Below are 144,179 nucleotides of genomic sequence, written 5' to 3'. Positions count from 1 at the left end.
ATTTATATATGCTAGCCAGCAAGTCCTAATAATAATAAGTAACCCTCATTCTAGAGGATTCCCGTCAATCGCATTCGAACGCGTCCGATCGTGTTCGAACGCACAAAATGCGTACTCTATATTTGCGAACCTAATGCAGGTGTTCGCAAGGGCATTCGAATGCGACCCCTTCCGCGTTCGAACGCGACCTAAAGAAATTTTATTTTAATAAAAATAAACAACTAATGTAGTAAGAAAATATCCTAACTAAATGTATCAAAAGATGATGACGACATAGGCTAGATCAGTGATGTAGAAAGAAAGAAGGGAGAGAAGATAGTTGGCCTTAAAAAGGAAGGGAATCGACGGATGAGGAGTGAGGAGCTAGCCAACGACTAGGGTTTGAGGAAGGAATGATAAGATGGTCGACCTTGCTGGATTAGGGGGATAGGCGATCGAGAAGGAAAGAATGATGCCGACTTGACTGCGACGGCCTTGGATCGAAAGAGAAGGCTGAGAGAGATAAGGTAGGAGAAGATAGAAATGTAAATATTCTTTCATAATCACAAATGGTTGCCTTCCACATATTTGAGACTAACTAAAATTCAAAATAACTCTAATACAAGATTACCTCAGCTTTGAGCGTTGGAATGCCATTTGGACGGCATTCGAACACCATTGAATGAAGACTTCTTTTGGGTTGAGACGTTCAAATGTTGGGCTATGGCCATTCAAACACTAAAATCCAAGAGCACTTATTCTTTGACGGGGTTGTGGCATTCAAATATTGGGTTGTGGCTGTTCGAATACTAGAATTTAAGAGCCGTATTCTTTGATGGGGTTTTAGCATTCAAACGTCATCTTGTGTCGTTCAGGCACCATAGCCTGAGATACTACTAAATAAAAATCTTGATGATAACCTGGATCATCCTAGCAAACCCAATGCCTCCTATGAAGTGACCTTATTGGACCTAGATCACATCAGATTAATAGTCTGCTTGCCTAAATACACTAATCCTAGTCCACTATATGGAGGGCACTAGTTTTGGAGAGCTGTAAGAAAAAAAAAAGCTAAGTCAAAAGTCTATATTTTAATATATAAAAGAAATTAACTAAAAAAAGGTCTATGAGAGGCTTGGGATTAGGCCCAGCTGGCTAGCCCAACTAGCAGCCCAAGTGGGCTCGGGTTGGGCCAACCTAGCCCGACCCAAAAAGCTTCCAACCCAACCTGATCGAGCTGGGCTAAGCCAACTCGATTGGGTCGGAGCCCAACCAGATTGATTAGGCTCAGCTCAGACCTAGGAGAGGGGTTCATCACTTCCCTTTTCGTGAGCACCTCGCTAGGGAAACACCTCACCGGTGGCCAGCCAACGTCAACTCGTCTTAAGGGTAGGGACGGCTAAGGGGGTCACTACGAATGGTCCCCGACCCCGATGACCGCTCACAGGCACTAGCTGACGAATAATGACTCGAGTAAGAAGACGAGCATGACTGAGATAGCTTTGACATCGAAGAGGTGTTGTTTGCTATGGTGAGGTGCTGAGCTGGTGCAATGGAGGTTAGGGAAATCGGTTAAAACGGCTTGCAGAGCTATGACCCATGGTGAGATTTCAGGTAGTTCAACAAATGCCAAGCAGGTTAACCACCGCAGGGTACCTCTAAGCCTCACTAAGAGGTGAGGTGTCGAGCTTACCAACCAGAAAGGTTGACGGACCAGCCAAAGACGGTTGTCCAAGCAGCCCTCCACTCTTCCATTGATGATGACTACTTGAAGCACCAAAAACATGCCTAGAACCAAAACGAATGGGAGGAAAGGAGAGAAGTCACCAACAAATAGGGAGGGTTAGTGGCTCCAGCCACAGGAGTGATGACTCTAAAATTATAGAGAGATAAGTTTTCAACACATCTAAAATAATACATTTCAAAATTTAAATAATAAAGGTATAATAAAGATATGTATATTTTCATTATATTTTTATCATCTAAAATCCTATAAATATTCTTTTAAATTCGTTGGACAGCCTATCTAATCCTCTATAATTTCTCTAATAAGAATCTTTAAATTTGACTTTTAGTATAGTCAAATTCAATAAAAAATAATAATGATTGCACTTTCTTTAAGACTATATAAGAGGGGATTTTGTGAAATTGAGCCAAATCATAAGAGGGTAAAATAAAATTAACTCTAATTATTATTTACTTAGGTCTTTCGTTAGTCTTATTATGAGGAGATATTGTACTTGGAAAAATGTGTGCAACACTAACTCTTTATGCAAAATGTTTATGAATATATATATATGAAAAATATAAAAACGCCAGGTATGATTTTGATACGATTCATACTTTATCGACGTTGTCTCGAGCATGGATACACTTTAGGGATGTCTTTGTTTCTAATTTTAGTGTTTAATTCACAAAAAAATAAGTTTTCTATATGTCGCGTTCAAACGCGGGTGGAGTGCGTTCGAACGCGCTTGTGAATGCCTGCATTAGGTTCGCACATCTAGAGAGTGCAAAATGTGCGTTCGAACGCCACATTCGAACGCGCCTGCGAACGCCTACATCGCATTTGCAAATCCAAAGAAGTGAGAAATACGTGCATTCGAACGCGATCAGACACATTCGAACGTGGTCGGTGAAAATGTACTATTTAGGGTTAATAATTGCCATTTTTGAATTGTTTGGGTTAGCCTCTAAAGGTGTGGATGGCAACCATGGAATTATTATTGATGAATTGAGTTTTTGCCCTGCCTCCTTCATCTTTTTCTCTCCCGTTCTCTCGTTCTCCGGCGATGCTGCTTCTAACCTCCCTCCACCGGCTAATGACCCTAGTCCCTTAGGGGCAGCTCTCTCCTCCCCCTTCTTCTAATCTATCCATCACTTGCCCTAATCCTTCCATCACCCATAACCCTTCCATCACCACGTACTCATCGGTGCCACCCCATTAATCGTCGGTCCACCACCATCCACCATCATCTAGGATCTCGTGCCTTCATTCACGGATCCTAAGATAGACTACCCAACGTTCATCCACTAATCGGACGATATCTCAAGATCTCGACATCCGATTTGTCTGAAACTTAATTTGTTGGAAAGCTCTTTTCTAGAGCTACAACATATCAAAATCTCACATCAATTCAATGGCGGCATATTTTGAGATCTATTTCTAAAGTTCTATATCAAATCTTGTCCAGATCTGCAAATTAGAATAGATCGAGCCTTAGTCAAAAAGGGGAGATCGTATCAGATTCCGTAATATCTTGCTTATTAAAAATATTTATGCTGAATAAATAATAGATAAATAAGTAGAAGTGAACACTAAGGTTTTGACATGAAAAAACTCCAGATCAAAATAAAAAACTATTAATTCAAACTCAGATTAAAATCAATCGCTAATTAAATATAGCAATTTACAAGATGTATTTACAGGACACTAGTCAATCCTTAGGACTCTATCATAAAACCATCTTGCTCATTAGATCTCATGACTCACTACTTGCCGTGATTGATTCTCAATCTATGTGACTCTGAAGATTGAGATAACTGCCCTAGTAACCCTTGAGATGTTGCCATCCACAATCTGAAGAATTGAAATTGTGTATACTGAAGATTGAAGCACGTTCCGTTTGAAAGATTTTAAATTGCACTCCTAAAAGATGATCAAAGACGACTAGTAGGGTTAGATTTTAATAATCTTCAAATATCCTTTCAAATAAGGTAAAGCATTCTCTAAAAAGATTCCACAAAAAATTGCAATCTAAAACGCACTGATTTGGGTGTTCGAACGATTGACTCTAAAATTCTTGCTATATATTCGAATGTTCGGAGTGATGTTCGAATGACTATGCCTCCAGAAAATATCTTTTTTGTAAATGCGAATGTTCAAAGTGATATTCGAATAACCATAATTATAGAAACTTTCTTCTTTGTAATTTTGAACATTTAAAGTGTCATTCAAATTTCTGCTTCAAATCTTCATCCAACTTGTATATATATATACTCATTTTACAAAATTTAGATACATGAACACATTTAAATTATTTTATATACATTTGCTAATTATATAATATGAGCAATGCGTACATACATCTGTTCAATATTGCAAATATTTGGTTGTATTGTAAGCATAAAAGACATATTTAAGGAATTACACATAGTACCAAGCAAGGGAGAGGTGTGATAAGGAACATGCATCTGTGTTTTTTTATTATTAAAAGAGAACTATGAGATCAACTATGTATTAGAAATTAACGAGATCCTAGGGGTCAAGTGACATGGGGCGTCAGTAAAGATGATAATAGACAGCTCCAAGTGAAGAGTGTTATGGACACTTTCTTGGGCTTCAAAAGAGTGATGCCTACTTAAATGGGCAGCACAATTGGCTACCTTGTTATGAAGCCTATAAGCATGCACTAAAGAGAAGGAATGCGAGAAAAGACATAGCATATTAATTTGGTGGATGCACTAGGAACAACATCATCATTTTTTGCAGCATTTATGACAACAGTAGAGTCCCATTCAAAAATAATATTGTTGAGGCTGAGTTGAACAACAACAGAGATGGCAGCGATGAGAGCTTGGGCCTCAGTTTCAAAAGTAGAGCCCAGTGTGATCGGATTGGACGCTCAATAAGTCACCTTCCCTTGGTCCCAGGACTCGTCTAAATTGATCTTAATGTAACCAAATGTTAGTGGAGTCCAGCTTTCTATCCTTTCCATTGGTCTGGTAGCTAGTTCCTCAACTCTGACTCCATAGCCATGTGAGGGGCCATCCAAGCAGTATGATCTGCCTTGGTTATTGTGGCATCAAACATTGCTTATTACATGCTTTCTAGATCATCCAAATAGTAGAGGCCACAGTAGCTTTGAATTTCTTAGTTCACCCCCAAGGTGAGTCCAATCATAGCATAACTAGTTACAACCAAGGGTGAACGAGACTTTGAGGTTGTGGGCAATGACCACACACCTCAAGGGCGTATCGATAGTGAAAGAAGAGGCGATCAATATTTTCCTCTCATAGACCACACATTGGGTACATGTAAGCCAATCCAATGTGAAGGCTATGGAGAAATGCCTTAGTAGGAACCTGGCCCCATTGGACCTTCTAGAAAAGAGCCTTGACCCGAGGATTAGCTCTAAATTTCCACAAGGCCATCCACTCAGGCTCTGGCTAGTTAGTGCTTTTACACAAGAAGGAATAGATAGCTTTAGCACTAAATTTGCCCTTACTGTCAAGCCACCAAATCCATTGATCATCCAAGGACCCTACCCTCATAGTAGCAAAGGAGTTACTGATATATGAGCTAAATTCTCCTCGAAATAAGGTTTGTTCAGTGCCCATTTTCCAACAAATCTCTAACCATGATCTCAGGAGGAATATTAGTATAGCTAACCAAGTTTGACGCATAAGCCAAAGAGACATAGGAGATCCATGGGTTGAGGAAGATGCTAGTGAAATTACCATTCCTTCAAGATGTCTAATCCCCTCTTTGATTTTATTAGCAATAGACCACAAAGTCTTCTAGGCCTAGGAGGAGGCAATCCCAGGCATGTGGGTCGAGAAATCAAGTATACCATACTTACTCTTTATAAGCAACACAGAAAGAAAGGCCATTGTGTAAGAATTTAAAAATATTTTTACCAAAAAGAGCAGATTTAGCTAACTAAAAATCCCTACCTCAGTTTTATGTTTAGTGATGGTGGCTTAGTTGATAAGATGAAGCCCTCTCCTATAAAAAACCTCTAGCAAGCTTAGTAATCCGATCAAGGGTACTGTAAAGCACCCAAGTAGACTCGAGGTAATAGTTAGAAATAGAGTTATGGGCCGAATTGATTAGGACCGACCTACTTGAGAAAGACAATGTGTCTCTCTTCCACCTGGCCAACTTGCTAGCCACACGACTAACCATCTCCTATTGATTAGCGATAAGAATCCATCTAGGGGAGATCTTGGGGACTAGATAAACAAGAGATGGTTGACTCACCTTGAGGTTAAGGGAGTTACTCATGGTGTTCATAATACTATTGGCCATAGCAGAGCCAAAATAGATACTAGACTTGTCCACATTAACCTTTTGGTTGGTTAAACTATAATAAGTGTCAAGAACAGACTTAACACCCTAAGGAGAAGCAAAGTGGCTTCAGCCAAAATGAGGATGTCATCGACAAATGAGGATGCCATTCCCAATCTTGAAACCTCTAAGAGCGCCCCTATCCATTTTATCATTAAGAAGAGTGGTAAGGAACTAGGAGCAGATGATAAAAAGGTAAGGAAATAGAGAGTCTCCCTAACGAATGCCACAGGTGCGCGAGAACGATTCCGAGGGACTTCCATAGTTCCATTAATTAAAAGGAAAAACTTGGGTGATTCAATACACGCCTTAACCCAGCAATACCAACATGCATATGTTACCATAGCTTCCTTTTGTGAATCATGTGCATTAATTGACTGTTATCTCCATTTTAGAGAGAGAAACATATAAAATATGTGTTTAACTATAATTTAGAAATAATAGACAGTTAATTCACAAAGTTATCACGGTATTTCTTGTGACGTCGAAGTGAATGCTTATTATAAATGGATATTGATCTTATATTCTAATTATTAGAAATATGAAGTCAGAATCTTCTACTTTATGAGCTTACAATTTTTACTAGAAAAGTAAGCTAATAGACATAGAATTCAGTACCTACCTAATTTTTCTTTGTTTAAGATTGTGTAAGACTCTTTAAACGCCACCGGAAGTACCGATTATTCTGACATAAAGTACCATAGATTACTCATTAATCTTTTAAGGGTAAAGTAATATGTTTTTAACCATATCTCTTTGCGAGGAATATGAAATCAAAAAAGAAAAGAAAATTGGGGTTAATTTTCACATCTAACAAGCTTCTTGAATAAATAAAACAAAGCCCTTAAGAAACCAAAATAGACCAACTTTTGGGAAGTGTGGAAGGATTTATTTGCAATATGAACAAAAGGTAATGATACAATTGGGCATAATAAATAGCACATTTTGGTGCACGCAAAGTTGATAGTGGCCTTATTTTTTGGGTCAGATTGTGATTCCTCCTCATTTTTATTAGCAGCCATGGGCTAGGATTATTAGTTTAACAATCAAGTATTAAAAGCATCCTTGAGTTGGAAGAATGATTGCACTTGCTTAGGTTATTACTTGCAACCACTCGTTAAAGAGTTTAATACACTTGTGGTATTGCTTGCTGTGATTACTTTTGAATACCCCTCCTTTCATAGCCAATTTAAACCCTTTTTCATCTTACTTTACTTTTGAAGTTATAATTGTGATATCTGCAAAAGCAACTAAGTACTATTGTATGGCATCTTTTCTAAGTGTCCTTCTCCTTAGAAAGGATATTTCATTTGGCATTGTTGAGACTTAGTGACAGAACAAAATTTGATCTATTAATTTCTCATTAAGAAGACATCTATACTCACGTATATGTGGTATGTAACTGATCAAATACACATAGTTTGCAAATTAAATAGTAGTGACATGGAAAGTAGGATATGACTTGGTGAAAACACCTCTTATTTGCTTCGTAGAAAAATATAAAAGGAAGACTGATAATGTAGTATCCAGTACCAAAATGAAAAAAAGAATAAGTTGTGCACCTGAGGAGCACATGCCCCACTCCCCCCACATTCTCCCCCTCCTTCTCTTCTTCTCTTTTTCTTTTTTTCTGATATTTTTTCTTCCCTTTCTCTTCCATGACTACCGGCTACCCCTTTTGATTCCCATCACGCTGAAGCGCAACTTGATTTGATGAGGGAACCGTGGACGCCGACCCCATGGAATGACTCGTCGGAGCGTCCTCTTCAACCATGCATGAGTAATTTGGGTTTAATAAAATATTTAATATTATCTCTCGGTTTCGCCAAAAATTCGACCGGCCAACGGCCATGTGCTTCTCCGCGCTAGCTCCAAATTATCTCCCTTGCCATCCTCTATCTTATTATGGGGTTTTTGAGTCGCATTAACGTAGCCATGGGTGGACTGGGAAGGTTTGTCTTTTCTCGATGATTCATTTGGGTAAGTTGGGAAGAAGGTAAAGAAGGTGGGGTTTGAGTGGGCCAAACCCTCTCCTTTTGAGCATGGCCCAAGCCGAAGTTGCTGGTGGTAGGTTGTGGGCAGTCCACAACCTATCCCTTTATTTGGGCTTTGGGCCAACCCAATTAGCTGAGTTTAGTTTTCAATTTTCTTAGTTATTTGTTAAACTTGACTTTATTATATTGAGTCATATAAATTTAATGTTCAAGCAATGGTAATTCATTTGTTTAGAATATCAGATGTTATGAACTATAGTAATTGTGAATACTATTTTATTGAAATTAATTATTTATAATAACTATTAGGTTTAATATTCTTAATAGTGACAAATAATTGAACTTACCCGCAATTACCCGCACCCATGTCTGCAGTCGAGCCCAAGTGGCTTTTAGGCTTAATTGCATTGGGGTCTTTGGACTTTAAACTAGCTCAAGTAGATTAATTACCCTCTAATATATTTTAGTTTACGTTAATCATTTAATTTATTTATTCTTGTCAACTTGAGCCTCAATTATTAATCATCTTTCGATGGTAGTTTTGTTTAGTTTTAATAATTTTATAAATAAATATTAAGTTTTGATAATCATATTAAATGTGCTTTAATATTCAGTAAGTTAAGTAATATGTTATATTTAAATTTACTTTCAATCAACAATTATTAGGGGAATAGTGATCATAATGATAATTGCATTAATAACTCTTAATAATGCCTCATACTGTTATAATTAATTTACCAACTCTACCTAATTAATAAATGTAAGGATTCTTAGGTAGACATACCCAAACCCATAACAATAATAGTTAACCGTTGATTAATTAATTAGTTAATTTAGGTATGCTTGTGCTTATCTATATTATTTTTATTATCGAAGTAGACTCCTTATCGTGCAAGGATGATTCATGATGGAGTTGTAGTTGATTAACTAGGAAACGATATCAGATAAGTGAATTCTCTATAGTCTATGAGTAGTATAATATTAAAATAATATTTTACTTTACGAGTTTATCACATTCATATTATACACAGGTAGATGTTTATTCACTATTCAACATAATTATATTTAATTTACTACTTCATAGCTTTTTTATAGATTATCGAAGCATTTCTGATTATGATATCTTCGATATGCATGTTTTATGATTGATGATGTTAACTATTGCACCAGTTGTAAGTATCGCCATGTAGTTAAGTTTTATCTCGATAGTGCCCATTTATTCGTTTAGTCCAAGGTTAGGGGGCAGAGTGTATATTTATTACCTATATTTATATCGGCCAATGCTTGAGGTCGTGAGGTCAGGAAGGGACTATCAAGAACCGTGTGTGCCGATTTGAGTAGGTATAACACTGTCGAGTATGAAGACTAGACACTTAGTGATATGACATTATAATTGAGAGGTAGGGGTTGTAGACCTAATGGTACTCGATAACGTAGGGTTAGGGTATCTATGAGTAGTGTGCTCTTATTTTTGCTATGAGCGACGATTCCGCTATATGCGATGATTTTGTTATGTGGAATGATATGAGCTTACAATTAGAGTTTTTAGTTTGGTGGCCATAGGCAATCGATCATATACAGTGTTGCTAGGCATGTACGGGTGTTATTATAGCTAGATGTCTATCTCTCATCGATGTTTGAGATAATGTGTGAGCCTATGTTTATTATGTGGTGGATAGCTCTTTGAGCATGTTATGATAATTATGGCTATGGCTTAGTGTGAGCTTTATATAAATAATTTGATAGTTTAAATAATATATATCATATATTCTTTTATTAATATATGTGAGCTATTGATATGAATATGTTGCATGGACGCATTACTATAATCATACTGGCATATATATGTACCATGTGATATATTTCGTTATCCTATTTTTAGACTATAGAGATGTATACCTACTGAAATTTATGCTCATCTCCTTTTGATAAAAATATTTTTCAGATCAGTAGATGACCCCAAGTCTGTGGAGGAGCTGGTGAAAATCTGATTTATTTGTTTTAGTATTGTAAAATAAGTTATATGAATTGTAGCTCCTATGTGAGTATTTGTCTTGATGAGGTGTATGAATATGTATTTTATGGCTTATTGTGGTTTGTGGTAATTTAGACTCTATTTAGCCTATTTTATTTGTGAATATACTGAGTTTTATTCTGTATATTATGTACAAACATTGACTAACAGGTAAGGTGGAAACCACATGGGAACTACCCATGTGAAGGGCATGTATATTTGGGGTGGGTGTCTCAGATAATGCAAGTTAAAAACTGATATCGAATAAAATGATAATACCTTAATAAAGTTATTCACTTATGAAATACATAAATTTTTGCAATTTGTATAATAGTTATATTATCACAATAAAAAACAGTGGGCATAAATTGACACATCCATATTATCCAATAGATGATGGAGATGAATGATCTCTTTACCAGTAGTGAACATGCTCTAGATTTTGCTTTAGTGAGAGAGAGAGAGCATCTTTTTATTTTTTGTGCTTTGTTAAGAGATAAGAGTCACCGATAAGTAAACCAAATTCAATAGTGAAATAAGAAGTGATAGTATCTCCAATCCAATCAACATCAAAATAAACATGAAGTACAAGAGATGAATATGTGAAGTGTGAACATTGAATGAGAGCGAGTAATAGTCCCCATAACTAAGAATCCGAAGAAGCACTACGTAATGAATGGATCGAGGGGCCGCTACAAATTGATTAACAATACTCATGACATGAGAAATATCTTGTCTAGTGATATATAAATACACAAGCAGACCAAGTCATTTATATATAATCAAATCTGCTAGTGGTACACCATCTGTGCGATGAAACTTCACATGGACCTCAAGGGGGTGTATCAATAGTCCTATTATCAAATATTGCAGCTCGATTAATTAGCTCGGGAGCATACTTCTGTTGAGTTACAAGGATGTCTCTCTCACTATTGGTAATCTCAAGACCGAGAAAATAGTGTAGAAGACCCAAATCTTACATTTAATAACAAGTGCTTTTAGAAACTTCATTATATCTAAATTATCATAGATAGTAATCATCTACGTAGAGTGATATGAGCACTTTTAATAATAACTAGTGATGCGGGCATTACTAATAGGACTCGATGGCATGTGTATCAACGCAGGAGGCACTGACAGTTGATGATCCCTCCTATAGGGATTTGGTTATGATTTTTATTTATTTGGGGTGTCTTTTGTTTATTTTCTATGTAGGGTATTTTTTTGCTTAATTTTATTGTAGGTCTATATATAGACCCATTATATTTTCTTTGGTGGTTAATGAAAGTTTATGTCATTTTGCTCTCTAGAGAATTTTGGTATGAAACTGTTTCTTAGGGTGGAGGTGTGAAATCCCATTCCTTTCTTTCTTACTTTCCTCCTCCATCTCTCTCCACCACGTTTTGCATCATTTTTAATATTAGAGCGAAGGATCCTAGTTTATGGACGTCCCTCCTCTCAGGTTCTACGACACTCCACATTTGTTCTTTGCATGACCAATCACTCCACGAACATCGGAACGTCAAGAAATCTGATGCACGATAAGCAATGAAATTATCGTCGACGAGGAACAAAAAGAGTTTGTTGTCATAGTGGAATAACCACCACATAAGATTCCAAGTCCTTCAAAAAATTAATTGTTGTTGCATTATTCAGTGATCTACTGCCTATGTCCATCTTTATTTTTATTAGAGATAGAAAAAAAGAAAAAAATCAAATCAAATTTTCAATATTTCAAAATTTCAAAATTTCCATTTTTGGCTCTTAATTTCTATTAGAATACCAACAAATTCTTTCTTTCCCTAAACTTTCTACCAAATTTCCTTTTTCTTCTCAACATCCCAACAAATCCCATCTTTCCTAAACCTCTACTAAACTGCCTTTTTTTTTTTTCTTCTCCCTCCAATATTCCTAATTTTCAAAATTTCCTCTCTAAATTGAAACCAACCCATTCAAATCAGCTCCAAGCTTAAACCCATTAGCCACCCAACCCAAACTCACTCACACCCACTAACCCAAATACTTCCAACCCAACCCAACCCAACCCAATTAAACCCATCAAACTTAAACCCAAAACCCAAAACCTATTAATCTAACCCCTCAACCTGTTTGTCATCATCATCTCAACCCGTTAGCCATCTTCATCCCCAACCTCCCCTCACCTCACCTTGAGCCCTAACCCAATTCCCCATCACTGCTGCCCCGACGCTATTAAGTCCCTGACGACACCACCTCGACACCGTTGCTCCACCTCGACGATGCTGCCCCGACACCATTGCTCCACCCGACGACGCTGCCTCAACCCGTTTGCTCCACTCGACGACGGCGACGCCGCATCGACGCCTTCCACCGATGATGCCGCTACTAGGGCTTCTCGACAACGACGCCCTACTTCTCGGCCATTGACGATTTCATTCTTCACTGGCGACGTCGTCCTTCTTGACTCCTGCACCCATCGCCGACAACACCGACGCCGACGCCCGTGCCTTGATCTCCCGTCACCTTCATAGAGATTGATCGCTACTATCGAAGGGAGTGATCGCCGTGCCTTGTTCCCCACCGTAGTTGACTATGACCATCACTGCTGGACCGTCCGATCTCTCCACTGTCTTAGGCATTGTTGTCGACGCCATCGACATTGCTGTTGTGCCATTCATTGGTGATGACAGAAGGGACCTGCACCACAAGTAATAGTGGACGAAGAGAGGAGAAAGAAGAAGGGTGAAAAATAATTAAATTTCATTTTTTTCAGATAGTCAGGTACACGGTCTTTTCATCGTATTAAATACTTTTGGGCCATTCTTTTCTAGTATCATCTCTAAAATTTTATCAGCTCCTCCTATTGTCCACACATAGTGAGGGAGAGATTACATAGAAACCTTATATGCTTTAGTCCTGATATTAAGAGTTGAACTCTACCGAATATAATATTAGTATTATGTTAATTTTTGGAAAGAAATTTAAAGGGCTTGGCATTTATTAAATATGACTTTTGTTTAAAAACCATTAAATCTTAGCATTAGTCTTTGAATCTCTTGATTAGAAATTTAAATTCAATTAAGTATTCACTTTTAAGATTTTCTTGACTGTATATCATATCATATCATATCATATCATATCATTTAGATCAAGACATTTGCATTTGGATCAAATTTAGGAGGCGTCTACATTCCATTAGGTTAGAACACTATTTAATTTTGTTTAAATTAGCAAGAATAAAATAAAACAAAAGCAACACTTAACTTATTTATTGTATATTAATGTATGCCAACACGTAGAGGTAAGGCTTATCTCCTCAGTGATTCTAGTAAGTCCAATAGTGGCAGTATGGATTCCAAACTTATTAAGAAGCTCGACTATATTATGGGTCAACTAGGTACCTTAGCTCAACAAGTCAGGAGATCCGAAGATACTTTGCTTGGGTATCAACGGGTAATCGATGAACGACTACATAGGGTAGAAAGACCTCGTGAGCACACCACTCCTCAAAATAATTACCGCCTTGACCCTAAACGTGGTGAATCTCCCACTCCTTTACCTCGTCAACACTTTCAAGGGAATGAGTGAGATCCTGATGAACGGTACCTTCGAAGCATTAAAGTTGATGCTTCGATGTTTGATGGTCATTTAGATCCGCAATACTTTTTGGACTGGATCAAAGACATGAACCGTTACTTTTAATGGTATGATATGTCAGAAATCTGAAAGATCAAGTTTGCTGCCATGAAATTGACTAGGCAAGCAAATCAATACTAGACCAACGTTGAGACTCTTCGTGAGATTAGGGGTGAGCTTCCGATTGAAATTTGGGCTGATATGAAAAATGAGCTAAAACATAAATATCTCCCACCTTCTTATTATCCTAAACTTCTAGACAGATGGAACCGACTTACCCAAGGGAATAAGTCAGCTAAGGATTACATTGCAGCTTTTGATAAACTGCTAGTTCAGCACAGCGTGATCGAATCGAAAACCCCTATGTAAATCTTGTCCAGATTTAGGGCTAGCCTACGCGAAGATTTGAGAAGTGAATTTTTTGCCCGTAACATTGATGCTTTGGAAAAAGCCTACAGCTTAGTTCAAGACTTAGAGGAGTCTAGACCTAACCACATCTCAAGAAATTAGAAAATAAGACCTCAAATTCATAAATCCTCCACAGGTCCTTATCAAGCCAAATCTACCAATTAATCTTTTAATCGATCTACCCCTAGCACTTCACAATCTAAAGGTAGAATACAAGGGTAAGAGCATCGAGAAAGACTTTTCTAAGATTAATCCCCGGGTCAAATGCTATAAGTGTCAAGGCTATGGATATGTTGCTGCAAATTGTGCAAGCCCGTATAAAATAAGCTAAATTGAGAAACCCTTCGAAGAAGACTCTGAACAAGACTTTGATGGATATGTTCACCATGTAGACGGTGAAGAATGAGATTTTGAAGATGAAGAGGAAGAAACTACTCTAGGATGCCTGAGGCACATAGACTCCACAAGTTTACATGTCGTCAGATGTGCCATCTCTCAACCTAAAGTCAATTATGATTGGAGGCGTAGCTCCATCTTCCATAAGTTCACAAAAATTGGAGGCAAAAGTTGCAAAGTAATTATGGATAGTGGGAGCTGTATAAGTTGACGAGTTATTGAGAAAATGCTTTTTGAAGGAAAGCTTAAGTCCTTGTATAGTTCTTGCATTGTTAACGCTAAAGAAAGATGGAACTTGACGCATGTGCGTCGACTGCCGCGCCATTAATTGAATAACGATAAAATACCATTTTCCCATTCCTTATTTGGATGACAAGCTAGACATGATGGCATTGCCACGATCTTTTCAAAAATAGATTTAAAAAGTGGCTATCACCAAATTCGTATACGCCCTCGCGATGAATGGAAGATTGCATTTAAAATAAAAGATGGGTTTTATATGAATGGATGGTCATGCCTTTTGGCTTGACTAATGCTCCAAGTACTTTTATGAGAGTGATGAATCAAATATTACGACCTTTTATGGAATAATTTTTAGTCATATACTTTGATGATATCCTTATCTATAGTCGATCTCGGGAGCAACATATAGATCATCTTCGTCAAGTCTCGCTTGTCTTGAGGAGAGAGCAACTATATGCAAACCCTAAGAAATGTACCTTTTTGACAAACAAAGTTATTTTCTTAGGTTTCATTGTTTCATCCGAAGGAGTGTTTGCTGACCCTGATAAGGTCAAAGCTATTAATGAATGGCCTGAACCCCGTACCATAAGAGACGTGAGAAGTTTTCATGGGCTTGCTACCTTCTATCGTTGGTTCATCAGGGGGTTTAGTACCATTATGGCTTTGATAATAGAATGCCTCAAGAAGGGTGAATTTGAGTGGTCAGTAAGTGCCACTAAAGCTTTCATCGAAATCAAGAAGAAAATGGTGGAAGCTCCTGTCATGCGACTCCCTGATTTTACTAAAGTTTTTGAGGTCACTTGTGATGCTTCTAGAGTTGGTATAGGAGGAATCGATTTTTCAAGCCAAGTCTGAAGAGAGATGTTATGAGACTTGTTAGTCGATGTCATGCATGTCAACTCGCTAAGCAGCGAAAGCAAAATATAGGATTGTACATGACTCTACTTGTTCCTAATTGTCCTTGGCAAGATGTTAGTATGGACTTCATACTTGGACTTCCAAAGACCACCCGAAAGCATGATTCCATTCTTATCGGGGTGGATCGATTTTCAAAGATGGCCCACTTTATACCCTATTCTTGAACTTTTGACGCCTCTCGAGTTGCTAAAATCTATTTTGATGAAATCGTTAAGCTGCACAGGCTACCAAAAACTATTGTATTAGATAGGGATGTGAAATTCACTAGCTATTTTTGAAAAAACCTATGGCATAAGATGAGAACCAAGCTTCAGTATTCGACTGCTTTCCACCCACAAATTGATGGGCAAATTGAAGTAGTCAATAGGAGTTTAGGTAACCTACTGAGAACGCTTGTCGATGAGAATCTAAGAGACTGGGATTAAAAACTGCCAACTACTGAATTTGCATATAATAATTATGTTAATAGATCAATAGGTCTAAGTCCAACTGAGGTAGTATATGGTTACAAACCTAGACAGCCTATAGATCTCATTCCTATGTCGCATTATCATAGGTTGTCTAAGTCTGCATCTATATTCGCATCACATATTCATGACTTGCATAAAGAAATCAATAACAAAATTGCTCAAAATAATACCAATTATAAAATTTGAGCTGATCTAAGAAGGAGATTCAAAAAATTTAATGTTGGAGACTATGTGATGGTTTGGATATGTCCAGAACGGTTCCTACCTAGAACTGTCAAAAAGTTGTATGCACGAAGTGCCGGACCTTTTAAAATTCTCAAGAAAATTAATGATAATACTTATGTTCTAGATCTCTCCAATGATTTTGGCATTAGTTCTACTTTTAATATTGAGGATCTAGTAGCTTATAAAGATCCAGATTTTACCCCAGATAACTTACTAGATACTGAGCCTACTAATGAGCCTGTTTATGAGAGACTCTCTTTACCTCCACTTCCCAATATTCTACCTAACACATCAAACGAAATTAATAAAATTTTAGGTGATGAGATATTTCAATTAGAGAAGGTGGAACCCAACGGTATCTAGTACGTTGGAAAGGACGACCTACATCTGATGACACGTGGCTTGATCGCCACGATTTAGAGGTGCATCACCCTGATATCTTAGAGCAGTATGAGAGCAGTAGAGTAGCACACTCTCGATGATGTGTGTACCAACGCTGGAGGTGCTGACAGTTGATGATCCCTCATATAGGAATTTAGTGATGATTTTTATTTATTTGGGGTGTCTTTTGTTTATTTCTTATGTAGGGTGCTTTTTTGCTTAATTCCATTATAGGTTTATATATAGACCCGTTATATTTTCTTTAGAGGTTAATGAAAGTTTATGTAATTTTGCTCTCCAGAGAATTTTGGTATAAAACCGTTTCTTAGGGTGGAGGTGTGAAACCCCATTCCTTTCTTTCTTACTTTCCTTCTCCATCTCTCTCTCCACCGCATTTTACATCAACCAATGCAATGAAACCACTCAAACCAAGCATGAGATGCTTGTTTGAGCCCATAAGTGGCATGACAAAGTCAGCAAACATGAGATGAAGAAATAAAAAGTTTAGGCTGAGACTACATATAAATTGCTTCAGTCAAATCATCATGAATAAAAGTATTTATTCACATCCATCTGAAACAAATGTCATTAGAGGGACCACAAGAAGAATATGAACATTAGTTATTATTAGAATCACTACAGCAATCGTCTCCTTATAATCCATGCTCCTATGTAAAAGCTCTAGCAAAAAGATGATCTTCATATCAATCAATGAATCCATCAGCTCGTCTCCTAATTTTATATACCCATTTGCAACTAATAGGTTCAATGCCACTAGAGAGCGAAAAATATTAAAGCCTGAAACTCCTTAGCCATAACATGCTGCTATTTAGGATGCAACCTCCTAATGAAAATTGAGCTCATAATTTGTACGAAGAGATACAAGAAAGGTATGAAGCTTATAATAACATACTATATTGATAACTGCACTTTGGAATACTACTTTTACAACTTTTACTACTTTAATCATTAAGTCATAAGAAATATTTGGACATTTTAATGATATTGTTCTAACTTGAGCCTTATTCTACAGACTGTCTTTTAATTGATTTTCAATATTTATATTATAGAATGAAACTAAGCCAAGGGAGGCATTCTTTCTTGATTATGCTTGTCAACTATCATGTTGATATTCGACTTACATGATAAATTGTCACTAGCACATGTGCATTACCTTGGGTATGATTTATTCGTCTTAATGCTATCGACACCTTCCCAACCAAGGTAAAGAGCGAAAGAATTATACTATATTACTATAATATTATACTTGATACCTCTCTCTCTTGTCTCTGGCCTAGCACTTTAGCCAAGGAAGAGAGAGGAAGAAGAAGAAGGAAAGAAGAACGAGAAAAGAGAAGAAGAAAAGAGAAGAAGAAAAGAGAAGAAGAAAAGAGAAGAAGAATAGAGGAGGAAGAAGACAAGAATGGGAGCTTGGCCATAAAGGAGGAGTCCTATCACTATAGCCACTTAGCGGTTAGCCTCTTATAGATGGTTCGATTCTCAAGCAAACTTGAGCACGAGTGAGAGAGAGAGAGAGAGAGAGAGAGAGAGAGAGAGAGAGAGAGAGAGAGAGAGAGAGAGAGAGAGAGAGAGAGAGAGAGAGAGAGAGAGAGGAGAGAAGAAAATATATAGGGAAGAAAAGAAGAAGGAGAGCTAACCAAAGAGTGAGGATCAGTGATCGTGCTTCTCGACGGGGATCCAAGGTGGGTTATCATTGGAATAGCTAAAAAGAGAGAGAGAAATCGAGGGAGAGAAAGAGACAAATCGAGAGAGAAACTGAGAGAGAGAAAAAATGAGAGAAATAAGAGAGAGGAAAAATGAGAGAAATAAGAGAGAGAGGTAGTGGAGAAGGCAGCGTGGCAGCGACTGAGTAGGAGGTGGTCTAGGTCCCACCTCTAGTTGGTCACGACCAATTGATCATTGCTAGTAGTGTTGGAGGGGAGGGGATGCATGGCACCCCAATCATCTTTGCCCATGCAGGGGCACGAGGCGGCATCGTGCCCAATAATACATTTCTTTTTGGTATACTAGGTCATTACAATCAAGCTTATCCATATTTGATATATAATGCAGATTGATCGTAGTCATGGTAGAAGCTTTTGTACCAGTCCATTTTGTGAGACCTCCTTTATCATTTATTTTTATTGTAGCATTATAAAGGACATATTTTCTCCTTATTGTAGCTTAAATTTAACATATACTCTTTTATTCGAGGACTACACCTGTGAGAACTGAAAAAAAATTGTGAGAAGGGTGCACATAGAACCCCCTCCCCTCTCCCTCTCCGGCACGCGACGAGGCGGCCGCAGAAATCTCGCTGAATCCAAAATAAAACTAGTCTTGGTATGACTTAGAGAATGGTCTCGGTATAGGTCGCTTTGCGGCTTTCCGTGGTGACTCAAGTCTATTAGGAAGTTTAGAGAAAAGTCCTATATCAAATCACTATGTGACTTTTTTAAGTGACTTTGGTAGAGTTAGGAAATAGTCCCAGGATGAATGAGAAATTTTCTAAGGTGACTCTAACCTCTCTCAACGATTAGTGGAAAAGATAGGATGTGTTAATTATATAGTGACACCATCGATGACCATAACCTGGATCAGCTATGTTGAAAAGTCCCGAGCGTCATTCTCGAGGTGATTTCTAATTGATGTGGATCCATAGGGTATAGATCTATTGAGACAAATGACATTATAAACATTGGAAAGATTCTAATATGTTGAAACTGAGTAAGGCTACAAGTTATGACTCTCTATTATTATTATCATTGTCATTATTTTAAGAGCATGCTTGTTAGAAAATTGTTATTTATATTATTGAACTTGGGTTTTATTTAACACTATAAAATTTTAGAATTTATTTAGTTTTTGAGTGGATTCCACTCACTGAGCTATAGTTTGGCTCATTGTTTTTTTTTTTCTCTTTTATTATCTCACGTAATGGTTAGCGTAGCAACTTAGCGAGATGCACCGGAACCCTACATCCACTTAGAACTTTCCTATTTACCTTTCAGTTATTTTAGTCTTATATTTTTGTTTTAATTGTTAATTAAATTTCATTTGGAGACATAGTAATAATGACATTATTTTATTGCAGTTAGTTTAAATTAAATAAAACAGATCCTCTCCGTTTATTTATTTTTGCCATTGTACACTTAGGAAGTATTAGTAAGGCTTCATGTATCTCAAGCGTATTGAGGTGCATGGCCGGTCATGATTTCAATTTCGGGTCATGACAATATAGGTATCAAAGCTTAAATTTTCGTCATTCTAAATCACCCTTAGAGTTATATGGAGGTCCGATTGCATAAGCTTAGGTTCGTTACAAAATTATTTGTTATATTCAGTAAAATTATTCTTATCTCGTTTATAAATCTTAAAGGGGCAATATGTATGCGCGTCGTCATCAATGAGGAGCTACAACCCAGAGTTTTATCTCCTGATAGGAGTAGGGAGCAAGAGCTGGTTCCTGCTCAAGCGCGCTATTCCTAGGTTGGGATCAGAAATTACTCCTGCCTAGAATCCTACTTCTACCCAGGCTCCTACTCCTACCTAGAATCCTACTCCTACTCCTACCCCTACCCAGATCCCCACTCCTATCTCTGCCCCAAATTCCCACTCCTCCCTAGTTCCTATTACTAATATAGTGATATCAGTGCTACAGACCCTTTTTCACGCTATTGGAGGACAGTCATCGCAGACTCCGGCTATATCAGAGTCAAGGCCCCTTAGTCTAGATAGGGGTACAGTGTTTGAGAAATTTCTGAAGGCATCTACACCCGCCTTTAGGGGGACTACTGATCCGATTGAAGCGAGGCATAGCCTGCTGTGGATCGAGAAGATATTGTGATTATTGGACTGTTCAGAGGAACAGAGGGTTGCTTTGACGACCTATATGTTTGAGGATTGGGTAGAGCATTGGTGGCAAATGATCGAGCACCAGTACATTGGACGGGAGAAGGAACTGAGTTGGAAAACTTTAAGAGGATTTTCTTCGAGAAGTACTATCTTTAGGCCTTAAAGAAGAAAAAATTTGATGAGTTCTTTGACCTGAGATAGGGAGGCATGTCTGTGATGGACTTTGATGTTATGATCACCATTTAGGGCGTCCGTAAAACATATCAAATCCAACAGTTATTGTGGATGAGTGGTTAGATGAAGAATGATTATGGAGAATTAGGGATGAATGGTGGAGATGGAATGGCTATGGGTGGTAGATGAAATCTGATGGAAGGAGATAGGGAAGATATGGAAGGATAGTTAAGGAAATGTAGGAAAGAATTCGAAATAGATGATGATTGAGATCTGATTTGGATCTAAATACAACCTTACCTTTCGGGCTGATTTACTAATGATCCAACTGTTGGATACTTTCACGAATGGGGTTATGGGATCTAGGACAATATGTGGATTTCCAGATATTAAGGTTTTACCAAATATTGGCGTTGGATTGGAATAGATCTGGAGGTGGATATTTTGAGATCAACTCTGATCGATCTAACCATCCAAAAGATCTGATGTTCTAACAGATTGTTCCCCTAGAAGTCAGGGAACCAACAAAATCAAAATTGGATCGATCGAATGAGTAGATCAAGAGTTATTATGCAAATATTGGCCGAAGGTTAGATGGTTGTGAGATGGACGTGAAAGGTGGAACCTAAGGATTGACGGGATGGAGGTCGACGACAGATGGTGGAAGGCCTATGGGTGTGGGGAAGACCTTAGGAGGTGGAGGAGGTGAATGAGATGGTGTGGGCTAGATCAGAGTGCTGCACAAGGCAGAGAAGATAAGGGAGGAGGGAGGAGGCACTCAAGGTTGAGAGGGAATGACTAGTTGAATACAAGGGAGAGGGATATAACCATGATGAGTCAAGTCCTAGACTAATAGAAAGGGGAGAAGTGGGTTGAAGCCAGAAGTTTCATAATAATTCATCCATGATCCTCAAGTGAAGACCAACCCTCCTATTTATAGGAGAGAGATATAAGTGGGCTTAGCCCATTAAGTGGACCAACTTGGCCTAAGACCCATCTTCTAGACCGACCTAGCTCACCTGGATCATATCATTTGAGGCGAGGTTTACCAAGTTGTTGTGATTTGTTCCACATATAGTAGCGAGCGAGGATGAGAAAGTTAGCTTCTTCGAGAGTAAGTTGCGGCCAGCCATCAAAGATAGGATATCACTTTTCCAATGCCAGACACTTCCAGAAATGGTGTCCAAGGCACTCCTCGCTGAGAGAAACATTGGGGAGCTCCGCCAAGAACGAGAATAGCAGCATCCGTAGAAGAAGTAGAGGAGATACCAGGAGCAAAATAGAGGAGGTGGTCAGCTGTCTAGACAGCCTTTGAGGGCCGGGAGCAGACCAAACCCTTCTGGGGGAGGTCCCAAATAGGGTCAGCTCAAAAATTGTACGAGGTGTAGACGCTCCCATTCGTCTAGTGTGGGGTTCAATAGAGTACCACGAAGCTGCTACAACTGTGGAAGACACGACCACTTGGCGAGAGACTGCAAAGCACCTCGTGGGGGATGGCATCCAGCCTCTCAACACGATCGGCAACATCGACCGTCCTAGTCTGGAGCAGCTAACAATAGACCTCTAGCAAGTAGCGGGAGTCAAGGAATGAGGCCAGAGAATAAAGGAAGAGTTTATACTTTGATGCAGGAAGAGGCTGAGCACTCAACATCTGTGGTGCAAGGTATGTTACCTATTTCTTATATACCAACTAAAGTCCTTATAAACTCTGGAGCCTCACACTCTTTTGGTTTACCTGATTTTATATACTTATTACTTGTCGCACCTAAGACCATGTAATCATATTTAGTAGTGACCGTGTTCAGTAGAGATAGATGATTAGAAACTGCTAGTATATCTTATTTGTCTAGACATGCATAATTTTGACGTTATACTGGGTATGAATTGGCTATCCGCACATCATGCTATAGTAGATTGTAGAATGAAAAGAGTTATATTTTCTATCCTGAAGAAGCCAAAAATTTTCTTCCAGGGTGAGCGAAAGATTCCTACAACCAGTATTATCTCAGCACTTCAAGCAAACCGGTTAGTGAATGAATTTTCAGGTGTTTTTCCTAAAGATTTACCTAGTCTTCCACCTGATAGAGAGATAGACTTCACCATAGACCTGCTCCCTAGCACTGAACCAAATATCGAAGGCACCCTACAAGATGGCACCAGCAGAACTTAGAGAGTTGCAGACCCAACTTCAAGAATTACTGGATTTGGGTTTTATTCGTTCAAGTGTATCACCTTGGGGGCACTAGCTTTATTTGTAAAGAAGAAAGATGGATCGATGCATCTTTGCATTGATTATCGGGAGTTAAGTAAAGTCACAGTGAAAAATAGGTATCCACTACCCCAGATAGATGATCTTTTTGATAAGATGCAAGGCTCTCAGGTCTTCTCTAAGATCAATTTGAGATCTAGTTATCACCAATTAAAGATAAAAAATAAAGACATTGCAAAGACAATATTTATGACTCTCTATGACCATTATGAGTTCTTAGTGATGTCTTTCGGCCTCACAAATGCACTTGCAGCATTTATGGACTTAATGAACTGGGTCTTCAAAACCTTCTTGGACTAGTTTGTTGTGATATTCATTGACAATATATTGATCTATTCCAAAAGCGAGAAAAAGCATGAGGAACATCTGAGGTCAATACTTCAAACTCTTCGTGAAAAAAAACTTCATACAAAGTTTAAGAAGTATGAGTTTTGATTAGATGAGGTAGCTTTCTTAGGACATATAATCAACAAAGATGGAGTCAAGGTGGATCAAAAGAAGATCAAGGCTATTAGCAAATGGCCGAGGCCTACTTCAGTATCTAAGGTACGTAGTTTCATTGGATTGGCAAGCTACTATAATAGGTTTGTAGATAGATTTTTCATGAATTGCCTTGCCACTTACTCACCTCACCAAGAAAGAGGTGGAATTTGAGTGGTATGATGATTGTGAAAATAGCTTCCAAGAGCTCAAGCGGAGATTGATCTCAGCTCTTATCCTTTCACTTCCGACAGAGGACGGCAACTTTATAATTTATAGTGATGCATCTCGATTGGGTCTTGGTTGCGTTTTGATGTAGCATGGAAAGGTGATAACTTATACATCCAGGCAGCTTAAGATTCATGAGAAGAACTATCCTACTCATGACCTTGAGTTGGCTGCGGTGGTTTTTGCACTAAAAGTTTGGCGTCACTACCTTTATGGAGAATCTTATGAAATTTTCACTAATCACGAGCACCTCAAGTATATCTTCACTTAGAAAGAACTTAACTTGAGGCAGCGCAGGTGGCTAGAATTAATTAAGGATTATGATGTTAACATCGATTACCATCCTAGAAGGCAAATGTGGTACCTGATGCCTCACTTGTCAGTAGTGTATTATTGAAGAATTCAAATGCTTGAAGATTGAAGTAACATTAAATCCAGAGAGAGCAGCCATTTGCAGCCGGCTAGTGGTCAAACCTACACTTTTAAATCGCATCCAGACTACTCAATTAGAGGATGCCAACCTCAAGAAGATCTTGGAAGGATTAAAAAAAGGAAAAGCTCCCGGCTATACGAGATCAGGTGTAGCACTAGTCAAGTACCGAACCGAGTCTTGTGTCCTAGCCAATGAAGTGTTAGAGAATGAAATTATGTCAGAGGCTCATAGTTCAGGATTCAGTATCCATCCAGGTAGCATGAAAATGTATAAAGATTTGCGAGAAAATTTCTGGTGGAATGGATCGGAGGTATTTGGCCCCCAAAATGGATTGCATGAAGAAGGACATAGCTAACTTTGTGGCCAAATGTCTCATCAATCAACAAATCAAGGTTGAGCACCAAAAACCTGCAGGAATGTTACAATCTTTGCCTTCATCGGAATGGAAGTGGGAGGACGTGACTATGGATTTTGTCTTAGGGACTTCCTCACACCAAATCAAATCATGATGCAATTTGGGTGATCGTGGACAGATTGACTAAGTCTGCTTACTTTTTGGCCATTTTTATGACTTACTCCCTAGATCATCTTGCACAACTTTATATTAGGAAGATTGTTTGACTCCATAGCGCACCCTTGTCTATCGTGCCTGATCGAGATCCTCACTTTGTTTACAAATTCTAGCAGAGTCTTCATTCAGCTGTGGGGACACGATTGAGATTCAACTCAACTTATCACCCGCAAACTGATGGACAATCCGAGAGGACTATCCAAACCCTTGAGGATATGTTGCGAGCGTGTTCCTTGGAGTGGAAAGGAAATTGGGATGATCTTCTTCCACTCATGGAGCTCTTTTACAATAATAGCTACCAATCAAATTTGGGACTAACACCTTACGAGGCATTGTATGGTAGAAAATGCAGATCTCCGCTTTGTTGGTTTGAGGTTGGTGAAAGATAGTTATTGAGACTAGATATTGTACAAGATGCCATACAGAAAATTATCAAAATTAAGGAAAAGCTTCTTACAGCTCAAAGCCGTCAGAAGAGTTATGCTAATAACCGAAAAAGAAACCTTGAGTTTCAAGTGGGTGACATGATTTTTTTAAAGGTATCACCTTAGAAAGGATTGATCAGGTTTGGTAGGAAAGGCAAATTGAGTCCTCACTTTATTGGGCCTTTTGAGGTGTTAGAGAGTATTTGAGAGGTGGCATACCGAATAGCATTGCCACCTAGGTTAGCTAAGGTACATAATGTCTTCCATGTGTCTATGTTGTGAAAGTGTGTGCCTAGTGTAGACCATGTGATTGATTTCGAGCCTTTGGAGATCTGAGAAAATCTATCTTATGAGGAGCAATCTGTAGAAATTCAAGAGACTCAGCAAAGAACTCTTCGCAATAGGGTAATCTATTTCGTGAAGATTTTATGGCAAAACTACAAGCCGGAAGAAGCAACTTACGAGCATGAAGATGAAATGAGGGAGAAGCATCTAGAGCTTTTTCCTTAGTCTTCATAGTGACTATTACGGTATTACTTTATCTTTTTATTACACTAATTTTAATTTCTAGGAAGAAACTTCTTTTTGTTGGAAATAGTTGTGAGAACTGAAAAGAAAAATTAAGAGAGAAGAGGGTGCATATGCAACCCCCTCCCCTTTCCCTCTCCGGCACGCGACAAGGCGACCGCAAAAAAATCGCTAAATCCAAATCTAATTTAGATTTCAATTTTTACTCTATAAATTAAACCTTAGTTTTCTCTCTCTCCCTAACCCCCTGCCTCCTTTTCCTTTTCTTCTTCTTCTCCTCCTTCGTTTTCTTCTTTCTCACCATCGAAGTCACGCCGTGGAATTAGCCTGCCAAAGTGCCGCCGGAGCTATCGGAGACCACTGCGTGACTCCTTGGTAAGCCCTCTCCCACCCCTCAAGTTTAATTTCAGTTTAATAGGTTAAAATAGAAATACCTAATTCGTGAGATTTTGGTTTCGTCGATGAATCACGCCACTTCAGGTCGCTGCCGCTCCACCATTGGAAGCATCTTGCCGTTAGCCTCGTGCCACATGCATTCAACTTTGGAGCCCTTGTGGCTTCGGTCACCATTGGCCATGGAGTTGATCGTCTTCTGTGGTTTCTCCTCCACCTCGTGAGGACGACAGCGTTGCTAAAGCGTCGAGGAGCTTAAGGTGTGGCCGTTGAACTGTCGCTAGCGGTGGTCACTGGCAGAAACTCCCTTTCTCCCTATATCTTCTCTTCCTCGCGTCGGCCGTAGGGGAGGGATTTGATTGGTCTCGGGTTTAACCCAAGCAAACCCTTTTCTTATGATTGCGAGTTTGAGTTTGGGTTCGGGTCTAGATTTCAGATCCAAAGACCCGACCCGAACCACTTAAATGGAGGGTGGGCTGCGGGTTAGCCCGTAGCCCAATCCAGCTCGATTAATTTATTAGAGTGGGATGCGGGCCAACAGCAGCCCAACCCAATCCAATGGGTAATTTTAACCCATTTTAGTTTTTAGTTTTAAATTTTAGAAAATTTGATATTATTCAATTTAAAATTTTTATTGTTATTTATTATTAAAAGTGGTGATTTTTAGCACGTGAGCTAGAGGTTAGAGATTTTAGTTGTCTTGCCTAGACTTAGGTGAGTGGGTTCACTCACATATTTATTTATATTTTACTTCGCATCTTTGTTAGACCATGTAATTTTGCTGTGTGCAAATTTATTTATTTCATTCTTATGTGCAAATTTATTTATTACACTTTCTATGTGCATTTATTCATTATACTTAGTGTATCGCCATACCTTGTGCAAATTACAAATTTTAGTGAAAAGAAAAACAAAACTGATATTGGTATGACTTAGAGAATATTCTTGGTATAGGTCGCTTTGCGACTTTTTATGGTGACTCAAGTCTATTAGAAAGTTTAGGGGAAAGTCCTATATCAAATTACTGCGGTAACTTTCTTATGTGACTCTGGCGGGGTTAGGGAACAGTTCTAGAATGAATGAGAAATTTTCTAAGGTGACTCTAACCTCTCTCAACGGTTAGTGGAAAAGACGGGGTGTGTTGATCACATAGTAATACCATATGATGACCCTAACCGGATCAGCTATGAGAAAAAGTCCCGAGCGTCCGAGGGAACTTCTAATTGATGTGGATCTACAAGGTATATACCTATTGAGACAAATGACATTATAAATATTGGAAAGATATTAATATGTTGAAATTGAGCAAGGCTACAAGTTATGACTTTCTATTGTTATCATTGTCATTATTTTAAGAGCATGCCTGTTGAAAAATTATTATTTATATTGTTGAACTTGGGTTTTATTTAACACTATAAAATTTTAGAATTTATTTGGATTTTGAGTGGATTCTACTCACTAAGCTATAGTTGTTGGCTCATAGATTTTTTTTTCTCTCTCTTTTATTATCTCTAGTAATTATTAGTGTGGCGACTAAGCGAGATGCACCGGGACCCTACCTTCACTTAGGACCTTCCCATTTACCTTTCCGTTTATTTTGATCTTATGTTTTATATTTAATTGTTAATTAAATTTTATTTGGAGACATAGTAATAATGACATTGTTTTATTCCAGTTTGTTTAAATTAAATAAAGCATATCCTCTTCGTTTATTTATTCTTGCCATTGTATACTTAGGAAGTTTTAATAAAACTTCGTGTATCTCAAGCGTATTGAGGTGCATAGTCGGTCATGATTCCGATTTTGGGTCGTGACACCACTTGCTTCTGTACTATTAATGGACTTTTCGTGGCTTAAGAAATTTATTATTATTTTCGCTATTTTTTGATCTTATCTAATTATTTTATGTATGTTGTTAGCTCTTTAAGCCTATTTAAGGGCAACCTCGCACGAGGGACACGTGATTTATTGAAAATCTGGTTTGTCTTTGATATGTATTTGTATATATTTAAAATCTGATTCATTGCAATTTATATACGTATCCATTTATTCAAGATATAGTTTTAAACTTTATTATTTATTTAATATATGTATCTGAATCTATATCCAAAGCAAAAAATTAGTATAATATTTCGTAATGAAAAATTTGTTGACATAAAAGACTAGTAATTTTATTAATTGTACAATCTAAGGTTTTATCTAGGAACATGTCATATTATTTGTGGAAGACTTGTGCATGCAAAAAAAAAAAAATAATAAAGAACGAAGATAAAAGAGCAAAATTTAACCTTCCTACAAAAACAACTCCAACTGTGACATAATTTTAGCAATGGAACGCTTAAGAAAAATAAGTCAGGTGCAAACTACACTCAAATTGGTTTGAAAATTAATGGCCAAAACTGATAAGAAAAGTTTAGAAACTCTTGTAGACTTAGAAATTTTCTTTTGGGATACACCTAGTATGAACTACAGATGTTTCTCCACACTCTATGCAAGGGATACAGACGCAGACTAAAGACATCCATCCCATCTAAGGATCCATCATTTAAAACTTTCATTTTTGTACCAAGTGTGAAGAAATTTTTTTTTTCAACTGCTCATCAAACACTAATGTCTCGAAGCACATGGAGGACAACCAGGAATTGAACATCTATGACAACGACACTTGTTTAAGCGAGTGATCTATAGCTTAGATGTGAATTAGACAAAGACAATCTAGATTTATGGAGTAGTTATTCGAGAGTGAGTTCTAGCAAGAGAAGGACTTTTATCAATAGCCATCGATGCGGTAGAAGTGGTTGTAAGTGAATCCTATTGATACAATCCGACCGCGAGACTCAAGTTAGTTAGGTTAAGTCGAGTCAAGTTCTATATATTACTTTTGCTAGTTGCTTTTAGATTTGAATTAAAGTAGATAATCCATGTATATAAGCCCAGTATGTGTTACGATCTGACCATGTGAGCTGAGTCAATTGAGTCAAGTTGGGTGGAGTCGAGTCAAGTCTAATCTACATGTGTTATGATTCGACCCAGCGGATAATCTGCATGTTATGATTCGACCAATAGGAGTGGTCATGTGTTGATTATTATCGTGGAATTGATCATTGAGTTTAGTTATTTAATTATCTTGTCCTTATCTTTTATCGTGGCCATTAGATTGTCCTTATCTACATAGGAGTAGATCATAACCGTAGAACATTTCTAAGCTCCCAAAGCTTAGCCACCCTTTTCAACCACGAGCCACCCTACTATATAACCGTCCACCACTACCTTGGCCATCTACCACGCTCCTACCGAACATCGCAATGTTGGATATTCTCACTTTTGTCCTATTTTGACATTCTTCTACTATTTTTTTTCTAATTTTTTATTTTGACATCTGATTCATTTGAAACTAAAGTTATTAGAACTGTAACTCAAGAAGCTACCACTATAAATGTTTTCATAATTTTCTTATTTCTAGATCAGTTTAGATCTAGTTTGTAAAATTAGTATCAAAGTCGACATTCCTCACCCCATGCTTAACACGTGATCAAGATGAATAAGGATGGAGCAACCATGGAGGACTAGGAACTCATCTCTATTCCTATAGGAGTTTCTTTAGTGCCACGTCAACAACTAGTAGCCACATGGACAATGAACCACCCGCATGGGTGAGGTCATTGGTCGAGTCCACGGAATCATTGAAGGAGATCTCTGAGAGGATTAAGAAGGCAATCCAAGCCTTGACAACTGTTCTCCTAGCCTAGCACACCACCCCATGCCACCAAGCACCGTCGGCCATGACGAAAATTGACCAGCAACGACTAGAGGACTCCACCTGTGAGGAAGGTGGAGGAGAGTTCCAAACCATGACTAGAACTTCTCCTCCGACTGTGGTGGAGACCCTCCACAACCACATACCCAGACCGCCGCTGTTGCGGCTCCAAAGCAGCTAGCCAAGGCGAGTTTCATGTCATTTTTCCCACATGTAATGGAAGCTAGCACCCAAAATTCTAGCTTTCCACCAGCGGTGATCCAAACCCAAATTGCCATGTTCATTCACGTCCTGGTGGCCATCCAGTAGTCAGTCTCTTGCTGGTGGCTCGGCTCCGGCAAGCCCGAGCCCCAAAGGCGAGAGAGAGAGAGAGAGAGAGAGAGAGAGAGAGGAAAAGAGAGAGGTTTACCTTGATGGTGGCAGGCTGGCGGCATCACGAGGGAAAACGATAGAGAGAAAGTTTGAGAGAGAGAGGGGAGAGTGAGAGACCGAAAGAGAGAGGGGGGAGAAGAAAAGAGAGAGAGAGAGGCGGTGGGGAGGGAGGCCGCGGCAGCGACGGTAGGGCCCACCGTGCTAGCTGGCCCGGCCATATTGGCGAGGCCGGCGGCTGGGGCGCGTGGCGTCCTCTCCCCCTGCTACTACATGGCACGAGGTCGGCCACACTGTGGCCGGCTGTGTCGTGCCATGCAATAACAATTTTTTTTTGTGAGATATGTTGTTACATTTTTCTTCCCCCCGTATAAAAATTTTGACCCCGAAATTTAAATCATGCTGGTATTATAAGAAAGTCAACATATCTAGTTCCACTACCTTCTAATCAAATCGATAATTGTCTAATCTCACTTTTTCAGATCTATAGCTCATACTTCGTTCACTAACTTACCCATTGACTCTTAACATTACACAATCACAAGTAACTTCTATATAAGAATAAAATTCCTAGATTTAGGTCAGTCAAGTAATCGTACTATATCATAGACATCGATAATACCACTAATCTATAAGAAAGAACGTACACTGATTCTGCAATATAGAAAGTGTTATCTACTAATTATATCATGTTCTACTCCAAAATACCTCAACTTGTCCAAATCTATCACTTCTTCTACTAAACTGCAATCATATAATATCGTAATGCCATAATCACCTATGATAATACAATACAACATTTTAAGTAGATTATCTCGAAGATCTACAGAATGTATACTCCAATCCCAAACATGCTTAAACTATTATCCCTCATTACTATCACTAATACTGGGTAGAACGATAAATACAAGTTATTTCAAGAACATCCAAAATACTTAACTCAGTTTTTTCTTTCTAGACAAATTATGTCACTAACCTAAACATACTCACCATCATTCGATATCCTTATAAAATTTAGACGACAATATAAACTCTCTTATTTAAAGTGCACTGCTTATATGCTTAAACTATTATACACATTGCTAAACAAATCAACATAAGAGATCACACCTATCCATATAAGACTAAAATATTAACTTGTATTCATAATACATTCTTCAAAATAACATACAGCACATCTCATCCAATCTGTTAATATTAATCATAATGCAACATCAAATAAAATTTATATAACCTTCTGATTTCCTACATTATTCCTTTTTAACCTGTAATATCTGAATGATTAAATTCAGACTACCTCGAGCAACATATATGATAAAATTTATAATGATCTTTCTATCAATCATTTTCTGTATCCAAACTATTTATTCCTTGATTCACATAATTCCAATTTGATAATTATCTATTTAATTACTATCACTACTAATATATTCACAAAAATATCACTTAATAATAATGATATTCAAATCCAAAGACTATTTACTGAGTTCTACTAGGTAATCCAATAATCTCTTTAATATCTCGACAGATATAATACTCATAACACATTACCTATCCAATAACTATTAACATATACTCAATAACATCAACATGGCATTAGGTAACTAATACAGTTCTTAGTATTTACTAATCCAGTGTACTCAATTTTTAAGAGTACCTACATATAATTGGATAAATCCACAAAAGTTCTATCCATGAACTAATAAGCAATGAAGATCAATCTACCGAATTTGTCATGCTGTTATGATCTGCTAATAAAATAACTGACACTAACTAATTCATATAGATTAGAAGACATCTAAAAATATAAATTACAACCTTACTAGTATATCTTCTATTTTACTTTAGATTAACTCAGAATCTTAACTTTGAAATTCATTAAAAGATCAAATTTTCACAAACTATAATGGAATCCATCATGAAATTATTATCTCCCAATCAAATATCTTTATCTTAAGACTCAAATGCAAACATGTAAGTCATTATAATTATTAAGATCAATCTCATCATTCTAAAAGGCTCGCTTAGTAACTTCTAGTAATAATTGAACATGTAAGCTAACGATTAAGTAAATGCTAACATAATCATTTTCTATACATCCTTATCTGCTTATGATCTAGCAGTATAATAATTGAACATGTAAGCTAATGATTAAGTAAATGCTAACATAATCATTTTCTATACATCATTATTTGCTTATGATCTAGCAGTATAATAAACCTCGATCAATACACTGTATATGAAATATCATAGTCCTCCATATTCCTCTCCATATCGTCCTATGAAGCAATTAGTTCAACTTTCAAAACGTTTATCAATCATAATAAATGATCAAATCTATAGGATCTATGAATAACTCAATTAAGTTATCCCTCTAATTAGTACCCTCAAAACAACTAATATGACAAAGAATATAATATATTTATTTAACATCTCTGATTAAAAATCAACATATCTCATTTCTAATTAAATAATTTAAACTTCATATTTCTTCAAGAGTCTCAACTTAATATTCTATCTCACCCTCTATACAAAATCCACCACATGTATTGAACTATTTAATCTTATAGCATTGTTAAAATTCTTCTATAACATTATTAATATCGCCTATTAGTCATAACAAAATAAGTCTGTATATTTGTAACTAAGATTCATCACCCAAAATACATGATCATTATGCCATAATATTCTTATCCTCTAAATCAAAGCCCAAAACTAAACTAATCGTCGACATATATTTTCAGTGTCATACAAAATATGTCATGAGGCTATCAACTTAGTAACTATCATCACCTTATATAATTCATTTCACTATCATTCTTTCCATCTAATCATATTCGCATAATTAGCAATTTTTAAACTAAACTTACTATCATGTCATCCAGAACTATATACATTACGTCTCAACTACTAAGATTATTTATAATCCAATAACTGCATCCATGCCATATTTCATATGCTCATTACCCTATTTGGTAATCATCAACTTAAAATTTAAAAGAGATGTAATCTTCTAACACTTGTATTGGACAAACATATCTCTATTAGATCATCCATCTTGTTGGTACAATCAAAATTTCATACTTACTAACATGAGTATCTTGCAAACATAATTTATCATACCAGTCATCCCAAAACTTTTTTTCTATATATAATCTACAATCATATATATCACATCACCTAATATCTTTTCTACTATACAAAATCATCATATGTCTTACTCATCCATCCACAATCAATAATTATAACCCTCATAAAAATCAGAATGGTCTCTCTACACATATATCTTTTTACATCAATCTCCTAATCTTAAGTGTATCCATAAAAATATCAAGAATCCAAAAATATGCTATATTTGTTCAGAATAATCTCAAATCTACTACTAATAATCCTTCTACATAAATAAATATCTCTACTTATTTAGGAATTTCTACACTTTATCACATTATATGAACATGCTGACATTTCCAATATTATGCTCCACAGACTATAACACCTCGACTCAATAACATCAATGTATAATTTAGTAATATCTCTTCCTATTCATTAGTCATTCAGATAAATTCTCAATATACCAATATCATAAATTATTTCTATCAATATCATCAAGTATCAAAACTTAGTAATCTCAACATCACAACCTAGATCTCTATCTCAACCAATTAATATCTCACTCGTAAAGATTGATTAATAGCGTAATCCAAAAATAAACTGACAACTACTATACCTGATGGTTTGCCAGATCATCTTTAAACCTAAGCTCTGATACCACCTAAATTGTAATGCCTCCTATGCACATATAATCATGACATCATCAAATAAAACCTACTAACCTATCCATGATTACATAATCCACCACCAAACATACTATTAACCAAATAAATCTATTAATATATGAATATCCAAGTCCACAATAATATACAATAGACCACTATATAATCTGGCAGGACCCACACAACCCACGACAAACCATCAAGATACAACTAAAACAACTAATATAATAGTACACTATGATTCAACCTGTATTATACAAATCATCGTCTAATACAAAAGAGTACAAATATCAAATACTGGTGCAACTCAATTTCTATATAAACTATCATCTATATCGTCTCGCATTTATAACTCACCTTATCATCACTCTAAAATATCTTCTCAAGATATCTCAAGTCGCTATCACGTACCCATATATAAGGGGGTTAGAAAATAAATAAAGAGAGTCATAAGCAAAAGGCTTAGTGAATAGACCTTATCCCAAATCAATAATGCCAAACAGAGAGTAAATCTTATACTGGATAATATGAATCACATAGGAATATCATGTCATTAATGAGTATATGAATGTATCCTTGACAATATATAAATGTATAGTAGATATCATATCATAACTGATCAAAGTATATAATTCTCGATAATGTATATGCAAATCTCCATGTCATACCATCATCATAACTTTCTAGTATGACACATATGATGCATGCCAACTATGACCATGTTATAATATCAAATGCAACCACATATCATATGCATTTCTCAACATCTCAGTCATCAATGTCATCTCTGAAAAATCATCATCACACTAGACCATTGTGCACAATGAACACCCGATACCCGGTCTCAATATCATGCACGAAGGCTCAGAGCATACTCTGTCATCCGCAAGGAGTATCTTAAATATAACCATACCCTGCTATTCGCTAAGTGTATCAACATCCATCCAAACTGGGTACCCTTTTAGCTGATAGAAACCTCATGAGGATAACTCGCCACATATGCCATGGCGAATGATATGTGTTCGAATGTTTGCTACTAATGACCTCAGACATTAGGCCACAGGATTGTAACTATGTCGAGCGATCAATCATCCACCAAGCTCGTCCTAACCCTCGCGCCCATTCGGATATCCGCACGCTTTCTATCAACTATCATATTAATCACATTTTATGCTTTCCTTCTAAATGATAGATCATATGCATGTATCAAGTATGATAATAAATCAATGCATAATAGGAATTTAGATGGAACAGGAATCAAGAGAAAAATAATACAATGTAGTCTCCAACTATGTAGTCAACACATGCATACCCATGTTAATCTATCACAACATGCATACTCATGCTATAGATCAACTGGGCATAAAATTATAACAGTATAGTCATCTCTAATCATCTCTATTTATCATCATCATACTCATATCCAAGGTCAGCCTAATTATATGCATGATAAAATATGCTCAACTGTAATCATCTCTAGATAAAGTTATATAATCATGCTGGAGGCTAAAATATGTATATACATAATATATAATATAACCTAATTTGAGAAAGACGTCTACGGGATAAAACTACTCACATCTGATCAGAAGATACTACACACGTATCCCTCACGTCCATCGATCAACTGCCACTCGTCGCTAGTAAGGTCCATAGGGTCTCAAATAAGGGGGTTCAGGATATGAAAATATTTAAGTAGTATAAAGTTAGTCGTTTATCCCATTTAGAATTTATTAGTGTAAAATATAATAACTTTTTAAATTTTGGTTAAATAACTGGGTTTATATTATATATATACTTATGACAACCTTATTCTAATTATATATTAGGCATATAATAATTAATCTCTTTTGATATAAAACCATAAAGGAATCAGATGTACAATAATATAATTAAAATACATGTACATACAATAACTAAGTATAATTCAATTATTTGGCAACTACTACTTTTACTTAACTAGTTATTAATTATACATATAATAATCATTATCCATTAATATAAAAATAATTATTCGAGCTTAGCATTTTATTGTATAGAAAATAATATATAATAATAAGGTGCTAGAAATACATTATATATTTATATATACTAAATATATGCACGTATAAATATACATAAACATTAATAGTAACTTATATATTTAGTTTTTGTAACAACTCAATCTTAAAAAAAAAATATTTAAGGGGCACGACCTCGTACCCATGCAAGCTGCGAGGCGCCACGCGGCCGACCTCGTACCCATGCAAGCTGCGAGGCGCCACGCGCCCACGGCCGCAGCCAACCGGCTGCGGCCAGCTGGCCCCGGCGGGCCCCGGCACCGCCGCTACCCCTCCTCCACCGCCTTCTCTCTCTAAATCTCTAAATCTCTCTCTCTCTATCTCTCCCTCTCGACCACCCCCTCACTCTACTCTCTCTATACCGACACCTTCCTTGGAGCCGCTGCTGCCGCTGGTGAGACCTCTCTCTCTGTCTCTCTCTCTCTCTTTCTCTATCTTGCCCAGGGTCAGGCTCGTCGGAGCCGAGCCGCTGGCTGGCCGGCAGCAGCCGGTGCCCTCCCCGTCGACCCGGGTCTGCACCTCCCTCCCCTTCTTCTCTTCTCTTTTTCTTCTTCCTTCTTCCTTCTCCCTTTCTTCTTCTTCTTTCTCAACTGCTTCTTCTCTCCTTATTTTTTGCAACAGTGCTGGGCCGTAGCAGGCCAGTGCTGGGCCAAGCCCAGCACTAGTACTAGTGATCCCTTAATGTTTTTGTTAATTTTTATTATTCATTATTTTACTTAGGTATTTCTGTATTAATTAATACAAATAGATTTAGACATTATTTATGTTAATACATATTCATTATTATGATTATTGCTAATTATAATTAATTAATGATTGATTAGGTTGTAAACTATTATACATAAATATAGGTCATACGTATATTTATTTAGTTATTTATTTACTTATATGTATATTAGATTAATAGATAGATTTGTAAATTATAATTATCAGATTTATATTCTAATATTCTTATGATATACATTTTAAGTAATTCTATTAATTTATAATATATTGTTATTTTTGTAACAAATAAAATACTAGGCTTATGTATTTATTTATTATTTTATAAAGTAATTTCTAATTAATCAAGATATAATTATAGTTAGGTTTTCATCTATATTTATATTTATATTTTTTATTTGTAATTAAAAATTTAACTAGTTATAAAGATAAGCAAGAATTCTAAAACCTTTTAAATTATCATATATTACATGAACGGATTTTAATCAGATAAATGGTTAACATCATACTACTTAAATAATTTTAGATTCCGACCCCCTTGTTCAAGACCCCGTGGACTTAGCAATCGAGGCTTGATCATGGTCGTAGCAATGTGAACGAGTGGTGGTTTGGTAATTACAGTAGTGGTGAGTAGTCTTATCCCTTAGACGCGTTTCTCAAATTAGGTTATATTATATATTATGTACATGCATGTTTTGGCCTCCAGCATGATTATATGACTTTATCTATAGATGATTACAGTCGAGCATATTTTAGCATGCATCTAATTAGGTTGATCTGGGATATGAACACATTGGTGATATATAGAGATCATGAGAGATGATTCTACTGTTATGATTGTTTACCGAGTTGATCTGTAGCATGAGTATGCATGTAATAGATTAGCATGAGTATGCATGTGTTGACGATACAGTTGGAGACTACATTGCATCATTTTCTCTTAATTTCTATTTTACCTAAATTTCTGTTATGCATTGACTTATTATCGTACTGGATATATGCATATGAACTATCATTTAGAAGGAAAGCATGAAATGTGATTGATAGGATAGTTGATAGAAAGCGTGAGGATACCCGAGTGGGTGCGAGGGTTAGGACGCATTTGGTGGATGATTGATCGCTCGATATAGTCGCGATCTTGTTGGCCTTACATCCGAGGTCGTTAGTCTATGTGCTCAGCAGACATTCAGACACATGCCGTTCGCCAAGGCATATGGGGCGAGTTATCCTCACGAGGTTTCTATCAACTATGTGAGTGCCCGGTCTGAATGGATATTGATACCCTAGCAGGTGACGGGGTATGATTATATTTGAGATACTCTTACGGGTGACGGAGTATGCTCTGAGCCTTCGGACATGATGTTGAGACCAGGTACCGGGTGGTGACTGTGCATAGTGGTCTAGTATGATGATATGATACTGAGATGTCGGTGATGATTGTGATGTTGAGAAATGCATATGATTTCATTATCATTTGGTTACCTGATTATCGAGTGATCAATATGCATTATATATGGTTGCATTTGATATCATAGTATGGTCATGGTCGGCATGCATCATGTGTCATATTTGAGAGAGAGTTATGATGATGGCATGACATGGAGATTTATTTATACATTATCGAAGATTATATACTTTTACCAGTTATGACATGACATGTTATCTATTTTTCATTTATGTATATTCAGGAACATTCATATACTCATTCATGACATGATGCTCTTTCTGATTCATATTATCCAGTACTTGATTTACTCTCTGTTTAGCATCATTAATTCAGGGTAAGGTCTATTCACTGAGCCTTTTACTCATGACTCTTTATTTTTTTTCTAACCCCTTCAGATATGTGGTATGTGATAGCGACTTGAGATATCTTGAGAAGATATTTTAGAGCGATGATGAGGTGAGCTATAGATGCGAGACGGTATAGATGATAGTTTATATAGGAATTGAGTTGTACCAGTATTTGATATTTGTACTCTGTTGTATTAGACGATGAATTGTATAATACAGGTCGAATCATAGTGTACTCTTATATTAGTCGTTTTAGTTGTATCTTGATAGTTTGTTGTGGCCTGTGTGGGTCCTCCCGGATTATGTAGTGCTTTAATGTATATTATTGTGGAGTGAGATATTCATATGTTAACAGGTTTATTTGGTTAATAGTGATTTAATTGGTGATGGATTATGTGATCATTGATATGTTAGTAGGTAGTATTTGATGATGTCATGATTATATGTGTACAGGAGAGTATCTGTGCGTGACAGGCCCCGCCCGTCCTGTCGCGTGCACCGCGCGTGCTGTGTGGGCGCGTGGGCGTGCACGTGCCCATGCCGGGCGGGGGCGTTACAGTTTTATTTTTAATAAAACTAAATATATAAAATATACCCTGGTGGCGGCACGCTGGCGGTGGCACGAGGGAAAAAGAGAGAGAGAAAGATTGAGAGAGAGAGAGAGGAAAGTGAGAGAGAGACCAAAAGAGAGGGGGGAGAAGAGAGAGAGCGAGAGAGGAGAGTGGGGGGGGGATGAAAAAGAGAGAAGGGGGGAGAAGAAAAGGAGAGAGAGAGAGAGGCGGTGGGGAGAGAGGCCGCGGTAGTGGTGGTAGGGCCCGCCGCGCCAGCTGGCCCGGCCGGATTGGCTAGGCGGCGGCTAGGGCACATGGTGTGGCCGACCGTGTCGTGCCATGCAATAACATTTTTTTTTGTGAGATATGTTGTTACATTTCCTGTCGTAGTAGAGACACCAGAGCAGCCCCTAGCGATGGCCCTAACATCGTCTTCCCTAGCCACAGTGGAAAGCAATGCCCTCTCAGTCCAAGCCACCTTTGCTAGTCCCTTCCTTTGTCTGTCCACACTTGGGCCATGACCACCGTTAGCAATGGCACCGGCCAGAAGATCATCATAGATGGCCTTCCACTATACCCTTTCATGGCTACCGATGGCCATGGCTAGCCCTCCTAGCCCGATTGCCATCTAATGGTGGCCATGGCCACCATTAAAGCAAATCGAGCCCAAGCTCAATTTTCTTCCTCCACCGTCGCTCGTTGCTGTTCCACCACCACAAGGACCAGTCAGATGTTGATTGCCACCGACCAAGGACGATGCCTAGCTGCCTCGAAAGGCTACAAAGACCTATGGCAGTGCCCCTAGGTCCAAATAGAAGTTTGACCTTAGAGTTAGGGTTAGGGCAAGTGGGTGGAGGAGATAAATTAAACATATATGAGCTAAATTTTTGCAAATCGGCTCGATCACCTAATATGACTTAGTATAGCTCATGAGCATGACTTTGGACCCGAGTATGAGCCTAAAGATGATTGGTGGAATGACCCAATGGGCCTGCATCAACCGATTGTGTCAGACCTCCATGCAACCCAAGTATGACATGTTCTAGACACGTGGGATCACGAGCACAATGTGAGTAAGAAGGTCTAGCTCACATGCTAGTCACCTTGAGGATAAGGTGTCGAAAGCGTGGTGGATTGATATGATCTGACCATGAGAGTCGAGTCAATTAGGTTGAGTTGAGTCGAATTTAATTGATTGCTTTTAGATTTAATTAAAGTGGATAATTCACGTATGTAAGCTCTGTAAGGTGAGTTGGATCTGACCTACTATGTTTTCACTCCTATAAATATGAGTGGTAATTATTTATTTGGATTAGGAGATCATCAGATAAACCTTGGTTTAAGTTAATTTCTTATCTTATTTTTATTATTTATTCATAGCCATTATTTTTCTAAGAGTATATCTAACCTAGAAACTCTATCTGTACCTGCAAACCCTAGCCACCATTTACCTCCACGAGCCACCATCACCCGATCGACCTGTACCATTCCTTGGCCATCCGTCACCCTCTAATGACTGCTACAACATTGGTATTTCTATTTTTGTCTAGTTTTGACCTTCATCCACTATTTCAATTATATTTTTTCACCCTGATCTTGGGACCTTGGAATCACTTCATTCTAGATTGATGAGACTACGACCCATAAAGATTTTAGAATTTTCATATGACTGAATTATCGCATATCTAATTTGCAATACTTGTATTAACTATTTGAGTAAAATATAAATCTGATTTTAATCAAGGAGATTTTTCACATCAAAGAATTATGTCATCGTTTTTGTCGTGCTTTTCCTTTTTGATCATACTCAATTTTCGTTCTTCTAATTGAATTAATTATGAGTTGTATTAAATTTTCCTAGTCCTAATAGCATGCAATTTTCAGTCTTAGTAGGTTTTGATTTTGACTTTTAGTTTCTAGCTCGGTGCTTGTAATGACCTGTAAAAAAACATAAATATATTGCATGTGCCTTTTTGCGCAAGGCATGTGCACTGCTTTCTTCTTCTGCCCCTCTATTTTTCTTCCTCTTTTTTCCCTCCTTCCTCATCCTGCAGCTCTCTTTCTTTCCCCTTCTTCTCACCATATTACATAATTGTTGGAGAATGCCGACCTCGTGGATCAACACGCTAGAGCATCCTCTTTAACGAGGAATGTTTAATTTCACTTTAATTAGGTATTTAGTGTTCTTCCCCCTCATGTCTTCCTTCTCTCAATCTCGCCAAGTGGATTAGATCCGTAACTCCCTGATCTACAATTTCTGTATTTATGCCCTTCGCAAATTCGAACTGAAACTGGGACGAAAACACAAAAGAACGTGGGAGATGGTGGTGGTGACGGGTGGAGTGGATGTTAGGGTTATGGATGATTATGGAGATGAAGGTGGAGGGTGGAGGGTGGATGCATTTAAGGGATATAGACAAAGGGGAAGAAGTGATCGAGATCCCAAAAAAGAGGGAGGAATCGATAGTCGAGGGAGATTAGAAGTTAGGAGAGGACTTGCCAACGGTAAGGATGGTGAAGAGGGAGGAGGGAGATTAGGGTAGAGAGAATAGAGAGAAGATAGGAGGCAAGAAATCGATAATCTAATAGCATAATGAATTTGGCTGCCATCCACATATTTATAGATGCTAGCCAACAAGTTCTAATAACAATAAGTAACTCTGATTCTAGAGGATTTCCACCGATCACGTTTGAACGCGCCCGATAGCATTCGAACGCACTTTTCGTGTCCTCTATATTTGCGAACCTAATGCAAGCATTCTCAAGGACGTTTGAACTCGACCCCTTCTACGTTCGAATGTGACCTACATAAATTTTATTTTAGTGAAAATAAACAACTAATGTAGTAAGAAAAGATCCTAACTAAATGTATCAGAGTCTAACAACATATTATCAATATCAAATAAGAGCAAAAATAACGGAAATAATTAAAGGCTCACATGCCATAATAAGTCCATCCAAATATAATCTAAGGGTAGGTTCCTCCAAAATAAAGATACAACAAGAGGGGGCCTAATGCCCAAATAGTTAAACTACTACCAAGCTCCCACTTGGGTGATAATCAATTTGCATCATATATCAACTATGAATGAGCCTAATGCTTAGCAAGTGACACTGTCACTAGCCAAATAACATGAATAACAATAATACACTTAGCATGGAGAATACATAAATATCTACGTAACTGATCAAGATAGTAAAGTGAGTCGTGCAAGTCATGTACTTAATTAGCACGGTCTGCCCTAACACATGCTAACTTGATCCAACCCATATGCGTAACACGCCTCAGACTCAACCCACATGCCACTATCTATATTCAACGAACATCAATCCCCTAAAGGGAGGGTAGACCCTAGCGATAGAATCACTTACCCATCACTCGACAAATAATATGATCGATTGTCCGTCACCGTAGAATAATGACCTCGGTCATAAAACCATCACATGAGTCAGTATCGCACCATCGTGCAAAAAATCGTGAGTCGTTGCTCAAGGATGCCCTCACCCTGCATCATTGGGTATCACTAGGTTTACGTCATCCTACTATTCACTCTTCAATTTAAATACGCTAAAAAGGTTATTGCCTATCGCCCGACAAACAGCATACTTGATTGACTAGGATCCACAGACTAATATGTCAAGTATAAGCCCTACTATATAATAATATTAATAATTTCCTTGACCTTTATCCTAGCTGAGGAGATGTCGAGTACTGTTGAGACATAAATGTCAACACCCTTATGGTAGTGCGTGTGTGCTAATGGCATGATACAACAAATTAGTAAAAATAAGATGGCACCATTATCGTGGAATATTATATGTTATCATACCTAAGCAAGCTGATGAATATGTGTAGTAATCATAATAAATAATCATGCCAATCGGTAAGTTAGATTAACATATATCACTATTATTTTTAGGTATTCATGTCAAAGATAATTCATTTAAACTACCACTTACACATCACATCAAGTAGTAAAAATAAGAGGTTGATAGTCCGCTTGGCTAAATACACTAAATTTCCCTAGGGCTAAACTGTGTCATTCTAATCCTGACCTATTCCAGGGAGGCACTAGTTCTAGGGAGATCTATAGTAAAAAAAGCTAAGTCAAACCCACATTTCAACTCTCTAACATGAATGAAAATAGAAAAAGGCTTATGAAGAGCTTAGGTTTGGGCCCAGCTAGCTAGCTAGCCCAACCACCTAGCTTTGGTTGGGCTAAGCCAAGTCAGCCCAAAGGTAGGGGGAGTCGAGCTAGGCCAGCACAGCCCAACCAGCAATGAGCTCGGGCTCGACAGACCAGCCCAACCCACAATAGTCTCGGGCTCAATAGCCTAGCTTGCAATAGGCTTGGGCTAAGGTTTTGCAGCCTAACCCACCACCCATCCAACCTAATTCAGCTGGACTAGACCAACCTAATTGGGTTGGAACCCATCCAACCTTGTCGGTGCAACTTAGACATGGGAGGGAGGGGTTAACCCCCTTCCTCCTCTCGTGTAGACCTCCCGTGTGACGGATGGCTAACATGGGCGGCCAATCATCACTGAATCACCATAAGGGAGGAGAAGGGTTGAGGGAACCACCATGAAGGAGCCCTCGACCATGACGACCTTTGATGATGCTGATATAGGAATTGCGAAGTGAAAAATAAGGGGGTGAAGTTAGGGAGTCTTCGTCTCTAGTGAGGGATGGGAGTAGCACGGGAAGGCTTAAGGCAAGGCAAAGAGGGTTGGGAAGGTGGAGGCGAGATCGCCGTTGCATGTCACGGGCGACAACCGATGACCCAGTAGACCAAAGGTGGTTGCGACGAGCATCCATGACTAACCCTCCACCGGTCCTCACTAGGGTGCCTAGGACCGAGCTCCTAGCTCCAATAAGCTTCTCGACTTTGAGGATTGTTGGTTAGGGCTTGCCGGCTAGCCAAGCACTACCCCATTTTTCAGGACACCAACAAGCGGTTCCAACCAACACGATGATGTTAACAACGAAAGAGAAACACTCATCATCTAAGAGTAAATCGAAGAGAAGGGGAGGTTGTCGCTCACCGACCATTGGTTGCTCTCAGGTTCGGGTAAGGGAGGAAGGCGTGAGGGGAAGGGAGAAACAGGGGAGGGAAATAAATAGGGGAAGCTGAGGCCATTGCTGGTCTGGTGCGCTATCCGAGGTTGGCCTCTCTACATGCCAACGATGGCGTGTGCAAGGAGGCCAACCAGGCCTGCCCTAATAGAGGATAGGATCCTCTGTTGGGCAAGTGGGCAAGCGGGGAAGGAGATGAATGGCATGTGCTCAACATGTGTCAATTATTTTTGAGGTGTTAGAGTGCCACCTCGTGTGGTCTCTATGGGGTGTGCTTAGTTGTGCATTGAAATTACTGGTGGCGAAGCCTATAGTGAATGTCAGTAGAATTATATAATTAATTACGTACATGAATGTTGTGTTTATATTTTTATTACTTTATTCGAGGTGGACTCCGTACCATACGAGGATAATCCCGTAGCCTAGTTGCAACCAATTATTTGGAAAGTGATATTAGGCAAGTGAAACTTTCATAGTCGAGGAGTTGTGTAAAGAATAAAATATCTTACTTTATGACATTATTGCCTTCATATGATATATGTGCAGATCTTTATTTACTGTTAATTATTTCAATCTTAAAACTATAATAAAAGAGGTCACGAGAAAATGAAAAAATTCTCCTTTATTTCGAACACTCTCCGAGTAAGTATTTCGTTTGTTCATGCATAAAGTTTTTTAAGAATAACTTTATGCACACCTTTTATATGTAAATTAGGTACATCTATAATTTTAAATTATATTTTATTATTTTATTACAAAATTTAATGACACTAGATAAGCTTATACAAGAATTTGTGTTTGGTTACTAACTATAAAAAAATATGTTAATTATACTAAAAATTTTGCTTAGAAAATGTGCATGACTTTATAATATTTTCTACATATGATAAAATTTTGTGTATAATTTATCACGTGCTTATCTTATTTAAGGTTTGACTAAAATATACATAAGTGTTTGATTGCAAAATATATTTAAGGGAGTTATAATTTATGAATAAGTATTTCTTATGCACAAATTAACCGCTACTAGTTAAGTACTAAGTCGGAAAAACTCACATTTATTGGCAATTATTTTGGGCAAGAAACTCAAATTGATCAAACATTCTTCTTGATAAAATGCTTTTATTTTGATTCAGAACTCCTAAAATGTATGTGATATAAGAAAAACGAAAAAAAAAACGACAAAAAAAGAGAACCAGAGAATGATGCAAGTTGGCAGCCTCCCAGACCGTTCGCATATACTTGGCAGCCTCCCAGACCGTTCGCATGTAGTTGGCAGGGTAGCTCCATACAAGAGAGAGAAAATCAAATACACAAATAAGCACTGCGTGAACGACAGAGCGAACACTGCCTGGCCTTCTCTCTCGAGTCTCGAATACTAAAACCCACTCCTCAGCGACTGAGCGGCGTTCCACAGCGAGGTCCATCTTCATCTCTCTCTCTCTATGGTTTTTTGGGATGTATTTGTTGAGTTTTTTTTTAATTGGAAATATGTTGGATTTTGGATTTTGCTGTATGGCTGCCCCGTTTTTTTTCTAAATGCAAGATGTGTTGTCTTCTATCTTCTTCATTTTTTTCTTTTGTTTTCATTTTTGGTTGCTGGAATTGGTGATAGCTGCCCCTCTTATTGCAGGAAGTGATGAACCTATTTACTGCATATTTTCTGCAGAAATTTCTTACATACGTCGCAAAATTTAGTGCAGTAATTTATTGTTCTGGTGTAATTTTCTCTGCCTTGTGCTTGTCATCCTTAATCTGCAAAGAAATAAAGATGTTAGTATAAAATATAGAATAGAGATTGTTGCTTGTCCCTCATTATCTCATGATCTCTAAGTTCTCATGAATAGACTAACTCATGCTTGATGGCTGTGTGTTTACATTATAAGTTAGCAAACTTTTTCTTTAGATATATCAATTAATTACAAATCTTTTATTTATTTATTTATTTAGCATGTGTCCTAAATGTGTTGTTGTGTCCTATTTCTTTTTTTTTAAAGATTTCCCTTCATAGATGGCATCTCTTTTTCGGCCCTTCTCTCTCCTCCCATCCCAAGCAGCACTAGCCAGAGGACCCAAAGTTCCCACAAAACAAGCCTTTTCATCTCTGGGATCCACCAAGAGCTCAAACCCACCTGATTTTAAGAAATTGGTTGGTGAATTGACTTCCAAATCATTGAAGCTGGCATTCTCTGGCGCTCTCGCTCTAGGGATTTCTCTATCTGGTATGCCTGTCTTCCTGCAAGCTACTCTTGTTTTCTCCTTTAAACTATGGAAGTGTATTTTGAGCCCATGGGTTTTGATTTGGTCAAGTAAGATTGAAGTTTGATCAATTTGATTTCAAATTTTTTGCTTCATGTTGCAGCATTAACAACTGGTATTGTCACAATAAGTCTGCCCTTGTATCCGAGTGGTTATCTGAGTGGTCATGGGTTTAAGTCTTGAAATGGACTCTTCATAAATAAGGGTAAGCCGGTGTACAATTTTCCTTCCCAAACCCTGCTTAGGTGAAGGCCTTGTCAAACACCTTTTAACTGATTTCTTTATTTAGAAGACTAGGATAGAGCTTGAATGAACGAGGTATATGATATGTTCTTGAGGCTATGAGATGCTCTTTGGATTGATATACATGAATTCATTGTTGAAGGGGTTTAGACTAAGGTTTCAAAACTCGGTATTGTAATCGGGATTGACTGCTAAAGAAAACAGTAAGTACTGGCCGTATCGGCTATATCGATTGTATCAGTCCTGTATTGGATCAGACTATATCTAATTATGTAAAATTTTAAATATTATTTTGAAATGTAGGAAATTTACTAAAAATTTGGAAAAAAGTAAGAAAATAAAAATTAGTTACATATAAAGCCTAAAAACTAAAGAAAAGAGTTACTCAAAACTATGATAAAATTTGATTTGAATTTGATAAATTTTTATACTCATTAATTACTATTGCTTTGTAGCAGTGAGATAATGGGAGTTAAAAGTGGGTGAGAATGAGGAGAAATAAGAAGAAAAGAAAAATTCACTTAAGTTTACCAAAGTGTAGAGTACTTATAGGGGCTCATCAGATCGACTGCTGGATGAGCTCAGTAAAATGTAAGGGATGGGAGAAGAATGTATGCGAGAGATAGAGAGTAAAAACTAAACATTTAAAATAAAGACAGTTGAAGACATCAATTTGTAATGTCTCCTAGGCTTAAGAGACATAAACACTTCAAATAGTATGTCGTGTCCATGTTCAACACTTGTCGAAACACCGCTTGTCAGACACTTGTTGGATTCATGTCAGACACTTCTACAACGTACTCGATATTTGAGAAATTATAGAATAAATTCGGACACTTCTTCGACACTTTTTGACACTCTTAAGACACTTTTTAGGCTTAAAATTTGTCATATGCTATAAAAATTTATAATCGAAATTATCTATTGTAGGAATTTTCTGCATATGCTATAGAAATATAATGCAACAATTATAAATTAGTGCATCTAAGAACATTAATGTTAATGCAAATTATTGTGAAATCATAGATTTGTCTATCCTATCCATTGTTGTTAAGTAATGATAGTTTGTTATTTGTTCTCATAATACTGAATTGTATTATTACATATTAGCATTATATTTTTAATTTTTTGTGTACATTTTGTTTTCCTCTCATGAGTAATTTATGCATGCCTTTGTATTTAATTTACAAGTTTAGAAAAATATTTCTTTAAACATATCAATAATATATATAATTGTTTTATTTATTTATTTTGCCATGTCCTAAATGTATTGTGTCATATTCTTTAAAAAATTTGTTGTATTTTCGTGTCTGTATAGTGTCGTATTCGTGTCTGTGCTTTTTAGCTCCTAGGTTAGATATATTTTAGATTCGACCAATCTTAAAAAATCTAGTTTCGGCCAATATAGCCGAAACTAAATGATTTTAGATCAAAACCAATCCGACTTAGGTGTGGGTCGTGTGACTAGCTTTATAATCTAGAATTGATAGTAAGTGTCGGTCGTGTGACTAGCTTAGCTTTTTTGCTTTCCTTTGCTGGTATAGTTGAAGTTTGTGTGTTCTATTACTATTCTTATCCTTCGTTCTTTCTAATGTAATTGATTTTATTATATTCGCTCCATGAATTGGTTGTATCATACTATATTAGCTATATAGTCTTACAACAGATTTCTTAAATTTTTTTTTTTTTTTGGTGCTTTCACCGGCTTCAAGTAGATATTCTAAATTCTAATTAACCTCTCACAATTGTGCATCCACCTCCTATAAGATACAATGCTATTTTGATAGAGGTTATGTGTTATTTCTGTTGTAGTTGGATACCAAGATGAAATTGTTATGCATTCTACAACCGACACTTAAGAATGAAATTGAAGTTTAAGATCGCCTATTATATGTTATGTGCAACAGTGCATGTCTAGGAACCAGAGGTTCATGGGGTCATATGAAAGTGTGAAACAATTATGTAAGCCAACTTCAAATAAATGATCCTCATTTGCATTTTCTTCTTGACAAATTAGATCCAACTACAGATCACAACTATCGTTCAAGCTCACAAAAAGGATTTAGTGAATCCTTATTTGTAATTTAATATCATATTTCAGTTCAATGCCTTGATGAAATATATACTTTAATCAAGCTTCTGGAAACCTATAATGAAATATTATGATATTGCTGTCTGTTAACCATTATGTTATCTTGTTTGACTCTTTGTTCTTATAACTTCTAAGCTTGGACAATTTCCTTTTGCTTGTATCATTTTTCAGTTCGCTACCTTGAGAATATACTTAGTCAAATATACTAAGCTCTGTTATGGTGTATGTTACTGTAAAATACTTGATCAATATTATTGGAACTCTATAATGATGTATATTAGGATCAACGATGGCCGTGCTATAGGCATGGACCGTGCCGAGAATGAGAGAAAGAGGTAAGGGATACTCACCTTTGCCATTGTAGTCGTCGTCGCTGCCGCTCGTCGCAACTTAAATTTTAAACCCTCTCCCGATCTCTCTCTCTCTCTCTCGATCCCTCTGTCTCGATCGTCTTCTCTCTCAGGGGCTAGGGCACGAAGCGAGCGGCGATCGGCGGCGACGGCGACGAGGTCGATGGTGAGTGGCGATGCGTTAGGAGGGGTGCCGTGCGGCACCCTCGTGCCACGTGCCGGTACGCCGCCGGCACGCCCCGTGTCGGTCAGCATGGCCATCCTTGATTAGGATATTGTTGTCTGTCATTTACTGTATCATCTTTCTGATTTTTCTCTCTTATATTTTATTGACTTATTTTTTCTTGCTTTTAGCTTTTTGTGCTTTTTCTAAATTTATCAATTTTGATTTAGTTGGTATTCTTTTGCACATCATGTTCCTGATTACTTTGAATTGTGTATTTTAATCACTTCCAACTTTTCCATCTGATGTAAAGATGACTTATGCAGGCCTTGATGCAGCTGAAGCAAAGGTTGGGGTCTACAAACCAGAATTGCTTCCTAAGGAATTTAGTCCTGTCATCGATGTTGCAGGGTTTCTCTCTGCTGGCCAGGTGCAAATCTCATGGCTTCACTGGTTTGGACTATATGATCCAATAGAATAATATACTTTCAGAAGAATGTGATCTAGAAACTTGGTAAGCATAATCATCATGTGGTTTTGTTGTGAGGACGTGCTCTTCTAGATTTGATTAGATTTATTACCATACCTTGCAGTCAGTTTACACGTTGTTGAACTGATTGCAGTAGGGTTGTCAACTAAGACAGTGAAGATGAGAATTACTAATACATTGCTTATATTGCCCAAATTTGCAAAGTAATTTCTAATAACCATAATAATTTTGCAGAGAATTCTGCATTCACATAGAAATATATTTTGAGAAGCTCAAATCGGATGGTCAATTTGATTTCTAATGTACGTTTTCTATAGACCAACAATGTCACCTATATAGTCTATATTCTCAATAGTATTAGGATTGCAAAATTAGAGGATATCCATAAATAGACTCTATCCAGGACAAATGAAAGATATGCATATTTTTATGACTCAAATTTGAAATTATGATCGGCCATGCACCTCAATACTTTTGAGATAAATGAAGCCTTAACAATTGAATTTTTTAAAGCCACAATAATAATAAATTTAATATGAATACTAACTCCAAATAAATATACTAAACAATAATAACAATGGCTAAATGTCACTACTGATGGGCCATCAAGTAAACTAAAAATAACAAATAGTTTAGAAACATAATGACTAATACAATTGAATGAGATTTGGATAGATTCTAAGTAGAGGCAGAATTCCACTACATCTCGCTCAGTTGCTATGTTGATTAAAATCTAAAATATTGGGCATGAGCCAACAATTATAACTTAGTGAGTGAAATTCACTCAAAAACCAAATAAATCCAAAATTATAGACATTTCTTAAAATAAATAGTTATACTAAGCATGCTCATAACAACAATAATAATAATACACAAGGAATAATAATATAAATCACATCTGATAACATGCTTTTTATTTCAATATGTTGGATTTTTCAATATTAATAATTGCCATATGTCTTAATTGAGTCTATATTCTATGGATCCATATCAATTAGAAATCACCTTGAGATGGCGCTCATGTCTTTTCCTCATAGCTGATCTAATTAGGGTTACTAAGATGTGTCATTATGTAATGAGCATCCTATATTTTCTCTTAAGGGTCACCAGGAGATATCATTATGTAATAAACTCCCTATGTCTTTTCTATTAACCGTTAAGAGAGATTAAAGTCACTATAGAAAGTTTTTCAATCTAATGTGAGACTGGTCTCTAATCTTGCTATAGTCATGAAGTGATCTATGTCGGGATTGTGTTTTAAGTCACACTATACTCATGGTTAATAAAATTGTTATTTGCATGAACTATAGGAATGCACTAAGTCATCTTTTGCACACAAAAACATGATATTTAATTTGCTCATAAAAATATAATATTTAATTTGTACACAATAAAATACATGATAATATAAAAGCACAAAGTATGAGATAGATAAAAAAGTGAGCAAATTCACTCATCTGAGTCTAGGTGGAGCGACTATAATTTTTAGTCCACGTGTTAGATCCATCCCAAGGACTAGAGCTAGGCTATAGACTCGTAGTCTAGTCAATTATTGGACTTAGGTTGGCCAAGGCCCCAAACCCAAATGGTTTGATAATTAGATTGGTCTGCGCTCGCAACTCAGCTTAGTTATCGGTTCAGGTTGGATCTTCACTGACCCGACCTGAAACCCAAATCAAAGAGGGAGTGAGCTCGGGTGAGCTCGAGCACATCTTTCTCGATGACGAAAAGAGGGCAGAATAGATGAAGGAGATTGTCGATGATCATCACCGTCGTGATGCACCGAGCTCACCCGAAGGTTCCACTCCACTACAGCTACTAGGTCAAAGTGGGAGGTGGTTGGTCAAGTTGACCAACAACGGTCGAGGTCAACTCTATGGCTGACAACCATGGATCTCACCTCAATGACTATCTAAGCCACGAGGGCTCTAAAGGAAAATACCTACAATGCGAGGGAGACAAGGCGGAGCTTCCCGCATTGGAGTTGCGGTGACTCGAAGCCGCCGGCTGGTGTATTCCACCTACGAAGCTGCGAAAACAAAAATGAAGGTACACACTAATTTACTTTATTTAATTTAAATCAAATACGTGGGGTGGGAGAGGACTCACCGATGTATTGTGTTGCCCTCTCCGATCCTACAATGCAACTTCGATGAGAAAGAAAAAAAGAAGAATATGAGGTGGAAGAAGTAATTTATGAAGTGGGGAGGAGAGGTTAGGATTCGAATTGAAGACGTTTTGGCCGAAAATTCCACAACCATCTCCTCTTCATCGCAAGACGGGTGAGGAGGGGAAGATGGGTCATGTGCACTGTACGTGATTATCAATTAATTTTTTTTCCAGTTACTACACATATCCAATAACAACTTTTAGTACCAGGTGCACTACCATAATATGTCTGATCGATTTCCTGGTAGAAATTAGAATTAGGTTATGGGAGAGGTGCATGGAACACTGGCTCAAGATTTGGAATCTTTCAAAGTGCAAGCTAAAAAGGCAGTGGGCATTGTTCTAAATCACACAATGCCCACTGCCTTTTGGGACTATGATAGGGTACACTAGAATGAAAATAAGTACTTATGTCAAAGTAAATGCTGTTAAATCTTGTGGCAAAGTTCTTGTTAGAAGTCATTTTAATGTAATTAACATATATCACTGAACTCTTTTGATTGCCAAAGATAATCTGCATAAAATACTTTGGCATTGTTGTGAATCACACAATGCTATGAAAATGGCCTACATTATATGGGTTGTCAAGCCATATATATTTGATGCGAACCGGGTTAGATCGGATCACATCAAGGGGAGATTAGATCCTGAATAATCCGCTTATCACCCAAATAACTCGATTACCTATGAAACAGAAATAATCTATGTACCCGTTTAGATCTAACCTATTTAACCCATTTAGAAATGAGTCATGTTTGTGATGTGAAACAAATGGATCGTTAGGATTCTAGGAACGATGATGGTGAAAGAAAGAGAAAAAGAATGGGTTTCACACCTCCATTCTCAATTAGGGTTTCACACCCAAAACTCACATTGGAGATCTCAAAAAAAATTTCATTTCTTCATTAACCTCGATTGAGTAAACAGTTGGCCTATTTGTAGACCTTTCAAACGACAATAAACAAATAACACCCTAAACAATTGTGAAAAAGCAAATATAATCCTAAACACCATAAATAACAAATATATAATAAAAATACTTGACTTAAGACTAATTTCCTAAAGGAGGAACTGCAATGATACATGCGCCTGTGTAATATATCAGTGATGTCCGCATCATACTCTCCAAGAGGGGAGAGAACTCGACTCTGTCGAGTATGTCCCCTGCAGCCTTCAGGTTGCTCCAGTCTCACAGTTTCGTGACACCCCAAGTCACTTCGATTAAGCCAAATATCATCAGATTCAGGGATAGGTTTCACACCTCCACCCTCAAGCAAGGGTTTCACACCCAAGTTTTTCTAATGATAAAACTTATCCTTAGTGACTTTGAGCAGTGGACTGAGACTTTTCTCATACTTCTCTAGTCGATCGAGCTCTTACCGTTCTCAGTCAAACCAAGTATCATCATGTTGAGGGATAGGTTTCACACCTTCACCCTCAAGCTAGGGTTTCACACCTTCACCCTCAAGCTAGGGTTTCACACCCAAATCTTCATGATGCCAAGGCTTGTCCTCAGTTTCAGAAATGACACCGATCATGGGGACGAGAGAATAAATCGATGGGGACGCGACAGTGAAGGATATGGGTTGGCGGCTGCAGGTAGGCGACGGTAGGCGGCGGAGCTTAGAGAAGATGGCGTTGGCGATGGCGGAGAGCGGAGTTGGCGATATTGGCGTCGGTGGAGAGCGACACTAACGATGACGACATTAGTGGAGAGCACTACTGGCGGCGACAACGTCGATGGAGAAGTTGCTAGCTATAAGGAGTCTAGTGAAAGAAGGAATTGGGGAATTGGGCTAGAGCTCGGTGTGAGGTGAGAGGAGGTTGGGGATGAAGATGGCTAATAGGTTGAGATGATAATGACTAATGGGTTGATGGGTTAGATTAATAGGTTTTTGGCTTTTGGATTAATGGGTTTTGGGTTTAATGGGTTAGATTGGGTTGAAAGTATTTGGGTTAATAGGTGTGAGTGAGTTTGGGTTGGGTGGCTATTGGGTTTGGGCTTGGAGCTGATTTCAATGGGTTGGTTTCAATTTAGGGAGGAAAAATTTCAAAAATTGGGAATATTGGAGGGAGAGAAAAAAAAAGGGCAGTTTGGTAGAAGTTTAGGAAAGGTGGGATTTGTTGGGATGTTGAGAAGAAAAAAAAAATTTAGTAGGAAGTTTAGGGAAAGAAAGAATTTGTTGGAATTCGAATAGAAATTAAGAGCCAAAAATGAAAATTTCGTAAATTGGGAATATTGGAGGGAGAAGAAAAGAAAAAAAAAGGCAGTTTGGTAGAGGTTTAGGAAATGTGGGATTTGTTGGGATGTTGAGAAGAAAAAGGAAATTTGGTAGGAAGTTTAGGGAAAGAAGGAATTTGTTGAGTTAGAAAATTTCTAAATATTGAAAATTTGATGATTTTCTTTTTGCTCACCTATGGCAAGGAAAAAGGTTGATTACTTGATTTAGGTGATGATGGACTATTGGATGATGCACGAACACTCCACGTTTCGTTGGATCTTGCTTCGCAATTCCGGAATGATGACTGATTCTTCTCGTTCCTTTACAACGGCGATCTTCTCATGCGATAATGATTTGACGTTCGTGATGCAAGTGTCGAATGAAGGACAAGTATAGAGCGACATAGAACTTGGAAGGCGGGCCATCTATATACGGTGAAATTGGTGATAAAAGTTGGGGAAGATAGGTAGCACAAAAAAATTAATGGGCAATGGAGACAGAAAATATGGTTTGGAGAAAATTTGAATCCTAAAAAACCATTGCTCTGATACCAAAATGATGTGAAATAAATAGATTGTTAGAATTCTAGGAACGATAATGGTTAAAGAAAGAGAAAAAGAATGAGGTTTCACACCTCCATTCTCAATTAGGGTTTCACACCCAAAACTCATATTGGAGATCTCAATTTTTTATTTTATTTCTTCATTAACTCCGATTGAGTAAACAGTTGGCCTATTTATAGACCTTACAAATGACAATAAGCAAATAACACCTTAAACAATTGCGAAAAAACAAATATAATCCTGAGCACCATAAATAACAAAAGTATAATTAAAATACTTAACTTAAGACTAATTTCCTAAAGGAGGAACTGCACTGATACATGCGCCTGTGTAATATGTTAGTGATGTCTGCCATCGTTTGTGTTCTTAATGTTCTACCCCGTGACATATGCAGGACGTATCTACGTTGGCTTGAACTTTACTCGACTCAACCTGACCCGATTGTGACCCCTATATGCAGTCTATAGATTTGCCTTTTAAAACAATGAATCACTTTTTTGGTGCATTAACTTATTGGGTTGCTGACCCTAGCCAATCGATATTCTTTCAGAGAAAACTTTAGTGAGGCCACTAGGGTTCCTTCTTATAAAGAGAGGAGGAAGCTCATTTTGTCAATTCACAACCTTGATTCTGTGGGACTAGAATAAGAGAAAATAACAATGTTCTAAAAGGTGGCTATGATATGTGGTGCACCCACCCCACCACATAGCGCTTAGGCAATTGCAGATGCCTTAGCAGTTTACCAATTAAAAATATTAAAATATTATTAGTTTTGAAATGTTTTCATTTTTACTATGTTGGTCCATAGCCTAATTTTCATATAAAACCTATCCATACATGGATAAAAACTTATAATATTAGGCACCAAGCACCAAGCAAGCTACAGCACCAAAGAATCTGTCAGTGGAGCAAGCCAGTCGGGGGATGGAGGATAACACTGGTTAGAGGGCGCACTGGTGGAGATGAAGGGATGGAGAACTACAATTACTTTGGTGGAGAGAAAGATGTCACTGACAGAGAAAGTAAAACAAGGGTGAGAGTGAAGATGGTAGTCTTTAGCAATCAGATCATTTGCCTCCAAGTTCAGATAGGTGGTTCAAGCCAATTTCCCCAGTCAAGTTTTGAAGTTCTTGTGCAAGGCTTAAGTTTTTCAATAAATTTGGTACTATGAAACTTGATTACAAGTTTATCAGACACTATAATCTCAAATTAAAAATAATATGCTACTCATATCTGTACAGGTGCCTTTGTTTTGGTTCATTGATACCTTTTAAAGGGTCAATTCTTATTAGTCATTACAGATAATTCTTTTTGTAAAGCACTTCTAGAATGGCTGGCTACTAGTAGATAATAATCGCAAAATTCTGATTTACTGGACTATTTCTAGGAGAAGCGTCTCTCTCAAAAGATAGCAGACTTAGAGAAGGATACTGGATATAAACTAAGGATTCTTGCACAAAATTATCCTCTCACACCAGGTAAGCACAATATTTTGATTTTTTGGACTTGCAATTTTTCAAAGTGACCATTTACTTGAAGTAGTTCAATATCACGAAGTTGTATTTGATCATCCAACACTTTTCCACCTCTTATGGATCTCATGCAGTGATGGACTTTCATGAACCTTTGTGGTAGAGGGATATTGCAGATTCTTGTTTTTGGACAATTGCATCTTTGCTCCTTTAAGTTGACACTTCTTATTTATCTCTCGAGTTCCTCAGGATTAGCTGTCAAAGACTTTTGGCAAGTTGATGATAGAACTATAATCTTTGTCGCTGATCCGACTTTTGGTAAGAGGAAATTTCATGTAACTCTGAATCTCTATGGCGCTTACCATCCCTTTTGATGTTTCAAATTAGTCTAGGCAGATAGTTTTGACTTCTGAAATTCTGAAAAATGAAGACTAGCCTTACTATCGTAAGTTTTGAGAGGTAAACAGATAAAGTTCTCTTCGGCAACCACGAGCGTGATATATAAAACTTATTACATATCATATCTCTAGTTATTGGAGCATGATTATTTGGATAATCTCAATGTCTTGGTAAAGATAGGCTAGAAACTAGCAACATGTATAATCATGTTTTACCCCAAAATACTGTAAAGTTGATCAAATTACATTAAATTTTTCTATCTTTTTGACTGAGAGCTTGGTACGAAAGGCTGTAACCATCAATTAGAAATAGATAAATTAGATAATGTTAATCTTAATAGATCTTTCTATAAGCTTAGGAAACTTCATTCTGTAAATATTCCTATCTATACATTTGCTTATGGTAGTTCTTTTGGTAGGCAATGTCATACATTTCAATGTTGGTGCATCAGTTGATATAGATGTACCACGAAATTTTTGGAGTCGAGTGGCAGGGAAATATGGTAACATGTTTTACTGGAAAGAAAAGGTGACATTCTCCAATATAACTTCTGTAATATTTTCAATTTCTTCTTTTATTAGTGTTGATGAAAGTTCTTTTTTTATTCCTTCATTGACATTTTTCATGTATGAGGAACTTGGAAAATTTCTCCTAGATTGCAACTTGCAAGTGTAATCGGAATCAGTAAATTGGGTGATTCGGCCTTACTGTTTATTTTCAAGCCCCTCTTTTTCATGGTCTTGCTTTGCCGGCACTGATTTCTAGTTGATGTTACGTATTAGCTTAACCATTATAAAAATTTATTAATTCTTTGTAACATTTTCAAATTGAATTTCTTTCTAGTTGACGTTAATCTATTAGTTTAACGACCAGTAATAAGTTTTTATTTTTATATTTATTTTTTGTAACATCTCAACTTGAATGTCTTTCTAGTTGACTCCATAATGTTGGGAAATAAATTTGACGATAATGATGACAAATAGACAATTTAGTTTTCTTCACTAGATTTTATATTGCAAATTCTTGCAAAATTTGTTAATCTTTTGTAACATCTTAACTTGAATGTCTTTCTAGTTGACTCCATAATGTTGGGAAATAATTTTGATGATAATGATGACAAATAGACAATTTAGTTTTCTTCACTAGATTTTATATTGCAAGTTCTTGCAAATTGCTCACTATTCTATAATATTGGAGCCATAAAATATATAAACCGCTGCTCTATAACAGGTTAAGCTTTTAGAGTATAGTTGGTGACTTCATGTAATTGAAATAGAGGTTCTAAGTTCAAGCCCTACAAGACCAATCTATTATTTAAATTATAAAAAAACCTTCACGGCTCACCTATTTTAAGCATAGATCCTAGTTTTGGCCGATCCCAATCCGATCTCGATCCAGGCCGAAACCAGCCTGTTGGCAAGTTTCGGCACTATAGCAGGCCTGTAGCAACAGCTTGCTGCACAAAGAGAGAGAGAGAGAGAGAGAAAAAAATAGATTTTTAGGTTTTATATATGAGTAATTATTATTTTCTTATAATTTTTTCTAAATTTTTAGAAATTTCTCAATATTTTTAAATAATATTTAGAATTTTATTTAATTAAAATAGTTCAATCTGATACAGACGGCCGATACAACCGATATGGCCGATACGGCCGATATGTATCGTTTTTCTGGATGGCCGATTCCGATCCCGATACTGATTTTTGAAACCTTGATTTTAAGTCAACTTCTTAAGCTATCAAAATGTCTCAAGTCCAAAAATCAAAGTGTTAGAAGTTAGAACATAAAATATAAAATTAATTATTTTCTAACAGCTTAAGCTTTTAAAGTTATAGTTGGTGAACTAACATGCAATGCTGGCTGTAAATGGTGGGGCATACATATTTGCATTTGTATCACATTGTTATATTGGTGCTCTAGCATCAGTTGCTTGTTAGTTAAGTTATACAAGTCCATATTATCCATATAAAGGATCTTGATTTTGACACTAAATTATCTGATGTTTATCTTTCACATATTTGTATAGTTATCATATGCTTTCTGAATATAGCGTGAATTATACGTAATCCTGGTTCAATTAATCAATAAAGTTTCTTACAATGTGGGAATCAATGTTATCTTCTGAGTCTCAAGATGTGATCTGGTAATCAAAATAGACCCGTTCTGCTATGTGTTCTCTGACTCAGGTGCTGAGATTTGTCTCATTGTACTGATTCCTTTTTTTGCCAAGTTATTTTTGGAGTATTGGAGAATATGAAATATGAAAAGACAGTTGGAAGACTGGATTTGATATTGATTCAAAATGTCTCATTTGTCCCTTTCTTTTGCGGCAAATAACAAAAGCTGTCTCAAGAATCCATGATGATTGTTTTCCAAATTTGTTGTCTGTGCCTGAGGTTTTGAGAACCTAATTTTGGTTAAAATCAGTATGAAATCTGATACAAAACAATGGTATTTCCCAACTATCTTAGAACCCAGCCATCTACATCCAATGATTTCTTTGGTTATAGCAAAGGAAATTCAGGACAAGCTAATTGAGTTAGTTATGTTGTAGTATATGCTCGCTTATTCAGTAATAATTTAGGTTTATACTTAGGCATGCTTTGCTGTTGAGAATTTTCTTTACTCATTTTCTGTACAACTCGATCAGACTGGAAATTTTCTTTGGTCATTTTCTAGCATGCATGATGTGTTTTCTGACCTTGTGTGAAATTGTTTCCTTCTGGTGGGAACAGGGAGAGGATGCATCAATTGAAGCTGCCGTAGTGGCAATATCGAGTTGTTTGAGAGACCCTGCGGGACCAAATAACTGCTCTGAGTTCCTGTAAAGCTTTATGGAGGGAAGTTCTATCATGTAAACGAAATCAATGGAGGTCCCAAATGGAATTTCAACACTTACATGTCAAGCTTAAATGGAAAAAAAATCAACCAATATTGCAGGATGACTTGCCGTTCTTACGCCATCCATTTCTTAGGTTGCTAATGGAAATACAGTGCTGTCATACAAAATATACATAGATTGCCATAGTTGGCCAGCTTTGGCTATGATTAATTTGTTGTAATTGTAGTTGCTGATCCCAAAGTAGTGTGAATTTCCAGTTTTAAACTATCTTTGTTTCCAAATAAAATGCTTTTATCTTGCATATTGATAGTAAGATCATATAAATGATCAGTTAAGAGATTCGCTTATACAAGTTACAATGAGTTATCAGTTGTCTGGGTTCCGGAAAGCAGGATCTCAGGATTTATCATGCATCTTCTTCCCTTCTAGAAGTATTAACAACTCCACAGACCGAGAGATTAAATGTAATGGTACTTCCTCGGTTACATTGTATGACAACTTTCTCAATTTTTAGGGACAAAGATCTATCACTACAAGCAGAATCTGGAAAATATTTCCTTTATAATGTGAGGATCTGTTTCTGGTTGGCCAGTTTAGATAAGCCACCCAACAAACAGAACTTGCCCAAGAAGGGGGTTCAATGACCCATTAGAAAATGTCCTCTGCGATTAAAGTCATGAAATGGTCAAGCACAATTGACAACTGACCTGCTTAACACGAACAAATTAGAGATTTTGTGGAGTCTCGTCTACCTAAAGAAAAGCCTAGAAGACGCTCTTAGCTATGATTTGGTGGTAAATAATAACATAATTTTCCAGTTCCAGGCCTCATCTCTTTCCATTCCTTTTTTGATCTGTAATCTATAAATTTCTTTTTCTGCCATGTACATTCTTCTATAATATAATTGGGTAAATATTCTTTTTCTCAGAAATAAAAAGTTTTCACTTGATAATGATATCCCATGGTTGTTAATCTTTTCAATTATTCTGTTCACCCAGTGGATCTACATTCGTTCGTTTTTAGTTTGTTCCCACTTTATTTATGTACTCTACAAAAGAAATGCTGGAGGCCGAGAAAGTAATTGCTTCACAGAAATTGATCTCCTCTGACAACCATTCTAGTCAAAATAGCAATGAAAAAGAATGATCCAAGTCAAAAGAAAAGAGGGAAAAAAGTAAGCAGCAAATCGTGAGAGAATTGCCGGAAAATTATGATCCTCTAATCAACAATTTTATTTTTTGTAACAATTTTTTAGAAGTGGCCATGGAAGTACCAACAAAGTCCTGTTAGGGGAATTTCCCTAAAACCAACAGTAGGATTGCATTCAGAAACAGCAAAAGATCCAAGTTCAGCATTGTAATAGAGATTCCATATGATCTCTGTAATTTTCATGTGACACACCAAATGGTACTTGATTAAAAATGGTTAAGAACAGCTATCTACAAGATTGTCATATCAGATACAAGCTAGAAACAAGGTTGCTTCTTATTTGACAGTATCAAATTGGATATAGTAACAAGTTTCGTATTAAGTCAATATGAACCAAATCCCATTTCTCACTGCTCAAACCAAGCTAACAAAAAGAATCACGCCGAACCATACCAAGCAACTTCACCGCATCAGGTCGTGCTTCTCTCAGCAATTTTGAGTTCTCCATATCCGACCACGATGAATTTGCTATCCAAACTACAAACCAAGGCCCACCAGCCCACTAAGTGGACTCCCTCGAAGTGTGATTAAAGCTCAATATTGTCAGTTACTGCTTCGTGCCTCCTAATTATTGTTGGCAATGAGAGTCTCAAGTATTGTGTTACCATTTACAACTTTAGTGGTGCCAATAATGAAGTCATAACCCATTCCATCCTGCAAAATAGGGAAAAGAAAGTAGAGATGATAATTCATTAATTAGCGCTTACTTAAGCAGTACACCAATCACCTATCTAGTTCATTTACTCTCAATAGTAAGCTGAGAAAAATGAATTATGTAGCACCTATCTACAAAAGCAAAGCATGTAAAATGCAGTCAGCTCTTTCCAATTATGCCATGAATTCCCATCTTAGTAGTCTCACAGTTGCAGCTGGACAGTCACTATAAATAGATTCTTTTTTTCTGAATGAGCAGTGGTTTTCATGCTCATACAAGACCTTGTAGGTAACTGCTTCCAAGGGGGAAATCAAATTCGATGCTCTTTTGTTTTATTTCTTAACAGTCACAAAAACCCTTTGATTATGGATCTACCACAAGAAATTCAGTGCATAAATAGTTCTGAACTATTCACCCCCTTCAATGAAGGTGTTTTTAAATGCAGTTCATGTAAATTTTGAGATGCACAATATTAATTCACTAGAGCACACCAAGGATTAAAATCATACAAGGGTTCTTCATATATTTCGATCTTGCTATAACATCAAAAATTCTATTTAAACACATGAATAAACACTCTCCGTATCCTTAGGCTTTGTTTGGTTTAAAGCTAAGCTCCAAATTCAATTAGTTAGTCTTATTTTTTAGTCTTAATTTTTTGAAGGATAAATTTAATTAGATATATAAAAGATAAAAATACAATTGCATACCGAACCAGTTTAGGGGTCCCTGAATTAGTTCAAGAGAGTTCCTAAACTCAAACCAAACAAGGCCTTAATTATTAAGAACTTAAAATCTAATCTGGAAAAAAGTGTAAGCTGCTGCTAAGAACAGAATAAATGGTTTTGTTATCTAAATTAAAAATGGTACAAAATGAGTATATTTCTAATGTAAACCTATTGAATCAGTTATACTGGCTGGAGTACTGGATTAGATAAAAGTACCCAATGTATGGAGAGCCAAGAATATACAGATTGCAAGAAAATGAATTATGCCTTATTTTGAAGTACATGATTTGATCTTCAATAGTCAATACTATCTAGTTTTAGTAATTAATATAACATGCAGTTCTTTTTATGAAGAACATGGAAAAGAATATTAGCCAATCTTAAATTAGGATCGAGTGAACTCAAGAGAATTATATTACAAACTAAATGCAAACAATTTTCTTGCAAATGATACCGCAAGAGCACTATGCAGATCTTTGGAAACACATTCAAAGTGAAATATTTACAGAATTCTGGTACAATATTCAGTCGTAGTTCAGACAATAGTTCCAAGTTTCGGTCGATCCCGAGTGGGATAGGCTGAAACGTATCAGGCATGGCTGAAACAAGTCTAGGTATCGGCTGGATTGGTCGATACCCAATCCAATATGGGCTCTACCTCTCTCTTCTCACTCCATCTCTCTTCTCTCTTTATTTTTTTTTATCTCACCGGTGCCCCATCTCTCTCATTTCTCTCTACTCTCTCCCTCTAGCGTCTCCCTCTCTCTTCTTCTTCCTCTCTTTCCTTTCTCCACTCTCTCTCGTCTCTCTCTCCTTCAATCTCTGTCACTGTAGCTGCAGTAACTGTAAGAACTAGGAAAAAAAAATAAGGGGGTTGAGAGAGTAGGGTGCACATGCTCTGCACGTGCAACTCCCTCCCCTCTCCCTCTCCAGCACGCGATGAGGTGCAGGGAGAAATCACGCCTAATCCGGATCAGATTAGATCTGAATTTTTCTTTTAATCTATAAATTTAAACTCTAATCCTCTCTCTACTTAACCACCTCAGCCCCCTTCTCTCTCTTCTTCCTCTCCTCTTTCGCTTTCTTCTTTCTCACCGTCGGAGTCACGCCGTGGAATCGGCTTGCTGGAGTGCCAACGGAGACCACCACGTGACTCCTTGGTAAGCTCTCTCCCATAAATTTTAATTAAAGTTTAATAGGGTAAAACAAAAATACCTAATTTGGGTTCCTCGGCTTCACTGGCAAATCAGGCCGGCCGGCGGCTTCGGGTCACTGCTGCTCTATCTGGAAGCGTCTTGCCATTGGCCTCGTGTCGTGGGTGTTCACCGTTGGAGCCCTCATGGCTCCGATCGCCGTGGGCCATGAAATCGATCGTCGTTCGCGGGTTCTCCTCCATCTCGCGAGGACGGCGAGACCGTGTGGGTGTTCAGGAGCTAAGGGTGCGGCCAGTAAACCGTCGCCACGGTGGCCGCCGGCGTCTCCCTCTCTCTTTCTCTCTCTTTCTCTCTCTTCAGCTTGGAGAAGAAACCCGAGTCTGGCCTTTTCCCTTTAAGTGTTTGGATTTGGGTCGGGTTGGATCCGAATCCAAGGAACCCGACCTGGTTCCATTAGTTAATTGGATTGGGCCTTGGGCCCAATTCTTTTAAGTGTTAGTTGGGTGGGCTGCGGGTCAACTGCAGCCCAACCTAACTGATTTGGGCTTATTTTGGCCCAAATTATTAATTTTTGAGTTAAATTGTAGAAATTTTTTTAATATTTTTTTATTATTATTTAAAAATGTTATTGTTATTTATTATTAAGGGTGGTGATTTTTAGCACGTGAGCTAGGGAATTGAGATTCAGTTGTCTTGCCTAGACTCAGGTGAGCGGGTTCACTCACATATTTATTTTATTATATTTTGTACCTTTGTTAGACCATGTAAATTTTCTGTGTGCAAATTTTTTTATTTCATCCATACGTGCAAAAATTTAATTGTTACATTTTCTGTGTGCATTTAATCATTATACTCAGTGCATCACAATATTTTGTGCAAATATTAAATTTAGTGAAAAGAAAAAATGAGACTAGTATTAGTACGACTTAGAAAACAGTCCCGGTATAAATCACTTACGATTTTCCGTGGTGACTCAAGTCTATCTGGAAAGTCCGGAGAAAGTCTTAAATCAGATCACTGCGGTGACTTTCTTAGGTGACTCTGGCGGGGTTAGGAAATAGTCCTAGGATGAATGAGAAATTTCCTAGGTGACTATAACTTCTCTCAACGGTTAGCGAAAAAGACAAAGTATGTTGATAACATAGTGATACCATCTGATGACCCTAACCGGATCAGCTATTAAGAAAAGTTTCGAGTGTCATCTCGATGTGACTTCTAGTTGATGTGGATCCACAGGGTTTAGACCCATTGAGACATATGACAGTATAAATATTGAAAAGATGTTAATATGTTGAAACTATGCAAGGTTACAAATTGTGACTCTATTGTTATCATTGTCATTATTTAAAGAACATGCCTAATGCAAATTGTTATGTATATTGTTGATTTTAGTTTTTTTTTTAAATTATTTGGTTTTCGAGTGGATTCCACTCACTGAGCTATAGTTATTGGTTCATGGATTCTTTTATTTATTTATTTATCTATCTCAGGTAATAGTTAGCGGGGCGACTGAGCGAGATGTACCCGGACTCCACCTCTACTTAGGATCCACCTATTTACTTTTTCGCTCTTTCGGATTTTATACTTTAGATTATAAGATAAATTTATTTCATTTAGAGACTCAAAAACAATATCATTGTTTTATGTTTATTGTGATTAGTTTTAAATTTAATAAAGCAGATCTTCATTTTATTTATTTATTTTTGCCATCGTACACGTAGAAAGTATTAATAAAGCTTCGTGTATCTCAAGCATATTGAGATGCATGGCCGGTCATGATTCCTATTTCGGATTGTGACAGTTACAGAGAGTAAGATAGAGAGACGAGAGAGTGGAGAGTGAGTGAGAGAGAGGGGAAGAGATTGAGAGAGAGATTGAGAGGGAGTAATCGAGAGAGGGAGAGAGGGAGAGAGGAAGAGATTGAGGGGGAAAGAGAAGCGGGAGAAAAGAAATGAAAAAAATAAATCAGAAAAAAATTACCTTGTGACAGTAAGAGAGAGGGAGAAAGAGAGATTGAGAGAAAAAGAGAGAAAGAAGAGGGAAGAGAAGAAATAAAAAAATAAAATTTGTTTTGTGGCAATAAGAGAGAGAAGGTAGAGAGAAAAAAATGAAAGAAAATTAAAAAAAATAAATTTGCCTTGATAGTAATAGAGAAAGGGAGGGAAAAGAGAGATGGGGAAAGAGAAGAGAGAGCCAACTCAGTATTCGTCAAAGTTTTGAATAAGTTAATGTAATTTTTAGTTTAAACTTCATATGTGAATAATTATTATTTTCTTATCATTTTTCTAATTTTTTTTAAAAAATTCTCGTATTTTTAAATAAGATTTAGAATTTATATGATTAAAAAATAGTCCGATCCGATACAGGCAGCCGATATAGCTGATACGACCAATATGACCAATACATATCGTTTTTCTGGATGGTTAATCTTAATCCCAATACTGAGTTTTCGAATCTTGGTTCAAACATAAGAATGAAAAACCATATTAAGTTCATCTTTCATGATTTGGCGAGCTACACTGAAACATTGTAGTTGTCAGATTAGCCTACAAAGTTGAATGTTCAATACCAATTTAGTGAATTTGCAATATGCAATAACTATGTGCATATATATAGTTCCCATGCCAGCATTGTTGAGATGCATCACCCCTGTGATACAAACAAGGTGTGCACCTGATCATGCTTTAGTGTCTTATTTTGGTGAAAAGTCTTAAGCAGTGATATTTACTAACTAGGACAAAAAAAATAACTAGCAAGTTGTGTAATATTGTAATCGTTATGTATAACCCCTTAGGTTTAAAGGAGAGTAGTCATGATTTATGAATAAGATAACTAAGCAACTAAGAAAAAACAGTTGCAGAAAATGAGTATAGCATAGATGAAGATACTAAGTGATAAGAGGGGTTACCTAACACGATAGAATAAAAAGAATGTTTATTTGACACAAGTTAGAGATAAAATCTCTGAAGGATATGTTAAGCGAGAACCAATTGAGGTGGTTTGAACATTTTCAAAGGAGATTGCATGATGCGCCAGTACCTTAGCAGTTTTTATAGCAGTAGGAACCATAAGAAGGAAGCAGGGCAAAAATAGTAATGGAGAGCATGGCAGCACTTAAAATTAACAAGAAACTTCTCATTTGATAAAGCCTAATGGAAGAAACAGATCTGCATGGCAGACCCCAAATAGTTGCGACTGAGATGACCAGTTTATTGTCGTAGGATTAATACACTCCATGGGATCTCCTCCTTGGAAAACCTCGGGAAGTCCAAGTGTGCGGTTTGGCCTCGAACCTCATGGTCTGCCTTTCTAGTGACTCTCGGTTCAAGTCTGAACCTTTGTGGCTGAGGTTCAACCCTTTGGTACCCTTGATCCGTTCAAAGGGATCAAAGTCGTTGACGCTTCACCAATCTTCTTTACCAACGTACTGAATTGGGCTGGTGTGCCGATTCAGTTCCATCACCATTGGTCTTGGAGTCATCACCGGTGCTGGTCTAAATTCATCAAAAAGGATCAGCAATGGGTCCTCAGGTCGCTGGTTTTGCACTTGGGTAGGTGGTACCTCCATCGGTGGTGGAAACATTGGACAGTTCAGATGGACTTCGCCGTTCTTTCCCAACGAAAAATGGAAAGGGCTGTATCACATCGAGATGTTGATTCGTTTTCTACCCCAAATGAGATGGGGAATTTGTCACCTCTGTCCCTTCATCTTTCTTCAATCACTGATGGACAATCTTGCAGATCCTGTCTCTGATGCGGTGTAGATGCGGTCAACCGGTTCAACGCCATCTCCTTAAACTTGGTCCACTCATTTTGCATGTTGTCTACCCGTTGCATCATAATCTCAAGCATGACATTGTTGCGTGCTAAGGCTCCACCGTGCAAGATCACCTCTGTTTGGTGCAGGCTGGCTAGGGCTCGCCGCGGTCACACCAGTTGGCTTGACACGGTGGTTTGAGGTTGCGGTAGTCGAGCCATCTCCTTGTAGTGGTGTATCTTCAGGTTGTCTCCTTGCTGCCATCAACCTTGTATCCATCATTAATAGAGGTTCGAGGTTCGCCTGACTCTGATACTAATGTGACGAACCGCTTTCGGTCAGCAATCCTTTGATGTCTTCCTACTCTCACAAGCAATATGAGTCCAAATATGTTCTCCTTTCACAATTCGACCTCTAATTTCGAAAGCTAGGTCTACCACGAATCTTCAAGATTAAAAAGGTCTTTGAGATTCAACAGATGGATCAAAATAATATTTTGGGGTTTGATAGATCCGGAATGGAGGATTAAATCTATTGAAATAGTATTTGCAATGGGTTCTCGGCCTTTGCAAACACTATGCAGGTGTTGGAACACCGCAATCGAACAACTCTCCTCGCGTTCGAATGCCGTAGCCAGAAATTCTTATTTTTCAGCAAACAAACAAATAACTACTACAAAACCAAAGTAAGAAAAATTATGAGTGGCTGGGGAACTGTTTCATATCAAGGGCTTTAAAAAAGCCCATCCTTGGTACAGCATAATAATGGCCAAGGGTTATATTTCAAGCTTGAAGAGAATTTAGGACTGAAGGAACCAATAAAATTAAAAGCTTCGTTGAACGTTGACAACATGATAAGAATGGAGGTCTAGTCGCCCCATACCAGTTCACCTAACGAAGGTGACGCCAAATAGCTAATGGAGGAAATATGGATGACAACATAGAGTTTATCCCGTGTGTTCAAATGCACTACAGTCTGTTCGAACATATGACAAATTCGTTGGCGCATTCGAACAAACTTTCTCCCATTTGAACAGTCACGACATCCGATGCCCTATTCAAACAGACTATCATGCATTTGAACAACCGTCAAACTCCGGAGGCAACCAGGGAGGTTGGATCACATGGTAGAGATTAAGTCGCTGAGTCTTTAGTTGGTTTAATTTATTTTGAGTCGTTGGACTGATTAGGGTTTATTATAAAAGGAGTTGTAATAAGTTATATTGGGCGAGGAATAAAAGTATTCTCTTCTCTCTTCTCTCTCAGTAAGCCTAACTAGCTAAGGGACTAGGGTTTGTCGATTTCTTTTTAGTTTTGTTTATTAAACTATTGATAGATCTCTCGGATTAAAACCTATAGATCAGTATCAAAACATCTGTGGCCGGTTGACTAAAATCTATTGTTCAACTCAGCACAAGGTCATAGAGGATAGCAAAGACATGGGCGATGTCGGTCGAAGACCGTCATGATGCACTGGAAGTAACTCTTTATCAACTAAGAAGGACGCAGTTGGAACATAGGGAAACTATACAGGAAACGAATAATTGCATTGATGAGGTGGAGGAGCAGATGTTGCAGAACACGAAGACACTGGCCCGACTAATGGGTAGGCTAGCAGCCATTCCAGCTAGGGCTTTGGAGGGCATCCAAATAGAGTTCAGCCCCGAATCACCCGTCTGGACGTTCTCAACTTCTCGGGGAAAGATCCTCTAGGTTGACTATTCAAGGCAGAGCAATTTTTCACCTATCAAGGAACTAAGCTTGTGAAACAGGTAAAGCTAGCCCACGTTCTATCTCTAGGATGAAGCTCTGCAATAGTTCCAATGGTTTAAAGAAATGAACCCATTAGTAGATTGGCCAGATTTTACCTCGATTAACATCAAGGTTCAGACAGTTTCAATATGATAATTTTGATGAAGCTTTGAAGAAGCTGCAGTAGACGAAAACTGTCAGCAAATATAAAAACATCTTTGAAAAACTAGCATTGAGAATCTACGGATGGTTGGGGTAGGTGCAACTAAGTTGCTACATCAGAGGGCTATGGGAGGAGATACAACTAGAAGTGAAATTCTTCAAGCCTCAGACAATAGCTATGGACTTAGCACGCATGCACAAGGACTGGCTAGCAAAGATTAGGCGGACACAAAGACGTGTGGGGCTTTTACCCATGCCAATCGCAATGATGAACATAGGCTAGATGTGGCTAGCAAAAACCTAGGGTCGACGTTGACGAGCGGCCAAAGCAACCCTAGAAGACTTGGCGAAACCATCGGAGATTACATTGCATGCCTTATCAGGGAGTGTGACGTTGCAAACTTTGCGAATTACAAGATCTATGGAAGGAAGGCCGGTGTTAGTGCTGGTTGACAATTGGAGCACTCATAACTTTATTAGCAAATCGATCATCTAAAAGCTTTGAGGTAGGATAGAGCCTACTACCTCATTTTTTGTAATGGTGGCTAGTAGAAATAGGCTAGAGTGTAGGAAAATTTGTCGTGATGCAGAAATCTGATCGCAGGACTATTGCTTCCTTGTTGATATATATTCCCTGGAATTACGAGGCTCTGTTCCTACCTTAAGAGCATTATATGTCTATTGGCTACTTAAGAAAATTCCATGGTTTTCTGACTAAGAAAGTAATAAATAAATATCCCTTGTCTAAATTACTATATAAATGTAAGCATACCTAGAGTATTAATTAGTCATCCTTTTGCAGGCTAGAATCTACAATTAACAATTGTGACAAGTGCAGTGTATTAATGAGGAATATAAACTATTGCACTATAGGCAAGATCCAATCTTTGGTGTTCTGTTCCGATCCCTTAAAGAAATGAAATAATCCATTGCACTATAGAACATTCTGCGACTAGTGTATTTCCCCATGAATTATCAATTGTAGTGACAAGTACCACAAAGTTATTAGTAATCAAGTTTGGAGATATCAGTTTGCTGGGGCTCATGAAGCTTCTGATTACACTAGTTCTGGTAATTTTGGCAGTTTCTGCAGTTGTCAATCTACGAAAAGCACAGCACATTAACGTGATGCCTTCTTTCAAGAACTCACTAATTATCAACTTGAAAGTATGTAAAATATAAGCTAACAAGATCAGTTATTTTTTCACTAGTTGTAGATGTTATATGTATGATGGCTAATTACATGCAAATAGTACTACATAAATAATATGGAGTTCTAAAGAATAATGTGATATATATATATATATAGACTTTCAAAAGAGATATGCCGGATTGAATGATCTGAGTAATGGGAATTCACAGATATGCCGGATTGAATGATCTACTTCTTTTACTTGATTTTCTATGGACTGTTCACCTTTTCAGCAAGAAATGTGTAAAATATTTAAAAACTAACAAAATCTTTCAAGCAGTATTGTGGCACTAGAAAACACCTACTTATGGCAAATGTGCTGAGTTTCATCTGACAGTTGTCATTTAGTCTGATACCCCAAAATCTATAAGGCTTTATGCAGAAACTGCTCAATTCTAACAAAACATCATATTATCATGTTCATAATTCTCTATAGTATCTATGGTCCATCAAGAACTTAATGACCGTTTCTAATTATCAGTTATGGAATGTCAGTTCAGAAATATCATGTTTTCCAAGGAAGGTACAGTTATTAGTAAATGAAGTTGGGCCAAAGGAAGATATTGCATACCTGTGAACTAAGAAAACGCAGGGCAGCAATCTCTGCAAAAGTTACCCCTCCAATAAAGACAACTAACACAAGGGACCGACGACCATCAGCAACCCTGCCAATTGTAAAGAAAATATTGCACAATAAAATAGTTGTTTATGGCCAACGAAATTTAGCAGACCATCAAGATACCTGGTAAAATAATCAAATGTTGTTTTGTTAAACGTCTGTTTCATCTAAAACTGCAATTGATGTCATTCAATGTGTTCTAAATATCAAATAACTGAAATTACACATAATGGCTAACATAAGATAGCTACCTTTTCATCAGAATTTAATCAAAAAATTCTAAACTAGTTTTCATAACTAAAACACTCATTATCACAATGGCACATCATAGTCAGCAGTATTAACAAGGTTGATATATAGTACAACTTTTAACACGTACAGAAAGATTTCAAGGTTTTAGCACCTTACTAGAATTTTTTTTAAGTTTTTAGCAACTATATGTCCAACAACTACAATTTATTGGCAAGAATACAACTGAAGGAGAAAACCACTAACACTGATATGCTATGCTCAGAGCCTAGAAAACAAAATTCTCATTCAGAAAGGCCACTTCCTTCTTGACAAAATTAACAAGCCTTAAATGCAGCTAAACAAACATGAACATGCTTATAACCTTATATCATTAAACAAGAAGGGGAAGAAGTGAGGTGGCTGAAAGTGATAAGCATATGAATACCAATAAAACCTGACAAAAGGAAGGAAAAAAACATAACCATCTTAGACTTACTAGACAACTTAACCATTTTGGCAACTATGTGAAACAACTACAATTTATTGGCAAGAATACAACTAAAGGAGAAACCACTAACACTGATCTGCTATGCTCAGAGCCAAGAAAACAAAATTCTCATTCAGAAAGGCCACTTCCTTCTTGACATAATTAACAAGCCTTTAAATGCAGCTAAATGAACATGAACACGCTTATAACATTACACAAGAAGGGGAAGATGTAAGGGGGCTGAAAGGTGATAAGCATATGAATACCAATAAAACCTGACAAAAAGAAAAGAAAAAAACTTAATCATCTTAGACTTACTAGACAAGTTACCCTCACCTGTCCATATTCGATTGAGCTCCTAGAACTGTTTCAAATGAACTAACGGTAGAACTACCCTGTTAATGTGGAGGAACACGAAAACAAAGTTAGGAATACAATCACAAAAAATAAACTCTATTTAGGATTAGAAAGTAAATGGCATCATGAAGGTATGCACTTACTCTCTTCAAATCAAGATGAGGTCCAGGCAAAAGTTTAACTGTTTCTTCAATAGATCGCCTGCGAACTTAGAAAATAAGCAGAAGAAAATATATGGGACTAAACCATTATTTGGATTGGGTAGGTATCAAGTAATTAATTACCCTCTCTCCAAAGGAAAGAAAGCAGATGAAAGGAAGCAACTTGTACAATGAAAAACCAACATAATTTATAAAGGACAGTCTATTGCAAGAAAAATTAAAAGAAGTCATGTAGTGCCCGTTTAACAATGTTTTAGCACAAGATCATTATAAGCTGTCCCACAAATGTCTGGCTTTTGAATTATTCAGATCAGCAGTTTTATAATTAAGATGAATAATAAAACCTCATTTCCTGCAAATTTACCTTGAAAGAGAAAAGTAAAATATCTACAAATTAACTTTCATATGCATCATACGAACTCTTGTGCTTCTACAGAATTTATTTTAGCTAATTCAAGACAAACAAGCTAGATTATATAAACCAATACCAAGCCCACTTAAAGTGCCATAGGTGTGTCCGAAGTGAATAGAATAGAAAACATGGAAGCATTTTCTCACACATAAATTACTAGAAAAAGGTAAAGTAATAAGACCAGTCACTGCTTCCCATAATTATTAACAATTATACTAAGGCCTAAGATTCATAAGCAAGGAAACCATAGTGGCAGTTCATCATAGAGAAAGTAGTTCCATCTCCATGTTGCTATTTGATTACCAACAAAGTGACATTTCATCCAAGACAACATAGTTTAAACCCCAACAAACTTAAAGCTCACAATCCTAATGTCAGTGAAATTATGCACGGAATTAGTAACACAATGTCTTACAACCTTAAAAAACATTAAAAGCCCATGACTCTTCCATGTCGGTCAGCTTTCAAAATTCAAAGAATACATATCAGGCCTTCAATATCCTAGTGACTCAGACCTAACATAAGTGTGTCATTCTATAGCATTGAGTAAATTCAAGCATCCAGTAACTTCAAAATTTTCATTACTAAGGTGGATTATTATACATATTGGAAATTGTGGGAAATTGACAGTCCTTCAGGAAACTCAGAAAAGCGGGGATAATACCCAACTTAACACTTTGTTGTTCACTGCTGATATTGTCAGCTCAGATATTATTCTGCTTGATATCAAGTAATGTGTATCTTAGATAATATCGACGTCTATCTACAGTCCATTACTGAGGTTCTTTCTCTGAAACATCCTAATGAGTTGGGCTTGTTAGAAAGTGGTGAAAGGGGCACCTAAATCTGATAAAATGACTACCTGGATATTGCTGACATTATCTAAATCTGATAGTATTTGGCACATATCGAATAACTGAACCTTGATGTTATTGGTATCTCAACTCAGTCTAAAGTATATAGAACTATACTACTACATCATACTTTCATATGAGCTAACTTCCTAGGCAGCTGTGAAATGATAAAGGAAACCTTTATCAGATAATTTTAATAATGCTGAAATCAGTCCAATCTTATGTTATTTGGCTCCATGTCAGATAACCATAACATTGGCGGACTCCATCTTAGGTCCAGTATGTAGATCTTCTATAAGAAACTTGAAGCCTACTTGTATTTAGTTCCCAAGATTTTGTTAAGAGTGGCAAGATGGGTGCCATTTACATACCTAATGACTGGAAGGTGCAATTATAACGAGTCATTTAATTGTACCTGAGCTTAAATGTGCCACAATTGGATGTAGGACAATGCAAATATAATGTAAGCAGTGCACTCCTTTAATTTCCTTCAGGTTACTAGCTGCAGCTGTGAATTCTATTTCCTTTGACTTTTAATCTAAGAGTTATTTTCTTTACGACGAGAAAAGTAGACTAACTATCAGATGTTACAGAGAAATAGTAGGCAATTGGCATCAGAAGATCAATTTTTATAATTGAATGTCATAGACATAGTAAATGAATATCTCAAGCTTCAAGCAAACCATACTTTCTCAGGAAAAGATGTATAGGAAAGCCAGAAAGGAAAAAAAATATTTATAGTCAACGAGTTCTTTAACAGCTCCATATATACATAATATCTTGAAGGACAGTGCAGTAAGAGAATATAAACAACATCACCCAGCAAGGAACTTACCATCCAGATCTGATTGCATGTTGAACAAGACGAATACTCAGAGGTGCATATCCAGAAAAGATATATGAGATGTCATTGGGGCTGAAACAAAGAAAACAAACTCAAAAATTTAGACTCCAAGAGTTAGAATAATCAAGTATGAACAACTATACAGGCAATATACCTATTGTTGTTTAAGGTGTCTCATTGTCCATTCTACTTTTTCCATCCCTAAATTCTGAACACATGATATGACTAATAAAATTGAAACAATATCATAGAAAACACAGGAAAATCAGGTTCTGAATCATCTAATAGATAGCTAGTTTTCCAAACTAAAGTCCTAATTAACCTAAAAACTTAAGAATAATGGATTTTATCCTCTATACTCAAAACTCTCCCTCACTTTTGGATTAACACATTTTGATTGGCCTAAGAAATAGACATGAATTAACGAGGTGGGACTTTTATACTTAATGATAGATAGACCTGGTGGGGTTTGAACTCAGGATCTTATGCTCAGCTACGATGTTAACATACCAATTACTCTAAAGGCTTAAACTATTAGAGAATGGTAGTGTTTAAACATTTTATCCTTTGTACTCTAACAATAACTACAGAAACATATTTAGTTTACCATTTATCTTCTTTCCTCTGCTCATCTCACTATGTATTGGTGTCACAAAAAGTACGAACAGAACAGTAGTATTTCCTGCAAGTCTGTAGTGGCAACTAAGGAAAATTTGGTAATACTAACATTCTTTTCTAACATCAGGCAATGCAAACAATAACTATATTGCTCATGCAGTGATCCCTTCCACGTTGCTTTCATGGTTTACATTGTTGGTCCCAGGAACTGAAGGTTACTTCATAATTCCTTAAGATTTAGTCAGAAATGAACTTCATTTGCGAATGAGTCTCGAAAAATGGATGTAAAGGGAAATTATTAACAATCTCAAAGACCCAAATATGGATGTAAACAAAAACTTCATATTTGGAAAGTATCTACAAATATCCTTCATAAGGACAGATTCTTCTTCTATTCCAAATAGCCTTCTACTTCAACAAAATCATTCCTCGGTATAGGTTGTGCACCATATTGCCCCGGTTGGATATAACCAAACCATCTTAATCAACTCTCACGTAACTCTTCTAATAATCTTGCTCATCTACTTCAACATCCTGTCTCAATGGCATAGCTTTTGCATATACTGTTTCCTACTTATCTAATTGACGTGGACATCATTGACGGGACACATTAGCGTTTGTAACTGTGCACGAGGCACAGACAGTTGATGATCCCTCTAGTAGGGATATAATTTTGAATTAAATCTAATATTTTTTTGGGTTCAATATATTTTACCCCTTAGTACTTTGATGGGTTCTATGGTACCAAAGATAGGCTCTGATACCAAATTGATGGATTCTTGTACTAAAAGATCGGCTATAGAACAATTCCTTCCAGATCTGGATATAATACAGGAATTAATCTACGCAACCGTGGAAAAATATTCGTCAAATATTCTCCGGTAGTCAAAAAATTACGAAACCAAATGGATTTGATGAGTAACTTCCTGATCTACAACTTTTGTATTTACGCCCTTCGCAGATTCGAACTACAACTGGGACGAAAACACAAAATAACATGGGTGATGATAGTGGTGACAGGTGGAGTGGATGTTAGGATTATGGATGGGTATGGAGATGAAGGTGGAGGGTGAATGTGTTTAAGAGATATAGAGGAAGGGGAAGAAGTGGTCGAGATCCCAAAAAAGAGGGATGGCTCAAAAGTTGAGGGAGATTAAAAGTTAGGAGAAATCTTGCCAACAGTAGAGGTGGAAGGATGATAAAGAGGGAGGAGGGAGATTAGGGTAGATAGATGATAGAGAGGCAAGAAATCAATATTCCAATCGCATAATGAATTTGGCTGCTATCCACATGTTTATAGATGTTAGCCAACAAATCCTAAAACAATAAATAACCCTAATTCTAGAGCATTCCCGCCGATCACGTTCGAACGCGCCCGACCGCGTTCGAACGCGCATTATTTGTTCTCTGTATTTGTAAACCTGATGCAGGCGTTCGCAAGGGCGTTCGAACGCGACCCCTCCTGTGTTCGAACGCGACCTATAGGAATTTTATTTTAATGAAAATAAACAACTAATACAGTAAGTAAAGATCCTAACTAAATGTATCAGCCCACCACGCTTCCCCACCTTTCCCTCAAGGTGAAAAGTTAGGGAAATGCTCCGAGATATCAGTCTCCAACTCTCATGTCGCCTCATCGGATGGCTTACCAAGCCACTCAACTAGAATCTCCATCTCCCATCTGGTACCATGTCGTCGTCGGCGCCTAGCAAGTACACGAACTGGCTCTACAATCTCTATCTCCTCTAATGGCTCCTGTAGAACTGATCCAACGACCTCATGATCTCCAATCCACTCCCTCAGCAATGAAACATAGAAGACAGGATGCACTCTCGACCCCTCCGGCAGCTCCAAATGATATGCAACTGGACCAATACGCTCTAATACCCGAAATGGACCAAAGTAATGATGTGCTAACTTTTGGTTACGCATCAGACGCAAGGTCACTTGTCGATATGGCTGTACTCGCACAAACACCCAACTGCCGATGTCGAACTCCTGCTCCCGATGGCTACGATCATAAATTTGCTTCATGCGGTTCTGAGCAAGTTTAAGATGGGCACGCAACCTCCTCAATGTGGCGTCTCTATCCATCAAGGCTAAGTCCACCTCCGTCCGATCTGTCGATACCACTAGATCATAAGCGCGTAACGTCGGAGCCATGCGTCCATACACCACTTCAAATGGAGTCATGCTAATGCTGCTATGGTAGGCAGTGTTGTACGACCACTCCGCCCATGCTAAGAACTCCAACCATAGTCTCGGCATCTCTCCAATAAAGAACCTCAAGTACTGCTCAATGCCTCGATTGACCACCTCAGTTTGGCCATCCGTTTGTAGATGGTAGGCCGAACTGAAGTTCAATCAAGTCTCCTGCAATCTGAAAAACTCCGTCCAAAAAGTATGGAAGACTCCTTTGATTAGTTCGAATGATGAATCGCCTACCGATCAAATAAAACCTCCACTTTGTCACCGCATGCAAAATTGCCAATATCTTTCTCTTATAAGTTGATAATTTCTGAAACTTTTATGATAAAGCCTTGCTAAGATAGGCAATGGGATGTCCTCCTTGCATTAGTACAGCTCCTATGCCAACTCCCGACGCATCACATTCTACAATGAACTCTTTAGTGAAGTCCAGTAGTACTAAAACATGTGTTGTCATCGTTGCTGTTTTTAGTTTTTCAAAATCTATAATGGCTTCATCCGTCCATCTAAAAGAGTCCTTCAACAAAGAAGTGAGAGGAGCAACGATCTTGCCATATCAGGCAATGAAACGACGATAGTATCCAGTCAACCCCAAAAATCCTCTGAATTTGGTGGTAGTAGTAGGAATAGGCTAAGCGGTCATGCATGCAACCTTTTGAGGATTCGTCACTACACCATCCGCTGAAATGATGTAGCCTAAATACTCCACTTGTGGTACTCCCCATAGGCACTTAGACTTCTTGATCTTCAATTAGTTTTGCTTCAACAAATTCAGCACATCCTCCAAATGCCTCCAATGCTCCAATTCAGTCCTGTTATACACCAAAATGTCATCAAAGAATACCAAGACATACCTTCGCAATAGAGGTCAAAATATATTATTCATGAGGCCTTGAAAGGTAGTTGGAGCATCCGCCGGGTGAACTCTAATGCCCGTGAAAGGTAGTCATGAGACCAAAAGGCATCACCCAGAACTCAAAATGCCCGTCCGGAGTTCGTAATGCAATTTTGTGCACATCCGCCGGGTGAACTCTAATTTGATGATACCCGGCCCTCAAGTCAAGCTTGCCCCTACAATCTCGTCCAACAGCTCCTCTATAACCGGAATAGGATACCGGTCCTTGACGGTAATAGCATTTAGTGTCCGATAATCGACACAAAAACGCCATGTCCCGTCCTTTTTTCGCCCCAATAGCACGGGGGATGAGTATAAGCTATGACTTAGTTGTATGAGGCCTTGCACCAACATCTTGGCTATCATCTTAGAAATAACTTCTTTTTGCACATGTGGATACCGATATGGCCTCACGTTTATCAATGAGGCCCCGGGTACAATCTCTATGTGATGGTCCACCGTTCGCCTCGGTGGCAACTCTTGTGGCTCCTCAAACAGTCCAAAAAAGTTATCTAATAAATTAGACAATTCAATTGCAGTACCTGAACTCGTTTGAGGCTCATCTCCTACTGGTCCTAACTAAAGAAGATAGCCCAAATCATACGCACAAAGTAGCCCCACCATAGGCTGCATCGCAGGAATCGGCGAAGACCGAATGCCATCAAGCCGCACATCTTTATTTTCTTGTTTAAATTTTATCCACATGCTCCAGAAATCAAATGTGACGGATCCCAAACTCTGTAATCACTGAGTGCCAAGAACAATGTCTGCTCCTCGCAGCACCAACGGATACAAGTCCACAATGATGTCGTGTCCTTGCACCCGTATATCGACCCGGCAACACAAGCTCTCTGCCTTAAGCTTCGTGCCATCTCCAATAGCAACGTCAAATCCCATGGTCGGTTTGGCATCCAAACCTAATCTCCTCACTAATCTCTCGTCTAGAAAGTTGTGTACTCCCGGAATTGATTAGGATATGCACACAATACTTTGTAACGAGCCCGTCCACTCGTAACATCCTCGGCACGGAAGTACCCGAATATGCATGCATCGATATTTCAGCTTGGATATCTTCCTCCGTGCCCTCCTCAACGGCCTCCTCATGGACCTCCTCTGGACACTCTCTATCATCATCCTCCTCAAGACCGTCGATGAGCATCACACTCCCGATCGATTTAGAACAATGATGACCGGGAGTGAAATGTTCATCGCATCAAAAGCAAAGGCCTTTCGCACTTCGCTCCTCCACCTGGGCAGGTGTGAGAGTTTGAATGGGGGGTCTTGTGCCTCCTTTAAATCAGAAGAAGGTCTCAAAGGTGGTCGTAGTCTAGTACTCGCAACCGCTGTCTTTGAACCTGCAGAATTTCCAACCGACGTTCTAGGTGCAAACCACCCATCTCAGTTGCCCCAACTTATTTTTGCTGCCATCTTGAGAGCCTTATGATTTTGCTTCATCCTCACTGCCTCCTCAAGAGTAATAGGACAAAGAGCACGAACATCCGCTTGTATCTCCTCTCACAGCCCTGAAATAAATGTGCCCATCAATGACGGTTCGGGCCAAGGTGGCTCACAACGACTACTAACTCTTTCAAACTTAGCTTGGTACTCTAATATGATCGTCCTCTAAACCATCTTGTTTAATGTGGTAGCAAAATCTTCATATGCCGCTGTCCCAAATTTGCGTGTAATCCTCCTACAAAAGTCAACCCAACCGATAAATCCTCCTTCACAAATAACCGATATATACCAATGCAATGTCGTTCCTTCGAGGTGAAAGCTTGCCATCTAGACTTTTGTGTCCTCTACAGTGTCCTTTGACAATCAAAGTATTGTTCAACTTGAAACACCCAATCTGTTGGATCACCGCCTTGGAATTTTAGAAAGTTCAAGCGTGCATTTCTCCCCAAATAGTATTTTCGAGTTCACGAAAGATCCTTAGTTCAGGTCTAAACCTTTGTGCATGTTGATCACCGATCGCGTTCGAACGTGCTCGATCGCATTGGAACGCACAAAAGGCGTTCTTCTCTGTATGTGCGAACGTGATACAGGCGTTCGAATGCGTCCGACCGCGTTCGAACGCGCATTACACGTTCTCTGTATTTGCGAATCTGATGCAGGCATTCGTAAGGTCTTCGAACGCGACCCCTCCTGCGTTCGAACGCGACCTACAGGAATTTTATTTTAATGAAAATAAACAACTAATGCAGTAAGTTAAGATCCTAACTAAATATATCATACTTATGTCCAAAATTATTTTACCCTCTTATATCTCAAAAAGTCTCAAACCAATCCCTATATTTATGACTAAAGTGAAACTATTAATTTTCCTATTAGATTTAATCGAGTACCATAACTATTTTGATAATTTTATTGCATTATATCAAAATCTGCATGTCTTCTCTAACAAACACAATAGAGGCATTTTGGTCATTTTGATGTCATTATGTTAAGTTTAACGAAAAAATTAATAATTTCACTTTAGTCATAAGTATAGGGACTGATTTGATATTTTTTAAAATACATGAGGGTAAAATAATTTTAAATATAAATACAGGAGGGTAAAATGCATTTAACCCTATCTTTTTTATTATGTGGTGTTTAGGATTGTATTTTCTTTTTATAGTTGTTTAGGGTATTTTTCACTTCTTATCATTGTAATGTCTATATATAAAGACCCACTGTTTTCCCATTTAGGGTCAACGAAGAATTTTGAGTTTTATCTACATTATGAGATTTGATGTGAAACCATTGTCTAAAGGTGGAAGTGTGAAATCCTATTCACTTTTCTTCAATCTTTCATCCACCACCTCCCCTAAAACAACATCCACCTATAGTTTCACATCACTATATATCTTTCTATAAAATTTAACTTTCAACTTGCGTAGTATGTCACTAAATGCACTATAAGCACTTCTCCAATCTATATATATGATGCAAGCATCAATCTCCCCTTCTTCTTGAGTTATATATCTGGGGTAATAGAAATAATATCTTAGGTGTTCTTTTAATAACTTACTACTAAAATTGTGTTCATATAGTTTATTAGTCCTAGTCCTATAAAATTTAACTTTCAACTTGCGTAGTATGTCACTAAATGCACTATAAGCACTTCTCCAATCTATATATATGATGCAAGCATCAATCTCCCCTTCTTCTTGAGTTATATATCTGGGGTAATAGAAATAATATCCTAGGTGTTCTTTTAATAACTTACTACTAAAATTGTGTTCATATAGTTTAATGATGGCCATGCAGGTCGGCACATTGTGGCACGACACCTAGCACAGAGTGTGCTACTGGCACACCCCCGTGCCAATATGGAGTTCATTTTTTTAAACTTTTTTTATTTCTATCAATCATCATAGAAAAACTTTAGTGTTATTCTTGTATGGCAAATGAAGTCATCATTATCAATATGATTGAAGATTATCAACAATATTTAACGCAATATTCTCGTATTATTTTTGTGCCAACAAATAAGATCTTTGATCCTCTTTATTATTCTACATTCAACTAGATATTAGTTTTAATTATTAAATTATTATCAATTAATATTATGTGTTCAATTATATTATGGAGTGTTCAATCATTAATACAAATTTTAATGAATGTATTCAATCATATTATGTGTTGAATAACATTTATATTTGACTATTGCTATATCTTCAATAAAATAGGTCATTGATAAAAATAATTCAAAGATAAAAGACTGTAATGTAAGTTTTAATATATATATTCAAACCAAATCTTAAAGATTCATGTGGTAAAAACCCAAAAACATCTTTGAATATTTTAAATTTTTATTAAAAATATGTTAAATGCGTGTTAGTGGCATAGAGGGGCGTGCCCACTAGCACGTGCCTTGCTGATAGTGGCACGACTCGGCCATTATTGCTGTAGTTTACCTTAGACCAACCATATCAATAATTCTAGCTTACGAATAACGATCAAGCGTAAAAGGAAAATCTAAATATTCAAAATGAAAAGGAAGAGCTGATCACTGACCATAGTAATATAATGAACCAAAGAAATAAGCATAGCTAAATATAAGAACATCCAACAGCAAAAAATTATTAATTATTTCAACAAATTATATGTACTTTGCGGTGTCTGTTTCATCAACTATAAGTTGCATGGCTCTTGTAATAGCAAGCCAGTTGCTTCTTGACTCCTGCAAAGCAACAATAAGTGTGCTAAGTTGACAAATGGAAGAAAAGACCGTAATAAGCAACCAGGCTACATACATGCATAAAAAAGAAAAGCCAGATTTACCAAACAACCAACCTGCTTCTTAAAAAGCCCAGCTTTTTCGAGATTATATAATGAAGGCATGTGCTCAAAGCCGTAGCTATGGAGTATCTCCCGGCTAGATGAAAAAGGAATATATCATGAGTGCAAAGAAAAATTAAGAATGCATTCGGAGTAACAGAAGAAATTCAAGAAGTTCAATCTGAATAGGAAACCAATTCAAGAATTACGACATGAAAAAAAGAAAAGAAATAACTATATTTATTTGTAGTAGCTAACTAAACAAATATCCTCAAACGAGCAGTGTGATACCCAAGAATGGCCACCTAGATCTAAACCTGCCAAAAACCCAAACCCTTTCCACTAAATTTGCTACACCCAAACCTCCACCTGTTATTCCCCCTCTAGGACCAATCCACTCCATGTACTGCTTGTCTTCAACTGCCACCAACCCTCACGTTCAGCAGCTTCCACCCAGCCATGACATAGCCAAGGGTGACCCCTGCTTCACCACCTTCTATGCTGCAGCAACGCTTCTCCCTTCATACATATTTTACCTTTTTTAGTCCCTTGCAGTTTCTCCTTCTCTATCCATCTTCCAAAATTGTGTAGCGAAAAAGTACTTGTGAATCTAATTTTTGTACTTACCCTCTCCAAAATAAATATAGAAATATATTAGGAGGATTAGAACAGATTGTCGTGTCCATCGGCATGGGACGGTACGCATCATTTCAATGAATTACTGATATGGAGGGAATATCCCAATACTCTCTCTCATAGCTACCCATACCAATGCATGCCACTAAGAATTGAGCATATGTTACTTTAAAGATTAAATAAACCTAATTTGGGATCTATAATCCCTTTTGATACCTTGTTGTATTATGATGCTTGATCTATATAGAAGCATCGATTATACTTCAAATTTTAGAAATAAAAGGGAACTTTTAATTTTCACAAAGTAACGCCCCAATTTAAAAGATCCGAGAAAAATTGGAAAAAATGATAAGATTAATTGCATAGATTACACTAATATCTAATGTTGAACAGTTGAAGGACTTTACATTAGTTCTTAAAATTTATTTTAAGACTCTAAAAAGGTTTAAAGATTATTTTTTCAACATGTTAAGACTATTCAGTGTGTGGCAAGTACCATGCTGATTTAAGGTCAGCATGCTTCCTGCCTATGGCAAGACAATACTTGCGTGAACGGGATAGCATGATACATAAAAAGAATTTGTGATACATTGCAGAAAAAGATAACATCATCTTCTAGTGAGAGAGAGCTAGCATTTATTACTTTATCGCATCTTCCAAAGACAAAAGTGACAAAGCAGTACGTTTGACTACAAAGTCACATTAAATGCATAGCAGAAACTACTATCATGGTCCGGAGGATCGGCTGATCTGGGGTGATCCTCTTTCAATATTTCTCACTGTCCCTTTCACTATTTCTCTTTCACTGTTTCTCTCTTTCACTATTTCTCTTTCTTTCTTTCATTATTTCTCTTTTTCTCTTTTCCTCTTTCTTTCTTTCACTATTTCTCTCTCTCTCTCCTTACTATAGCTATTGCTTCTTCGATGCAAAAATCCAGCTCTAGCAAACTCTACTAACGCAGATCCAATTCCGACGACCTCAACTATGTGATTTTTTATTTATTTTATTTCTCTCTCTCTCTTCTCTTGTTTCTTCATTGTAGTATTTTTTTCTTCTCTCTCCTTCACTATGGTAGAGCTTATTTCTTTTTTTTCGTTTCTTCTACTCTCTCTCTCTCCTTAGCAGTTTTAAGTAATTTAATACTTCTTTTACTTTTTAAGTTTCATATGTGAGTAATTATTATTTTCTAATTTTTCTAACTTTTTTAAATTTTAGAAATTTTCCTGCATTTTAAATAATAATTAGAATTTTATATAATTAAAAATAGTTTGATCTGATCCAAGCGGCTGATACAGCGGTTATGGCAGGTATGTATTATTTTTCCAAGAGGCCAATTCCAATCTCGAATTTTCGAACCTTGACTTCTATCCTCTCTATCTCAGTTGGAGGGTAGTTTGGAAAGAAAACAGTGAATTTAGCTTCAGATGTAAAGAAAACTAAAAGTGGACTTTCTCTCTCAAATAAAAAATGCACTGGAAATTTTTTGCAAAAGCTAATGAGGTAAAGAAAAAGAAGGGAGAAAATAAAGATAATCCAGTAGTGCTTAAAATTACTCTAAAATATCCTAATATGATTCAAAGAGAACTTAAACTTGCTGAAAAATTATTTTGTGAAATTATTAACAGAAATTGGAACTAACTATGATTTTCATATAGTTCATGGATATTTTCGTTCCTACTTATGTATATAATTATAATATCACATATATATATATATATATATATGCATATACATATATATGAATACATGCATACATACATACACACATATATATATCTGTATAGCATCAAATTACATCTGTTGAATTATGTCTATTTTGATTCGATATGCTGAATTGCTAATTGCACTGCATGGATTTGCAGATCTTAAAAAATTAGGCGTGTCATGCTTGTTTTGGTATATTTATTAAATCAGCCATTTGGAAAAGGAAAGAACAGGTGACATGAAAAAGTAGTTGTTCTTGTATCATCTGCCACAGTCAAAACTCAAAATCAAAGACGAAAAGGTAGAGATTTATATCCATATGAATGGATGAAAGTTATCAAATGAATATTACTAAAATCAGTAGCAGTTTATAGAAAGGTTTGTTGATCATACCGCAAGTAATCAAAGTGCTTCTTAGGCAACCCAGAATTAGTAAGGGAGAATAACACCAGAAGGCGAAGTACGTTGACAATCGGCTCCTGTTTGTGGATCATCTCCTCAATGTACTCAAAACATCTGACCGTTAAATCATAAATGTATCAGCTAATCACATGAAAAATATACCCCAGATAACATATGACTAGAAAAATAGCCTGTTAAGTACTTGAATTAACTTTAAAGTGGAAATAAGAACAAAGAAAGCTTAAGCGCTAAGCAAGAAAAGCAGCATGCAAATATTTAAGTGGCTCCTAGAGAAAGCTACCATCCTTTATGACAAAGTCAAAGAGAAAAGTAACAAAGTAAGGATCAGCTTACATCTCATAGTTTTGGAGCTCTAAAATTGTTTGCTCGATGTCTAGTCGGGCATGAAAGGATGGTTTACATGTGAAAGATTGCAAATGTTGAGCAAGATTGATGTGCCTCTGGTGCAATGATCAGCTATAAGCTCCAGATATATAATCAGGATCTAAGAAAAAGTTACAATCTTACAGCTATTTCAGGTAGTGAGTTCAACTTCTTCACAAAATCCTTCAGTTCAGATACAGACTGAGACTGCCAAACAGAAGGAATAACATTAGACAAGTACTACCTTGTATATATCAAATAGTGTGAACCAGAATTTTGAAAAAATATTTATAACTGTCACTTAGATAAGTCAGAAATAGATTAAAAAAAATTTGAATACATGTCATTTTGCAAATAGTTATATTTCACTACATACCAAGGTAATATAGGAAACAAATAATTACTATCAGTTGGAAATATTGGTAGACAGGAAGTACTTGAGGAATAACAAATCAAACTATTAACTCAAAAGGCATCAAGTATCTATCAGATAGATGTATCCACAGTCTAACAGTGGCAACAATATGACTTGACATGAAACAAGACATACACCCCGAATATTAACTAAGAAAAGTGCTCCTTTCAATCTGATTGAGCTAATGAAGTAATCACCGAGCAGCTATTTAGGTCTCTCCTGAAGGGAAAGATTATTGTTGTCACAGCTTCTAGTTATGCTCCTAATGAGTCCAGAACTTTGTCCAATTGGAGGAGAGGTTTATCTATTAACTGCACGCACTCCTGACTTTACGAGTTATGTAAGAGTCCAGAACTTTGTCCAATTAGAGGAGAGGTTTATCTATTAACTGCACGCACTCCTGACTTTACAAGTTATGTAAGAGAGAACATCGCCTTGATATTACAGGATGTGTGCAAAAGAAGTCCTTGGGCTGCTTCAAATTCTTTTTATGTACTTTTTCCAGTAGAGGCCGTTTAGAAAGGACTCTTTCAAATGGCTTTCTACAGGAACTTTATTAGTTGGCCACCATAAGTTATTAAACATTCTTCTTCATTTCTTTCAAGATAGCAGATCAGAAGTTCTGCAAGGTTTTAGGTACTTCTTCAATACAGAAATATTAGAGTCCTTTCTAGCAACTAGTTCTTGGTGTACTAGATAATGATGATGAGATAATCAAATATGAATCATAAGACAAGGACAAGGTCTTTCAATCCCTAGCAATTCACAGGATTCAGATTGAGTCTAGAATATCATCCCTTCTTTTGCAAAAGATTATGATATCGACTTGATTCCTACTTTTGATGTTACATTACCTTCATATTAAACAGATAGAACTTCATTTATGTGAAGTTGTCCAGAATTCATCTTGTTTCCTAATTATTTGGCTTCATAGACCATCAGAGAATTGTCTTTTATCTTTCCCCTTTAGATACTGGTTTGAAACACTGATGAGTTCAAACTTCAAGTCTCTGATCAATACTGGAGATGTAACCTAAGTCATATAGAGGTGATGTTTTACATCAAATTTCTACCATCCTAATGCATGTATTATTTGAGTCTAGTTCTGAAGTAGAACCAAATAAAAGCCCTCATTAAATTTTGGCACATTAAACATTTAAACAGATCTACAAAATAGTATTTTATTCTCCAGTTAGAATCTGTATAAAAAGGGTGTGAACAAGCCGGAGCTCAAGTGAGCTAAACTAGACTCAGCAAGATTGGAGAAAAGTACAAGCCAAGATCAAGCTCAAGACGAGCTGGTAAATGTCAGCTTGAGCTCTGCTCAGTTATGAAAACGAAAACCAAAATGTACTATTCAAGCTAGCAGTCCATAATAGATAATACAAGCTCCACTAACTGAGCTAGTGATCATCTGAAATAACTACACTATATAGGTATCTAAAACATCCATTTATCCTTACACAAGCTACCTTGGATTGTTTACTAGGCGAGCTGAAAATTTAAGTTCGACTGCAAATTGAGCATACGTAACACCTAGTATCATTCAACCTCCTAATGTGGGACAAAACATCATTTAGAGTTTTCGTTGGCGGGAATTCTAGCCGCTATATGATCATCGAACCTTTTCAGACATCCTTGCTGTCACAATGTATCATTCAATTTCATACTGACATGAAACAATTCATCATTTCTAATTTTTTTGCGACTTGCAAGGATTTCAGGCACTGTTTCTACAATGATCTTTGAATATTTTGAGACATCCTTGCTGTTGCTGAACAATTTCCTTTTGAATTTTGAAAACAAAAACAAGAGAAGCAATCAAAGCGAATATATATAGGATGATTTCTTATGGGTGCACAGGCAGTATAGCGAAGTATACCTTGCTACTAGCTTTCACAACAAAGATGAAAGGATGATTTTTTATTTTCCTTTCTTTAAATATCTATCTTTTAACAAATTTCAATTCTGTGAAGGTTTTCACCAGAAGATTGACAAATATCTCGGAAGAAACCAAAAGGAAGTTGACTTACGAAAAGACAACAGAAAAATCAGATCAGGCCCATGTGAAGAAAATTGATGAATAATTAAAAATGGGAGTTTGCTACCATAGTTGTGTCCACATCACATACATAGCACATGCCATACTAGCAATATACTTTATAGATATGTGCTAGATACAAAATGAAATATCCAAATTTCAAAATGAAGCAAAAGTACAGCGATGCCTCAGATATATATAGGGTACCTCTTGGATACTTAAGACTAAGGGTGTATGTTGTTCACTAATAATGATAAGCCATGTAATAAATAATAGGTCAATGGGAAGAGAGACTTTCATTCTCTACTTGGGCGGGATGAGGAGGATTTGTTTAATCTTTAGCTTTTAAGCTCATAAATCAAAATTAATGAATTTAAAGGAGGTGCAAATTTGGAATTATGGCATAATGATAGTTGTACTATTTCAGATATATTTTTTCCCTTTCTTACATCTCTAGTTATTAGTATTTACCACATAAATTTTAGACATTTGTACTAAATCAATACTTTTAAGGAACAAAATTAAAAAATACATGTTGTTCTCTATACGAAAGAGCAATTGAAATAGCAAATAGATGAAAAATCATATAAATATGAAATCTTTATGCATTATATTTCTGTGTCCTTTGATGCTTTTTTGTTCTAAGATTTGTTCTATTTGTGCACTTGTGTCAGGTGGTATATGTATCCTTTATCTATCTTCATCCTTGATAGTTTATAAAATAAGAGTTCAGAGGGAGTAGTGATCAAACTAACATCTAAAATTATTAATGGCATAGACAGGAAATATCAACCTTTTTCCTTATAGTAATATGCACTAAGGCAAACTTTGCATAGTCTCTATGGCAAAAAAATTCAACTATTAAGAAATAGGCAGTGAATCCAATGACTCTAGCATGGTTCCTAGTTTCAGCTGATCCCACCCGAGATGAGTATAGGTAAGAGAGGAAGAGTGGGGGGAAGAGAGAGGGAAGGAGAGAAAGAGAGGGAGCAACCGAGCAAGAGAGAGGGAGGAAGAGAGAGGGAAAGAGAGGGAAAGAGAGGGAAAGAGAGGAGGTTTGTAAGTTACGGCAGTAAGAGGGAGAGGAAAGAAGTGAGAAAGAAGTGGAGAACAAATAAAAATATATATGATGGAGAGAGAGAGGCGGTAGTTGGTGAGGGTGCAAGAGAGGGAGAGGATGAGCGAGAGTGGGGGAGAGAAAGTTTAGGGGAGAGAGTTTGATAAGACTTAAGAGAGAGTTAGTGCGGAAGAGTTTTTGATAAAAAAAAGCAAGTTAGAGAGAGAGTTTAAAAGAGAGAATTAGTTTGAGAGAATGTAAGAATCTATTTGTGTGAGAGAGAGAGTGTGAGTGGTAGAAAAGGGGAGAGATAGAGATTGAGAAAATACTCTTTATTTTTCAGTTTTTAAACTTTATATATGAATAATCTATATCTATATATTTTTATTATGTTTTCTAAAATATTTGGGATTTTTCTATATTTAAAATTATTTTTAAATACATGCTGCTACGAACGGCCAATACTACTGATACCGTCGACACGGTCGATACATATCGTCTTTTCAGACAGTCGACCTCGATCCTAATTTCGATACTTGGAACCCTGGACTCCAAAACTTTAAGGAATCATCCAAGTTTCCAAAAATCTGATGCGATAGAAAACATACTCAATGACTCATGCTGGTAACGAATCTGAACAAGCAGCAATACTACGGAGTTGAAAAATGGCAATTTTCCAGATCTCCTTCAAAGTAGTCTCATACTTGAGTGTCAATAACCAAGCACAGTAATAGGCTACCAGTACAGTCCTTACCATGGATTTTACTTCTGTATAATCTTGCTGCATTGATGTTGCTTTTTGGCGCAAAACCTGCAGTTTATATGATTAAAGGAAGGCTCAGAATATTGGAAATAGAACTCATGCTAGAAGAAAAAGTGGTCAAAAGTTGAGACTTAAAGAAGAAAATTAGCCAAAAGGAAAGAAAAAGATAATTAATTAACCTGTACAACAACTTCAAAATTGAGGTCTCGAATCTCCTTATACAACTTATCACTGGAACAAAAGAAAAGCATTGTAGGTAAAATATGACAACCTGGAAGCATCAAATTGTTTAGACAGGTAATATAGTCGCATTCCTGGAACTATGACAGTGGGATGAATGATGATAAACAACAAGAATATTTGTAGGAATATTGAAACATTCTAAAATGGTGCCACATATCCTATGGAAGCTACTACATACTATGGATACTCCAAAAATGGAAAAACATGTCTACCTATAAAACAATAAATAGCACAACTATCGATGAACATAAAGATAAAACTGCCATTTAGCTAATACCAAACTATGTAGTCAAATCACTTAAGCACAACAGTGGCAAGCTGACACTTCAAAACAAAGTATGAGCCTCAACATGAAGAAGCACTGATCTGAACATACTTTGGATTTAAGATGTTTCACATGTCTGATTCAAAGGAGAGATCTAGCTTTTTCTTTCATTCCTTAACTTCGCTAGGGAGGTACTTGGTAAGCATGTTCATCTCAAGGTTAGAGATCAAAACACTATTTGGACCTTCCCTGAAAGCTTTTAGCACTACTTCACTCAGAGTTATCCATCCAGGTGGAAGAATAAAGTGCATGTTATTCTAAAAAATTGAGTAGAAAATTTTTGCCACATTTCACAGGCCAGCCAGGTTTTTGGACAACAATATTGTAATAACCAGAGAAATAAAAATAAAAGCCACATGTGATTCACGTGAGCCACCTCCCCTCTTTTCTCACCCGTTTTACAACAAGGAAGTGATCGCATGTTTCCCGGCTGACCCAGTCAGTTTCTGAGTAAAATTTGAACTCTAAAATCTTTCCTTGTAAAACCCTAGACCTACCTCTCTTTCTCCCCATGCCGTAATCACCTTCTTCCTCTTTTCTTCTCTTCTCCTTTTAATCCCATCGGAGCTTGCATCATGGGACAGTCACATAATCATGGGACAGTCAAATAATTATCAAATAATTCTTTATTCAATTCATCCGTAGCTTTGAAAATTATTTTATATAGATCTAGCACAAAATGTTGTATTTATGAGGAATGACTCTTACAATGATGGTTCTAATTTCATTTTGCTACATCTCAATTTGGTTTCTTAACCAAAGAAACTAGGAAGAGAATAAGAAAAGCATATTTCGATGGGATTTGATGCTCCCATCCTTGGATCGACCTCACTTCCTCTCTCGTCCTTTTTTCTTATTTTTGGTTTGGAAAATAAAACTACCAAAAAGGAGCCAATGGTGGCACAGCACCTAGCACGGGGTGTGCCAATAGTACATCCCCTTGTTGAACCATGCCAACCGACACTGGTGCATGTTGACCCATGCTAATGTGGAGCCTATTTTTTTAACTTTTTCTTATTTCCATCAATCTTTATCAATCAACTTTAGTCATCTTGTTATTATATATATTCCTATTTGAATGACAACTTTATTTATCAATCAACCACAAAGAAGAATTTATCGAGACAAGAAGAAAAAAAGAAAAAAACATCTCAAGATCAACATGATTATAATCAGACAAGGGAAGGACTCGAGTTTATAGATAGCAAATAATTAAGAGAGATGCGCTCATATGATGATATGAATTTATCATTATCATCATATCAATCACACTCATCGAAGCCACAATAAATTTATTATACTTTATATTCACAATTTGCATATGTTTATGGTGTACCTACACCGATATCATTTTCGTGCATGTTCAATATTCATATCATATCATAAAAAAATTATAAAATTTATATTTGTATAAAGAATATGTGAAACATTATAATAAGCAATACTATTAGTAAATGAGTCTTGAAGATTACCGACAGTATTTAAAACAACATTCTCATGTTATTTTAATACTATCAACTGAAGTCTTTGATCCTTCTTGTCATTATACGTTCAATTAGATATTAATTTTAATTATTAAACTATTATCAATTAATATTATGTGTTCAATTATATTATGGAGTATTCAATTATATTATGGAATATTCAATCATTAATATTAGTTTTAATAAATATATACAATCACATTAGTGTTTAATAATATTTATACCAGAACCAAATATTAATGTGTCAAAGACCCAAAAACATCTCTAATATCATAAATATTTTATTAAATTTAAATTATAAGCGTACCGAGAGAATGCCGGTCAGCACACCCCATGCTGACCAGCACGTGACGTGCCGATAGTGGCATGGCATGGCACGTGCCTTTAGCATGGTGATGCAAATCTAGTATGAATGCAATGTTTTGGAGAACAATCGACCCAACAAGTAACTAAAGTAAAATATAGTAAGCAATAACTGATAAGAAGTTAATTGATTAAAAGGATCACCACTAGATGGAAGGAGAGAAAACCACTCAGATAAGACAGTAGCTTCCTCAACTCTCAAATAGGTACATTGATAGTAGAAAGGCCTAAAATATGGTGTAAGGAAAGACTTTAGAGTTTAGGTTTACCAATAAATGGAATAGTAGTGTTTTACTTTAAAACCAAGTCCTCCTCTTCACGTCCGGGCACCCAAAGATTCTCTTTCACTACTGGAATCTTTTGGACAGCAGCAATAACCAACGAAAAAGTAGAGGTTGAAGAAGAAGAGAGGTTTAGAGAGAAAGTGGAAGAGATTAGAGAAGAATCTTAAGACAGAGTAGGAGAAAGGGAGAGAAAGAAAGAGAGAGAAGAAAAAGACCATAGGGGAGAAAAGTGAGAGATCTCAAATAAATCTTATTCCAACTTGTCCTTGTTTCTCATGCAATAACCCTTAAATAGGTTAACAACCTTAATTCTAGCTGATTCTAATAGAAACTTATTTCCTAATATGACTCTAATTGATTTTCTTACCTAAATTGATTGATCCAATTTAGGTAATAAATCAATGTGGACATCCCCCACATATAAGCTTACCATAACTATCAATTGAGATTCTAATAGGAATTCATTTCCTAATAGGATCCTAATTGATTAAACCTTACCTAAATTGACTAACCCAATTTAGGTAATAACTCAATACGGATATCCCCCGCATATAGGCTACCATATTTGTCAATTGACTAATTCAATTGATTATTTGAATTAAAAAAAATCAACAATTAGACCAAAATTGGACTCAAGTAATTCTATTTTGGTCAAATTGAAGATGATGCCCACATCACATGGCTATCATTGATCTTGAGCAGTATGCGTTATACAGGCAACGGGGTAATGCCATGTGCTAGCACGACAATCCTTGGTCCAAACTAGTTGTCCAGATGTCTATCTAGAATACCACAATAATCTATATTTCCTTTCTTGACATCATTCATTGCTGCATACCTACAAGTAGAGTGCAGGGACTTCCCAGGTTGTAAGCCTACTGTTGACAGCTATAAAATAGACCAATCACCTGTCATTACATACTAAAAGCTTAACTGCAGAATAGATACATAAATAGGCAAAGTCAGTGTTTTACATGGATTATGAAGCACATATCATATCACTGATGTATCAACAGAAAGAAAATCATAAGGTTAACAACACAGCGAGCATTTTTCAGTAATGGACATAGTGCAAAACCATGGACAAGAAAGATTAAACATGTATTACTACATACTGCAATAATAAGGAAAAGAATACACCATACAGCATGTACTTAATTAAATGAAAGTACCTGGAATTTAATGGAATTTTTATCTTTTTCCCATCTTGTTGACCTCCCATGATAGTACCATCGACCTCCACAGAGCCATTATTGATTTGCAAAATCTATAAAATAGCTATGAGAAAGACTCGCCTAACATAAGGTTCTTACTTTGAAACTGCATCAAATATTAAAAGCAGAACTACAATTGGAGATAAAGCACCAAAGGTCACAACCTGCCATATGCTTAATATGTGCAAAGCCATCATATCACAAGTATAAAACAGAACTCAGTGAACATGTAACAAACTCTAGTGAACCGAGATGTTATTACCAATATATAGAAACATAGTTCAGTAAGTCTAACACTTACATGGTAAAGTCAATGTTTAGACTCATGTCTAAGTTGATAAATTCAAAAGACACACTTTGAAACATGAAAACATAAATCAACTCATTGCAACAATGACAAGTAGATTAGATAAAGTAAACGTTAAGTGGTTAAGGTAGTATAGCATTTATATATATGGGCAAATTATAGTTTACCCCCAATGGTCTAACTTGATTTTAACTTACCCCTTTATACTTTAAACCAAGGTTCGTCGGATCGGCCGATCCGGATCGGGATCGGCCGGTTTTGATCAAATCAGGCCAAATCCATTATGGATCTGACCCAAATCTAACTTGGAGACATCAATTATTGATGTCCCCAAGCTCTTTCCCTCTCTCTTTACTCTTTTCTTCTCACTCTCTCTCTTTCACTCATTTCTCCTTTTATTCTCATTTTCACTTTCTAACGAAGAGATCTAGCTCCAACGAACTCTGGCGACGCAAATTTCACTCCAGCGAACTTCAACAAACTATGATTCATCAAGTATTCATTGTTTGAAATAATCACATGATCTATATGCTAGTTATTATCCTCCTTAATATCCTTAGACACAAAATCCACATATTGATTATTATCCTCCTCAGATTCAACAAGATCCATTTGATATGAATAATATAATGCAATCACTCTTCAGAGCACCAGACCCTAGACATCATTATTTTCAAACTTATGGTGATTATGATGATAACCATTGGGATTTACGAGAGTCAACTCGGTAGTCATTGGATTTTGACATTTGAGTATATTAGTACTTTTGTTTAATTTTAAAGGCTCATATGTGAATAATTATTATTTTCTTATTTTTTTTATCATAATTTTTACATTTTTAGAAATTTTTCTGCATTTTTAAATAATATATAGAATTTTATGTAATTAAAAAATTTTGATCCAATCCGGGCGACCGATACAGCCGATTCAGCCGATACATATCGTTTTTTCAAAAGGCCAATCCCAATCCCAATTTTTCGTATCTTGCTTTAAACTAAGGGCTTAACCACCTAGTGGGTCTAGGATCAAATTGTTGGATTTTCCTTCCAAAACTAATTGTGAAAATATGAAAAGGAAACTAAAAATGGACCAGATGTGTCAAAATGTACTAGAATTTATTTTATTTTATTTTTGCAAATTAAACCCAATTATTTAAGTCATCTTGGGCTCATGAACAAGCATGGTCGTGCGAGAGTCACGTGTCGTGCCAAAACTTGATCAGCACTAGGCATGCCGATTTGAAATGCCTAGTAGCACACCTTTAATATATTTTTAAGGGTCTTTATACATGTTTTTGGTTTGGATATACATATTAAAGCCTACATAAGAGTTTTTTATCCTTAGGTAATATTGTAAATGATCTATTTTATTGAAGATATAACAATAGTCAAGTAGAAACATGATTTAACAAATAATATGATGGAACACATTAATTAATTGACAATTGCTCAATAATTGAAACCAAAACCTAATTGAACGTAGTTAATCCAACATATTCCTATATCAATCTTGACCGAATTTGAATGAATTTGAAATATTAATTTTAGATATTTTTGAAACTGAGGGAAAAAAATTAAAGAAAATCTAATCATGCTGAATTTTAGCTAAAAATTTATAAAATTTGGATTCAAATTTACTCAGATGTGCATGCAAGGGCTTCTGTACGATGGCTCAAACCAGTCTTGCATTTGCATGTTTGTTTAGGTGTTGCTTTTGTTGGTAAATACTCACTAGCCAATGGGTCAGTTTTGGCTTAGTCCAATAGAAGTTCTACAACTATGACCTGGGTAACGTGGAATATGGGATTTTCAATTCTCATATTCCTCAGCCAATCAAAGAAATCCATGTCTGTTATGGTACAAGGGAAAATTTGTAACGAGCTTAGGCCTAGGAGGATTCAAACTCAGAATCTCCTGCTTTTAGAGAATGGTGGTTTCTATCTTTCATATGCTACCAAACTTCCCTAACAATAAAGAGCATAGAGGAGTTTACATAACTCCATATCCTAGTAATGCATATGCATAAATGGTTATGACAAATATTTTAATGGAGTCTCTCCTCCTTTCCGATCGTTCAAGATAAAATGCTAACATAACTACAGGATAAAATATGACGATTTCCAACTTGACATATTTTGCGAACTCATTTCAAAACATATTTTAATTAATTTAAACAGCAGTGATTGCATTTCACATCAGTTAAGGACTAACATAATCTCTAACTACTTAGTATGCATATATGCTCTTATTACATGAGAATTTACTTCTACGAAAGGAAGGGTGGTAGATGGAGAAAAATTAATCAAATATTCAAGAAAACAAGCAAAAAGCATAAGTTTCAAAACTAACCTCATCCAATAATCCTTCATAACTTAACTGAAAGCACATGGGTGTCAACATATCCACCTGATTCAACAAATATGAGTCAATGAATTACAAGAGAATAGTTTCTAGCAAATCCTATAACGAGTATGCATGATAACACCAAGCAAGAAATGACCCAAATAATAGATAGAAGCAGTCACTTTGAATGTGCAATAAATTGAGTTTGAAGATGCCTTCAACATGACATCAAAAGCAAGAAAACAACCCGATTCAGACAAGCATTACCAGAAAATTACATAAGAACGGCAAATGTGTTGATATAAAAATGAAGGATACAGAAAGACATAATGCATATAATACAGCTATCTAGAAAAATGAGTGTATTTATCTCCGGAACCCCCACCTGAAATATCATAATGCATATAATACAGCTGAACATGAAGGATAAAGAAAGACATACCTCTCTATCTAGCAAAATGAGTGTATTTATCTCCGGAAGCCCCACCTGAAATATCATAATGCATATAATACAGCTGATCACAATTATTTGAAAGGGCTAAATCATTACAGTTCAGATAATTAAGTAATTACATCATCTGCATTAACTGGCTCTTCCACTTGTAGACTGTTTAGAAGCTCTGCAACCTTGGTTGAAGCTTTGCCTTTAGCCCTCACATTAGGTATCACCCCGAAAGCAAACTGAAACACATTACTGAGTGTCCTAATTTGAGATAAATATGTGCTTCCCAGTAAATTATGACATCAAAAATTCAGAACCAAGTAGCACCTAATCAGAAAATGAACCCTTATTTATAAAAGATTATAAAACTTAAAATATGATGCATGATTTCAATGATCAATATATCTTTATAGATAAACAAGTAGAGATCATATAGAAAGTAGGTCAAAGATATGCCAGAGAACTGTTAATTGATGATAAATATCCTTATTTAAACTAGCACAAAATAAACAGAATAAGACAAGGTTTGAATCTTAATATCATGTTTGCCTCAGCTAAAAAATTGTATTAATATCTTCTATTGTTCACATGTCAAAGACATGCAATTTAAATGAAGCAATTCTGACAAACTTAACTATCAACAGAGAGAAAAAAGAGTCAAAATCATATATATTTGACTGATTAACTGAAAACATACATACCTCCAGCTTATGAATAGCTTGTGCGACATGCCAAACGGAGCTTGTATCACCATCAACAAGACATTCCTAGAAAATTAAACAGTTGAAAGGAGAGAATCACTGACATCAAAAGATGATGACAATATAAAATCTTACGCATATAGGATACCTTCAAAGCAAAGTCAAGTTCAAAGGAGAGGACATCCTCATCCAATGGAACCATGTATAAGGGGTACTCCCCAAACGTCAGCATGCTATGGACCTTCTCTTCCTCGAAGATCTGCAAGAGGATAGGTTAAATTCAAGGTTCCAAAAATCGGTATCGGGATTGGAATCGACCGTCCGAAAAAACGATACGTATCGGCCGTATCAGCCATATCAACTGTATCGACCGTTTGTATTGGATCAGACTATTTTAATTAAATAAATTCTATATATTATTTAAAAATATTGAGAAATTTTTAAAAATTTAGAAAATTATAAGAAAATAAGAAATAACTCAAATATAAAGCCTAAAAAATAAAAATCTCCTTTCCTCCCTCTCTTCTTTCCTATCCCTCTAACGGTTAGTCAGAGCTATCCCACTCTCTCCCTCACTCTTTCTTTCTTTTTATCTTTCCCTCTCTCTCCCTCGCTCACACTCTCTCTCTCTCCCTGACTCTTCCTCTTTCCCTCTCTCTCCCTCTCTCTTTGCAGCTGTTGACGGTTGCTGTCAGCAGCAGACAGCAACTGGCGGCTGCTATCAGCAGCCTGCTACAGCTGCTGCAACTAGCAGCTGCTGTCAGTAGCAGCTACTATAGCTGGCCTCCCACTCAGGATCGGCCGAAACCAGGAACTATGGCTAAATTATTACAAAAGCAAAGTGTAAAATATATATTGTAAGATTTGCTTTCTTTGTTTAGTGAGAAGTTATTGGGAAGAGACCATATAATGATTGAAAATGAGACACAAGGATAAGAAATGTCAAAAAGTAGGTGCAAAAACTTTTATGCGGAAAATTGAAACTATTGGCTATGCTATGGGTGTGAAGAAAACTATAGGCATGCAAACATACATTGAGTTGCATTTCCTCATCATAGCGTTGTTTAAGCACTAAACATGAACTCTAGAATAGGTAAAATCAAGGCAATGACGATGTTGGCACTGCACGACGTGGGGTTTGAAACAGATTTTATTGATCCGAAATGCATCCATTAAAATGGAAAAGACCTAAAATATTCTGTTGGATCCTTCTTTTATCATGTGACAAACATAATATATCATGTGAAGCCCCCAACCTTAAGAAGCTTATCTTCTCCCAGATGATCTCATCTAGTAGATGTGAGCGTAATTGGTCAACTTTTGCACTAATTTATGCCAAAACTAGAAATCATCTTTCATATGCACACTTGGAGAAATTTGTATATGCCCACTACAATATGAGGTTACATCTATAACATAAAACTGAGAATCACGAGAGAGATGAGAGTTTTTTATCTCCTGCATGCTAGTTTTTTTTCAATACGAGGAAACTATAATGGAGTGGATGCAAACTGCTAATGATTAATAGGACCGATTTTTTTATGAGAAGGGAGATCTTCCTCGACCTTATAGGTTTACTACTGAAAAGGCTAGAGTGACAGATGTAGAAAGAAAAATATCATCACAGGCTCAAGATGATTACAGTCAAATGATAGAACTTGAGTCTATAGATAGCAGAATATCTAGAGTGACAGATGTAGAAAGAAAAATATCATTACAGCTCAAGATGATTACAAGTCAAATGATAGGACTTGAATCAATAGGTAGCAGGATATCAAGGACATGCGCTCACAGGATGATATGAGTTTCTCATTATTATCATCATATCAATCACACTCACCGGAAGCACAACACTCACATATTTATAATTTATATATGTCTATGGTATGTCACTGTAGGTGCAAGTTGTTTCCGTACATGTCTAATATTCATATCACGTTATAGGAGAATTATAAAATCTACATTTGTATGAAGACTACGTGAGACATTATAACGAACAATACTATCAGTTGATGAGTTTTAAAAACTATAAACAGTTTCTATTCAACGTTCTCATATTATTCTTATGCTAGTAAATTAAATCTTTAATCCTCCCATTATTCTATGTTCAATTAAATATCAGTTTTAATTACTAAACTATTATCAATTAATAAATGTATTCAATCATATTATGTGTTGAATAATATTTCTAGTTGACTATTGCTATATCTTTAATAAAATAGATCGTTTACAAGAATAATCTAAGGATAAATGAGTCTAATGTATACTTTAATACATAAATTTAAACCAAAAATTAAGGATTGGCATGCTAAAAATCCAAAAATATCTCTAAATATATTAAAAATTTTATCAAAAGTGTATCCAGTGCGGGCCATTGGCGTGCAAGAGTGTGCAAGTTGGCATAAGGCCATCATCGACAGCAAGGAGTTAGAGATCTACTACATTCAACATATAGAAAACTATGCATCTACACAAAGTAATGACACTTAATTGTGTAGTTTAAGGAAATGAAGTATAAATAGATCCACAAGATAAGAAATGCAATAACATATGGTGCATTGGTTATTTTCGTCAATAAAAAGGTTGATTGTTATTGCATGGCATGGAGGCATGATAGCCATGGACTAGCAAGGCATGTATAGCATATTAGCAATTTGTGCCATGGCGATAAACTATAGGCCATACAATGCCCACCAATATTTTGAAAAGCAGCCGGTAGGTAACGGCAGTCACCCTATCACCTAGTGCCTAGGTGGAAGGCGGGCGACAAAGCAGGTGATAAAGCAGTCTACAATTTTTAATATAAATAAACAAACTAGTATATATAGAAATTTTAATAGTGCACTAAACTAAAACACTAAATAACATAATCACATTGGCTAATTGCTTATTAGTGATAACTGAATAACTGAGATATCTGATAACTAATTCTAGTTTATTTACATGAATCACATTTCAAAATCCTCTAATCAAAAATTATATACTTAAATAGTAGGCAAATTAGTAATTCCCCCAATTAATAATGCATGACAGTGAAAAAAAAAATCCTTCTCGTAATCTAAATTCAATAATTCATAAACCAATTAGCAATTAATTCCTCTAAATTTCTAATTAATTCCTATAACCGTATATCATAGCAAATTAAGAATAATTAAAAAATTAAGCTAGGAAAAATTAGGAACATTTAAGCTTGGGAAAAGAAAACAGTAAACCCATTGATTCAAAATGGGAGAGTGGGAGAGAGTGAGAGAAACTGAGAGAGACTGAGAGAGTGGGAGAGAGAGAGAAGGGGAGAGAGGAGAGATGAGTACTGTTGCGAAAGAGATTAACTGAGAGAGAGTGGGAGAGAAAGAGAGCATGCTGCCATCTGCCGCCTGTCGCCTTTGCCGTGGTCGCCGCCTTTCCCTATCGCCGTCTATGGAAGAGCTTATTCTAGGGTTTGCCGGTGAGAGATGTGCAGCGAGAAAGAGAGAGAGAGAGAGAGAGAGAGAGAGAGAGAGAGAGAGAGAGAGAGAGAGAGAGAGAGAGAACAAGAGAGATCAGCATGGCATTTGGTTTTTTTTATATTGGTTAATTTTATTAAACCCGATCCGCTCACTAATAACAGCATCTCGACTTGGCGGGCCGAAGCGTTGGCCCACTAAGTCAGGCTAGGCGGCTCGCCTACCGCTATTTAGCGCCTAGGCAGCCCGCCAAGGCGCTTGGCTGCCTTTTGTCGACGCCTTTCAACATGGTGGGGCGGCCGGTGGCGGCCACCTTTTCCGCTTTTTAAAACAGTGATGCCCACAGTACAAATAGTGACTCAATAGCATGACTTGGCACACTCTGGCATGGTGTTTTCCTCTCTAGCTCATGTGGTTCACCGGTTCCATTGACATCAGCCGACGATAGAGTGATTCAGTAATACCAGAGGTGTGCTTAAAGTGGAGGTTGTGTTGTCCCTATTAGGCTGGGACCTTCCCCATAAGGCCACCCTATTTAGAACAGCTAACAAAGTTATATAGAAGAATCATACACTAAAATCATATAACTAATATTATTTCTTGAATATTTCCTCAATCACATTGTTAATGTTTCTGCACTACAGTGTCAAATTGTTATTAAACTGAGTCTGAAATCAGTGAAATCCACTTAAAGCATAGATGGATAGATCTCCATGATCTCCCATTCAACTGAAAATCGAATTAATAATTTTACATAATTTTATTAGAATTTTTTGTTCTGAAAAAAACCAATTATAGGAGATATTACAGCATATATATACAGGCAAAGGATTGATCTATGTAATCTTTGCTTCAATTTCTCAGACTTCTCATGTTGAGGCTTAAAAATTTTGCGAAATCCAATATATGTCAAATTTAGGCAATGGTGGAGATTAAAATTGAGGAAATTCAAATTAAGTAATGAACCAATAGAGGTTAAATCTACGCCAATAGAGAAATATAATCTCTGGGACGCCAATAGAGAAATATAATCTCTGGGATTTTGGGTTAACAGTAGGATTAACATCGATAGCCAAGTGTTGGTAGGAGTGTTCAGGCACATGCTACCTATTAGGCAAATGCTACCCAGTGACCACAGCCAGGCATCAAAAATATCATTAGTAATAAGCAACTTTTACTGTGCAAGTGTCGCAAGGATTGCAAGTTAGTCATCAACATAGTACATACCACAAGTCATGGTCGACATAGTATGTGTCGATAAATATGACTATGCACTAACTAATATATGACAGATTGGCCATGATAGGCTTAGGATCCAAGGATTGTTGTGCATATGCCATGGCCTGTGCTGGCCACTGTTAGCTGACTATGCCACAAAAAAAGGGAGGCTAGTTACCGTTTTACTGTCATCGTCATCCTTGACGTCACTCCAATGTCTTTCTTGCCTTTGCTCAACAAGAATATCCGCAAAGTGGATCATTTTATTTCAACCTGTTTTGGGTCATCTTCTTCCTCTCGACATCTAGGGCATGCTCAAGGCAAGAAGAACAGTGAGTGTGAAGGCGAAGGCAATAGCTTCGCAATTAGTAGGAGGTGAGAGAAGGGGTGCCATGCGGCACCCCCTCATGCCACATGTCAGTACTACGCCGACACAGCAATCCTTGGGATCAACAAAAAATAATACAACTCAACATGGGTCAATACAAGTTGGCATCAAGCCGATGTTGATAAGACAATCGCATATGGTATGTGCAGCCTATGTCGAGTAGCATGCTCTGCATGACAATCTGTGATTGAGGATTTCCTTCTCATTGGCATGGAATTTGCTACGTGAGTCTCAAAGTCAAGCTTCCTTTGCTATTCCACTCGAGGAAAAATCTCCATTTTGCAAGTTTATTCGAACTCTAATTCTGGCTTAAAGTAGGGAAATTCGGGTTTCCAAAATCCTAAGCCTCCATAAAAGAATCAAGAAAAATAGAGAAATTTGTATATTCGTGGCATGGCTCCTAATTTCGGTGGATCTCGAGATGGATCGGCTGAAACGGATCCCAATCCTAACCCAAAATCAGTTAGGTGATTGGTTTTAGTTTGGGATCAACTAGCTTCGACTGCCTTGGCCGATCCATCTCAGCTGTATCGATCAAAACTAGACAAAATAGACTTAGTTTTCTTGCATTTGTAATTAATAGCTAGAATTTTATATAATTAAAAAATTAATCTGATTCGATACGGGCGACCAATACATATCATTTTTTCGAGCGACAATCCCAAGTTTCAAAACCTTAATCAGTGATACTACTTTTTCTAGTCATTTTTAGTTGCAATATGTAATTTTGGATCATAAATTATAGATATTGCTATGACACAAAATTGAACTACCAATTTCCTCAGATTTTTCATATCTTTTAAAAAGAAGTAGGAAAATCAAATTTTCCAATTTTAACCATTATTTAGTTTTTAAGTTACTGAAAGCCATTTCAATTGAATGATTGATGGTATCTACACAATCTGAGCTAGTCTACGCTAATAAAAATAGCACCATGGCATCAAGAAGGGATTTTTGGTGTTGGCACAAAAATACTTGAATTGTTCTTGATCAAGCATCCTTTGCTCATCTAGTAGTAACATGGGTAGCACTTTGATTCATTCTTGATTTGATATACTCACAAACAAACATTTTTCTGACCTATGGTTTAATCAATGTTTCATTAGCTCTAGGATCACAATCATCATTTGGTGTTCCATTTGCCTAATCAACTATCAAACCATAGTCATCTAACAAATATCAGTTACATGATAGGCAGTAAATAAGCAAGACAAAGTTCAATCAAAAGACTCAAGTGTCTATCAAATACCACTTTAGTTTGTAACATGCATTATAGGATTGAAGTCTCCATGTACATCATAAAAGAAGACAGTATCCTTTAGGTACAACTAGCAATTAACATATACCAGAAGATTTAGAGTATATATAAGAAGTCATGAAGCACAAAGGATTACAAGTTGTCACAAAGGGGACAAAATCTTACCTTCTCACAAGCAACCGTTCGGCGTGGCACAAAATAAACGAAGTACTCTCTTTGGACTCCTTTAGAGACATCATTGTGAATATGAGATGAGATGAACTTCATTAAGTTAAGCTGAGAACGAACAAGATATATCACTTTGGTGCATTCAGTTTGAACAGGATCTGCAGAGAGATGCCGCAATTCTACACCATTTTCCTAGTTAAAAGGCACCAAGCTCTTATTAGACAAGGATTTGTTGTTAGATAAGCAATGCCAAAGCACAACTAGGTAGAAAATTTTGAAAATACTGCAACTTGTAATGCAGAAATATGTAGATATGATCTTGTTTTAGGGGCTATTTGATATGTCGGAATGGGATGCAGCGCATCGTAGCACAGGGGACATTCTAGTTTCTATGCCATGGGTTTCTTAGTTTCAAAGGAGTTACACAATGATTTAAGATCTTTTTCATAATTATTTTCAGTTTCATTATGAATTTTCTTAAATAGAAGTATAAAACAGCATCATTTTCATTCATGGGTACAATTGCCACATGAACAATCTTCCCAATCATTATAAATGAAGTAATTATGTATAAGCTTAGTAGAGTAATAAGCACTTAAATGTCCCTACTAAATAAATATTAATTGCCATGTGTCAGGATGGTAGCACACCACATTACCGTATAACTACTAACACAAGGTTGCATCTAGCCATCTTAATGGCTTTAAGAGATGCATGACACCCTGTCTTGGCAAAACAAGTGTTTCATACTACTTAAGAGTAGTCGTGCAAATTAGAACCATTCCTTTCCTCATGAAAGTCTATAAATAATCTTTTGAAACTCTCATTCAAAGAAGAGATGGTACATCATAGGGTAGCAGTTTGTTCAGAGAAAGTATTCTAAATATACTTACAAAATTAATTGTCGAAGCACTCCTGTATTTAATCATAGGCATAATTAGAACTTTAGTATCCTCTCCAACATCTAAGGAGCCCTTAGAAGTCAGTGTAACATTTCAGAAGATCTTATGTATAGCATTATTAGAAATGAGCAGATGACTTCGAAAATTTGAAAGGCCCTTTTAATATGTCCATGCTCAATAGTATCAGAAGCAACATCTTTCAGAAATAACATAGTTGGAGATGGAAAGAAGACCATTTATACATTTTATCAAAGACCCACATGATTGTAAATTAGAAATATAATTCTAAATTCTAAATTCAGATACTTATTAAAAGTGTGAATAAATCCTAAATGTATACAATGACCATATTTGGCTCCTAAGATGTCCAATTGTTTCTAGGAAAACATTTCATACAATTTATACAGTTTGTCAAAAAGATATTAATATGCATAGAATTAAGCTGATATGCAGGAACTTAGTGTACTGTACCATGGTGAGTATATATGTCCAAATGTATTAACATAATTATCAAAGTCCTATACCTATGGGAATTTGTACGTACTTAGATCAAACCATAGAGGTGAACACAATAGCAATAATAGGATATATATACCAAAATATGCTATCATGTAAAAAACATTGGAAGAACCAACCTTATTCAGCACCATTACTTCTCTTGACGTAAGATTAGAGAGCCTAACATATTTACCTCAAGCTAACTCTAATCAAAGGAGTAGATCATATTATAAAAGGTTAAGAAAATTTCTGATGTTTTGAGGGTTGCATAAATCTTTGGTTTACAGCATGAACCAGAAATCAGGCAAAATCTTTATGATAACTATCCAAATTTTTGTAAGCTACAACCTTAAATCTTTACATTATTTCATGAAGCAATGAAGTGTTGACTATAATTTGATCAAACTCAACTTAATTTAGAGACATAATATGCATATTTTTTACTTCATTAGCTGCATATGCTCAAAACGCTAAACACTTCATCATCCACAAATGCATGGCTGGTGATTCAAATAAATACAGCACTTGAAACACCAAAAGAATTTTTCAAACTCCAAACTTTGAAGCAAATGATCAGTGATTCCCCACAGAATGCTCTCGCATTATGGCATTAGCAACATAAAACTAGAGCAGCGAGGTCTACATAGCAAAATTTGTAACATATATAGTACCTTGAGAAGCGATGTTTGGATCAATAGAGAGAGAGTTCCTCCAAGCCTAGGATCGATAACCAGGCACTTCTTACCACGAATCTGCCAAGATAAACCAAAAACGTTATAAGAAATAAAAGACAAATGGAAGTGAAAAGGGAAGAGGGACTTGGTAGGATCTTACCTTCTTAAGGATATTGAGGAGCTCCTTCTGAGATTGCTCCCTGTCATGTTCGGCAAAGAAAGTAAGCATAAGAAACGAGAAAGAAGGGAGAGCATAGCGACATTCGAGGAAGAAGAGATGATCTGGTACCTGAGAGCAGAAAGATTTAGCGGCGCATTGTCAAGATTCGGAATCTGAGCCATAGGAGCCCCTCCTAGGGTTTAGAATACGTAGTGGAGTGGAAGGAGGCCGAATTTGGGCAGAAGAACGGACGAAGGCTTCGTATTTGTTTCTCCCCTCTCTAATTTTATTTTCCTATTTATTCTCTTCTCCAATAAACGTATTCCTTTCAGTTTTCTTTTACGGAGCACGGAAGATGTGCGAGGACTAAGCTAACCCTTGGAAACCCCTCAATACCTCATCCTCTGCTTCATCTCCTCCTCGCCATCCGTCGAGCTCTGCCCACGAGAAACTGAGATCGGTTCCGATCCGATCACCATATTGGGCTATTTCTTCGAGGAAGAAAGCGGCGGATCGGTCGTTGATAGGATTGATCGGATTCCGTTGCCGGTTCGGCGAGTTGTTCTGCAGCGAGCACCGGTACTCGGACCAACAAGTGTGCGGCTTCAACTACGAGGCCGCCGGGAGGGAGGCGATCGCGCGGGAGAATCTGGTCGTCCGCGCCTCCAAGATCATAAGGCTTTGATTGGGTCAGCACCACAGCTCGTATCCCCGGCAAGCAAAAGGCTTCTCTCCTATCAATCGTTAAGTTTAGCAACGAGTTTATCCCGGTTGGGCATCCAGGCCGACGATACTATGGTCTGACGCAGAGTAAATTTATTTCAGGATATAAGTTTGTTGGGTTTAGATGTGCATTAGACCCTAATCAAGATCAACCTTAAATTAAGCTTGTATCAGACTTGAATTAGATTTGGCTTTTTTTTTATTCATACATCAATTAGCTATTAAGTTTGATACCACAGAAATATTGAGAGAAAAGTACCAAATTTTTGCCTATGATAGATAGCATAATAGATAAAAGAATATCAAACCCTAACGAATTTTTGAATAAGCAACCAGCATTATGCTCGAGAGCATATAAGATCTACTTAATACTTTTTCTCAATAACAATATAGCGCAAAAGAATTTGACGTCTACCAACTCTATTGTGATCATAGCTGACTCTAACACACATGGTCTTATATTCACCAACCCACAATAGAAAAGTAATGATAAATTAAGTGAGACATAGAATAGTGCCAAGTACATAACAAATAAACTCCGACATGTAGAATGACAATTAGACTTGGCTTAAAATATACTTAATTATGTTTATTAAGCCCCTCATAGATTGTCAAAAACAACTCAACTCAAAATAGACTCAAGAGTTTCAAAGCGATCCGAAATTGATCACATGACATATACTCGAAATTAATTTCAATCAGGTATTACTACGAAGTTATATACTCGAAATTAATTTCAATCAAGTATTACTATGAAGTTAAAGCTTAGTGGGCTCAGAAGTAGATCGAGCCTAATAATTTTTGATCCGGATGGTGCAATTTAGTGTCTTTTTATAGAATTGCTCTAGAAACCGATTAGTCCCCGGTTGAGCCAGATGTCTCATATAAGTATAGAAATCAAGTTTTAGCTATCATGTTGGGGGGGCCCAATTAATTGAATTTGAGGTTTTCACCAAATTAGACATATTTATGGGAAAGTAACATTACTAGAGAGAACATTTATAGAACACATGCACGTGAGAAGACTAGAGGTGCGTTGGTTGTCAAATGCATAAAATAACTTATGTACTTTAACATCAATTATTAGGATCTTGAATTCATTCAACTTTACAATTATAAGGTTTTATTTGTTCGCAGATAATTGGCATATTATGCTTTAAATAAAATTTTATTTATGTATTTATGTATGTATTGTGTCTAGATTTTGTGTATGAGTTTCAGGATAAATTATGAGTTGTTTGATCAAGATGAAAAATATTAAAGTTTAAAATTGATTTTGAAGTTTGCAAGAAGAAAATATATATAAAGTTTGGGTGAGATAGTTAGAATCATTTAAGAACTCATATGGTAAAGAAATTTTATTCTAAGGTGTTAGCAGATGGTTAGAATCACTCAAGAATTCATATGGCATAGAATATGTATTGTTAGATATTAGCAGATGGTTCTAACCACTTAAGAATCTTTGCATTCGAACTCACTTTGATATGTTTGAACATCCCAATGAATTAGTGATTCTTTTGAAGTCAATTTACACACTTTGGAGAGGTAGTCAGAAGTTATTTACGAAGGAGATATATAAGGACTTGAGATTAACCGTCTGTTATCTTAAGATCATAACTTTAAGACAGTGTGATGGAAAAGTATTACGAATCATATCTGGACTGATCTAAATATAAAAAAATTATAAAAATTTAGGTGGCGATAGTTTCATGAGTTAGGATTCTAATAGCTTTAATTTCACTTAAATCGAAAGTTTGAATGATGCAAGATCAGAACAGGGTAAAAATAGTAAATATTCGATGTTGCAATGGTCGTCAGAGGGTGGTGATGACTAAGGGTGGTGATGGATGGCTGCTGGAGGAAGATGGTTGCTAGGGTTTGAGATATCGGAAGGCTTTTCAATTACGATCTAATTTTAGAAAGATAAAGATAATCTAACGACTATGGTAAAAAATAAAAATGAAAAGAATAATTTGGCTAAACTTAGATTTATTCAATGATTCTAATCAGCACATGTCTACTCCTTTTATAGAAGTAAAATCATAGCGGATTATATCCACATGCGAATTATCTGATTTATTTGAAATTCAAAATAATAAGATAAAGCTAATTAACTAACTAACTCAAGTTGACTCGACTCGACTTAACTGACTCAATTGACTCAACTAACTTAACCCATGTGATCAGATCGTAACAAAAAATGTTAAATTATTTTCTATACATTCCATCTACTTCAGATCTTGAAGTGATTCATTTGAGTGACATTGAGACAGAAGCATCAACCTCGATTGAAGGACATTAAGATTGAAAATCAATCAAGAGAAGTAGTCCACTATAACAAAACTAATTTTCCCCGACATTTATATTTTGACATTTAAGAAAATATATAATATAATATATATAGCGAAAATTGGTGAGACCCACATCAAATGCTAACTTAGCGACACTTTAACAAAATATCAAGATTAATCAAAAGCAATCCCGATATTTCTTAGCAACAATTAGCATCTGTCGGCAATTTATTCGTTTGCCAACACTTTTGAAATGTTGGTAATGGTAGTTTTGTAAAAAAAACCATCGCAATACCTCTCTTTTGTTAAATCACGCTATCGTTTTATATATTTTTGTCAACTTAAGTGTGAGTGTATTATATTAAATGGTGGTGTGGAATATCAAATGACTTATCCCACTTTTAGTATAGAGTTTTAATGACAAACTTCCCATAATTTCACCTTGCATGAGGATCGCTTGCTACGTGACCTTTCACCTTCTTTGATCATCTTCCTCGCAACACATCACTGAGACCATCTTCCCTTTGACGCTCCACATTTTTTTGTCTTCACTTCAAAGCTTCGTCGACATCATCTTCTGATCGACACTTCTCTTAGACTACTTCTTCCCTTCGATGTGCAACATTTGTCATCTTCTTGTGAACACTCGGCGTCATCTTTGCGTCGATGCTCCACCTCCTTTGTCTCCTCTGTGAGTAATTTTTACAAATATTTTTGTTTAAATAATATATTATTCAGTTTAACAATAAGCATAATCTAGGGTCTTCATTTGCTTGGAATAGCAAACCAATTTTGAGAATCAAAGTCAGGTTTTATATATGATAAGCTAGGTTGGTTGAGAGTTCTTTAAAAGATAGTTGATCATAATCCTTTAATTTAGTCTTTAGGACTTAGTTAGATTATGTACAAGTCAAATATATTGTCATGTGCTTTCACAATAGCAATAAGTTAAATGAGATGTTTCATGTTTACCATGATCAAAATTGCAAACATATATGTCTATGTTTGTGTGCACAGAAAAGAGTTCCACATTGTTTAAGTTCTTGAATGTTTTACATGGTAAGTGCAAAGGTTCTTAAGATAAGCTATCGCCTATCAAATTATAATATTTCTTTTATTTTTTCTTTCCTGATAGTGACACATGGACTTTATAAATCCTACCTCCGATTAGTTACTATGATGGAAGTAATAACTTTATATTTGGTTATGATTGACTACAAGATATGAATATTCTCTTGACTTTACATTATTGGTATTTTTTTAGAGATAATTCTTTTTTCACCCTACTATCACCGATTTTCATAATGATCCTTTGAACTCTTTTTTTGGTACACATTGACCCTTTGAACTATTAGAAATATATCACTTGACCCCTCCGTTAGAATTTTATTACCCATTTATATTCATAAGTTATCATGTGGTAATCATGTGACAAATATATGCCAGTTTTACCCTCATAAACATGCGCAAGTCACATGCAAGCCAAAAGGAAATTTTAGATGGACTAAAATACCCCTCCTCCTTCTCAACAAATTTCAACCCCATTTTTGTCTAGCTCATCCACCCAAACCACCACCACTCCTCCTATACTACCACCAGCACCAAACCCTCCACCCTGCCCACTACCACTGCTAGCTCCACTACCACCGTCGTCGCCACCGCTAAATCCTCCTCCCTACCCATTACCACCACCAACTCCACCTTTGGCACCAAACCCTCTAACCTAGAGAGATCACACGCGGGTTGGAGAATAGCGAGCATCAGCCGAGCCGACTTGGCTCTACGAGAGGGTGGCCGAGCCGGACTTGGGCTGGGCCTTACCAAAGGGGTTCATGGAGCCGACATGCACTTCTCGTGCCACCCTCGGCATCCCGCTCGGAGGAGGAAGGAGAAAGGAGAGCTCTTGTAGATATCTCCATAGAAGGCGAGAGGAAGAGGCTAGTCCCCTGAGGTCCATTGACCACCTGCACTGTTATGGTGCCTAGGGCTAGCGACAAGCTCAGATCACTCCCTTACTTTCATCGGCATCCTCACCCTTCTACTCTATCATGGTGATTGTTGCTCATCGCCAAATCTCTAGCTCGTTCGCATGCGCTACCACCACTCAACATCTAGCGATGACACATCCAAAAGTTGGCTGGTGCAAAGAAGACTAGGGGATGTAGAAGCATCACCATTGCCAGCTAGATAAGGTGTCGTCGAGGGGATCCGAGTGCGAATCTGTCTCCATGAAACATCTAACCTTAGAGGTGGAGGGGATCCTCGTCGATCACGCTGAGGAGGGAAGCCATCAAGTTCTTTGTAAGGAGAGGAATGAAGAATTTTGGGAGTGTAACAACCTAAAAAGAAATAAAATTATTGCATGGCACGATGTGGCTGGCCACGCTGTGGCCAACCTTGTGCCATGCAGCAGCAAGCCCCGCCGCCGTCACAAACACCCTCCTACCACCTCTCTCTCTCTCCTGGTCACTCCCTCTCTCCCTCTCTCTCTCTCTCCCTTCCCCCTCTTGCCATCGTCGTCATCGCCACTAAGGTGAACCTCCTCTCTCTTCTCTCCTCTCTTCCCTTTCTTTCTTTCTTTCTCTCTCTCTCCCTCTTTTTCTTGCCCATGGGCTCAGGCTCGTCAAAGCCGAGCCGTCGGCAAGAGGTCAATGCCCTCCCTACCGCCCTTTGTTTGCACCCCTTCATTTCTTTTCATATGATCATGCTGGAAGCCAAAACATATATATACATAATTATATAATATATCCTAATTTGAGAAAGGCATATAGAAGATAAGACTACTCATAGTAACTATAATTACCAAATAACCACTCATTCACATTGCTACAACAACGATCAATCCTCGATAGAAAAGTCCACTAGGTCTTGAATAGGGGGTTGGAATCTGAAATTATTTATAACATATAATGTCAGTCTTTCAAGTAATTACAATTAACCTGACTAAAAGATACTTTCTCATTGTAATCATATACTATTAATTCCTATATTTGTTTTGTTATTTATTAACCATAATTATATTATATAATAATTTATTTAAGACATAATTATCTGCCTATTATTCTCTTTGATAATTAAGAAAATAAGAATTAAATTAATGCAAGTACTACATATAAATATATGTATATAGCTCTAATAATTATTATACTTAGCTAGGATTAATATAGTAATTATATTGCATGTATTTTACTAATCATGGAATAATTAGATTTATTTACTAATCATGATATAATTAGATTTCATTCATAGAAATTAATGCTACAATAATTATTAACTAATAACATAATTTAATCATTCTTACAAAAATAATAATGAGTTGTTCAGTGCTGGGCTCAACCCAGCACCTCAAAGCCTCAGAGTGCTAGGCCAAGCCCAGCACCCAAGCGCACCCATGTGCTGTGCCAAACCCAGCACCACTGTAGCTAGGGTACTCGAGAGAGAAGAAGAGAAAGAGGAGAAGAAGAAGAAGAAGAAGAAGAAGAAGAAGAAGAAGAAGAAGAAGAAGAAGAAGAAGAAGAAGAAGAAGAAGAAGAAAGGAGGAGGAGGAGGGGGCCGAGCCGCAAGGGAGGGGAACGGCCGCTGGTAGCCACTCAGCAGCCAGCCTCTCACCGGTGGCTCGGTCCTCTGGTAGCCCCGAGAAGAAATAGAGAGAGGTAGAGAAATAGAGAGAGAGAGGCTCACCAACGGGTAGAAGAGCCAACGATGGCTCTTCCCAACAGTCGATGGTTGTTGAGGGACTAGAGGGAGAGAGAGAGAGAGGTCGAGGTGGTTACGTGGCGACGGCGGAGTGGCCGGTGAGCTCGATCCCACCTCCATGCGTCGCCGCAACGCCAAGAAAGAGTGGCTCGGTGGAGGTGTGTGGAGGTGGGACCGAGAGTGGAGGGAAAGAAATAAGGAGAGAGAGAAGGGAAGGGCAGTGGCCCACTAGCTGAGGCCCGCCCACCGCACACGCTATGGGTGGTGTGCTAAGATGGGGCTAAGCCTGCCCCTCCCTCACCCTTGGCCTAACAAGCCGGCATGGGGAGGGAAGAAACAGAGGGGTGAGTGCGGGCACGTGGCCCCGCCCCCTGCTAATTAAATTTTTTTTCTGTGTTACAGCTATAATTTAATAGTAGCTTTAAACTTGACGACCGGTAACTAGAGTTTTTTGCACCTTATTTTACACCTCACAGTCTCATCAAGGCTTCCTCAAGAATATGCAGATTTTGTAATTCTAGGAATGCAATACTTATCATGATTGTGATCCTTTTTTTTTTAGCATTGTAGCAATTTTTTGAACTTTGAACTCTTTTTTCTCCATATTAATTTGATAGAAATTTTAGAGTATAGAAGAATTATATCTCATTTGGACAAAAAAATTAGATAAGAATGAAGGAGAAAGAGAGAGAAAAATAATATTTAATGGTACTTTCTTATTTCTTATTATGCCAATATATAACTTTTTAATAACTTTAAATATAAAAATACCTAAGGAACATTTCTAGACAAGAGTTGGATCAATAAGCCAAGGTAAATAAATTATAACCTATTAAAGTTGAAAAGTACTTTTGTTATAGATTTTCTAGAAATATCGTACATTTTTGTGCGAAGTCCAGTGTCAAATATGAAAATGAGATATAGTAGAATTCATTGAATTTTCTTTTAAAATGCATCTAAGGAGGATATGATTCTATGCCCATATAAAAAGTGCCCTAATATTTCTTGGAGAGAGGAGAATGTTGTATATGAGCAATTATTATATTTATGAAAAGCTATACAAAATGAATCTTTCACAGAGAAGTCAATTCTATACCAATACATAATCAAAAATCATTCACAAGATGATTTTTGTGATAAAATTGATATTATGATACATGATGCTTTTATCTCAAAGTCAAATTTACACCTAGGTGAAATAGGATTTGATGATCTCATTGATGAGCTAGATGAGGATGCCAAAAAAATTTACCATTTGTTTAATGATGCAAAATAGGAACGATATCCTGACTGCAAAAAGTTCCAAAATTTTCTTTCAGTGTACATCTATTGTAGATAAAATATTTAGGTGGATAGAGTAATAAAAGTTTTGATATGCTCCTTTGATTATTAAAAGAGGCTTTACCTAAGGGTGATAGCTTACCAGAAAGCTTCTATGATAGCAATAAACTTATTAAAAACTTGGGCCTAGGTTATGACAAAATACACACATGTCCAAATAATTGCATCCTATATAGGAAAAAGTTTGCCAAGGAAACATCATGTTATATTTGTGGAGCTTCAAGATGGAAAATAGTTGAAGAATAATCTAATAGTAAAGCCACAAATCAAAAAAAAAAAAAAATCTAAAAAGTCCCAACAAAGGTATTGAAATATTTTCCCTTAAAATCAGGGCTTTAGAGATTATTCATGTAATAAAAAAACAACTTCCAATATGAGATAGCATAGTGAAGTCACACAAAAGATGGAATGCCAAGGCATCCTATTGATTCTCTTGCTTTAAAAACTTTGATCATAAGAACAAAGTACTCTTGTTAGGTCCTTGTAATGTACGACTTGGTCTTTCTAGCGATAGGTTTAATCTATTTTGCCTAATAGGTATTTCTCATATTGCATAGCATATTGTATTAATTCCTTACTACTTACCTCTTTGAATGTGCATGAAGCGACCGTATCTCATTATCTCATTACTTAATCCCAATCCATCGGTTCTAGGGAATGATATTGATGTGTTTATAAAACTCTTAATTGATGATCTAAAGAAATTATGGTTTGATGGAGACAAAACCTAGGAGAACATTCCAAATGCATGCTACAATTTTATAGACCATTAGTGATTTTCTTGGTTATGCATCTTTATCTGGGTGGAGCACTAAAGGACGTCTTGCATGTCCGTCTTGTAACAAAGATACATGTTCTAAATATTTAAAGCATGGCAGAAAGTTTTGCTACATGGGTCATCGTAGGTTTTTGGACAGTGGTCATAAGTTTCAGCGTGATACAAACTTTTTTTATGGGAAGCATGAAAATAGAGAAGCACTCTCTTCTCTTTTCGGAGATGATGCTTTAAATTAATTAAAGGATGTGATTAACGTTTTTGGTAAATGCAGTCAAAAGAAATTTATAAAGAAATGTGGGCAAGGAGAAGTCATGCTTTCGAAATATAATTGGAAGAATAAATTTTAAATTGTCTTACTAGGAAATTAATGCAAACTGGGTCGGGTCGAATCATATCATGAGGACATTGGGCTCGATAGATAGAGTCTATTTATCTTTTAATTAAGTCATATTTATCTTTTATGTAATCCCTTAAAGTAAGTCTTGTTAAGTCATATAAGCTACTAAGGCAAGTTTAATTAACTCACTAAGTCTCTAAGACAAGTTTCTAAGACAAGTACTATATATAGAAAGGTTGAGTTTCTTTGTTTATTCATCCAAGTATCCAAACATTGAGAATATTATCACATTTACGATTTTATTATAGCCTTTAGATCGTCTTTAACTTTATAGGAGTAGATCATAATCGTAGAGCCCCTCCAAAACTTCCAAACCCTAGCCACTACCTTCCTCTAGCAACCACCCCACTATACGATTGTCCACCACCACCCTTGGTCATCTGCCACCCTCCGACGACTATCGCAACGTCAAATATTTATCAATCTGTCTCGTTCTGACCTTTCTCTACTATTTTATTTATATCTTTTTATTCCGATATCCGATTTACATGAAATCAAAACCATTAAAACCCCTAACTTCTGAGGCTATTATCATCTAAATTTTTATAATTTTCTTATGTCCAGATAAATTGGTCTAGATCTAGTTCATAATAGAAATACTTATATTGTGTCACAATCTCAATGTTATACATATCGAGAAAAATATTTGTGATAATATTCTCTATACCCTATTAAATATGAAAGGAAAGTTTAAAGAAAAAATGAAGACTCAAGTTGACCTCCATGGTATGGCATTGACATGATCTTCATCCAGTAGCAAGGGGAAATAAACATGATCTCGATCCAGTAGCAAGGGGAAATAAAATATATTTACCTCCAGCATGCTTCTCAATGAGCAAGAAAGAAAATGATATTTTTTGTAAGGCACTGAAAAAAGTTAAATTTCCAGATGGTTATGCAGCTAATATTTCAAATCATGTACAATCTAAAAGAGAGAAAATCTTAGACCTCAAAAGTCATGATAGCCATTTATTAATACAACATTTGCTTCCTTTGGTTACAAGAAGAATTTTGTCAGAAAATGTCATCTCGGCAATATTAGAATTAAGCAATTATTTTAAAGAGTTATATTTTAAAGTAATTCATGTAAAGGACATTCAATAGTTACACTCTCGAATTGCCTTCGACATTATGTCATCTTGAGAGGATATTTTCGCTAGCATTTTTTGCTATTATGGTGCACTTAACTATTCATCTTGTTTGTGAGGCTAAAGTTGGTAAACTAATTTATTATCGCTGGATGTACGCCATTAAGAGGTATAATTAAATATTATTTATATTCCAACTATAAAATATATATAATTAGATTTGATATTTGTTCATAGCTATTTCTATTTGTTGAGTTTAAAGTTGTATGTGGGTAATAAAAGTTGTCCAAAATGTTCAACTGTTGAAGGCTATTTAATTAAGGAGAGTCTAACATTTGCTCTCGTAATTTACGTGGTGTCAGAGACTAGATTTAATCATCTAGTAAGAAACAATGACATCAATTATTCCACATCACTACGAAAATAATTTTTATCAATTGGAATCATCCTTTGGATGATATTGAGCTTATCACTTTGGATTGCACAAGATTGCCACAAGTATAGATATATCTTATTCAACTACGACTTTATCGAATCTTATCTTACGTAAGTTGCTTATCTAACACCTTTATAAGTTCTCTTTGTACACTTATGTAATTTATCTCTATATACAGAAAGTATCTTTAAGAGATAAAAACTCATAATCATCGTTTACGAAGACAAGCTATAGAGAAAATGCTTGCTGAATAGTTTAAATATCATGTAATTAAGGATAATAAAATTAAGTGTAAGAAAGAGTTTATTTCAGTTTTTTATTTTGTAAATGTAGAATGACATTTTACCTTTTGTTTTTGAATAGGATGACAAATTGGTCAAAGAAGGTAGTGAGGAAATTCTAGAGGAAATTAAGTGGTTGGTAATAGGTTAGCAAAAAAAATATAAACTCTATATTATCAATGGGTTTCGATTTCACACTAACGATGTTAAGAAGCAGAGAAAGACTCAAAATAATGGAGTTATAGTGATAGCCAAGACATCAAGTTTTGCTAGTTCTAAGGATCAAAATCCTATCAAAGGAAACTTGACATATTATGTTCTTAAAAAAATAACTGAACTAAATTACCACAACAAAGTTATGGAAATATTGTTCAAGTAGACTAGATAGATGTGCGCTATGAAGGTAGAGGAATTAAGAAAAATGAACTCGATAACATTCTTGTCAACTTCAATCATCTTTCAAGTAGTAGTGCAAATTTATCAAATGAACCATTTAAAATGTCATCACAAGTTGAATAAGTCTTTTATGTCCAAGATTTACAAATTTTTACACTATTTCATAGCTTTTCCTATTTGAAAGTTTGTTGTCAACATTTACAAATTATTTGTAATTTACTTTTGTGACAAATGTTGAATATCCGTAAATGATGCTAAATATAAATTTGCAACATTTATAAATGCCAATAAAACATTATTAGAATGTCACTAATAACATATGTGCTAATAGTTTCCTGTAACGCCCTCGCCCGGCACGAGCACGTGCAAGCCTACGCGGCCACATAACACACGTGACGCACGAGACGGTCAGGCGGGGCCTGTCACGCACAGATGCACTCCTGTGCACATATAATTATGACATCATCAAATAAAACCTACTAACATATGTATGCTCACATAATTCATCACCCAATAAATTATATTATCAACCAAATAAACCTGTTAACATATAAATATCCAAGTCAACAACACCCATACTAGATAGCTACATAATCTGGCAGGGCCCACACTATAACAACCTTTTTTTTTTAAAAAAATTTCTTTGCAATAGGGCTCAGTATGGGGGGTGCCACGCACCCCCTCGCATCGCCGCAGCCAACCGGCTATGGCCAACTGGTTGCGGCGGGCCTTAGCGCCGTCGTAGCCACTGCCAACCCCCCAGCGCCTCTCTCTCTCTATCTTTTTATTCTCCTCTCTCCCTCTCTCTCTCTCCCACTGCCGACCTGCCGCCGCTATCGTCGTGTTGCCGCAGGTGAGCCTCCTCCTTCTTCCTCTTCCTTCTTCTCTCTCTCTCTCTATCACTATCTCTCTTTCTTTCTCTTTTTCTTACTTTGGGCTAAGCCCGTCGGAGCCGAGCCGTCGGCGAGAGGCCAGCAGCTGGCTGGCCACCAACTGCCCGTGCCCTCCCCGTCGGCCTGGGTCCGCACCTCCCTTCTTCTTCTTCTTCTTCTTCTTCTTCTTCTTCTTCTTTCTTTCTTTCTTTCTTTTTCTTCTCCTTCCTTGGCTTTTGCTCCTTCTTTTTCTGCACAGTGCTGGGCCGAGTCCAGCATTGATGGCAGTTTTTTTAATTAATTAATTAATTATTTATTTATTTTATTGATGTTATTTATTTAGGTTTTTCCTTCTTAATTAATGCAAATAGATTATTTAGACATTAATTATTTTAATAATAATATATATTCTTCTATGATTAGTATTAATTATAATTTATATAATCAATGATTAATTAGGTATAAATATAAGTAATACTCATATAAGTAATACTCATAATGCAATGTAGTCTCCAACTGTATCGTCGACACATGCATACTCATACTAATCTATTACATGCATACTCGTGCTAATCTATTACATGCATACTCATGCTACATATCAACTCGGTAAACAATCATAACAGTAGAATCATCTCTGATCATCTCTATATATATCAACAATGTACTCATATTCCAAATCAGCATAATCGAATGTATGATAAAATATGCTCGACTATAATCATCTCTAGATAAAATCATATAATCATGCTGGAGGCCAAAACATGCATATACACAAATATACAATATAACATAATTTGAGAAAGGCGTCTAAGGGATAAGATCTACTCACCGTCTGATCAGAAGCTACAAACCACGCATCTCTCACGTCCGTTAGGTAACCAAGTGATACTCACCGCTAGCAAGGTCCACGGGGTCTCAAATAAGGGGGTTCGGGATCTGAAATATTTAAGTAGTATGATGTTAGCTGTTTATCTAATTAGAATTAATTCAATTAAAATATAAATGTTTATTAGATTTAGAATCACTTTTCTTTATTTTTGATTACATAACTAGGTCTATAATATAGATACGATTCAAATATTATAATTCTTTATTATTATAAAATGTTAGTTATAATATAAGGAGAAGAGGCCTGTTTCCTTTTATATAAGAGTATTTCTAAATATATAATTATAAAATAAAATAAAAGGCTAAAAAAGTATAGAGGTGGTCTAATTTTAATTAATTTTATAATTCATACACTATCTTGATTAATTAGGGACAACGCAGTCTTTACTCAATAAAATAATAAATAAATAACTAAATAAACTTAGTATTTTATTTGTTGCAGAATAATCATAAAATTAATATAAATACTTAAAATATATATGATGAGGGTATTAGAATATAAATCTAATAATTATAATTTACAAATCTATCTATTAATCTAATAGATATGTAAATAAATAAATAAATATAAGTATTACCTATATTTATACCTAATTATTCATTAATTATAAAAATTATCATTAATAAAATTATATTGAAGGATATATAATATTATTAAAATAGTTAATGTCTAAATAATCTATTTGCATTAATTAAGAAGAAAAATACCTAAATAAATAACATAAATAAACTAATTAATTAATAAATTAATTATATCTGCCATCAATGCTAGGCCGAGCCCAACACTGTGCAGAAGGACAGAGAAGGAGCTGAGGAAGAAGGAGAAAAAGAAAGAACGAAAAAAGAAAGAAAGAAGAAGAAGAAGAGAAGAGGAAGAGAAGAAAGAGAGGAGGTGAGGGAGGAGGTTGCGGACCCGGGCCGACGGGGAGGGCACCTGGCCGCGCCGCCGCCGCCCGCCGGCCTCTCGCTGGCGGCTCAGCTCCGACGATCCCAACCTCGGGCAAGAGAGAGAGAGAGAGAGAGGGAGAGAGAGAGAAGGAAAGAGAGGGGGAGTGAGAGATCTCACCGGCGGCGGCGGCAGCTCCAGGGAAGGTGCCGGTATAGAGAGAGAGAGTAGAGTGAGAGGGTGGCCGAGAGAGAGAAAGAGAGAGAGAGAGAGATTTAAAGAGAGAGAGAGAGAAGGCGGTGGAGGAGGAGTAGTGGTGCGGCGCCGGGGCCCACCGCGGCCAGCTGGCCGTAGTCGGTTGGCTGCGGCAGCGGCCGCAAGCGCGTGGCGCCCCACCAAGCTGCATGAGCAGCTGGCATGGGCACGAGGCCGGCCACAATGTGGCCGGTCGCGTCGTGCCCATTTTTTTTTTTTTTGGGATTGGGTTGTTATAACAACAAACCATCAAGATACAACTAAAATAACTAATACAAGAGTACGCTATAATTCGACCTCATCTTATACAAATCATCGTCTAATACAAAAGAGTAAAAATATCAAATACTGGTACAACTCAATTTCTATATAAACTATCATCTATACTGTCTCGCATCTATAGCTCACCTCATCTTTGCTCTAAACTATCGCATTAGGGTATCTCAAGGCGGTATCATGTACCATAATATCTGTGGGGGTTAAAATGAAAGAAATAAAGAGAGTCATGAGCAAAAGGCTCAGTGAATAAACCTCACCCCGAATCAGTGATGCCAAACAGAGAGTAAATCATGTACTGGATAGTATGAATCAGAAAGATTATCATGTCATGAATGAATATGTGAATGTATCTTCAATAATATAAATGAAAAGTAGATAATATGTAATAACTGATAAAAGTATATAATCCTCGACAATGAGTAAACAAATTTTTATGTTATACTATCATTACAACTCTCTCTCAAATATGACACATGATGCATGTCGATCATGACCATGCTATGATATCAAATGCAACCATATATGATGCATATTGATCACTTGATAATTAGGTAACTAGATGATAATGAAATCATATATATTTCTCAACATTACAATTATCACCAACATCTCGGTATAATATCATCATACTAGACCACTATGCACAGTCAACACCCGGTACCCGATCTCAACATCATGTATGAAGGCTTAGAGCATACTCTGCTACATGTAAGAGTATCTCAAATATAACCATACCCTGCCACCCGCTAGGGTATCAATATCCATCCAGACCGGGCACCCTTCCTAGTTGAAAGAAATCTTGTGAGGATAACTCACCACATATGCCCTAACGAATGGCATGTGTTCGAATGTCTGCTGCGCACATAAACTAACGACCTCGGAGACTATGTCGAGTGATCAATCATCCACCAAGCGCGTCCTAACCCTCACGCTCACTGGTATATCCTCACGCTTTCTATCAACTATCCTATCAATCACATTTCATGCTTTGTTTCTAAATGATAGATCTAGTACGATAACAAGTCAATACATAACAGGATTTTAGGTGGAATAGGAATCAAGAGAAAAATAATGCAATATAGTCTCCGATCATGTAGTCAACACATGTATACTCATGCTAATCTATTACATACGTACTCATGCTATAGATCAACTAGACATAACATTATAACAGTATAATCATCTCTCATGATCTTTATATATCACCATTGTGCTCATATCCCAGGATCAACCTAATCGATGCATAATAAAATATGCTCGACTATAATCATCTCTAAATAAAGTCATATAATCATGTTGGAGGCCAAAACATGCATGTATATAATATATAATATAACATAATTGAGAAAGACGTCTAGTGGATAAGACTACTCACACTTGATCAGAGAACACGAACCACGCATCTCTCACGTCCATCAGTCTAACATCAACTCATCGTCAGGGTCCACGAGGTCTCAAATAAAAGGGTTCGGGATCTGAAAATATTTAAGTAATATAAGGTCAGTTATTTATCCAATTAGGATCCGTTTGTGTAACATATGATGATTTATTAGGTTTAAAATTCATTCTTTTTTTATTAAATAATTTGATATATATCATATATTTAATTATAATAATATTAGTATGTTATTATTCTAATCATAGATTTATTTATAAAATCATAGTTTGCTAATTATATATTAAGTATATAATAGTCAATCTCTTTTGATAAAAAAAACGTAAAAGAGCTCCATGTACAATAATATAATTTAAGATACAAGCACCTATATTATATAATATTATATAATTATACTTTAATTACTTTGTCACTACTACCCTTACTAAACAAATTAAGAGTTGCATATAAAATAATCTTTACTTAATCATGTAATATAAACATTAAGTAAGCCTACTATTATATTACATGCATAATAATGTATAATAAGTTATACATATATATATATATACCTAATTATAAAGACATGTATTAATCTAATAAAATATATGAAGTTAAAAATATATTTATGTACAAATATTTATAATTATAATTAACTGAAATTACACGAATTACACTTACCATGTTACTAGATATATCTATTCTTGACAAATTAAATTAAAGATCTAATTTAGATTAACTAAATAATAAGTACTTTACACGTGTTTTATTACCAAAGAAGGTAAAACGAACAGAGGAAAAAGAAGTAGAGGAAAGGAATAAGAACAAGAACAAGAAGAAGGAGAAGAAGGGAAGGGAAGGGAGGGAGGCTCACCTCGGCTGTAGCGGCGGCGACGGCAATGACAACGACGGCAACAGCGGCAGGCTGGTGTCGATAAGCAAAGGAGAGAAAGAGAGAGCTCGAGAGAGAGAGAGCTCGAGAGAGAGAGAGGTGATTGGGAGAGAGAGGAGGGTAAGAGAGAGAGAGAATGAATCTTTAGAGAGAGAGAGAGAGAGAGAGCTATAAAGAGAGATGGTGAGGGTGGTGATGCGGCGGCGATGGCAGCGATGGCGGCAGTAGGCCAGCGTCAGCAAGAAAATATGTGAGAGAAAGAGAGAGAGGGGGGGGGAGAGAGATTATGTGAGAGAGAAAGAGAGAGAGATATAAAGAGAGAGAGGGAAGGCGGTGGAGGAGGAGGCGGCAGCTGCGGCGGCGCCGGCGATTGTGGGCGCACGTGGCGCTCTCAACGTGTGCCCACAATTTGCATGGCATGGGCTCGTGCCATGCAATAATTGTTTTTTAAAATTTATTTCTTTCTTTTCTTTTTTTTAATATTTAATTTATATATTATTATTATTATTATTGTTATTAATACTATTTTATTTATTTATTTATTTATTTATTTATTTTATATATTTTTTTATTTGGGTTATTACAATGACTCTCTTTTTTCTTTTAACCCCTACAGATATTATGGTACGTGATGCCGCCTTGAGATACCCTGATGATATCTTTTAGAGCAAAGATGAGGTAAGCTATATATGCGAGATGTTATTGATGATAGTTTATATAGAAATTGAGTTATATCAGTATTTGATATTTGTACTCTTTTGTATTAAACGATGATTTTTATGATATGTCGAATCATGACGTACTCTTGTATTAGTTATTTTAGTTGTATCTTGATGGTTTATTGTGGCCTGTGTGGGTCCTGCTAGATTATGTAGTGGTTTAATGTATATTATTGTGGACTTGGATATTCATATGTTAACATGTTTATTTGGTTAATAGTATGATTTATCTAGTGATGGATTATGTGATCATATATAGGTTAGCATGTTTTATTTGATGATGTCGTGATTATATGTGCACCAGAGAGTATCTGTGCGTGACGGGCTCCGCCCGACTTCTCGCGTGTGCCGTGCGTGCCGTGTGGGCATGTGGGCGTGCTCGTGCCCATGCCGGGTGGGGGCGTTACAATTCAAGTGGTATTAGAGCTTAGGTTTAAGGATGATCTGGCAAACTATCAAGTACACTAGTTGTCGATTTGGTATAGGGTTATGTTAGTAGTCGATCTCAATGAGTTTTATATTAATTGGTTGAGATAGAGGTCTAGGTTGTGATGTTGTTATTATTATGTTTTGATATTTGACGATATTGATAGAAATAATTTGAGCATTGGTGATATTGATAGAAATAATTTGAGATATTGGTGATATTGATAGAAATAATTTGAGATGTTGGTGTACTAACAATTTATCTAAGCGACTAATGGATATGAAGAGGTATTACTAAAATCATGCATTGAATATATAAGCTTGTTCATATGTTGTGGAACATAATATTGAATATATAGGCTTGTTCATATGTTGTGATAAAATGTTGAAATTTGTAAATATGTGGAGATATATATTTTGTACAGAAGGATTATTATAAGTATTGAAGTTATCCTAAGCAGATATAGTATATTTTTGGATTTTTGATCTTTTATGGATATATTTGATATTAGGAGATTGATGTAAAGAGATATATGCGCAGAGAGACTACTTTGATCTTTATGAGGTTTATAATTATGGATTGTGGATGAATGAGTAAGACATATGATGATTTTGTATAGTGGAAAAGAAATTATGTGTTATGATATAGATGATTATAGATTGTATATAGAAAAAACTTTTCGGATGACTAGTATGATAAATTATGTTTACAAGATACTTGCGTTACTAGGTATGAAATTTTGATTGTATCTATAAGATAGGTGATTTAGCAGGGATATGTGTATCTAATAATATTGTTTGAGGATTAACATCTCACTTAAATTTTTGAGTTGATTACCAAATATGGTAATGAGTATAGGAAATATGGCATGAATTGTGAGTGATGTCAGTTGTTGAGACGTAATGCATATAGTTTTGGATGACATGATAGTAGGTTTGGTTAGAAGTTGCTAATTATGTGAATATGATTAGATGGAAAGAATAATAGTGGAATGAATTATATAAGGTGATGAAAATACTAAGTTGATAGCCTTATGACATATCTTGTATGACATTGAAAATATATGTCGATTATTGGTTTAGTTTTCGATATTGATTTAGAGGATAAGAATATTATAGCATGACGATTGTGTGTTTTGGGTGATGAATTTTGATTACAAATATACAGACTTATTTTTTCGTGATTATTAGGTGTTATTAATAATATTATAGAAGGATTTTAATGATGCTATAAGATTAAATTATTCGGTATATGTGGTGCACCTTATATAGAGGATATGATAGAATATTAAGTTTAGACTCTTGAAGAAATATAAGGTTTTAAGTGATTTAATTAGAAATAAGATATGTTGGTTTTTAATCATACATGCTAAATTGAGGTATTATGTGCTTTTACAGGTTAGTTGTTTTGGTAATACTAATTGGAGAGATAATTTGATAGAGTTATTCATAGGGCCTATAGATATGGTTATTCATTATGACGATAAATGATTTGGAAATTGAACTAATTGCTTCGTAGAACGAATCATATTCAGTATATCGATGGATATTTATTATACTGCTAGATGATAAACAGATAATGATGTATAGGAAAATAATTATATTAGCATTTGTTTAACCGTTGGCTTATATGTTCGATTATTACTGGAGATTATTGAGCAAGCCTTTAGAATGATGAGATTGATCTTAATGATTGTAAAGACTTATAAGTTTACATTTAAGTCTTAAGATAAAGATATTTGATTGGAGATAATGATTTCATAATTGGGATATCATGATTTCATGATTGGTTCCATTATAGTTTGTCGAAATTTGATCTTTTAATGAACAGCAAAGTTAAGGTTGTGAGTTGATCTAAAGTAAAATAGAAGACATATTAGTAAGGTTGTAATTTATATTTTTGGATGTCTTCTAATCTGCATGAAACAGTTAGTGTCAGTTATTTTATTAGCAGACCATGATAGCATTACCAATTCGGGAGATGAATCTTAATAGCATTAGTTCATGTACAATGATTTTGTGGATTTGTCTAAAATATGTTTATGTATTCTTAAAGATTAAGTATGATGGATTAGTAAATATTTGTGTGGCAATGGATTAGTAAAGATTATTGGATTACTTAATAGAACTCAGTGGATAGTCTTTGGATCTGAATATTGATATCATTAAGTGATATTTTGATGGATATACTAGTAGTGATAGTAATTAAATAGATAATGATCAAACTGGAATTATGGGAATCGCGGAATGAATAGTTTGGATACAGAAGTGATTGATAGAAGGATCATTATAAAGTTTATCATGTATGTTTCTTGAGATAGTTTGAATTTAACCTTTTAGATATTGCAGATTAAGAAGGAAGATAATGTGGAGAATCAGGCGAGGATATAAATTTCGGTTGAGTTTGTATTAGGATTTACATTGATTGGTTGGATTTGATGCACTGTATGTTATTCTGAAGAATATATTATGGATACACGTTGATATTGTAGTCTGATATAAATAGGTATGGTCTCTTATATTGATTTATCTAGTAATTTGTATAATGATTTAAGCATATGAGCAGTGCACTTTAAATAAGAGAGTTTGTGCTATCGCCTAAATTTTATGAGGATATCGAATGATATTGAGTATGTTTATATTAGTGAGATTATTTGTCTAGAAAGAGAAGCATGAGTTAAGTATTTTGAATGTCCTTGAAATAACTGGTATTTATCGTTCTACTTAGTATTAGTGATAGTATTGCGAGATAATCCATTGAGTATGTTTGGGATCAGAGTATATATTCAGTAGATTGAAGATAATTTACCTAAACAGGTTGTATAATATTATCATAGGTGATTATGGCATTACGATGTGTATTGTTGTAGTTAGTAGAAAAAGTGATAATTTAGCAGGACCCATACAGGCCACAACAAACCATCAAGATACAATTAAAATAACTAATACAAGAGTACACTATGATTCGACCTGTTTTATACAAATCATCATCTAATATAAAAGAGTAGAAATATTAAATACTCGTACAACTCAATTTCTATATAAATTATAATCTATACCATCTTGCATCTATAGCTCACCTCATCATCGCTCTAAAATATCTTCTCAAGATATCTTAAGTCGTTATCACGTACCACATATCTGAGGGGGTTAGAAAAGAAATAAAGAGAGAGTCATGAGCAAAAGACTCAGTGAATAGACCTTACCCCGAATCAGTGATGCCAAACAAAGAGTAAATCATGTACTGAATAATATGAATAAAAAATAGCATCATGTCATGAATGAATATATGAATGTATCCTCAATAATACATAGATGAAAAATATATAACATATCATAACTGATAAATTATATAATACTCAACAATGAATAAACAAATCTCCGTATTATACTATCATCATAACTCTCTCTCAAATATGACATATGATGCATGCCGACCATGACGATGCTATGATATCAAATGCAATCATATATCATGTATATTGACTACTCGATAATCAGATAATCAAATGATAATGAAATCATATGCATTTCTCAACATCTTAGTCATCAATGTCAGCTCTATATGTCATCATCATACTAGACCACTGTGCAAAGTCCACACCTGGTATCCGGTCTCAACATCATGCCCGAAGGCTTAGAGCATACTCTGCCATCCGCAAGGAGTATCTCAAATATAACCATACCCTGACATCCTCTAAGGGTATCAACATCCATCTAGACCGGGCACCCCTTCTAGCTGATAAAAATCTCATGAGGATAACTCACCACATATGCCCTAGCAAACGGTATGTGTCTGAATGTCTATTGCGCACATAGACTAACGACCTCGGACGTAAGGCCAACAGGATTGCGACTATGTCGAGCGATCAATCATCCACCAAGCACGTCCTAACCTTCGCGCCCACTCGGGTATCCTCACGCTTTCTATCAACCATCTTATCAATCATATTTTATGTTTTGCTTCTAAATGACGATAACTCGTCAGTGCATAGTAGGAATTTATGGGGAATATGAATCAAAAGAAAAATGATACCATGTAGTTTCCACTATGTAGTCAACACATGCATACTCATGCTAATCTATTACATGCATACTCATGCTACAGATCAACTAAGTATACAATCATAACAGTAGAATCATCTCTAATTATCTTTATATATATCACCAATATACTCATATCCTAGATCAACATAATTAAATGCATGATAAAATATGCTCGACTGTAATCATCTCTTGATAAAATCATATAATCATATTGGAGGCCAAAACATGCATGTACATAATATATAATATAACCTAATTTGAGAAAGACGTCTAGGGGATAAGATTACTCACTCTGATCCGAAGACACAAACCATGTATCCCTTACATCCGCCAACCAACCGAGTGACACTCATCGCTAGCAAGGTCCACGGGGTCTCAAATAAGGGGTTCAAGATCTGAAAATGTTTAAGTAACGATCCTGTTGGGCTTACGTCTGAGGTCATTAGTCTGTGTGCGCAGTAGACATTCAGACACATGCCGTTCGCTAGGCTATATATGGCGAGTTATCCTCACGATGTTTCTATCAGCTAGGAGGGTGCCCGATCTGGATGGATGTTAATACTCTTTGCAGGTGGCGGAGTATGATCTGAGCCTTTGGAGATGATGTTGAGATCGGGTATCGGGTGTTAACTATGCATAGTGGTCTAGTATGATGATAGTATACAGAGATGACATTGATGACTGAGATATTGAGAAATGCATATGATTTTATTATTACCTGATTATCTGATTATCGAGTGGTCAATATACAACATATGTAGTTGCATTTAATATAATACCATGGTCATGGTTAGCATGCATCATGTGTTATATTTGAGAGAGAGTTATGATGATAGTATGACATGGTGATTTGTTTATTTATTGTCGAGGATAATATACTTTTATCAGTTATGACATATTATCTACATTTTATTTATGTATTATTGAGGACACATTCATGTACTCATTCATGACATAATGCTCTTTCTGATTTATATTATTTAGTACATGATTTACTCTCTATTTAACATCACTGATTTAGGGTAAGGTTTATTCACTGAGTATTTTGCTCATGACTCACTTTATTCTTTTCTAACCTCCCTCAGATATGTGATACATGATAACGACTTGAGATATCTAGAGGAGATATTTTAGAACGATGATGAGATAAACTATAGATGCGAGACGGTATAGAAATTGAGTTATAATAGTATTTGATATTTGTACTCCTTTGTATTAGACGATGATTTGTATAATACAAGTCGAATCATAGTGTTCTCTTGTATTAATTATTTTAGTTGTATCTTGATGGTTTGTTATGGCCTATGTGAGTCCTGCTAGATTATGTAATAGTCTAGTGTATATTATTGTGGACTTCGATATTCATATGTCAATAAGTTTATTTAGTTAATAGTATGATTTATTTGGTGATAGATTATGTGATCATGGATATGTTAGCAGGTTTTATTTGATGATGTCATGATTATATATGCACAGGAGTGTATTTGTGCGTAACGGGCCTCGCCCATCCTGTCGCATGCGCCGCGCGTGCCGTGTGGGCGCATGGGCATGCACATGCCCGTGGCGGGCGGGGGCATTACACTGATTGTCTATGTGCACATACTCAACTGACCTCTGACGTGAGCCATGAGATATCACATATCAGTGACCATAATCATCAATCCAGACACCCTTAACCCTAGCGCCTACTCAGGTACCCACCTGCTTTTTCTATTAACTTTCCTATCAATGAGATTTATTTATTTCCTTCTATATGGTAGATCACTGCAATCTCGAATCATATATCTAACACATTCATATCCCTGCTAGTTTATCACATGCATACTCATGCTAGTGATCATCTTGATATAAAGTCATAACAATAAAATCATCTCCAATCATTTTTATATATCATTAGCATATTCATATCACAGATCAGTCTAATCAAATGCATGATAATAGTATATAATAAATTATTAAAATTACTTAAAATGCATATATTATGAATGTTAGTACATAAATCTAATAATTATAATTTATAAAATAAATAAATTAATAAGACTAGTATCTTATTCTACACACAATAGTATATAATAAATTATTAAAATTACTTAAAATTCATATATTATGAATATTAGTACATAAATCTAATAATTCTAATTTACAAAATAAATTAATTAATAAGACTAGTATCTTATTCTACACGCAATAGTATATAATAAATTATTAAAATGACTTAAAATGCATATATTATGAATATTAGTACATAAATCTAATAATTCTAATTTACAAAACTATCTTTAACGTAATAGAAATATAAATAAATAAATATAAGTATTACCTATATTTATGTGTAATAGTTTATAACCTAATTAATCATTAATTATATTAATTATAATTAATAATTATCATGTTGAAGAATATATATTATTATTAAAATAATTAATGTGTAAATAATTTATCTGCATTAATTAAGAAAATAATACCTAACTAACTAAATAAATAAAAATAAAATAAAATAAATAAATAAAAACAATGCCACTAGCACTATTGCAAAAACAGAAGAAGAAGAAGCTGAGAAAGGAGAAGAAGAAAGGAAGAAGAGAGAAGAAAGAAGAAGAAGAAGATAAGAGGAGAAGAAAGAGAAGGAAAGGGAAGCGAAGGGACAGGAAGGGGACCGGGCCAGCGGGGAGATGCTCGGTCGCTGCTGGCCAGCCAGCGGCCAACCTCTCGTCGGCGGCTCGGTTCTGGTGAACCCAAGAGGGAAAGAGAAAGAAAGGGAGAAAAAGAGAGAGGGAGAGATAGGGGAGAGAGAGGGGAGAGAGAGGGGAGGAGGGAAGAGGCTCACCAGCGTCAATGGAGGTGATGGCGACAGCGGTAGAGAGAGAGGGAGAGTGTGTTTGTGTTTGAAAGAGAGAGGAGAGAGAGAGAGACCGAAAGAGAGAGTGTGTTTGAAAGAGAGAGAGGAGAGTGAGAGAGAGACCGAAAGAGAGAGGGAAGAGCAAAAAAGAGAGAGGGAGGCAGTGGGGAGGGAGTGATGGCGGCGGGGCCCGCCGTGCTAGCTGGCCGCAATTGGTTGGCTACGGCGGTGGCGACAGTGGGTGCATGGCACGCAAGCTGCTCATGCAACTACATGGGCACGGGTTCGGCCACGTCGTGCCCATGAAATTTTTTAATTATTATTATTATTATTTTAACGGTTGGATTGTTACATTTTTCTTTCCCCACCCCCTATAAAAATTTTGACCCTGAAATTTAAATCACGCTGGTATTATAAGAGAATCAACATATCTAGTTCCACTACCTTCTAATCAAATCGCTGGTATTGTAAGAAATATATGTGAGACGATATTTATAAATATCTATAAACAAACTTTTGGTAGCATTTGATAATAAGTATTAGTAAAAAGAATTATCGATTACTCATTTAAGGACATTTTCATAAGTGTCAGACAAAGTGTCGTGATCGTGGGGAAAATTATTGCCCAATATTTAGGAATTGCTTTACTGATAATTAGAAATGTCAATATTAGTTAATATTATCATAGTGGTATATAGCATATTCGAGCCAGTAAGACCTTATAAATATAATTATAGATATTGATAGATAATTTGTAAGTTAGTCTTATAACTACTATGCTTAGTTTTACGATTGGTTCATTATGAATAGGATCCACAGTTTTTTTACTCTTTAAGTTTAGAGATTTTTTCACCTAAAAATTAATGTGTAGATCGATTTTCTAGTACTGTTTATATATATATATATATTCTCACCAATTTTAACTCAATAGTTTCAAAGAATATTAGCGTTGTGGTGTGATGCTAGTCTACAGGGATCGAGCAGCACAAGCCGCCGGTTTCAAGGCAGACCTTGGCCCGTATCCACGTCGGACGTGCATGATCGAGGCCAATGTGGGGCCCACCGACATGTTGATTTGACAGAACTATATATAGAAAACTCGCCGCAATCTAACGTGAAATAATTATCTATACTTATGTATATGTATTCATCTGGCATGCATGATCACCATGTCATGGCATGGTGAAATCATCTCATGGATGCATGGCTTTTCCATGGAGAAGAAGGATGCCATTCATGTCATGGGCTACAAGCATGCCGTGCCAAACTCTCTCCCTTTCTCTCTCTATTGTATTTGTACATGATGGCATATTGGACCCGTCAATGTCATGCCATGCGCCAAAGTTAGGTCAAAACCTATTTCTGGTTCATATTAGAACCTACAATTGGACGAAGATAAAAGTGAAGTTGAGACTCTCCCTCTCTTTTCCGAGGTGATCCCAAAAGATGGTTTTCTCGTTCAGGAGAAAAAGAAAAAGAAAGTATAAAAAGAAAGTATAATGTGGATGCGTACCAGGAAATTAAAGACGCCAGAGAGGAAAAAAATAAAACAACCTCTATTGCTGGTTATATATATAAGTTCAATGTATTTACTCTGAAGTCTGAATCCATCAACCACTTCCTTATATTATAAGCTTGGTATCTAAGCATAAGACGAAAATATTGAATAAAAAAAAATATTTTTTTAATCAATTAAAGGTTGTAAAAAACTGCTGCAGAAGTCAGCAGCAGCAGCATTTTGAGAATAGATGGATATTACTTTTAGGCATGTCTCTTACTACAACCTCATTTGTAGGAATTTCTCCTACCAGGTTCTTTGAGAAAGTGGGAAGTTTTAGTTTAGCACCCTATATTTTCAGTATTTATGATTTACACCTTATAATTTTCTTTCGGTATTCATAAAGCGCACCCAAAGTTTTATAAAATATTTACAAAACACATTCTGCTGTTTATTCCATTAACTTAATTATACCCTGGATTAAATTAACTAGCCGAAAGATAATATCAGCTCACTATTTTCTAGCTAGTTCCTTGATATTATGTTCCGTTTCCATTCTTCTAGCTTTAAAATTTTGACAGATTAATGGAAGATAAGACTATTTTAGTTATTATAGAATACAAACATATTAATCTTGACGCAATATTTCTTTTTTATTTATTTATTTTATGCCAACGCTGTTAGTGTTGCCTTTTAACTAAGTTGAAGGGGGTTTTGTTTTACAAGTATTTTATAAAACACAGGGTGTAATCTATAAATATTAAAAATGCAGTGCGTAAAACGTGAATACGTGTAAAAGGTAGAGCGTTAAATGCAAATTTCCCCACCAGTGACTGCATGTGCAGTAAATTCCTGCATCAGTGCTGCAGAGGATCCGCACCGGATGACAGACACAGAATCCAGCAATTGAAGAGATGTTACGTCAAAAATTGGTGGGTGTGACGCCTCAACAGCGGATCCAAACAAAAGCTTGCATCAGGCCCCAGCAAGCATTACTTTATTAGTTCTGGTTCCGTCTGTCTTCTTCTCTTCTCCATTATAAATCTTTTCTATTTGTTTGTTTGCTCATATGTTAAGACTTCTCTCTTTACCTTACTGATTAAATATAATCTATGAATAGCATGCAATTATAGGCTATTGGTCCTCCAATATATTGCAATTTATTAAGTTGGACCCTAAACCAAGAAACCTATTTTATGTCTAAGAGGGGGGTATTTGTTGACCCACATCCTCCAATCCAATTGTGTCAATTTCCGATTTCATTTGTTCCCTATCGTATTATCTAATCCTAACGATAGAGTAAGCAAATATAATATGTATACATTCATTGATTTAAATGATTGAATATGGAATATATATAAAGTAGAGCTTCCGATTAGGGTTATCAAAATAATTGAGATCACTAAGGCTTGATCGACTCACTGAGACTCAAAAATAAATAATATAATATTTAGAAATTATATGCTATATATAATTAATATGAAATCTTTAGATTATCTAAAAATTATGATTGCAATAGGAGGAAAGATTATCCAGGTGGACAATTAATCATTTTTTTTTGGATACTTATCTATTTAAGTTACTTTTAAACTCTATTTTTATAGAGTTCAAAGTATGCCTTAACATATCGTTGAATCAAGCGCAATTCAAGTTTCATCCAGGCATGAGTTAGTATTAAATGTATAGTTTAATTAATCGGCTCTCGAGCTCGAATTGAGATTCAATCAATGATGAGCACAATTAAGCTCTACTTAATTACCGACCTATTTTTAACACCCTTTTGGCAAGTTGATCATCGCCAATCTTTAGCACCTTGCATATTAGCTAGAGTAGGGCCTTTTCAGTGGGGGTAGAAAAAGTTGACACCATCCAATAAGTCAGTTTTTAAATATGTTTGAGTTTAATCTATTCAGATTCAAATCATAAACCAGTCAACTCATCTAACCCCATTATTAAATGGGTTATGTTTATATTTATTGCTTCAACCCGATTGACTTCTTTTTGACCTGACCAGCCAACTCGTTTATGATCCGCCAACCCGTTTACGACCCCCGCCAACTCATTTATGACACCATAACCCATTTATAACCCGAACAACACATTTATGAACTGACTAATCCCTTTATGACCTAACTAACTCATTTATAATATGAAAAAAATTTGTTTATAACCCGATAACCCAACTTATAACCTAAAGAAACCCGTTTATCACTCGAATAACTTATAAAAATTTGAAACATTTTGTGCGACCCAATGACTAATTCGTGTAACCCATTTAATAAATAAATCATATTGGTGTTTAAAAATTCTAGACTGTTTAATAAATGTGTTATCGTGTTTGCATTTTTCATGATTCGATCTAAATGCCACCCGTACCTTTTGGGCCATATTCATGTGGATGACACAATGGTCACATCTTTGCTACTGTGCTAACACATAATACTAATAATAGTAGTAATAATAATAGTAGTAATAATAATAGTAGTAATAATAATAATAATAATAATAATAATAATAATAATAATAATAATAATAATATTGCTATAAATATATATTTATTTGGTATGTCAAATTCTAGAGCAAAATGTAACAGACACAAGTCATCGTATTAGTAGGCGGATGCTTTTTATTCAAAGACAAGGGCAATAAATTCCCTTAGAAAAAAGAGGGCAAATGATGAATTTGAGTAAAGATGTTTGAATAGTTAGAGGTGATCATATGGCCCGACCTGTTCATGTTCGGCCTGATCTAGCTAAGACTCAGTTCCAACCTGGGTCTACTTGAACCCAAATTGCCAATAGGAGACACAGGCTAGTTGCCCTTTGCCCACCTAGCCAAGCTTCATAGGCCGCTTATTGGCCTGACTCGAAATTTGCCTAGCTTGAAACCCACCAATAAGCCTAAGGGCATACTGATAGAGGGCTAAAAGGAAAATAATAAAATAAAAGAGAAGAATCTTCTTCTTTTTCTTTCCATGGCTAATGGCTTGCCTCTTCAATGTCACCTTCTGTCTCGGTTAGCTGAGGGTACAATTAATAGGTTACGGAACAATTTCTTTAAGATCTGATTTTATTACAAGAAATAGTCCGCGCAACCGAGTAAAACTATTCACCAAATATTCTACTGTAGTTAAAAAATTCTGAAACTAAGTGGAATTGATCTGTAACTCCCTGATCTATGCTTTTTGTATTTACACCCTTCGCAGATTTGAAGCACAACTAGGATAAAAGTACGATTTAGTGTAGATAATGGTGGTGGTGACGGGTGGAGTGGAAGTTAGGGTTATGGATGATAATGGAGATGAGGGTGGATGGATGGTGTAGTTTAAGGGATATAGACGAAGGGGAAGAAGTGGTCGAGATCCCAAAGAAGAGGGAGGAATCGACAGACGAGGGAGATTAGAAGTTAGGAGAGACCTTGCCAATGGTAGAGGTGGTAAGTTGGTAAAGAGGGAGGAGGGAGATTATGTTAGAGAGATGATAGAGAGGCAAGAAACCAATATTCCAATCGCATAATAAATTTAGCTGCCATCCACACCTTTATAGAGACAAGCCAACAAGCCCTAATAATAATAACTAACCCTAATCCTAGTGTAATCCCGCTGATCACGTTCGAACGCACAAAAGACATTCTCTGTATGTGCGAGTGCGATGCAAGCATTCGAATGTGAAAAAACCTCTAGACACACGTATGTATCTAAACACTAGGCAATGATCTCGCTCGTTCACTTAAGTAAAAATTGGAAGAAATATTAAAAACGAAAGCAGAGATGAATACCAAGATTTTAACGTGGAAAAACCCAAATAGGAAAAAACCACGGATCCAAACTCGGATCGAAACCAATCACTAGAATAGTAGCAGTTACAAGACTACCTCTTAAAACAACCCGTCGATCCAAACGACTTTGTTCCTTTCAGTCTTGATCGCTAGAACCCACGATTCACTACTTCTTGTGATTGAAGTCCAATCTCAGTAACTCTCGAGATTGATCTTTCATCTAGATAGCCCTTAAGATGAAAGATTAACTTTTGTAAATGAGTGGAACCTTGTTAGTTGAAGAACCGATGTAGCCTCAAGAAGTCTCCTTCAATAATTCTTCTTCAACCACCCTCAAGATAGGGCATCACAATCCTTATATATGATCTCCAAGATAGAGCCAAATCCAAGTCTTATCCGTACTCATGAAAGTCCAATTTTATCAACCTTCGTTGGTGCGTTCGAACGCGGCCCGGGTGCGTTCGAACGGCATGACTTGAACTCAAGTGCGTTCGAACGGGCCCGAGTGCGTTCGAACGCGACAACTTAAATTCTTCAGGTTGCGTTCGAACACGTTTGTGAACGCAGCTCTCGGTCTGTGTGAACGCAGTACCCGCGTTCGAACGCGTTTGTGAACGCAACTCTCTGTCTGTGTGAACGCAGTACCCGCGTTCGAATGCATTTGTGAACGCGGCTCTCTATTTGTGTGAACGCAGTACCCGCGTTCGAACGCGTTTGTGAACGTGGCTCTCTGTCTGTGTGAACACAGATTCCGTGTCGAACGCATTTGTGAACGCGGTGTGAACTCGACGGCTTTTCTCCAATAATCTTGCAATTCTTCAAACCAGAGATATTCTAGACTTGTGTAAAGCTTATATACATGAAAAAATACACTTAAAATATTTTGTACACAATTGCCAACAAATAAAAACCTAACAGAATGCGCCCGACCGCGTTCGAACACACATTTTGCGTTCTCTATTTTTATAAACCTAATACAGGCATTTGCAAAGGCGTTCGAATGCGACCTCTTCCGCGTTCGAACGTGACCTACAGAAATTTTATTTTAATGAAAATAAATAACTGTTGCAATAAGAAAAGACTCTAACAAAGTGTATTAGCCCACCACGCTGATACGATCTTCTCTTTGGGGCTAAGGCTCTGATACCAACTTGATACGATCTTCTCTTTGGGGCTAAGGCTCTAATACCAGCTTGATACGATCTGACACGGAACTTTGAAATTAGATCCCAATATATGCTGTCGTCGGATCGACGTGAGATTTTGATATGTTGTAGCCTCGTAAAAGAGCTTTCCAACAAATCTAGATACAGGCAAATCGAAGTTGGGGATCTCGAGATATCGTTCGTTTAGTGGACAAACGTCAGGATGCTCTATTTTGGATTCGTGGATGGAGGCACGAGATCCTAGGTAATGGTGGATGGTGGACCGGCGTTAATGTGGTGGCACCGGTGAAAAGTGATGGTGGAAGGGTTGTGGTTGATGGAAGGATTAGGGCAAGTGTTGGATAGATTGGACGAAGGGGGAGAAGAGGGCCACCCCTAAGGGACTAGGGTGATTAGCTGGACGAGGGAGGTTAGAAGCGGCGTCGCCGGGGATTGAGAGAACGGGAGCGAAGAAGACGAAGGAGGCAAGGCAAAACTCAATCTCAATAATCAATGATAATTTTGGTTGCCCTACACATCCTTTTATAGGCTAACCAACAACTCACATTAACCCTAAAACACAATTTTCGCCTACCGCGTTCGAACTCGCCCGACCGCGTTCGAACGCACTGAATTAGCTCTTCTGGATTTGCAAACGCGATGCAGGCGTTCGAACGCGTGATCGAACACGCCTGTCGGTATTTGCGAACGCGATGCAGGCATTCACAGTGCGTTCGAACGCATAGTACATTCTCTTCACTACGTTCACAACCCCGTTCACAAACCGCGTTCGAACTCACTCCACCCGCGTTCGAACGCGACTTACAGAAAACTTATTTTAATGGAAATTAAACACTAAAACATGAAATAAAAACACTCCTAAAGTGAATCCATGCTCGAGACGACGTCGGTGAAGTGAATCGTATCACACGCTTCTCCCACCTTGTCCTCAAGGTGAAAATTCGGGGAAACGTTCCAAAATATCTGTCTCCAACTCTCATGTCGCCTCATCGGATGGCTTGCCAAGCCACTCGACTAGAATCTCCATCTCTAGTCTGGTAGCATGTCATCGTCAGTGCCTAGCAAGTACACGAACTGGCTCTATGATCTATGTCTCCTCTAATGGCTCCGGTAGAACTGATCCAACGACCTCGTCCTCGTGATCTCCAATCCGCTCCTTCAGCAATGAAGCATGGAAGATAGGATGCACTCTCGACCCCTCCGGCAGCTCCAAACGATATGCAACCGGACCGATACGCTCTAACACTCGTAACAGACCAAAGTAGCGATGTGTTGATACGATTCAGACTTCAGCGATGTTGTCTTGAGCATGGATTCACTTTAGGAGTGTCTTTGTTTTTTATTTTAATGTTTAATTTCCAAGAAAATAAGTTTTCTGTAAGTCGCGTTCGAACGCGGTTATGAACGTGGTTGTAAACGTATTATGAGAGTATGCATTATGCGTTCGAATGCCCCGTTCGAATGCACTGTGAATGCCTGCATCGCGTTCGCAAATCTAGAGAAGTGGGAAATAGGCGCGTTCGATCGCGCGTTCGAACGCCTGCATCGCGTTCGCAAATTCAGAGAAGAGCGAACTCGGTGCGTTCGAACGCGGTCGGGCGCGTTCAAACGCGGTCGAAGAAATTGTATTATTTAGGGTTAATTTTGAGTTGTTTGGTTAGCCTCTAAAAGATTATTATTGAAGAATTGAGTTTTTTCTTGCCTCCTTCATCTTCTTCGCTCTCGTTCCCTCAATCCCCGGCGACGCCGTTTCTAACCTCCCTCGACCGGCCAATCACCCTAGTCCTTTAGGGGTGGCCCTCTTCTCCCCCTTCTTCCAATCTATCCAATACTTGCCCTAACCCTTCCATCAACCATAACCTTTCCATCATCACTTTTCACCTGTGCCACCCCACAAACGCTGGTCCACCTCCAACCATCATCATCCTAGAATCTCGTGCCTCCATCCACAGATTCTAAATAGACCACCTTGATGTTTGTCCACTAATTAGACGATATCTTGAGATTTCCACATTCGATTCGCCTGAAATAGATTTGTTGGAAAGTTCTTTACTAGGGCTACAATAAATAAAAATGTCACATCGATCTGATGACAGCATCTTTCAGGATCTTATTTCAAAGTTTCGTGCCAAATCTAGTCTAGATCAGAGAATTGGAAGAGATCGAACCTTAGCCAAAAGGGGAGATCGTATCATGTGCTAACTTTTCGTTATGCATCGAACGCAAGGTCACCTGTCGATACGATTGTATCCTCACAAACACCCAATTGTCGATGTTGAACTCCTGCTCCCGATGGCTACAATCATAAATTTTCTTTATGCGGTTCTGAGCAAGATTAAGATGAGCACGCAACCTCCTCAATATGGCGTCTCTATCCATCAAAGCTAAGTCCACCTCTGTACGATCTACAGATGCCACTAGATCATAAGTGCGTAACGTTGGAGTCGTGCGTCCATACACCACCTCAAATGGAGTCATAGCAATGCTGCTATGGTAGGCGGTGTTATAAGACCACTCTACCCATGGTAAGAACTCCAACCATCGTCTCAGCATCTCTCTAACAAAGCACCTCAAGTACTACTTAATGCCTCGATTGACCACCTTAGTTTGGTCGTCCGTCTATGGATGGTAGGCCGAATTGAAGTTCAATAGAGTCCCCTGCAATCTGAAAAATTCCGTCAAAAAGTTGCTCATAAATACACGATCACGATCCGAGACAATCGTGCATGGCATGCCATGTAATCGAGCGACATCTCTAATAAAAATTTTAACTACTCTCTTAGCTGAAAATGGATGTGACAATGTCAAAAATTATGCATACTTGCTCAATCTGTAAACCACCATAAAGATAATGGAATAACCACGTACCAGCGGAAGACCCTCTATGAAATACATAGAAATATCTTCCCAAACACATTCCGACATAGGTAAAGGCTGTAGTAATCCGGCCATTTTCAATGTGGTTGCCTTAGCCTTTTGACAGACTTCGTAAGCACGGACAAAACTCCTCACATCCCGTCTCAATCCTGGCCATATGCAACTCTGAGATATCCTCCTATAAGTTCTCAAGACACCCTCATGTCTAGCCTCTGGAGTTTGGTGGAAGTGCTCCAACAATTTTTGCCGCAATCCATTATTTGCGGGCACTCGAATGAATCTGCGTTCCAACAGCAAACCTTCTCGATTCTCCAACTCTGGATGGTGCTCCGTATCATCCAACACCTCCTACAATAATCTCAAAATATCTACGTCAGATGTATATGTATACCTCAGCTCGTCAAGGAAAGTAAAGGTAGGAGAAGAATATGTTGCAAGCTCCGCGATATCGGGTTGGCGTGATAGTGCATTTGTCGCTTTATTTTCCATTTCCTTCTTGTATTGGATTTCATAATCATATCCCAGCAATTTTGTGACCCATCTCTGTTGTGCGGGAGTGTGTATATGCTGTCCCATAAAGTATGTAAGGCGCCTTTGATCAGTTCGTATAATGAACCGTCTACCAATCATATAAGGCTTCCACTTTGTCACCACATGCAGAATTGCCAACATTTCTCTCTCGTAAGTTAATAATTGCTAAAATTTTTGTGATAAAGCCTTACTAAGAAAGGCTATGAGACGTCCTCCTTGTATTAGTATAGCTCCTATGCCAACTCCCAACGTATCACATTCCACAACGAACTCTTTGATGAAGTCCGGTAGAGCTAAAACGTGCGTCGTTGTCATTGCTATTTTCAGTTTTTCAAAAGCTGCAGTGGCTTCATCCGTCCATCTAAAAGAGTCATTCTTCAACAAAAAAGTGAGAGGAGCAGCGATCTTGCCATACCCAGTGATGAAGCGGCGATAATATCTAGTCAGCCCAAAAATCGTCGCAATCCGGTGGTGGAAGTCAGAATAGGCCAAGTGGTAATGCATGCTACCTTTTGAGGATCCGCCCCTACACCTTCCGCTGAGATGATGTGGCCTAAATACTCCACTTGTGGTACTCTCCATAGGCACTTGGACTTCTTGATCTTCAATTGGTTTTGCTTCAACAATTTCAGCACATCCTCCAAATGTTGCCAATGCTCTAATTCACTCTTGCTATACACCAAAATATCGTCAAAGAATACCAAAACATACCTTCGCAATAGAGGCCGAAATATATCATTCATGAGGCCTTAAAAAGTATCTAGGGCATTGGTAAAACCAAAGGGCATCACCTAGAACTTGTAGTGCCCGTTCAGAGTCTGAAATGTAGTTTTATGCACCTCCGCCGGGTGAACTCTAATTTGATGATACCCGACCCTCAAGTCAAGCTTGTTGAATATGGTCTCCCTTGCATGCTCGTCCAATAGCTCCTCTATGACCAGAATGGGATACCGATCCTTGACAGTGATAGCATTTAGCGCTCGGTAGTCGACACAAAAATGCCATGTCCCATCTTTTTTTTGTACCAATAGCACGAGCGATGAGTATGAGCTATGACTTAGTTGAATGAGGCCTTGCTCCAACATCTCGGCTACCATCTTGGAAATAACTTCTTTTTAAACATATTGATACGATATGGCCTCACGTTTGTCGGTGCAGCCCCGGGTACAATCTCTATGCGATGGTCTGCCGTTCTCTTTAGTGGCAACTCTTTTAGTTTCTCAAACAGTCCAGCAAATTTGTCTAAGAAATTAGATAAATCGATGGTAGTATCTGGACTCATTTTAGGCTCATCTCTTGCTGGTCCTAACTGTAGAAGATAGGCCAAATCGCTCGCACAAGGCAGCCCCACCATCGGTTGCATTGCTGAAATCGGCGAAGAACGAATGCCATCAAGTTGCACATCTTTGTTTCCTTGTTTAAATTTCATTCATATGCTTCTGAAATCAAATGTGATGAGTCCCAAACTCTGTAACCAATGAGTGCCAAGGACAATGTCCGCTCCTCACAGCGCCAACGGATACAAGTCCATAATGATGTCGTGTCCTTGCACCCATATACCGACCCGGTGACACAAGCTCTTTGCCTTAAGCTTCGTGCTGTCTCCAATAGCAACGTCAAATTCCATGGTCGGTTCCGCATCCAAGCCCAATCTCCTCACTAACCTCTCGTCTAGAAAGTTATGTGTACTCCCCAAATCGATAAGGATATGCACACAATGCTTTCTAAAGAGTCCATTTACCCATAATGTCCTCGGTGCGGAAGTACCCGAATATGCTTGCATCGATATTTCCACTTGGATATCTTCCTGCACGCTCTTCTCATGGATCTCCTCTAAACAATCTCCATCATCAAGAACCTTATCGTCCCCCTTGAGACCGTCGATGAGCATCAGACTCCCGATCGGTTTGGAACACCAATGACTAGGGGTTAAACATTCATCGCATTGAAAGCAAAGGCTCTTCGCTCTTTGCTCGTATACCTGGGTAGGTGTGAGAGTTCAAACAGGGGGTCTTGTGCCTCCTCTAATATCGAAAGAAGTTCTCAAAGGTGGTCGTGGTCTAGTACTAGCAGCCACTGTTTTTGAACCCGCAAAATTTCCAACTGGCGTTCTAGGTGCAAATCGCCCATCTCGGTTGCCCCAACTTATTTTTACTGCCATCTTGGGAGCCTTATATTTTTGTCCTCACAGCCTTCTCAAAGGCCTCCTCAAGAGTGATTGGATGTAGAGCATAAACATCCACTTGTATCTTCTCCCGTGGCCCTGAAATGAATGTGCTCATCAATATCAGTTCGGGCCAAGGTGGCTTACAACGGCTACTAACTCTTTCAAATTCTGCTTGGTACTCCAATACGGTCGTCCTATGAACCATCTTTCTTAATGTGGTAGTAAAATCTTCGTATGCCGCTATCCCAAATTTGCATGTAATTCTCCTACAAAAATCAGCCCATCCGGTAAATCCTCCACCACGGATAATCGATCTATACTAATGCAATGCCGTTCCTTGGAGCTGAAAGCTTTCCATCTAGACCTTTACGTCCTCCGCTGTCCCTTGACAATTAAAGTATTATTCAACTTGAAACACCAAATCCGTTGGATCACCACCTTGGAATTTTGGAAAGTCCAAGCATGCGGTTCTCCCTCGAATAGCATTGTTGGGTTTGCGAAAGATCCTTGGTTCAGGTCTGAACCTTTGTGCATGTTAATCTCCTTCTCTAAATCCTCGAGCACGTCCATCACCATCTCCGAAGGAATCAACTTCATCCTCAAAGTGCCAATCCTCCTCATCGATGAAGTGCACCGGTGCCGCACGCCTCTTGGGTTCCACCACCGTCGGTCTTGAGTTTTTTAACAGAGGTAGGGGATGATGTGTAGGCATAGGTAAAAGAGGATCATTAACATTAACATGTCACACTTGGACTGGTGTGGTATCGGTTCGGTGTGGTCCCACCGCTGGTCCTTCTTAAGGCATCGATCATTGTCAAGGAGATGACGAAGCCGATCGGTTCATAACATATTCTTTGAAATCATTATAATTCTTTTGCATTGCGTTAAGTCTATGCAGCAATGTTTGGAACATGCCCCTAAGTTCATCCGCCAAGCCTATATTCACACTCATGGACGTTGGCTGACTCGGTCCTGTCGTGGTCGCTCCAAAGAAATCGGCCTCCATTGGTCTCCTTATTGATGTCATTTTTCTTGTTTTCACTAATAATGGAGGTCTGAGGTTCGCTGGCTTTGATACCACTGATAGGTTACGGAATAATTCCTTTAAGATCTAAATTTATTGTAGGAAACACTCCGCGCAACCGAGGAAAAATATTCACCAAATATTCTCTTGCAGTCAGAAAATTACGAAACCAAGTGGAATAGATCCGTAACTCCCTTCTCATATTTCCCTTCATAGATTCGAACTACAACTAGGATGAAAGTATGATTTAGTGCGGATGATAGTGGTGGTGACGAGTGGAGTGGAAGTTAGGATTATGGATGATAAAGGAGATGAGGGTGGATGGGCGGTGTAGTTTAAGGGATATAGACGAAGGAAAAGAAGTGGTCGAGATCCCAAAGAAGAGGGAGTAATCAACAGACGAGGGAGATTAGG

General features: G+C 36.9%; 2 protein-coding genes and 1 pseudogene across 2 annotated transcripts; 2 read left to right on the top strand and 1 right to left on the bottom strand.

The window, feature by feature from the left end:
- The first annotated feature begins 45,387 nt into the window (after positions 1-45,387).
- LOC140785082 (thylakoid lumenal 15.0 kDa protein 2, chloroplastic) lies at positions 45,388-59,738 on the top strand. The gene is made up of 7 exons (XM_073132796.1): positions 45,388-45,594; positions 46,171-46,395; positions 49,607-49,710; positions 56,112-56,202; positions 56,446-56,514; positions 57,014-57,123; positions 59,331-59,738. The coding sequence occupies exons 2-7, from the start codon at positions 46,185-46,187 to the stop codon at positions 59,421-59,423; spliced, it is 678 nt and encodes a 225-aa protein (XP_072988897.1). The 5' UTR covers positions 45,388-45,594; positions 46,171-46,184; the 3' UTR covers positions 59,424-59,738.
- A 1,084-nt stretch (positions 59,739-60,822) lies between these two features.
- Positions 60,823-106,624, bottom strand: LOC140785288 (vacuolar protein-sorting-associated protein 33 homolog). The gene is made up of 22 exons (XM_073133104.1): positions 105,947-106,624; positions 105,818-105,857; positions 105,655-105,735; positions 103,581-103,775; positions 97,257-97,367; positions 97,109-97,174; positions 96,539-96,646; positions 96,408-96,452; positions 95,972-96,028; positions 93,275-93,369; positions 89,583-89,634; positions 89,395-89,451; positions 85,272-85,334; positions 85,098-85,204; positions 84,735-84,857; positions 82,016-82,097; positions 81,832-81,902; positions 74,002-74,082; positions 71,883-71,940; positions 71,719-71,777; positions 70,617-70,710; positions 60,823-61,300 (listed from the first exon to the last, which is right to left on the bottom strand). Exons 1-22 carry the CDS (start codon positions 105,997-105,999, stop codon positions 61,211-61,213), a joined length of 1,788 nt encoding a protein of 595 aa, XP_072989205.1. The 5' UTR covers positions 106,000-106,624; the 3' UTR covers positions 60,823-61,210.
- Positions 106,625-112,553: 5,929 nt separating this feature from the next.
- On the top strand, positions 112,554-116,147 carry LOC140783977 (uncharacterized; annotated as a pseudogene).
- Positions 116,148-144,179: the final 28,032 nt, after the last annotated feature.

The sequence above is a fragment of the Typha latifolia genome, chromosome 3, assembly GCF_019914945.1.
Source record: "Typha latifolia isolate L0001 chromosome 3, TyphaL0001v2, whole genome shotgun sequence".
NCBI classification, from domain to species: domain Eukaryota; kingdom Viridiplantae; phylum Streptophyta; class Magnoliopsida; order Poales; family Typhaceae; genus Typha; species Typha latifolia.
The sequence above is the reverse complement of the archived record's forward strand: the minus strand, read 5'-3'. Positions and strand labels throughout refer to the sequence as shown.

Excerpts from the sequence above, each read along its gene's own strand:
- LOC140785082 (XM_073132796.1), top strand. The coding sequence starts at position 46,185 with ATGGCATCTCTTTTTCGGCCCTTCTCTCTCCTCCCATCCCAAGCAGCA. Across the intron at positions 56,515-57,013 it reads TGTCGCTGATCCGACTTTTG|GCAATGTCATACATTTCAAT; the intron begins GTAAGAGGAAAT and ends TTCTTTTGGTAG. Across the intron at positions 57,124-59,330 it reads TGTTTTACTGGAAAGAAAAG|GGAGAGGATGCATCAATTGA; the intron begins GTGACATTCTCC and ends TGGTGGGAACAG.
- LOC140785288 (XM_073133104.1), bottom strand. The coding sequence starts at position 105,999 with ATGGCTCAGATTCCGAATCTTGACAATGCGCCGCTAAATCTTTCTGCT. Across the intron at positions 103,776-105,654 it reads TCCAAACATCGCTTCTCAAG|GAAAATGGTGTAGAATTGCG; the intron begins GTACTATATATG and ends CCTTTTAACTAG. Across the intron at positions 96,647-97,108 it reads AAGCTATTCATAAGCTGGAG|TTTGCTTTCGGGGTGATACC; the intron begins GTATGTATGTTT and ends AATGTGTTTCAG.